At 39.5% G+C, this 124,753-nt stretch overlaps 2 protein-coding genes across 3 annotated transcripts; both read left to right on the plus strand.

The window, feature by feature from the left end:
* Positions 1-10,570: 10,570 nt before the first annotated feature.
* LOC130928075 (gastrula zinc finger protein XlCGF57.1-like) lies at positions 10,571-42,517 on the plus strand. Of its 2 annotated transcripts, XM_057854302.1 has the most exons (3): positions 10,571-10,946; positions 40,594-41,903; positions 41,987-42,517. In XM_057854302.1, the coding sequence occupies exons 1-2, from the start codon at positions 10,820-10,822 to the stop codon at positions 41,868-41,870; spliced, it is 1,404 nt and encodes a 467-aa protein (XP_057710285.1). In that variant the 5' UTR covers positions 10,571-10,819; the 3' UTR covers positions 41,871-41,903; positions 41,987-42,517. The 2 variants fall into 2 exon arrangements, with proteins under 2 accessions (XP_057710285.1, XP_057710284.1); XM_057854301.1 differs by having other exon boundaries at positions 40,594-42,517.
* Positions 42,518-58,047: 15,530 nt separating this feature from the next.
* LOC130928045 (gastrula zinc finger protein XlCGF57.1-like) lies at positions 58,048-84,223 on the plus strand. The gene is made up of 2 exons (XM_057854244.1): positions 58,048-58,456; positions 77,588-84,223. Exons 1-2 carry the CDS (start codon positions 58,330-58,332, stop codon positions 79,360-79,362), a joined length of 1,902 nt encoding a protein of 633 aa, XP_057710227.1. The 5' UTR covers positions 58,048-58,329; the 3' UTR covers positions 79,363-84,223.
* The last annotated feature ends 40,530 nt before the right edge of the window (positions 84,224-124,753 follow it).

Here is a 124,753-nt window from a genome sequence, read left to right on the forward strand (position 1 = left end):
CCGATTGTTAAAATATTCACGATTCTGCCACTGAACGTTCAAGAACAATTTACAAACGTCCGTATTCCGATTATTTAAATATGCTAAATAAAGCGGAACTAAAACACTGTCAGCACGGTCTTCTGGACGCAACAAGAAATGGAACGAGAGTAACATCCACCACAACACAAGCCGCAAGATAAATAAACGCCGACAGCTGCTACAAACAACACCCAGTTGCTACAAATTTCAGCCACGTTGCTACAAACTACGCCCACATAATGCTACGGTAGATATCACATGTTTATAGAATTAGATGTGAAATGACAGACTCGGAGGCGTTAGCACATGTATAGAGAACTAGATGCGAAATGACAGATTCGCCGGCGTTAGTAAAAAGCCCAAAGAATCCCACCTATACTGAAAATAAAACAAAAAGACTATATATTGTGATACTTTGTAGCCCAAAAGGTTATCGAAATGCCTTCATCAAGAATAGAAATATCCTTTTGATGATGATGCTGAAGCTTTTTATTTCAAGCATGCACAAAGAAACAGAAATGCAATGTAACTCAGAATAATTCTTTGTGCTCGAATGGAGCGGGAAGAAGAAAAACTATTTGAATCCTACCCCAGATCTCATCGTCCAGCAGTCTTATTTCGTGGGATATTCCGGCCCTTTGACTTTCAGTCCACACAATGAAGAGACAGGAAAGAAGAAAAACAAGAAGGCAAAAACAGCTAAACCAATAGACAACCAACTAGAACAACAGAGTTGGCTCATGAGTAATAATTCTCAATATGTATACACCAATTCTACAAGAAGAGCAACAATAATGGTCAGTAAATGTCATTACATTACAACTGTAAACAAGAAAAAACTAACAAATAACATAACAAAACATAACATATATTCTAAACTCTCACCCGACAACACAGAGACCCTCGGCGGCATCCAGACGGATTTTATCCCTGTCCTCGGTAATTCTAGCTCCAATAGCGTATCTTAAAGTTGCTGCGGTTAAAAAGCTCATAGTTGGATCTGGGGATTGAGTTGACGGTGCACTTCCAGGCGAGCTACCGCCTCCAGCCCCAGCCTTGATCATCATGCCCCCTACATGGTGTCAACTGGAAATACAACTAGCTAACGATAATCAATCAGCTGGCCAGCACTTTAGTTATTGCTCATGTGGTCTCATTTCATATAGCAGCTCAAAGTCACAAACTTCTTTTCAAACTGTAAGAACAAGAAAGAAAGAAAAAAAAAAGGAAAATTAGCAGTATTTTTTAAAGGTTTGAATGAACAGGACTTTTCTCTTAAAGGGGAACTCCGGATTTTTTGACATCAGGCTTAATCATCGAGTTGGGGGGGGGGGGGGGGGGGGGGGGGGGGGTTAATTAGTCAGTGGAGTAGATTTCAAAATATTACGTAGCGTTTGTTAGTCTTTTATTATTTTCAGGGCTCCGGAGTGGCTATGCTAATGCAAGTCAATGTGCCCAATTAGCATGCTAATAAAAAGCGATATTCACAGATCTAACACAGTCAAATAAATTGAAAACGCAGCTCAATGTACAAAAATCCCCTGCAGCCAAAAAAAATGTCACACCACATTGCCGTAATTTATTCAATTCTGCGGGACTATTGTTTCATATGCGTAATGGCACTCCACTCGAGAGCAGGGCTACGGCCACTTGTCTTCACGTCAGTCTGCACGAAAGGACGTCAGCATGGTGAAATGTGCTTTTTAGAACTTGTGGAAACATACAGAAGAAATGGACAAAAGAAAGTGTCCACCGCTTCCCTGTGAAGAACGAGGAACTATATAAACTTTGGTTACTCTCTGCTGGATATGACATTCACACACCGGTGGTGCAGTAAAAAACTGCGGTCAAGCCACCCTCCACTCGTTAAAACGAAGTCAAGCTAGCCGCCCCTCATTTGGATCATTGTGTGCATTACGGTAATGCAACGCGCTGGCTTCCTAATGGTGCAACTTGCTGTATTCATAATGGAACGCGGTGGTTGCCCATTTCCGCTGTCATTTCGCCTGATTTCAAAAATTGATTAAAAAAAATCTGGCTGATATCCCGGGACGGTTCCACTTCTGAGGTATACTAGAGTACCCCATGACTCGGACTAAAGTACTCTGATAAAATTCTGATGTATCATTTCAAAATAAAAGTACTTTGAAATTGCCCATTTTTGCTGTCATTTTGCCAGATTTCAAAAATTGATTAAAAAAAATCTGACTGATATCCCGGGACGGTTCCACTTCTGAGGTATACTAGAGTACCCCAAGACTCGAACTAAAGTACTCTGATAAAATTCTGATGTATCATTTCAAAATAAAAGTACTTTGAAAATTACCAATTTTTGCTGTCATTTCGCCTGATTTCAAAAATTAATTTAAAAAAATCTGGCTGATATCCCGAGACGGTTCCACTTCTGAGGTACACTACACTACCCCAAGACTCGAACTAAAGTACTCTGATAAAATTCTGATGTATCATTTTAAAATAAAAGTACTTTGAAAACTGCACATTTTTGCTGTCAATTTGCCCGATTTCAAAAATTGATTTTAAAAAATCTGCCTGATATCCCGAGACGGTTGCACTTCTGAGGTATACTAGAGTACCCCATGACTCGGACTAAAGTACTCTGATAAAATTCTGATGTATCATTTTAAAATAAAAGTACTTTGAAATTGCCCATTTTTGCTGTCATTTTGCCAGATTTCAAAAATTGATTAAAAAAAATCTGGCTGATATCCCGGGACGGTTCCACTTCTGAGGTATACTAGAGTACCCCAAGACTCGAACTAAAGTACTCCGATAAAATTCTGATGTATCATTTCAAAATAAAAGTACTTTGAAAATTGCCAATTTTTGCTGTCATTTCGCCTGATTTCAAAAATTAATTTAAAAAAATCTGCCTGATATCCCGAGACGGTTCCACTTCTGGAGTATACTAGACAACCCCAAGACTTGAACTAAAGTACTCTGATAAAATTCTGATGTATCATTTCAAAATCATATCTGCCTCATAGTTCTGAGAACAAGGGTTGGTTCAAGTCATGGCTCCGGCCTTGCTGTATGACACTTCTAAAATACAGGATTGGTGAAAAGGTGTCTCCTTGTACAGTAGGAGTGAAATCCTCCACCCACTGCGGTCCTTTGTGGAATTAGTTTGGTGACCGCTGATCTAAAGTCCCTTTTGAAAAGCGAGGACATTACAATTTGCATACTTTCTATGTTATCCGTGTGTGTGTTGTTTTTTATGGCCCTCTACGGTTTCCTTGCACGATCCTAAAAACAAACATGTAAGGCAAATTGAACACTCCAAATTGTACGTATGTTTGTTTAATAGTGCCCTGCAATCGGCTGGTAACAAGTTCAGGGTATACCTTTCTTACTGTTAATGGTGAACTGACAAAGGCTCCATCACCCTGGCAGCCCTCGTAAGGATAACCAGCAAAGAGGATGAATGAATTAAAAAAAAAAAAAAAAAACATGATATTACAGTTGTAAACAAGGGTGAAAGTGGCTAGAATTTCTTGCTGGAACTCCCCGACGTGAAGGTCGCTACGGAGCCAGAAATTTTATTTAATTTTTTTCTTTCATTTTATTTATTTTTTTTTTGGGGGGGGGGGGGGGTCAAACCTCTTAAACTACTGAAATGCAAAGAAAACTGTTTTAGCACAGTTATTTGTATAACACATACAAAAACTGATTTTCATTCAAAATTGTATTTTTTCAATGATATGCAAAATAAAAGTTAACAAAAACAGCTAAAACCCCAACCTTCATCTTCTAATTTTTATTTTCCGTTATTTCCTCACATACTAAATGCCAACTCTCAATTTTAACTAGTAAAGAACATAGGAAACATTAAAATTGAAGTCAATGTAAACAAATACTTATTTTTAAATGATAATAAAGATATAAGTAACATACATTCAGAAAAATAAGTACAAATGACTTATATTATGCAGAGTGAAATGAAATATAGTTTGAACATTGACTTTTTTAAATCATAATGAAATGAATGAATGAATAAATGAATCAGTAGCCTAAAATAAAAGAACAAATATAAGTCCAAAGGGCACATTGACAGCTAAGATGTTCTGTACCTCCCCATCAGAGCAAATAAAACTAAATATGATAAATAAGCCTCCTCAACTCTTTCGTTGCTCTTAAAGATTTGATCCATTTTATGTTGCATTGCCCTTTTTTTGTCGCATCAATTCAACGACTTTTTTTTTTTTTTTTTTTTTTTAATTGCTGTTCCAGAAAACATGCACATTTGTACCAATCAGAGCTAACTACCTCTGCTGATAACATGTCAGTATGTCAGCCAATTGAACGGATAAATGAGTACAGCCGTTTTGCTTTGCTGCGTGCATTTTCACATTGACGTGACTCATCATCGTCAGACTCTGATAACTACAGGAGCTGGGGAAACCTCCATGCCGTCCGCGGAATAAAATAAATTATAAATATTGGTGGAAACGGATTACACTACACAAGCACTTTATTATGCTTGTTGTTAACACTTGTGTATGTAAATCTGATGTTGGTAGATTGTTTTCTTCTTGGCATGTGTGGCAGCTTAGCATTTTTTTTTTTTTTTTTTACATAGCGTTTTGACAGTTGCCGTCATATTTTCGGAATCAAAGCAGAGTGTACCAGAACAGCATTCCGGCCCTGAATTTAATACCAGAACTGCGTTCTGGCCTTGAATCTTATACCGGAACTGTGTTCATGACCGTTCTGGCCCACTTTCACCCCTAGTTGTAAATGATGTTTTGAATTTTAATTTAAAAGTGTCACATATAAAAGACAGCAATTTATGAATTCATCCTTGTCTAAACTTCCCACCCAACATAACATGACACCCAATGATGTTTTTATTTTGACTGTTCTTTGATAGATCCAATGAATATATATACATATATACATATATACATATACATATATATATATACATATATATATATATACATATATATATACATATATATATATATATATATATATATATATATATATATATATATATATATATATATATATATATATCAATGACACATAAAAAGCATGCTTATGCACAACATATAATGCATAATAATTGTTTCCTTTTGGCAATTTTCAACTCCTGTTCATTCGTTCCTAGGCGCTGCTAATGGTACCACTTATTGAAGCCATCCCCCTGGATCAAAGAGCAGTCAAAATAAAAACATCATTGGGTGTCATGTTATGTTGGGTGGGAACTTTAGACAAGGATATATGCATAAATTGCTGTCTTTTATATTTGAGGCTTTTAAATTAAAAATCAGAACATATCATTCACCACTGGAATATCATGTATTTTTATGTTATGTGTGATACACACACTCGGATAACATACAAAGTATGCAAATTATAGTGTCCTCGCTTTTCAAAAGGGACTTTAGACAGTGGCGCCTCCAGAAATTTTTGATAGGGGTGGCCAGATGGGGCCACTTAAAATCTTGGGGTGGCCAAAACTGAAAGCCATAATTTCAGGTTTTCATTATATTATTGCAGTACAAAGGTCAGGAGAAAACTATCAGAAAGACTTAAGGACACGGCTACTGATATACTTTGGTGTATTGTGTAATATTTGATGCTACTAATGATTTAATGTGCATTGTCCATAATTGGCCAGTCAACATTTTAAGTTCCACAACAATTCTGTTTTATTGTGTTATGTATATATTAGGCATAAGGTGTACATTTAACTAGGGCTGTCAAACGATTAAAATTTTTAATTGAGTTAATCACAGCTTAAAAAATAATTAATCGCAATTCAAACCACCTCTAAAATATGCCATATTTTTCTGTTGAAAATTTTTATTACTCCTATTTATTTTTTTATTACTATTGTTGAAATGGAAAGATAAGACAAGACGGCTACAGTGGGGAGAACAAGTATTTAATACACAGTCAATGGGAAAACCCATTGGCATTGTATCAAATACTTGTTCTTCCCACTGTATATATATTCAACATACTGTACATAAGTACTGTATTTTTTTATTATAACAATAAATCCACCAGATGGCATTAACATTATGAACATTATTTCTGTGAAAGGGATCCACAGGTAGAAAGACTTGTAATTCTTAAAGGATAAATGTGAGTTTGTATATTGTGACTAAATATTGCCATCTAGTGTATTTGTTGAGCTTTCAGTAAATGTTACTGTAGCGACTTAACTGTCCTGCCCAAATGCATGATGGGAAGTGGTGCAACCATGACTGTGTGTGGTGCCTGCAAATGCTATATCTTCTCTGCGTAAGAAAAAGATCAACTCCTGTCATTCTTCCCCACGTTGCTTCCCACAATATTTATAGTTGCTGTGGGAGAGATGACTAAGCTTTTGGCAATTAAACGCACGGCCCCAATGAATGCTTGTATCTATTCCACTCACTTGACACTGCCTCTTTTCTCTGTATATAAGTAAAACGGCGCCATTGTAGGGTGTTTGCGGCAATGCTTGAATGAGTCCTACCGCAAATGCGTTAATTGCGATAAATATTTTCACGTGATTATTTAAATTAATTACCGCCCATTAACACGATAAATATGACAGCCCTACATTTAACAAAACAAAATAAATGCATTCATTTGGGATGAAATGCATAACTGATGCTACAACAATTCAACCATATACTGGCAAGCGGGGTGGCCAGTGGGGTGGCCAACCAATTTATAGGGGTGGCCGTGGCCACCGCTGGCGGCGCACTGACTTTAGATCAGCGGTCACCAAACTAATTCCACAAAGGACCGCAGTGGGTGGAGGATTTCACTCCTACTGGACAAGGAGACACCTTTTCACCAATCCTGTGTTTTAGAAGTGTCATGCAACAAGGCTGGAGCCATGACTTGAACCTTGTTCTAAGAACTATGAGGCAGATATGATTTTGAAATGATACATCAGAATTTTATCAGAGTACTTTAGTTCAAGTCTTGGGGTTGTCTAGTATACTCCAGAAGTGGAACCGTCTCGGGATATCAGCCAGATTTTTTAAAATTAATTTTTGAAATCAGGCGAAATGACAGCAAAAATTGACAATTTTCAAAGTACTTTTATTTTGAAATGATACATCAGAATTTTATCAGAGTACTTTAGTTCGAGTCTTGGGGTAGTCTAGTATACCTCAGAAGTGGAACCGTCTCGGGATATCAGGCAGATTTTTTTTAATCCATTTTTGAAATCAGGCGAAATGACAGCAAAAATGGGCATTTTTCAAAGTACTTTTATTTTGAAATGATACATCAGAATTTTATCAGAGTACTTTAGTTCGAGTCTTGGGGTAGTCTAGTATACCTCTGAAGTGGAACCGTCTCGGGATATCAGCCAGATTTTTTTTAATCAATTTTTGAAATCAGGCGAAATGACAGCAAAAATTGACAATTTTCAAAGTACTTTTATTTTGAAATGATATATCAGAATTTTATCAGAGTACTTTAGTTCGAGTCTTGGGGTAGTGTAGTGTACCTCAGAAGTGGAACCGTCTCGGGATATCAGCCAGATTTTTTAAAATTAATTTTTGAAATCAGGCGAAATGACAGCCAAAATAAGCAATTTTCAAAGTACTTTTATTTTGAAATGATACATCAGAATTTTATCAGAGTACTTTTGTTCGAGTCTTGGGGTAGTCTAGTATACCTCAGAAGTGCAACCGTCTCGGGATATCAGGCAGATTTTTTTAAATCAATTTTTGAAATCGGGCAAATTGACAGCAAAAATGTGCAGTTTTCAAAGTACTTTTATTTTAAAATGATACATCAGAATTTTATCAGAGTACTTTAGTTCGAGTCTTGGGGTAGTGTAGTGTACCTCAGAAGTGGAACCGTCTCGGGATATCAGCCAGATTTTTTTTTATTAATTTTTGAAATCAGGCGAAATGACAGCCAAAATAAGCAATTTTAAAAGTACTTTTATTTTGAAATGATACATCAGAATTTTATCAGAGTACTTTAGTTCGAGTCTTGGGGTAGGATAATATATCTCAGAAGTGGAACCGTCTCGGGATATCAGGCAGATTTTTTTAAATCAATTTTTGAAATCAGGCGAAATGACAGCCAAAATAAGCAATTTTAAAAGTACTTTTATTTTGAAATGATACATCAGAATTTTATCAGAGTACTTTAGTTCGAGTCTTGGGGTAGGATAATATATCTCAGAAGTGGAACCGTCTCGGGATATCAGGCAGATTTTTTTTAATCAATTTTTGAAATCAGGCGAAATGACAGCAAAAATGGGCATTTTTCAAAGTACTTTTATTTTGAAATGATACATCAGAATTTTATCAGAGTACTTTAGTTCGAGTCTTGGGGTAGTCTAGTATACCTCAGAAGTGGAACCGTCTCGGGATATCAGCCAGATTTTTTTAAATCAATTTTTGAAATCAGGCGAAATGACAGCAAAAATGGGCATTTTTCAAAGTACTTTTATTTTGAAATGATACATCAGAATTTTATCAGAGTACTTTAGTTCGAGTCTTGGGGTAGTCTAGTATACCTCCGAAGTGGAACAGTCTCGGGATATCAGCCAGATTTTTTTAAATTAATTTTTGAAATCAGGCGAAATGACAGCCAAAATAAGCAATTTTCAAAGTACTTTTATTTTGAAATGATACATCAGAATTTTATCAGAGTACTTTAGTTCGAGTCTTGGGGTAGTGTAGTGTACCTCAGAAGTGGAACCGTCTCGGGATATCAGCCAGATTTTTTTTAATCAATTTTTGAAATCAGGCGAAATGACAGCAAAAATTGACAATTTTCAAAGTACTTTTATTTTGAAATGATATATCAGAATTTTATCAGAGTACTTTAGTTCGAGTCTTGGGGTAGTGTAGTGTACCTCAGAAGTGGAACCGTCTCGGGATATCAGCCAGATTTTTTTAAATTAATTTTTGAAATCAGGCGAAATGACAGCCAAAATAAGCAATTTTCAAAGTACTTTTATTTTGAAATGATACATCAGAATTTTATCAGAGTACTTTTGTTCGAGTCTTGGGGTAGTCTAGTATACCTCAGAAGTGCAACCGTCTCGGGATATCAGGCAGATTTTTTTAAATCAATTTTTGAAATCGGGCAAATTGACAGCAAAAATGTGCAGTTTTCAAAGTACTTTTATTTTAAAATGATACATCAGAATTTTATCAGAGTACTTTAGTTCGAGTCTTGGGGTAGTGTAGTGTACCTCAGAAGTGGAACCGTCTCGGGATATCAGCCAGATTTTTTTTTATTAATTTTTGAAATCAGGCGAAATGACAGCCAAAATAAGCAATTTTAAAAGTACTTTTATTTTGAAATGATACATCAGAATTTTATCAGAGTACTTTAGTTCGAGTCTTGGGGTAGGATAATATATCTCAGAAGTGGAACCGTCTCGGGATATCAGGCAGATTTTTTTAAATCAATTTTTGAAATCAGGCGAAATGACAGCAAAAATGGGCATTTTTCAAAGTACTTTTATTTTGAAATGATACATCAGAATTTTATCAGAGTACTTTAGTTCGAGTCTTGGGGTAGTCTAGTATACCTCAGAAGTGGAACCGTCTCGGGATATCAGCCAGATTTTTTTTAATCAATTTTTGAAATCAGGCGAAATGACAGCAAAAATGGGCATTTTTCAAAGTACTTTTATTTTGAAATGATACATCAGAATTTTATCAGAGTACTTTAGTTCGAGTCTTGGGGTAGTCTAGTATACCTCCGAAGTGGAACAGTCTCGGGATATCAGCCAGATTTTTTTAAATTAATTTTTGAAATCAGGCGAAATGACAGCCAAAATAAGCAATTTTCAAAGTACTTTTATTTTGAAATGATACATCAGAATTTTATCAGAGTACTTTTGTTCGAGTCTTGGGGTAGTCTAGTATACCTCAGAAGTGGAACCGTCTCGGGATATCAGGCAGATTTTTTTAAATCAATTTTTGAAATCAGGCAAATTGACAGCAAAAATGTGCAGTTTTCAAAGTACTTTTATTTTAAAATGATACATCAGAATTTTATCAGAGTACTTTAGTTCGAGTCTTGGGGTAGTGTAGTGTACCTCAGAAGTGGAACCGTCTCGGGATATCAGCCAGATTTTTTTAAATTAATTTTTGAAATCAGGCGAAATGACAGCAAAAATTGGCAATTTTCAAAGTACTTTTATTTTGAAATGATACATCAGAATTTTATCAGAGTACTTTAGTTCGAGTCTTGGGGTACTCTAGTATACCTCAGAAGTGGAACCGTCCCGGGATATCAGTCAGATTTTTTTTAATCAATTTTTGAAATCTGGCAAAATGACAGCAAAAATGGGCAATTTCAAAGTACTTTTATTTTGAAATGATACATCAGAATTTTATCAGAGTACTTTAGTCCGAGTCATGGGGTAGTCTAGTATACCTCAGAAGTGGAACCGTCCCGGGATATCAGCCAGATTTTTTTAAAATCAATTTTTGAAATCAGGCGAAATGACAGCGGAAATGGGCAGCCACCGCGTTCCATTATGAATACAGCAAGTTGCACCATTAGGAAGCCAGCGCGTTGCATTACCGTAATGCACACAATGATCCAAATGAGGGGCGGCTAGCTTGACTTCGTTTTAACGAGTGGAGGGTGGCTTGACCGCAGTCGCAGACTGCCCAGAACTACTTGACTGGAACCAATTCGAAAGATTTGGTCCGTCCATCATCAAGTGGTCTTTGTGTGCGTTGAAGCTTCGCACGTAGCCTAGTTAGCTTAGCTTAGCTTGCGAACAAAGAACAATGTGGTTCGACGCTTGAACATCCAGTTGGAGCCTCCTAAAGTGTACACAATGCGTGCAAGAAGGACGCCAGCCGCAAAGTTCGAGGCGGAACTTTATGGCGCAAAAGCTCAGCGACGACATCAACTCTCGTCTGCTTGCAAAATGCAAGTAAAAGTTGTTCTTCGCAGACTAGCAGGTTGGTTCACCGATTCGGGAAATACTGTTCATTTCCCACCCCGTCCTCATGGTGTTGATTCTGAATTGAAAGATGAGCATTCAAGGCCAGACCTACCTGTTTATTGCATTGGACGTCTATCGTTTTGAATCATAAAGATATTTATTTATTATTCATTGATTGATCCCAGTGGCGTCTTAAGGGGTGTTTTAGGGGGGCTAAAATATTCTTAAGCCAACCTAATTCTCCTAAAAAAGAACATTACAAAAATGCAAACATATTCACTATAAAGATGTCAGAATATTAATTTAAATCAATCTTATAAGCTGTCGTTATGAATTTAAATATTATCATACGTACTTAACAGAATAAAGCAGGAACCCCCTTCAGTGCATCGCTATCCAATCAGTAGTACCTTACGCCCCCCCGACCCCCGCAGTCGGTCTCAGCGCACGTCTTTTACCTTTGTTGTTTTGCGGTCAAAAGTTACATCCCAGCTCTAAAATAACGCCACTGCGAAGCTAGTTTGCCTGAAATTTATTGTGAAAGTCCTAGCAGAGTTTTAAGTGTGCACTCTTGCTACCACCATCTTTGGGGTGGGGGACTTCCTTCTGGAAAATTAGCTGTGTTTCACATATGATTATCATCAGTGGATAGTCATTATAGTACACTAATAATTAGAGGTGGGAATCTTTGGGCATTCAATTACGATTCAGAGGCTACAATTCGATAATTAATCGATTATTGATGACCCCCCCCCCCCCCCCCCAAGCCATTAGCTGCTTTTAATGTTTCGTACATTATTTACAAAAATTGTACAAAAGCCTCTTAGGCTTATAGCGGAAATGTGAACTAAGGTTGGCCAACCATGTTTTTGAATAATATCAATGGCTAAACAATTATAAGCATATTTTCATAATTTTTTTAAAGCAATCCTTCCAGATTCTTTGTTTAACCCATAGCAACGCCCTTGACAACGAAAATGCTTCTCTTCGGCAGACCAGAAATTTTCGGAAATTGCGTCACACCGGGAAATGCGAGGGAAGTCCGCCATAGAACAGTATTGTTTGTTGCATTGCTTCTCGGTAAGATGCCACGGCGGTGTGTGGCGATGTTTTGTTCTCACTCAAACGAAAAGTTGAATGAGTGGCCAAAGGATAGCAGGGCACGTAAATGGACATCTTTCGTTCGCCGCCATAGAACAGTATTGTTTGTTGCATTGCTTCTCGGTAAGATGCCACGGCGGTGTGTGGCGATGTTTTGTTCTCACTCAAACGAAAAGTTGAACGAGTGGCCAAAGGATAGCAGGGCACGTAAATGGACATCTTTCATTTGCACGAAGCCAATGACTTTCACGCCATCATCGAGTAGTGTTCTCTGCTGCAAACACTTCGAAGATGCCTGCTTCCTTAACCGGTCTGCTTATGATCAAGGATTTGCCAAAAAGTAAGTGTGATTTTTGGATAGATGACTGATGACTTTGTCAAAGCAGAGCTGCCAACTGTTGTGGAATGAACAGTATAAGCTAGCAACGTTAGCCGAAAGTTAACTTGTGGCAATCCCCGATCATAGTTGTTGTTGCGTTCGCTAGGTTAAGAGTGTTTAAATTGTGCGTCATCTACGATCTTGTCCGAAAGGGTTAATCCACTGTCAATCGGGAAAGGGGTGTGGATGTGCATATAAGCGGGTCGGTGTCACGGTAATTCACGCTCACGTTGCCGTAAGAGACACACCGCCGGTGAGTTTGAGCACATTTATTTGTATTTGTATTATGTACTCACTGGTTCGGCGTTTCTCTCACGGTGGTCGCTTGATAGCCTTCTAGTTTGTGTTTTACGTACGAGAGCCGCTGACAGGTGACAAGTAGCGTGTTGGCATTGGGTCAATCTCGCAGTGAATCACCGAGCGGCTCAAGTCACGCAGTGAATCATGGGAAATGTAGTCTCAGGACAACACTGAAGTGGTGCTTTGTAATCTGTTCGCTTGTGTGAAAAAACTACATTTCCTCACGCCATTAGACGCCACTTCCTGCCGAGAACCCCGAGCTGTGTTCGTACTGTTAGCTCCATGTGTTAATAAAGAAACAAAGTTGTCAGCACGTCGTGTGTTCGATACATTTGTAAACACAAAGCTCATAACAAGACACTATGCACGATCCGTTTAAGAGACGTTGGAGTATTAGGAGGCGAGGAGGAGATCAGCGAGAAGCAAAACTTCGCGGTCGAATGTGGCGGCAGTCCGCTATTATTTTGTTTTCTTATTGTTGCTACAATAAAGTGGAGAAAGCCATCAACGACTCATCTCCTTCTGTCCCCCCAACGTTTTTATATTCTTATTTTATATGCACGAGAGCTGCCGGATCTGCCAAAATGAACATGAAGTCTGATTATTATTTTTTTAACAATGTCATCAGATAGACAAAAACATAAAATTATGTGCAAATGCCTGCATCTTCAAATCATGAAAATAATAACAGCCTATATTTTACGAATCTTGTAATCTCGATGGGTCTTGTATCCATTCCATGTCAGGTAGTCTAGGCACATTGTTTGCATCCTGATTAGCGTCTGGTTAATACATGTTAGGTCCAACATAAAATTCCAAGCTCCTCTTCTTCCTCCAACTCTTCAAAAACTTGGATCTCCTCCCTTGCACTCGATCTATTGCTTATATCGCTGTTTGAATCATTGTTTGTAGGGCTTTGTATGGCGGCCTTTTGTATGGAGCTGCCATCGCTATTCCCGGTGTAACGTATCACTTCCGGGTTCGTCCCCTGTCAGGCTCGAACTTCGGAAACGTGATTATTTTGTCAAATATACAACATATAAATTATTTTTTCATGCTTTATTTGCTGGACAATGTTTAATTACTTTAATTGTGACCCTATTTGGCACGTTATGAAATTACTTCACATTATTGCTTTAAATAAACGACTATTTCATTATCAAGTTAACAGTTCAAAACAATAAATACTCAAGTCCCCATTCTGTATCAGCAGCTTTAAACTACATGCAATCAATTTAATGTTATGAATCAACCGTTAAAGTTGTTAAAATTACTCCGTTTATTCCATAATTTCCTTTCCTTCGACTTTCGACATTTGAAAGTTTTAAAACTGTTTTAAAGATAGATTGAAGTTAAGATTTTGCCAATTTAGGAGTATTTTAGATAAAAAGTTAATTCGGTTCGCTCGGAAGGTTCGCTACAACAGCCTTTCAGGAAAGTACTGCTTTAAGATGGCGGCTGATTTCGAATGTCGGCGAATCTGTCATTTCGCATCTAGTTTTTTATACACGTGCTGCTAATGTCGCTGAGTCTGTCATTTCGCATATAGCTCTTTATACATGTGATATCTACCATATCATTATGTGGTCGCAGTTTGTAACGGCTGTCGGCACGAGTCAGGTATTTGTTGTTTTTTTTTTTTATCTACCGGTATGAGTTGTGCCAGAGCCGTGAGTTGAGCATTGTCATTACCCGGGTAATGACAAGCATGCTGTTTACTCTCGGTCCGTTCCTCATTGCGTCTCGAAGACCGCGCCGACTGTGTTTTAGTCCCGCTTTACTTGACATATTTAAATAATCGGAATGTGGATATTTATGAATCGTTCTCGAATCTTCCACGGCCGAATCACGAATAATCTAAGAATCAGACATTTCGCACACCTATACTACTACTGTATTTTTTGGACTATAAGTCGCTTTTTTTTTTTCATATTTTGGCTGGGGGTGCGACTTATACTTAGGAGCGACTTATGTGTGGAACTATTAACACATTATGATATAATTTCACATGTTATTTTGGTGTTTTGCAGTGACACTGATGGTTTTGTAAAGTTGTTAGTATGTTCTTATGCTATAGTTATCTGAATAACTCTTTATAGCTATGGCCACGTTCGCGTTCTGGCTTTGGCAGTGTATTTTCAATTGTATTATTGACTTTTTTATCTTGAAATGGATGCATTTAGTTTGTGGCGCTTTCACGCCCACGTGAGGGCGCACTCGCACTTGTTTACGTGAAGAAGAGTGCTCACACGCCAGAAGAAGACTGACAGGTACGTACAGTGCCTTGCAAAAGTATTCGGCCCCCTTGAACCTTGCAACCTTTCGCCACATTTCAGGCTTCAAACATAAAGATATAAAATTTTAATTTTTTGTCAAGAATCAACAACAAGTGGGACACAATCGTGAAGTGGAACAAAATTTATTGGATTATTTAAACTTTTTTAACAAATTAAAAACTGAAAACTGGGGCGTGCAATATTATTCGGCCCCCTTGCGTTAATACTTTGTAGCGCCACCTTTTGCTCCAATTACAGTTGCAAGTCACCTGGGGTATGTTTCTATCAGTTTTGCACATCGAGAGACTGACATTCTTGCCCATTCTTCCTTGCAAAACACCTCGAGCTCAGTGAGGTTGGATGGAGAGTGTTTGTGAACAGCAGTCTTCAGCTCTTTCCACAGATTCTCGATTGGATTCAGGTCTGGACTTTGACTTGGCCATTCTAACACCTGGATACGTTTATTTTTTAACCATTCCATTGTAGATTTGGCTTTATGTTTTGGATCATTGTCCTGTTGGAAGATAAATCTCCGTCCCACTCTCAGGTCTTGTGCAGATACCAACAGGTTTTCTTCCAGAATGTTCCTGTATTTGGCTGCATCCATCTTCCCGTCAATTTTAACCATCTTCCCTGTCCCTGCTGAAGAAAAGCAGGCACAAACCATGATGCTGCCACCACCATGTTTGACAGTGGGGATGGTGTGTTCAGGGTGATGAGCTGTGTTGCTTTTACGCCAAACATATCGTTTTGCATTGTGGCCAAAAAGTTCAATTTTGGTTTCATCTGACCAGAGCACCTTCTTCCACATGTTTGGTGTGTCTCCCAGGTGGCTTGTGGCAAACTTTAAACGAGACTTTTTATGGATATCTTTGAGAAATGGCTTTCTTCTTGCCACTCTTCCATAAAGGCCAGATTTGTGCAGTGTACGACTGATTGTTGTCCTATGGACAGACTCTCCCACATCAGCTGTAGATCTCTGCAGTTCATCCAGAGTGATCATGGGCCTCTTGGCTGCATCTCTGATCAGTTTTCTCCTTGTTTGAGAAGAAAGTTTGGAAGGACGGCCGGGTCTTGGTAGATTTGCAGTGGTCTGATGCTCCTTCCATTTCAATATGATGACTTGCACAGTGCTCCTTGAGATGTTTAAAGCTTGGGAAATCTTTTTGTATCCAAATCCGGCTTTAAACTTCTCCACAACAGTATCTCGGACCTGCCTGGTGTGTTCCTTGGTTTTCATAATGCTCTCTGCACTTTAAACAGAACCCTGAGACTATCACAGAGCAGGTGCATTTATACGGAGACTTGATTACACAGGTGGATTCTATTTATCATCATTGGTCATTTAGGACAACATTGGATCATTCAGAGATCCTCACTGAACTTCTGGAGTGAGTTTGCTACACTGAAAGTAAAGGGGCCGAATAATATTGCACGCCCCACTTTTCAGTTTTTTATTTGTTAAAAAAGTTTAAATTATCCAATAAATGTTGTTCCACTTCACGATTGTGTCCCACTTGTTGTTGATTCTTGAAAAAAAATTAAATTTCATATCTTTATGTTTGAAGCCTGAAATGTGGGCTTTAAGGGGGCCGAATACTTTTGCAAGGCACTGTAGCTCTGAGTGAGTGACTGAGTGAGTGAGTGAGTGAGTGAGTGAGTGGGCGAGTGGGCGAGTGGGCGAGTGAGCGAGTGAGTGGGCGAGTTAGCGAGAGAGAATAGACGGCTGCGAACCTACTTTCATTGTTTATGCTTTTAAATCATCTCTACAGAGGCGACGCCTGCGTGTATCATCTTTTCTGTTGTTGTTGTGTTTTCCACCCGCGATCGGACACTTAGAGCCAGTTGTGTGGTTGTTTGAATGATGTGCTAATGATAGCGAACGCATGCTAACCTGTTACTTATTACTAATAGTACCTAATTATCATTTATTTACGCTGATGTGAACCTGTTTTCTATCGAGGACCAAATTGATTCAGCAAATTATACGGACGTCCAGCATTGTCTTTTGGGAGTTCGCTGTATAGACCCAACTCACGTGACGTCACAGCCACGCCCCCGCGCCATGTTGTCCGGATACTAGTCATGTTAATGCATTAGCGCTTCGGAAATTCCTCCTATTATGGCGTGTTTTTCTGCTCGTTAACATTAATAATCAAAATGGTGAAGTCGTGTGTGGCGGTCGGTTGCAAAAACAGAGAAGATAGACGGAGAGACTTGAAGTTTTACCGTATTCCGAGAGACCCGAAGAGGAGACCGAGATTGACTGCTGCAATTCGACGAGAAAACTGGGCTCCAAACGACTACCACAGATGATGTGGTAGTCATTTTATATCTGGTAAGATGCATTTAATATATATTTAGAGGGTTTTGGGCTGACAACCACAAGATCATTGCTAGGCTAATCGCCGACAACATACACTCAGACGTTGTGAATGAACTACCTGAAAATATATAATTATAAGGGGATAATCAGACAGTTGTTATACAATTAATTTACAATTTCATTATTGAGGTCAAAAGCCAAAAAATAAATTCAACTAGAGACAATCTGGAGTAGTGCTATCGCACTTCATATTTATTACGTATTATATATGTATATAGTGAGAGTGCTATCGCTAAACCATATAAACATTAAAAGCCCTTGTTGGAGCCAAAATAAGTGTTGTTGTAAAATAAAATGATGAAGAATGAATAAGACTTCAGATTGAATTTGACAAATTGACAAATGATATGAAATACATTAGACTTGACAGTGGATGTTAGCAAGAACAAAAGATTTTGAATTGAAAATTTCGTAACTCACCTTCCGAGCACAAGATTCCTGCCGAATTTTCGTGGACGAGGACCTGTTTCACCCAACCAGCAACGTAGCCTCCAAGCTCTTAAAGTTTTTCAAACTTGCGTGAGAATAGGCTGATTTTGTGTGGAGAAGATAGTTGTAAATATCAGGATATCAGATGTCAGGCGAAGCCAGCGGCTCGAAAAACATCGATTTAGGCATCAAATACGGATCTGGCGAATGGATAAACGGAAGCTTTTCCACGTAACGCCTTTTATGCAACGCATCCAATGAGTTTACAGCGTCAGATAACACCGGGGCTTCCATGAATTGCTCTATAACTTGCTCGACTAATTGAAAACAATGAGAATAGGTCTAAAAAAGAGGTACAATATGGCGGCCGGAAACAGCGACACGCCCATTTTGTGACGTAGGTGAGTAGGGTCTATAGCCAGGACCGAGCCGTAGCGTAGGACAGTATATTCACATTTCGTTGTTCATGCACTGTACACCAGAGGTTGCGCTAGACATTTTCGTTGTCTGTCATTTTGACTGACAGGGTCATAAAAATCCGGTCATAGTCTATTTTTACCCGTCACTTAAATTTTTAAAATGATAATGATGACATATTCAATAGTTTAGTTTTTATTCATTTTTAATTAATATTGTAACGCTTGCTTGGCGGCGAAAAATTAGAGACGGAAGTCATGGTATTTTTCTCCCTTTTCACTCTGCTTACCGCCAACAACTTCGCCCCCAAAGAAAAAGAGGCAACGATATAGACCCCAATCACCAACGTCACACAATGATCTTAATTGTGGTTGTCAGCCCAAAATATTCTAAATATATATTAAATGCATCTTACCAGATATAAAATGACTACTACATAGTCTGTGGTGATCGTTTGGTGCCCAGATTTCTTGTCGAATTACAGCAGTCCATCTCGCTCTCATCTTCGGGTCTCTCAGAATACGGTAGGACTTAAGTCTCTCCGTCTATCTTCTCTGTTACAGCAACCAACCGCCACACACGCCTTCACCATTTTGATTATTAATATTAACGAGCGGAAAAACACGCCGTAATAGGAGGCATGTACGTAGCGGTAATGTGTAAACATGATGATATGGCGGCTCCAGTCAGGGGGGCGGAGTTGTGACGTCATGTGATTGGGGTCTATACACAGGTGGCAATCTTGTGCATCAATTGGATGACGCACTGGCACACCGGGTGCACCAATAAGAACCTCGCGTTGATGTGTCAATCACGGTGCCGCCGCCAGACCCCGGTGACGCTACAATATTCTGACAGAAGAGCCAACGACGTCATGCATTAAGAGAGACAATAGCTAATTAACCCTTTAAGGTCTGGGCCTATTTTGTCTTATTTTGCATGCCTTTGAAGTTGCCCTTATATTTCAAAGAAAGAATTGTTTACGATGGCCTGGTTTGGTCCCTTTTTTTGTGACACCTTGAACTTCATGTCCAAACTGTTGTTTCCTTCACTGACCAATTATAAATCATCATTTTGGGCCCAAAAAGACCAAAAATTCCAAAATCGTTTTGTCAAAATTTTTAATATTGATGTCCAATTGACAACCAAACATGCGTAACGAACCGTTTTGAAACTTTGTAATATTTATTCAACATGTTAGGATGAACATTCAACCAAAAAAATTTAGAATAAATAGTCTTATATTTGACAATTGAACATAAACAACAGGTATAGCCATAGGCGTTTTTTGCCTTTATACATGCTCTAGTCAAAACAGGTTATATACAGCAGACCAAACAGTGAAGAACAGTGAAAACATATACCATCTAACACAAAAAGTGTTTAGAGGCCATCTCTATATGATTTTAGGTATTGCGGCCCATCACCTGATGAAAACTATGTACACACAATCAAGCTTCTTGAACACACATTTATATACACAAATTGAGAAGACTGATTGTGGGGGAAAAAATATATATATAAAACTGGGAAAAAAAGTATTTTCAAAAATATTTACAATAAATAAGTTAAATTTTTTTCATGCATGCCACTCCGAAAAGCAGTTTCGTCCTGGAATTAGACACAGGGCTACATCACACAGCCCACACTTCCATGGGGTGTCGGTCCTCTTTCCACCCTTCCATTTTCATTTCACTTTACTTTCATTGTCACTATAAATGTACATGAAAAAAAAGTCAGTATTTATGAAAATAATAAAGTATAAAATAAAAATATATACAGAAATAAATAATAATGGAAATCTATATGTATGACAATAGAAAGAATACCATAGCTGAATATGTGCTACATCCCTAATCTTCATATAGAAGGAAGACCACAAATTATACTTTGATCCGATATGCACATTTTATTATTATATACAAAAACACACACTTATATTGCATCAAAATTAACTTTGTCTTGCAATATCAAAAGAAACTTTCAAAAGAAACTTTTTCAGCAGCATAAAAAAAAAAAAAAAGTGGGTTGGCTTACCTCTGCTCGTCGATGGCGTCACCCACGTGTTCAAATCCGTCACTATCTTCACTCGAGGACTCTTCCGAAGAAGACGATGATGACGAATTTGGACCATCCTCTTCCTCACGTTGATCAAAAAGCACAATTGCTTGCACTAAATTTAGTTATCCGTTCATTCTCAAAGTCACACAAAGTCGCTCGCTCGCTCGATTCAAACGGCCGTCGGTCGCCACCTCGCTGCTTCAGAACACTCCTCCCTCTCGTTCGGTGGAACCTCGCACGGCAGTTATATTTATTTAAAAAAAAAAAAAACTCATGTTGTGCTTCCACTGTGACTTTGAAAGGGTTCGTTTGATTTATGTTTTTTTCATGGAGCTTCCGTTTTGAAAAAGGACAAGAAATGATGGAAATATAGACATAAACAAATTATCCATGCAGCGTTTTAATGTTTTTTTTGAGAGGACAATAAAACTATAAAACTTAAATGACAATATCTCACGTTTTAGTTGGTCGATTGACTTCAAATAACAACGAGAGTAAACCGCAACTTCCGCACTTTAAAACGAGACCAACCAACGGCATGTGGGTGACATAATTAAAACGCGAGGGAGCTTCAAAGACGACGTGCGCTGAGGACGCGCCGGCGCGTCCTTCGACTCTCAAGGGTTAATATGCTAACTCGCCACCCTGTGGTCTGGGGTGTGAATTGCAACCTGTCAAAATGACGGACGGACTTCAGCTTTTTCCGTCACCGTTTTAAAAAACTGGTCAACGACGGAAAATATCCGGTTAACGCGACCCCTGCTGTACACTGTACATTTATTTAGCATGTTGTTCTCTATTGTATTTTTATATTAAATTGCCTTTCAAGATGACATGTCTGTTCTATGTGTTGGATTTTATCAAGTAAATTTCCCCCAAAAATTCGACTTATACGCCGGTGCGACTTGTATATGATTTTTTTTCTCTTCGTTGGGCATTTTATGGCTGGATCGACTTATACTCAGGAGCGACTTGTAGTCCGAAAAATACGGTACTACTAATAATAATCACTCCACCACCTTTATTGACCTGTAGCAGTCAGCAGAGGAGCAAAGAAGGTGACGGGGGAGAGAGACCTCTACATCAAGATGATAATTATATATAATATTACTTCTCATTTGTGCGTTTTCTGTATTTTCATGGCTATTTACATTGTAAATTCTCACTGAAGTTACTACAACTATGAATGAACATGTGCGGGATTATGTACTTTTAGAGCTGAAACGAATACTCGAGCACCTCGAGTAACTCGAGTTTAAAAACTGATTCGAGTAATTTTATTCACCTCGAGTAATCGTTTATTTTGACAGCTCTAATCATCACGTTTTGCTGGGACTACTTTTAATGCGGGACAACTCGCTGATGTCACGTGCGTAGAGGAAGAAGAAAGAAAAAAAAAAAACTTACTGCAGCCGACAGCCCCTACAAACGACGCCGACGTTGCTAAATACTAGCCCGCATGATGGTTGGTAGCCGGTAGCGTCTGATGAGTCTCATAGAGATCACATGTATGTTGAACTAGATGCGCATTGACAGAATCGGCCGCGTCTGGGCAGCGTTAGTAAACAGCCACTATCTTAAAGCAGTAGAGCGGTAAGCGCTAACAAAGAGCGCTAAGCGCTAATAAAGAGGGCCTAATGTGCTCCAATACAGCCTGTATCATGCGTTTATTTTGAACACTGCAAAAACTCAAAATCCTATCAGGACTTACTGTTTGGACTAACTTAAAACTTAACTAGAACTTAAAAATGGCTTGACACAAATAGAAATTCAATTGAAACACGTGGGAAAAAATCCTAACTTTGAAGTGATGTGTGTTATCAAGCGTAAAGGCATTTTTAGGTGTGTGTATATATATATATATATATATATATATATATATATATATATATATATATATATACATATTTGTTTGAATAAGGTCTAAAGGTTTTTTGAGTGAAAGCAGTGAATTAGTGTTTTTTAAAAAAATTTTTTTATTGTCGTTACATCTGAGATGCAATTGTTGGCTGTTTTCAACAATATACATCGAAAATAACGACATTGATTGACTGAAAATGGTTCAAGATTAGATGAAATGTCTTGTTTTCTCATGTATATTTATAATTGCTCTTCACCTAAAAATGTATTTGTTTTATCCGATTACTCGATTAATCGATACAATTTTCAGTCGATTACGCGATTACTAAAATATTCGATAGCTGCAGCCCTATGTACTTTGCAAAAAAAGGTGAAATAATTAAAAACGTACAATATTCTAGTATCTTCAAAGTAGCAAACCTTTGCTCTGATGACTTTTTTGCACACTCTTGCCATTCTCTCGATGATAAGAAGGGGTCACTCATTTTCAAAGTATCGGAATCGGCAAAAAAACATCGGACATGCCTTTTTTTAATATATATATATATATTTTTTTTTTTTTTATTATTAAATCGTTTACTAATTGTATTTAACGTTACAGACATAAAATGTTACACTTATCCAGAGTCTTTAGTTTAGGCTTAAGGTAGGGTTATCCAATTTATCCCTATAACTGCGGTAATTAATTTTTTAAAAAATGTATCACATTAAAATATTTAACGCAATTAATGCATGCGCTGCACGACCCACTCACGCATTGTCGCGTTCAATCTGTAATGGCGCCGTTTTACCTATATAGAGAGCTAAAAGGCAGCATAAAATAGGAGTGGGAACCTTAGGGCACCTCACGATACGATAGGATTCGCGATACAAGGCTCACGATAACGATTATCTCACGATATCACGATACAGCAATTATCGACATATTGGTCAGAAATTGGATACATGACATTCTACGATACAACTGTTGAAACGGAAAAAAAAAAAAAGAAATAGTAAAAATACTGTTTAAGTCATTTATTAAATGGTCACCTTTTCTGTGCAACATTGCTGTAAAATATCAATCTACTGCAAATTGTGCACCTGCACATATAGAGAAAACAAACCACAACCACTGATATCGCTTGGAGAGATGATGAACGGCACCCTTAATTTCTTTAAAGTTTTAAATCTTTAAAAAAAAATTTTTAAAAAGTGCCGTAGGTGTCAGCAGTTGAGCTTGGAGTGGGGCAGTGATAAAATTGGTGGGTCTTTTCTTCGTATATGACCTTTGTTGCTTGGTTTGAGCACTTCCGCTATCTGCTTCATCATTTAAGATGTCAGACTTGCTCAGTCACAGTCTTCCTCACCTTAAAAACAACAAAATAAAAAATATTAGCTACTTCATAGCTTTTGAGTTTAAATCCTGATTTTTTTTTTTTTTGTGTTGGAAGTATTGAATTAAAAAAATATGAATTGAATGTATAGAAATTAAAAATGCAATAATTACCTATTTTTATTATGTAGGCTACAAAAATTATCGTGCACATCACTTTTTATATCTTGGAACCTATTCAAACAATTTTTATAGCTTATTGTATCAAAATGACAGTAATAACAGTTTGTGTAGTAAACTAGATGGAAAGTGGTTCTCAAATAATATCAAATAAATCGGTAAATTCATGTGGGCTTGTTTGATATTCATTTTCATCCAGTTTAGGGTCCTGGTTTATTTTATAGCATTCAACACCAAATGTCATCAAAATAATACATGTAAATTAAAAAGTCAATTACATTGCAGTGTTTCCCCTAGGATTTTTTGAAGCTGTGGTGGTGGGCTGCATCGGAGTCGGACAGCCTCACCATGTCGTGCCACAGCGAATTTTTTTTTCTTCATTTTTTCCCCCAAGAAGAACCATAACAAAGATATATTTGAAATATTTCATTAGCCAGGCTAATGTTGTACCTCTCAGCTACAGTACATGTATGTAAAATGCGTAGCTGATTACAGCTACGTTACCCGATGTACTAATGCGACTTTTTTTCTCGTGGCAATAGTACGACTTACATCTCGTAGTGACTCAGGGTTGGCAACCCAAACTGTTGAAAGAGCCATATTTGACCCCCCAAAAAAACACAAAAAAAACTGATACAGTATGTCTGGAGCCACAAAAAATTAAAAGCCTTTTACAAGCCTTATAATTATCGATACTAGCTATATTAGCCTACTATAGAAATACGTAATTAGCCTTCATGATTAAATGTTTGTTTTCCCTGCAGTGGATCCTATAGAGAATGACGCACCACGTGACTACTCTGTTGTACTATGCCACCACAAGTTTAACTTCATTACAATATTAATGAATTGAAAGAATGTTTGTGTCATGTTTGTCCTCCTAGAAATCCTATTAAAACAAAAAAATATATTTCCCTCCCCCATCTTTTTCCATTTAAAAAAAAAAAAAAAAAAAGCTCCGAAGCATCGCTAAAGAGCCGCATGCGGCCCGAGAGCCGCGGGTTGCAGACCACCGTCGTAGTCCTCCTTTTTCCTTTTATTTGACCCTCATAAGTACTACATTACCACAACAATAACAGTCCTTCTGTCAACTGACCCATTTAGAGCACTGGGGGAATTCTAATAGCCGTGTAAAGAGTTTTACTTGATTCGGTGAGAAGGTGAATAGTTTTTTCCCCGTTGTTCGTAAACTAAATTTCCACACAAAGGCACGTCGAGGTACCATTAACTTAGCAAGGAGAGGTATGAGAGTCATTTTTCGAGTGTCCCAGAGCTCGCGAAATTTGGGTGGGGGGGCGCATTTATCAAAGTTTCGTCAGCCGTAATTGTCTGAAGTTGGCGCGCCGGTGTTGTGCCTAAAAATAGCCACTCCACGTGAAATGTCCCCCCTGACGGGAGCGCCCACACGTCACTCGTACAAACAGCCTTTTCTTACCAATCGATGGACACAGAAAAGACGTTCTTGTACCGTGAATATGTATCATTTTACTCTGCTTGAACTGATAAATCGTTTACTGTGACCAACGCTCTGAAAATAGAGCAAGGCTTTATTTTGGGCCCCGCCTCTCCGCAGTCTCTCAGCGCAAGTTAGTCAAAGTTTGCTTTCCGTCCAAGACTGCCGTCCACCGCTCACTTTCGCCGAAAAGTCCGATCCAAATTATTGTAATGCCCCGGATATGGGCAAGAAGGAGAGAAGTCTGTATTTGCTTACCCACTTTATTGTGGTAACAATAATAAAGAAAAACAATAACAAAATAACAGCGGGCTGCTACAACATGCGACCGCTATCTCTCGCTATCTCTCTCGTTCTCCCATTCTTCCTACTCGTTCCCCTTGCGTCTCTTAAGGGGGGGCCTGCATAGTTACGAACATTAGGCTACAATACACAATGAATAGGTGTCCGCTGAACTCCTCCCACTCGGCTGCCGCTAGTTTGAAGCGGCCTTAAATTTTTTTTTTTATTTAAATAAATAAATAAAATACATCTCATTTGCCAGGCGTGGCGGCTTTCATTTTAGTGTGGCGGTGCGCCACAATCTGTTGAATATAGGGGAATCCCTGCATTGCAAAACTTTCTTACCTCAAGTGATGAAAGCGAAGCTCATAAACTTCGGTGTCCACTACGTCACCAGCTGCCAGTGAAACTTATTTTTCTTAGACAATTCTTGCATACAGCAAAGTCCTTGTTCACCTTACTTCCTTTCTTGTTGGTGTAAAATCTAAGGTGTGTCCCCATGTGTGATTTGTAGCAATATTTTTCTCATTTTTTCCTCCACCGTTCTCACGGAGCTTTTTTATTTTTTCAACCCACTTGGAGCTTCCTCTCTTCTTCTCTAGACGACTTTTGCAACCTTTACCCTTACCGCCACTCCCGAGCGCCCCTAGTGGACCGCCAAGGAATTGCTCAACAAACATTGAGCAGTTAATAGCATCCATACTCCATTGTATGGCCAATATGTTAGGCGTGTAGGCAAATTAGCCTGACCCAGATATTTCTTAAATTCAAGTAATTAGTAGTATCTTTCAGGGTTTGAAATTACTGCCATTTTTGTTACATATATGCCCAAAATGTAATATGTGTGATTTACAAATATTTGGGAACAATTACTGTGTTGTGAGTGAAAGTCATGGCATTAGCCTCTATTATTAAATGTATGTGTATATATTAAGAGTGTGACAATATCTCGATACGGCGATATATCGCGATATTTTGCAACCCGATCGGTTATCGATATGCTCCCGCCAAGTATCGATACTTTTATTTGACATATTGGCCATACAATGGAGTATGGATGCTGTAAACTGCTCAATGTTTGCTGAGCAATTCCTTGGCGGTCCACTTGGGGCGCTCAAGAGTGGCGGTGAAGGTAAAGTGCGCACAAGTTGTCTAAAGAAGAAGAGAGGAAGCTTCAAGTGGGTTGAAAAAAAATAGAAAAGCTTTGTGAGAACGGTGGGGGAAAAAGTGAGAAAAAATATTGCAAGCAATCACATGTGGACACACTTTAGATTTTACACCAACAACAAAGGAAGTAAGGTGAACAAGGACTTCATAAAAATCCATATAGACGGCAGTGAGTGAACCCATTTTCAGTCAAGCATGAGTCTTCTCTACAGAGTACGAAATCATTGTCCAGCCACTGCGCAGTCATACGAAGCGTGCTGACAGGACTAACATTACACATCCATATGTCCGTGATGAAACTTACGTGCCGTGCAGGGTTGCCGATTGAAGTATGGAAGCGTGTGGCAATCTCATCGTACTTTGCCGGTAAACATTCGGCTTGGAATGATGAACCTGGGCTCCAGATGACGTAGTAGCCGCCTGAATCCTAGGTCTTCGAGGGAAAAAAGGTTTGTTGTCTAGCCCCATCATTTTTGTGATCGTGTTTGTGATCGTAATAGCCCTCGGTCATCTTTGTGACAATTTTCAAAGGCCTCGTTAAATGGTACAAACCCGGCTTTGTTAGCTGGCGTAGCAAAGTGATGGGCAGCTTCATTCGCAGCTTGCGCGTCCTCGTACTCTTTTAAAACACCATCGAAGCGATTGCGATCTTTTAAGTGGCTTATTATGATGTGTTGTAGCTTGACGCATATTCCCTCCTCGTAGAACTTTGCATATGTTACAAATTGCGAGTGAAGCGTTTTCCACTGGCAACTTTAAAAAATCCCACACTACCGATGTACTAGCCAACCATGCTACACACTGCCGTCACTTGAGCGTTACGTCCCAGAAAGGGAGTGCTTGATTCGCAATTTGAAAATTCCTTTTTCTTAAACCACACACAGTCACTGATACATTGTCCTGACAAAACAGGAGTGGAGACAAACGCACATTTCCCAATCCACCGACACAGTGCCAAAAATATTATTGTATATTATCGGGCCTATTAATAATGTTATTGTATTTAATAGGATGACGTCAGAATTCCTATTATGAGTCCGATAATTATCCTGTACCTATACTAAGAATAGCTTCAAAATGAAAAATCTGATTGGCAATGAATAATTATTATACTACTATTATATATACAGTGGTACCTCGACATACGATCGCTTCGACACACGATCTTCTCGACATCCGACGTAAAATTTGACACGCAATTTGTTTCTACAGCCGACAAAATGCTGGAAATACGATTCATGACAGCCTCATAATTTCATTGTTTTCCTGCAAGACTGACGCACGGCGGATTTTCTTGTGAGGGAAATCAACATGGGTTCCAAGAATGTTAAAGCAGGTGGTGGAAAAAAAAGTGAGGCTTACCATTGAAATGAAGATGTAATGATAGAAAAATATGAGCGTGGGGTGCACGTCCGTGAACTGTTTGACAATACTCTTCCGACCTCTGTTCGCCAGTCTTTATAAATTAAGGTGACAATTATTATTCTGGTACTATCGCCAAAAAGATCGCCAGCTTCGTATGGTTTTAAATAGATTTTTTTTCAGATCTTGTGCAACGCAAGACGCCAATTGAACTGATAGCAACAAGAGGACGTGAAAAGAGTCAATAGACCTTTCTCACTCTGCCGTCAGCTCCGTGGTGCGTTCAGGTACACCACGCGAAATACACCCGCCACAGTAGAACCCGATTTTTAACATTATTACAGGTATTATTATCATTATTTTTACGTATTCTTATATTATCATTCCAATTTTTATTCATAATGTATTTGCTTTGGTCTTTGCAATTGCTTTTTGCAATAGTTACAGCAGTATTTATTAAGGATTTTGTAAAATAGCGCTGGGCTGGTGTGACCAGAAGAATGGATACCACTACAGATAGTCCAGTTAAAACAATAATGATGCCCGTCCTGAAATAATCAGACCAAAACTTTCTTTTCATCAACGCGTTGCCTTTTTTTTTTTTCTTAAGACCTATGTTCTCTTTAGCTCTTTGGTGGCCAACATATGCCTGATCAGAAAAACAACAAATTGCAACTCACCACCAAGGGGATCCAAAACACGTAACATGCAAACAACCTGGCATTTTGAACAGATTTAGTGTAGGTTTTCGGGCTGTGGAACGAATTAATGGAATTATAATGTATTCTTATGGGAAAATCCTGCTCGACATACGACCATTTCGACTTACAAACAAGCTCTCGGAACGAATTAACTTCGTATGTAGAGGTACCACTGTAGTTGTATCCTCTAATAATAATAATAATAATAATAATGCTAGATAGTTTTTTAATAATTGTTTTAAATCATGTTGGAAAGGCGAAGTCAGTGTTCTGAATCTGTTTACATTCCATTCTTTTGCACTAGTTAATGCTATTAGCGTTTGACCTCATTGTTTATTTTTGATATATTGTTGTTGTTATTTACATGTTTATTTGTACTTTAATAAATAATTTAAGTGTTCCAAAATATTTTTGTGAATTAATAAGCGTCATAAAAAATTTCATTACTAAATTAATTTTAAAAAGTGGGGGTGGTTATTAGCTTAGTCGACTACGTAATGGTAAAAATAGTTGGCTGACTAATCGGTACTAAATTATTCGTTTGGGACAGCCCTAGTTGTATGGTGTACCGAAACATACCGTATTGGCCCGAATATAAGACGGTGTTTTTTGCGTTGAAATAAGAATGAAAAAGAGGGGGTCGTCTTATATTCGCGGTCTAGACATTATACCCATTCATGACACTAGATGGCGCCAGATATCATTGAAGCGATGTTCTATCAGGACAGATTTCAGCTTCTCTCAAGTTTAACCAGTTTGCAATTTTTTATTGCAATGTTTTTCCTTAATCTGATTTGTTTCAAGACTACAGTTACCGTTAGACTTCACTTTGATGCAGTTATTGCAATTTTGTTGTTTTATCACAATAGATTGGTTTATTTACATTTCAAAAACCAGAAGCCATTCATTTACGAATGTGATTGCGCTTTAGTTTACATATTTAAATGTTCAAATATTAAGATTTGAATGAGGCAAAATAACATGCTTTTTCTCTCAAATATATTGTTTTAATCATTTGTTTCGGATGTACTGTAATTATTTTCTGTATAAAAATTAATTTGGTGTTCAAAAAGTCTTTTCTCAAACTTGAGTCTGGGAAAAAGAGGGGGTCGTCTTATAATCAGGGCCGTCTTATATTCGGGCCAATACGGTATTTCCTCCACACTTTTCTCACCCTTTTAACCCCTGACCCATTTTCATGCCTGTATTCATTGTGTATTCTAATGTCCGGAATAGGTATGTGACAGTATGAGATTTTGACCGTACAATAACCGTGAGCAAAAATACCGCGGTATCACGGTATTGCAATTGTAGCTCCAAAATAAGTTATTGTCAGATGTATGGGTTGAAAAAAAAACTTTTTTCCATTGAACAGGATGTTTTTAAATTTTCAGAGTATATTTCCAAATTGGAACATGAAAATAATGTTAAAATAAATACATAAATTAGACAAAAATATCATTTTAAGCAGAAGGAAGAGTTTGTACACATTAAAGGTCATCCCAAGCAATGCTTTTTCCTCATTAGAACAGAAATGTTTATCAGTCTAATGAAGTATTTTTCATTCCTTTTATATCATGGTGTTGCTTACTTATAACCGTGCAATGCACTCGTTAGCTGACATAAGGTTGCACCACTGCATCGACAAATTGAAAGAATTCCTTCCATGTAAATGATTTGCGTTGTTTGAAGTAACTGCAATATGTTTATACACACACACACACATATATACTGTATATATATCTACACACAGATACACATATACATACACGTACATATGTACTATATATATTCATGTGTGTGTGTGTGTGTGTAGGCCTGTCGCAATAACAAATTTTAGTGTGCGATAGTTTATCTCATAGATTGTGATATGCGATATTATTGCCCCCACCCCCCCTTTTTTTTTAAACCAGTTTACAATGACAGTGAGAATACAGTATACTGGTATATTAATAGATCAAGTACACCCATTTAAACGCGATAAATATTTACTCTTAAATTCAAAAATACTTGAATACTGTAAGGAATCACAACTAAAAACAATAGACGATGCCTCTCAAGTAAAAGACAACAATATTAATACAGCACAGAAACAGAATACATAAAATGTGTTTTTCAAGAAAAAAAAAATAAAATTGAACTTAATAACATAAGCATTTAGGCAAATGAAAACTTTTCCCCTCATAGCTTCTGCAATGGTGTTCCACAGGGATGCAACGATACAGTTAAGTCACGGTTCGTTAAGGTTTTCGATACGGGGGGGACACAATTTTTGATCCGATTGAATACATTTATTGCTCTGAAAAAAAACAACAATTGTATTTTTTATTAATTTTTTTTTTTTTTTTTTTTTTTTTTTTTTTTTTGCTAACGAGCAAAAATTAAATTACCATCATATAAACATGCATTTTAGTGCATAAAATGTATGTGCTTACTTCTTACTGAGCTGAAGAAATTTTGTATAAAAGTGCTGGGAACGATCTTTACTGTTTGTAAAGTGAGGCGGGGCACACTGTTGATTGCTACAGCTCTCTTAGCAGCTAGGTTTACTACATGAGCAAGACTTTTTATTTGTGGTTCGAATCCATCTGTGTCACGTACTGAACAATATTTGCAGCATTATCTATAGTAACTGGTATGGATTGATTTGGCCTTCTTAACTTCCATTCAGTCATGGCGGTTTATAATTAATTGATGGAGTATATGGACTACGTGTTCCATAATCACTCTGTGCTCACGTAGCCAATGGCATGGAACGTAGCAAATCGAGTTTGCCATTTCATGATATCTAGTGTGTGCATGCATTAAAAAAGTTAGCAAATGCCACAAAAGTCACGTCTGCTCATTACTGCACAACACCAGCATATGAAAATCGACTTTCAGAAACAGGACAAGCAACAATGTTTTGGCGGACTTCGTTGTAAATATCCGGTGATGTGCCAAAAAATAGCCGCCCCGTGTGAAATGCCACCCCTGACGGGAGCGCCCACACGTCAACAGCACCGGCGCGCCGGAGATGGTCAGCAGTCAAACCGAAGCACTGACACGGCCGGTAGGTTATACGTTGAACAATAGGATATAACGGGAACGATTAAAGCCGGACCTGGAACGAAGATGCATTTTGCGGAGTTGGTAATAAGAAATCCGAACTTTTAACAGCATGTCTGCCGCACGTGCGCACGCAGGTGCACGCGACGCGATAAATCGCAGCGGAAAAATTACCGCCTTCATTTTTATTTTTCGTGCGATAAGTGGAATTATTGCATATTGCGACAGGCTTGTGTGTGTGTGTATACATATATATATTAGGGCTGTCAAAATTATCGCGTTAACGGGCGTTAATTATTTTTTTAAATTAATCACGTTAAAATATTTGACGCAATTAACGCACTAGGCCCGCTCAGACAGATTTAAATGTCAGTACAGTGAAAGGCCAACTTGTTAATTGTGTTTTATGGAGTTTTTCCGCCCTCTGCTGGCGCTTGGGTGTGACTTGCATATGTTATGTGGCGTAATGTCGCCCTCTGCTGGCGATTCAGTGCAGCTGATTATTTGGGTTTCGGCGCGCTTTTCTGACGTGATTATATGTCGACGCGAACTCACACTAATAGACAGTGCTATTCAGACCAGCTAACGTCTGCATCCAGTATTCAGCGGCAGTTCTCATAGCCCCATCACACTGTTTCTGTCTAATACATGCATCGCTTGTGAGTTATATTAGATAGTTATTGATGATGTGTATTTGAATTTGTTCTCATATATGGTGAAATGCAGTTGCATTGTTAGATGCTTGTGAGCTAATTGGCTAGTGCTACTGCTCAAATGGACACGTGTGTGTACATTTTATGTTATTTTGTGATTTATGCAAGTTATTGACACATTGCCTTGTTATTTTCAGTTTTACAAAAATATAAGAAACGTGCTCCTGTCAAAACGAGATGACTTCAGTAAAGCCCATGCAACTTTGCCACACCGTCTGATTTCTTTTTGGAACTTATGTTCGCTATCTGTCAATTTGTGTACTCACACGCACTGAGGACAGAATAGGGCTACTAGTTTATTTTTTGATTGAAAATTTTACAAATTTTATTAAAACGATAACATTAAGAGGCGTTTTAATATAACATTTCTATAACTTGTACTAATATTCATCTTTTAAGAACTACAAGTCTTTCTATCCATGGAACACTTTAACAGAATGTTAATAATGTTAATGCCATCTTGTTGATTTATTGTTATAATAAACAAATACAGTCCTTTTGTACCGTATGTTGAATGTATATATCCATCTTGTCTTATCTTTCCATTCCAACAATAATTTACAAAAAAATATGGCATATTTTATAGATGGTTTGAATTGCGATTAATTGCGATTAATTACGATTAATTAATTTTTAAGCTGTAATTAACTCGATTAAAAATTTTAATCGTTTGACAGCCCTAATATATATACATATATATATATATATCTCTCTCAGAGGTTGCGCTAGACTTTTTCGTTGTCTGTCATTTTGACTGACAGGGTCATAAAAATCCGGTCATAATCTATTTTTACCCGTCACTTAAATTTTTAAAATGATACTAATGACATATTCAGTAGTATTTAGTTTTCATTCATTTTTAATTAATATTCTGTCCGAACAAGCTTAACAGAGAATCCACACCGTGCCATCACACATCAAGCAGATGAATATAACTTTTTCTCCCCAGTGACAAAAACAGCTGACTGTGGCCCCAGTAGGTAGGCTACAGATGGAACAATTAAATTAACAGTTCACCTGCTGTGGCCTGAACGCAGTCTCACATTCTGTACTCCCTCCTGACCTCCTTGCTGCCGCTTGCTCGCTCAGTAGTTGCCGAGGGCTGATTGCTTGTTTGCCCTTCATCCTCCACTGCATCAGTCCCTCTTTTTTTCACCTCTTTTATCAAGACCATCGTCATTTTGGGGCTTTTTGAAAAAACTTCGGACACTCCTTGACATTTTTCCGAGTAAGGCCAACGACGTCATGCATCAAGCGAGACGATAGCTAATTAATATGCTCACTCGCCACCCTGTGGTCTGGGGTGTGAATTGCAACCTTTCAAAATGACATGGTTTTTTCCGTCACAGTTTTTTAAAAAACGGTCAACGACGGAAAATATTCGGTTAACGCAACCCCTGATATATATATATATATATATACAGTATATATATATATATACAGTATATATATATATATATATATATATGCACGGCGGAAAACAGAGGACTGAAAAAGCAGTTTCTGCTCTTGCACTCTTTAAAAGAAACTACTGTATTTTAAGCCAAAACAGCTGTTGTTTGATAGAACAATATGTCTATATGCTGCCATAGCAGATTCATGGCGCATTAAAGAGCATATGACACCAGAAAAAAAGTCTTAAATGGCATTATTATGTGAATTAGAATCATATTTTGAGACGGTTCGACTATATACAACAATTTAGCAAAGCGCAGATGACGAGAAATTAGTCTTTTAATCTCCCGGTTAGCCACGCCTACCATTATAGGGCTTTAGCGTCCCCAACAGGTGGATGATGTCAGCGGTAGACTGGGCTCATCGGTTTTACTATTCAGCCCATTGAGGGGGAATTGTTCAGAACGAGGAAAACGCGACGAAGAGAGCCGCAGAATGTCATTGTTTCAGTCTCTCTACTCCCAATATTTTTACAGGATATTCTTTTTATCCAAGTATTTTTCCCCAATAGCTATATAAATGGCTTGAGAAGGACCAGTCAGCCCGTCGAGGGGGAACTATTCACAATGAGGAAAACGTGACGAAGAGAGCGGCAAAATGTCATTGTTTCTGTCTCTTTACTTCAATATTTTTACAGGATATTCTTTTTACCCAAGTACTTTCCCCAATTGCTAAATAAATGGCATGGTCATGACAAATAACAATCTTGTGCTAAATGGAATATAAAATAATAAAAATCCATTTATTCAAGACGACATGGCAAAATTACTCCATAATGGTCAAAACAGTCGACTTCACCTTTACTGTCACACCTCCCGAATGATATTTTATGACACCTAAATCGGACATATGTAATTTCCCTTCCCCGGCTTCGGAGAATGTAAACAGACCAGAAGGAGTGACAGCTAGCCGACATGCTAACCCGAACCGAGGGACGTTTCAAAGTCTTCGAAGTGGAAAAGCACACATAACTAGCCTGGATTATTTGACATGACGACCCGGTTGTCGAGTTTCTTTGCGGATCGGCAAACTGCCCGGCGGAGAGCAATTTACAGTTCGTTCCCTGGAGGAGGGTGGCTGGAGTTGTTGTGGAGCTAACGTGCTAACAGATAACTGCTAATGAGCATGAGGATAGCTTTTTACATGCCTATCAATGATCAAACGTAAGTAGTCCTTTATTTAAAGGAATTTTATAGTGTTTACTTTGTAATCACTGTATTCGTATTTGACATAATACAAAACAAGATGTTTACTCACTTCCTTGTAAGTCCAATGGTCCCACAGTAAATATCCACGGTGAATGGGAACCTTTTGAAACTCCAAAAAGGCGCATACGCCTCTCCCGCATACAGAAAGATTTTTCTGCAGCCGTTTGGCTGGCGTGATGCAAAAAATAAAAGTATTAATCCGCAAAATCAGCTGAATCCTTCGTCCTCATACACAACAGTACACTGTATAGTGAAGAAAACGTCTTCTACCGTACACGTCACAGCGCCCTCCTCCTCAATGAGAGACCGAAGCCGGAAGTCACTCATTTTCATGGCGCGGGATTCAAAAAACTAAATAAATATAGCGATCGCTTCCACACACATCCAAGCGGTCCATATCATTCAGGGGCATAAAATACCGCGTGTATTATGAAATAAACATGCTTTTTCGTGTCACAGGCACTTTAAGCCCCCGAACAATTTTTAATTTGCCCCTTTTACCCTGGAAACCCCCGTTTACAGACGTCGCGCAGCCGTTTGTGTTTCAACCCAGCCATGAAAACAAGGTATATTGCGTTACTTTGCGTATACGTGTTTAAGTGTGTATATGTGTGTGTGTATATATATATATATATATATATATATATACAGTGCCTTGCAAACGTATTCGGCCCCCTTGAATCTTGCAACCTTTCGCCACATTTCAGGCTTCAAACATAAAGATATGAAATTTAATTTTTTTGTCAAGAATCAACAACAAGTGGGACACAATCGTGAAGTGGAACAACATTTATTGGATAATTTAAACTTTTTTAACGAATAAAAAACTGAAAAGTGGGGCGTGCAATATTATTCGGCCCCTTTACTTTCAGTGCAGCAAACTCACTCCAGAAGTTCAGTGAGGATCTCTGAATGATCCAATGTTGTCCTAAATGACCGATGATGATAAACAGAATCCACCTGTGTGTAATCAAGTCTCCATATAAATGCACCTGCTCTGTGATAGTCTCAGGGTTCTGTTTAAAGTGCAGAGAGCATTATGAAAACCAAGGAACACACCAGGCAGGTCCGAGATACTGTTGTGGAGAAGTTTAAAGCCGGATTTGGATACAAAAAGATTTCCCAAGCTTTAAACATCTCAAGGAGCACTGTGCAAGCCATCATATTGAAATAGAAGGAGCATCAGACCACTGCAAATCTACCAAGACCCGGCCGTCCTTCCAAACTTTCTTCTCAAACAAGGAGAAAACTGATCAGAGGTGCAGCCAAGAGGCCCATGATCACTCTGGATGAACTGCAGAGATCTACAGCTGAGGTGGGAGAGTCTGTCCATAGGACAACAATCACTGCACAAATCTGGCCTTTATGGAAGAGTGGCAAGAAGAAAGCCATTTCTCAAAGATATCCATAAAAAGTCTCGTTTAAAGTTTGCCACAAGCCACCTGGGAGACACACCAAACATGTGGAAGAAGGTGCTCTGGTCAGATGAAACCAAAATTGAACTTTTTGGCCACAATGCAAAACGATATGTTTGGCGTAAAAGCAACACAGCTCATCACCCTGAACACACCATCCCCACTGTCAAACATGGTGGTGGCAGCATCATGGTTTGGGCCTGCTTTTCTTCAGCAGGGACAGGGAAGATGGTTAAAATTGACGGGGAGATGGATGCAGCCAAATACAGGAACATTCTGGAAGAAAACCTGTTGGTATCTGCACAAGACCTGAGACTGGGACGGAGATTTATCTTCCAACAGGACAATGATCCAAAACATAAAGCCAAATCTACAATGGAATGGTTCAAAAATAAACATATCCAGCTGTTAGAATGGCCAAGTCAAAGTCCAGACCTGAATCCAATCGAGAATCTGTGGAAAGAGCTGAAGACTGCTGTTCACAAACACTCTCCATCCAACCTCACTGAGCTCGAGCTGTTTTGCAAGGAAGAATGGGCAAGAATGTCAGTCTCTCGATGTGCAAAACTGATAGAAACATACCCCAAGCGACTTGCAGCTGTAATTGGAGCAAAAGGTGGCGCTACAAAGTATTAACGCAAGGGGACCGAATAATATTGCACGCCCCACTTTTCAGTTTTTTATTTGTTAAAAAAGTTTAAATTATCCAATACATTTTGTTCCACTTCACGATTGTGTCCCACTTGTTGTTGATTCTTGACAAAAAATTAAAATTTTATATCTTTATGTTTGAAGCCTGAAATGTGGCGAAAGGTTGCAAGGCTCAAGGGGGCCGAATACTTTTGCAAGGCACTGTATATACACACTGTATACAGTGCTGCTCAAAAGTTTGTGAACCCCCTCAACATTTTGGAATTTTCTATTATTTCAACCTGATTTCCTAATCAATCAATTCAGTAGTTTTTTTTTGTTTTTTTAACAGTTGTGTTGTCGAGACTAAATTAAAAAGAGTTTTCATCAACTGATGTAGGTGCAAAATTGAACTGTTTGGTCACAACCAAAACCGCCATGTCTGGCGAAAAGTCAACACTGCATACCACCAAAAGAACCTTCTCCCAACAGTGAAGCATGGAGGTGGGAATGTCAAGATCTGGGCTTGCTTTTCATCCTCAGGACCTGGACAACTCCACATAGTCCAGGGAATCATGAATTCTGAGGAATATTGTCAAATCCTAGAACATAACCTGACGCCATCTGTTTTGAAGTTAAAGCTTGGCAGAAGGTGGATCATGCAACATGATAATGATCCAAAGCATTCCAGCAATACAACCAAGGAATGGCTGAAAAAGAAGAAGATTCGTGTTCTGGACTGGCCCAGTCAAAGTCCTGACCTAAATCCCATTGAAATGCTGTGGCGGGACCTGAAGCGAGCAGTTCATGCCAGACGCCCATCAAACCTCTCTCAACTGACTGCGTTCTGCAAGGAAGAATGGGCAAAAATCCCCCAAAGTAGATGTGAGAGGCTGATTAGTCACTACAGAAACCGTTTGGTTGAGGTAATCTCTGCAAAAGGAGGCGCAATATCCTATTAACTGAAGGGGTTCACATACTTTTGCACACATGATATCTGAGTTTTTCTTAAATCAACCACTTTTGTTAAATAAAGAATGACAATATAACTATTTCTTTTGTTTCAGTCCATTATTTGGAATGTCAGTATTGTGGATTTGGGTATAACTTAACATTTAATAAGGTTATTTTAGTTTTTTTTACAAAAAATCTGACCATCGCTGTGGGGTTCACAAACTTTCGAGCAGCACTGTATATACATATATACATTGTATACTGTATATACATATATACACTCACCGGCCACTTTATTGGGTACACCATGCTAGTTACAGGTTGGACCCCCTTTTGCCAGCACCTTGTTGAATCTATGCCACGAAGAATTGAGGCAGTTCTGAAGGCAAAAGGGGGTCCTACCCGTTACTAGCATGGTGTACCTAATAAAGTGGCCGGTGAGTGTGTGTGTGTATATAAATATATATATATATATATATATACACTTACTGGCCATACATATATACAGTGTATATATTAGGGATGTGACAAAATATCGAAATGGTGATATATCGTGATACTTGGTGTCCCAAAAGGTTATCGATATGCTCCTGCCAAGAAGCGAGATATTGTTTATCGTTTAAAGGTTTTATCATGTAGAACAAACTCTGATAAAAAGCTTGAAAAATAATGAATTAGTTCAAAAGTGCAACTCTTTAGCATTTAGAAACACTAAAAGAAATTAACAAAAAACATTGTGGTGGTCAGTCAATGTTAATTTTATAGATTAAGTGCAGCGAAATATATATGGAATCACTGCATTCTGAGGCAAAAATATGGAATCATGAGAAACAAATAACAATCAAAACACATCTCTAGTATTTAGTAGCACCACCTCTGGCTTTTAAGACAGCTTGCAGTCTCTGAGGCATGGACTTGCTGAGTATTCTTCATCAATTTGGTGCCAACACTCTTTGATTGCAGTTGCCAGATCATCCATGCAGTTGGGAGCCTTGCTGTGGACCTTTTTTTTTTCTTTCAATTTCCACCACAGATTATCAATAGGGTTGGGATCTGGGCTATTTGCAGGCCATGACATTGACTGGATGAGTCTTTTTCCAAGGAATGCTTTAACAGTTTTGGATCTGTGGCATGATGCATTGTCGTCTTGGAAATTGACATATTTTCAATTGAAGGGATAAGAAAGCTGTCCAAAATTTCAATGTAAACTTGTGCATTTATTGAAGATTTAACCAGAGCCATCTCCCCAGTGTCTTTGTCTGACATGCAGCCCCATATCATCAATGACTGAGGGAATTTTGATGTTTTTTTTCAGGCAGTCATCTTTGTAAATCTCACTGGAACGGCACCAAACAAAAGTTCCAGCATCCTCACTTTGTTATGAGTCGAGAATCTGCATTAGACAAGGTGTCAAGAGTCAAGAATCTGCATTGGACTAAGTGATGATGCTGGAACTTTCGTTTGGTGCTGTTCCAGTGAGACCTTAAATGGCCCAAAATTACCTTATTGCCTGGCATTGACTGCCACTGACAGCCATAGACGTTCAATCCGTTTGAAGTGGGAGGGGTGGCAGCCAATGAATGAAAGTTCATTGGCTGCCACCCTCCCAGTTCAAATGGATTGGACGTCTACTAGTGGTAAACTAATTCCAATTTACACTATAAGCTTGTTTACTACAAGCTTGTTTTTCTGTTAATCCTTTATTAGTTAGGCCTGTGCGGCTTATCTATGAACAAAAACCGTTTTTGTGTCAAACTTTCATGGGTGGGGGCTTATAGTCAGGTGCGCCTTATAGTCTGAAAATTAGGGTCATTGGGTTATTAGTCTTATCATTTCATTTAGTCAGAATCAAATGCTTATATTTAACCAATAAATATTAGACAAGCATGTTTTTGACTTCACCAGTGATTCATTACTTCCAACTGACAGGTTAGCTCCGCCCACAACACTGCAGTCAATCAATTTTGTTTTTTATGCGTATGCGCCGTTAAAGGATCAATTAGTTTTCACCGAGACCAATGTGACGTTATTACATTTCTTTTGATTCGTAACCGTAAACCGGAATTAGTCCACAGAAAAGATTCCGAGTCGTCGAAAAGAGAGTTGTATTTATGCACCCACAAAAAAATAATCTGACGTCAGAATTTGGTGGTTACAGATACAAATGCCTAAATACAAACACAAATGCGTAAATAGGAGGACATTTTTTTTAATATACAAACACGAATGCAAGCATGAATCTTTTTGCTTCAATAATGCTTGCAATACGCTGTTTTAATGACGTCATCACAAGAAGACTATGGTTCACGACACGATTCGTTTTCAAAACATTTCAACTGACATTGCACTTGTAGCTATTTTTGGCAACAGTTTTTAGTGCAGAATTTTCGGACGCATTTCAATGCAAAACAATGTCTCTTGCGCCTCAAAATTAAACCACATCTTTTTTTCATAAATACTTTTTAAAACCACACCATGCACTGAATCCACGAAACCGCAAGGGATCAATGTACTTGTTTCAGACGCAGTGGTAGTCCATAAAATTTATCAATGGTTTTCTTGTGCTGGCAGGTTTCAGAAGATATCTTGTTGCTGAGCGGCACGAGCCAGAATTTTCTGGCGATAAAGAGGATGTTGAGCTCTCCCAAATAAAAGAGGAGGAGGAGCCAGAGCCCTGTCCACAGAAGCAACTTCCAATCAAAAAAGAGGAGGAAGAGCTGCCTTACGTTAAAAAGGAGGAGGAGGAGGAGCATATCACAAGGTTAAATGGTGAGCCCTTGAAGAGTGAAGATGGTCCAAGTGAGGCCGGCAGAGCAGAGCCTCCAAGCGACTGCAGCAGCAGCTCAACAGAAGGATTGCAAGCAGACAATTTCATCCCTCCATCAAACAGAAGTGGCACCACATCACACTCACCTGACAATGATGATGGTCATAAGAAATCTCACACTGACGACAAACTCTGCAAATGCTCTCAGTGTGGGAAAACATTTCCGACCAAGCAAGCTTGTCATGCGCATATGAGGAGGCACACTGTCGAAAAACCTTTTTTCTGCTCAGTTTATGGTCAAAGATTTAGTTGCAAGAGCAAATTAAAAAGTCACGAAAAAACCCCCACTGGCGAAAAACCTTTTTCCTGCTCAGTATGTGATCAACGATTTGCTCTAAGGGGAAATCTAACAAAACACATTAGAACCCACACTGGCGAAAAACCTTTTTCCTGCTCAGTTTGTGGTCAAAGATTCGCTCAGAAGCCAAACTTACAAAGTCACAAAAGAACCCACACTGGCGAAAAACCTTTTTCCTGCTCAGTTTGTGGTCAAGGATTCTCTCAAAAGCAAAACTTAGAAAGTCACACAAGAACCCACACTGGCGAAAAACCTTTTTCCTGCTCAGTATGTGGTCAAGGATTCACTCAAAAGCAAAACTTACAAAGTCACAAAAGAACCCACACTGGCGAAAAACCTTTTTCCTGCTCAGTTTGTGATCAAAGATTTGCTCTAAAGGGAAATCTAACAAAACACATAAGAACCCACACTGGCGAAAAACCTTTTTCCTGCTCAGTTTGTGATCAAAGATTTGCTCTAAGGGGAAATCTAACAACACACTTAAGAACCCACACTGGTGAAAAACCTTTTTCCTGCTCCGTGTGTGGTCAAGGATTCTCTCGAAAGCGATACTTAAAAAGTCACGAAAGAACCCACACTGGCGAAAAACTTTTGTCCTGCTCAGTTTGTGGTCAAAGATTCGCTCAGAAGCAACACTTGAAAGAACACACAAGAATCCAAACTGGCGAAAAACCATTTTCCTGCTCATTTGTGGTCAAAGATTCGCTCAGAAGCAACACTTGAAAGAACACACAAGAATCCAAACTGGCGAAAAACCTTTTTCCTGCTCAGTTTGTGATCAAAGATTTAGTCACAAGAGCACCTTAAAAAACACACAAGAACTCACACTGGCAAAAAACCTTTTTCCTGCTCAGTTTGTGGTCAAAGATTCGCTCGGAAGGATCAGATGAAGAGACACGTGTGTTTTTCTGTGAGAAACGGTGGCCAATGACTGTTTTGCCTGTCATCCATGCTGGCTTCATCAAATTTTGGATGTAGGTTAGGTTGGGGTTGGGGTTACGTTCGTATTCGTGGTACACTTCATTTTTGTGATTGCATTTGTGTTTGGACTTTGCCATTTTGTGTTTTACCTTTTCTTGCCATCAATGTCTTTCCCTTGGTTCTCTCGCCGACTGGCATTAATTTGTATCATAGTCTCCCATTCAAATGACTCTTTTCACATTCAATTTTCTTAAACCGCAGACCGCAAAGTTTAAAAATTCAAAATCATTCGTAAATATTGTCATTTAATAAAAGTGGAAATTTAAAAAGTTCAATACTGCAAAAATAATGTAAGAAATACTGGTTCACAAATGAGTTTTTTGTTTGGGGGTTAATGTAAATATACTGTGTGTATATATACATATATATATATATATATATTTTTTTTTTTAATTACTATTATTACTTGTGATTGACAGAGGGCCAAATAAAGATACATGAAGAAAAAAGGACAATGATAGTAAAGTCGTGTTTTTTTTTTTTTTTTTAGTTATTTTTTATTTTTTTGGACTCACAAATAATATACAGTACTTTGTACTTACAATAATGAAGAAAGATAATCCATTTTGCGATTCATTGCTGTTTTCTTTTAAAGGAAACAAGAAAAAAAAAAACGACGAAAAAAAACATTTGGGAGGAATTGTTTTCTTACCCAACAAAATAGGGTGGTACTTTGTTTGAGCGTCAATTGAAGTCCATTCTAATTGGGTTCACGTACTCAGTCCATTTGGACCATATCAAGTAAAATCTATCAATCTGCAACAGAAGTGAAAATGACAGCTTCTCCATGATGTAAATTTCATGTACAATATCCATTCCTCAATAGTTGGTGATTCTTTTTTGAGCCATTTCCTGGTAATAGATTTCTTGGTGGCTGCTAATAAAATATTTAACATTTTTTATCATTGACCTTCAGTTTATCCAGTTTCAAATCACCTAAATACAGACATTCACGTTTAGATGCGATATGTTGCCCGAAAATCTTCTCCAAGTGTGTATAAATCTCAGTCCAGTAGGGTTTAATAACATTGCATTTCCAAAATATGTGTGAGTGGTCCTCTCCATTTGTTCCACAGTCTCTCCAGCAGGCATCTCCTTTACCCAGGTGTCGTTTTTGGATTGGGGTTATAAAGTTCCTCATAATGTTTTTCCAGCAGAATTCAGGCCATATATTTGAGCTCGTTATGGTCCATTGCAGTTGGCACATGTTCTCCCAGCTTTTTTCATCTAGTCGCATATTTCCTTCCCCTTCCCATTTTTGTTTTATATACTGACTGTTCTCCATCTTGGTTAACCTAATAATTTTATGCAATTTGGAAATAATTCTATTGCAGGTTTTGGACTCAAGGAGGATTACAATTTCTTGTAAGACCAAATTTTCATGTCTAGTTATATTTTTTGTTACATTATGGTGAAATTGTCTAACTTGCAGGTATCTATAAAAATAGTCTTTTTCTAGGAAATTTTATAGATACAGTATCAGGGTTTCAAAGTCCTGAAATTTACTGTCTTGTGTGAATGATATGAAGTCAAGCCTTTTAAAATCCACTTTTTAAACCTATTATCCGTTTTGTTTGGTGTGAATTCTGTGTCGAAGGCACACAATCTCAACCTTTTCAGTGAGTTCTCAATTCTTGCATACCTCCTGCCAGACCTACAACAAATGATGGGTTATGTTGCCATCTGCAATGTTCAAACCATGCCACAGTACACTATCAGCCATCAAAGCAGACATTGGCGTTCCCTGGAGCTTTGAACATTCAATTTCTTTCCAACCTGCACTGTATGTTGAGGAACAAACAAATTAGAGGTTTTAGCTGGGCTGCGTATTAATACTCTTGTAGGTTTGGAGGTCCCATTCCACCCTTGTTTTGTCTCAGTTGCAGTGTTTTGAATTTAATTCTAGCCCGTTTTCCTTGCCAGATATTTCTCGAAATTAATCTCTCCCATTCCAAAAATTGTTTCAATGTTATCTTAACGGGTCGACATTGGAAGAGGTAAGTTCATCTTAATGATTCTTAGAACTCAGACTAAAGGAGGGTATAACATTCCATCTTTGCAGATCTGCTTTTAATTTTAAATTTAAAGGATTATAGTTCAAATAACTTTGTCAAATCTTTAGGTATCTGAACACCAAGATACTTAATTAAACCCGCCTCCCAGTTCCATTCGTACGTTGTCCTGATCTGTGGTGGAGGATCATAGTTGAATGTCAGGGCTTGTGTTTTATGTAAATTTTATATCCCGATAGCCTGCCATATTCTTCTAACATATTCATTAATTTGGGTAATGTTTGTGTGGGTTGTGCTATGGTCAGCAATAGAGCTGGGAATCTTTGGGCACCTAACGATTCGATTACGATTACGATTCAGAGGCTCCGATTCGATTATAAAACGATTATTGATGCACCCCCCTCCTTTTTTTTTTTTTTTTTTTGGTACATTATTTTTGAACAATTTTGGAACTACTCTCAGGCTAAACCAAACTACTATTTCAGTATCAAGTTAACATATAGCAGTAAACAAATATACAAAAATAACATTAAATAAAAAAACTCCAGTCCCCATTCTGTATCAGCAGCTTTAAACTACATTCAATTAATTTAATGTTGTGAATCAACCGTTAAAGTTGTTAAAATTGCTCCTGTTATTCCGTAATTTCCCTTTTGTCTACTTTTGACATGTGAAAAAACTATTTTAAAGATAGATTCAAGTCAATATTTTACCGATTTAGGAGTATTTTAGATAAAAAGTTAATTAGGTTTGCTTGGAAGGTTCGCTACAACAGCATTGCAGGGAAGTTTACTGCTTTAAGATGGCGGCCGTTTACTAACGCCAGCATCTAGCTTTTTGCAGATGTGCTGCTACCGCTACCGAGTCTATAATCCATCTAGTCCTATATAAATGATATCTACCGTAACATTATGTAGCTTAGCTGTACTTGTAGCAGCTTTTCGGCAGCAGTCAGGTATGTTGTTGTGTTTTTTTATCTCGTGGCATGAGTTGAGCTAGAGCCGTGAGTTGAGCGTTGGCATTACCTGAGGGGCCAGTTAATGAGAAGCATGATGTTTAGCTACTCCCGCTCTGTTCCGTCCCGAAGACCGCGCGGCGCGCTGAGTGTGTTGTACTTCCGCTTCACTTGGCATATTTCAAAAATCGGAATTTGGATGTTTGTGAATCGTTCTCGAATCTTCCACGGCCGAATCGCGAATAATCTAAGAATCGGAAATTTTGCACACCTCTAGTCAGCAATAGGTCATCTGCAAATAATGCCAATTTTTGTTCCCCTCGTCTCATGATTATACCTTTTATGTCTAACCTTTGTCTGATCCATTGGCTCAAGGGTTCTATGAATGTGGCGGAAAGGAGTGGTGACAGACAACAACCCTGTCTTGTTCCCCTTTCCAGTTTAACACTAGAAAACCCAGCAGCGGCCGAATCGGCCTTTCTCCAAGACAAATATTCCTAATATTCCCAAGCAATGGCCGATTTGGCCTCTCCTCCGGAAAAACCCAGAGCTGGCCAAAATGACCCAAGTGCTTTGGAATTAGCAAGTCGTTGTCTGACACACAGCTACCATTCATATGTAAATACAACTACTAGACATACATTGTGTTGGTATGCAGCCCAAACTGAGGGGAACACACCACGGTTGAACTATCCATGTAATAGTTTGTGTCAGTTCATGTAAAGCTACATTTATTTATGGAGTTTACACTTTTTACAATTTTTTAACCCACTCCTCCTATACTCCACACACAACAACAGAAAAAAATGGCCCAAAATGTGTACATTGCTTTGAAAAAAAGGGTTTTGGAACTGCAATTTGAGTGTAACAGAATGAATTTGTGTCGTTAGAAGGGGGACGGGACCTGTTAGGTGTCCTGAGGAAGGGGAAGCGAGCTGTCGTGGTAGTGAAGCTCACCAGTTTGGTGTCAAAGTACCTTCAACTACATTTTAGAAATAGAAACAATTTTTTTTTTAAAAAATGCAAGTTAGTAGAAGAAAATGTGTGAAAACGTTTGAGAAAAACAGTAACAAACTGAATTTGTGACATTAGAAGGGGTAAGGGACCGGCCCTGAAAAGTTTCTTTGAACACACTGAAACAATGACTGAATGTCCTAATAGTCCTAATTATTATGAAGGATATGTACTGTCCAGTCCACTTCAAAAAGTAATTAGTTAGTTACAAACTCAATTGCTTTTTGGGAGAAGTAACTCGGTTACATCATTGTAAGAGGAATTAGTTGTTCAGCAAAGGAACTGATGTTACTTTTCATGTTATACACGTTATTACTTTCTACCTTCTAGAACATCTTTCACATCAACGATGGTAATGTTAACTAATTGAACTGATTTTTTCATTCCCCCCAGCCCCCCCAAAAAACGTAGGTCAGACTTTTTACATTTTTTAGAATTCACCTATATAAAAGTTAAGGGGATACAACTTTAACTTTCAAATGTTGTGAGAAGAAAAGCCTTTTCATGTTGTACTCAAACCGTGCCGAATCATGACCTGTACGTATGTGTTGCCACACCCCTAATTTATATATATTTTTTCAATATGCAGTTGAGGCTCTGAATCTCCTACCTCTCCTGCCTTTGCTCTAGTTGTTTTTATTTAAAAAATATCATACAGGGTTCATGGATACATCATTCAAGAAAACTTTAGGGCAATTTAGGAAAATAGAAACTGCTGTTTCTGGAGAAATTACTATGGGGCTTTGCTGTGCTAGATAGAGATTTGTCAGTGACCTGTTGATTTGGGGACATTTTGTGGAGACTTCCTGTTGATTTGGGGACATTTCTGGGACATGTCCTGTTAATATTAGGTCACTTCCTGGACATACCATCTTCATAATAAGTAGGACTGAAAAGTCAACATTCAGTCATTGTTTCAGTGTGTTCAAAGCAACTGCTCAGGGCAGTTCCTCCTCCTCAATTATATATTTTGAGTCCTGGACTGGCTAACCAGCAAGTCTCACTAAGAAAGTAACAAAAATATGGTGATCCTTTCCTAAGGTGATAAAGTGACCGAGGGTTTATTTTGTTGTATTTTGGCAAATTCAGTATGCTACTGTTTTTCTCAAACGTTTTCACGCATTTTCTGGACTAACTTGCATTTTTAAAAATGGGTTTCTATTTCTAAAATATAGTTGAATGTAGTATGACACCAACCTGGTGAGCTTCACCTCCATGACAGATCCCTTCCCCCCCTTAGGACACCGAACAGTTAGTTCCCTTCCCCCTCCTCAGGACACCTTCAGTCTGTTACCGTTTTTGTCAAAAGTTTGCACACGTTTTCTGGTAGTTCAGACAAAATGGCCACAATTCATGCTCCATGACCCTGATTCAGTACGTCTAAACCATAGACACAATTCCTGCCCTACACTCAAATTGCAGTTCTAAAACACTTCTTTTTTTTTTCAAAACAATGTACAAATTTGAGCCATTTTTTTTTCCCAGTGGTTGTATGGACAGAGAAATTTGAACAAAGGAGCTAGGCACATTAAAGCTAGTCGTCGTCAGCTAATCCAAAGGAGGGTAATTGCCGTCAGTCGTCATCTTGGAATGTGATCGCAAAAAGGCTCTGGTCTATCATTCATATGTATACAAATAGTCTCAGGAAAACAAAAATAACTTGATATCCTTTCAACAAGTGCAATATAGAGGACAGGGTGCATTAGAGGTACATTTGTGTGTATTTTGTGTAGCATTCATAGCTTTGATATGATAGTTTTGACTTGCTATGATAACTCTAGTTACCAGGCAGAAAAGACAAACATAAACTGTGTCAGGCTCTTACATTTGATACTGATTCAGTATGGAGTTAGATTTTAGACACAAATCTAACTCCATATTCAGTGTTCTATTTTCTGCAGGCATCACAAACATACTGTGATAGCAAATATGCTGGCATATACACGCCCCAAGGATACACTGTCAGAAATATTTTTTCCAACAATAAAATTGTAAAACAACGCACACTAATAAAAATGCAAAACCCCATTAATGTAGCTTGACTTGAACTGACACAAACTCACATGAATCGTTCAACCGTGGTTTGTCCCCCTCCGTTTGGGCTGCGTACCAACACAATATACTGTGCCTTGCAAAAGTATTCGGCCCCCTTGAATCTTGCAACCTTTCGTCACATTTCAGGCTTCAAACATAAAGATATGAAATTTATTTTTTTTGTCAAGAATCAACAACAAGTGGGACACAATCGTGAAGTGGAACAACATTTATTGGATAATTTAAAAAATTTTAACAAATAAAAGACTGAAAAGTGGGGCGTACAATATTATTCGGCCCCTTTACTTTCAGTGCAGCAAACTCACTCCAGAGGTTCAGTGAGGATCTCTGAATGATCCAATGTTGTCCTAAATGACCGATGATGATAAATAGAATCCACCTGTGTGTAATCAAGTCTCCGTATAAATGCACCTGCTCTGTGATAGTCTCAGGGTTCTGTTTAAAGTGCAGAAGGCATTATGAAAACCAAGGAACACGCCAGGCAGGTCCGAGATACTGTTGTGGAGAAGTTTAAAGCCGGATTTGGATACAAAAAGATTTCCCAAGCTTTAAACATCTCCAGGAGCACTGTGCAAGCCATCATATTGAAATGGAAGGAGCATCAGACCACTGCAAATCTACCAAGACCTGGCTGTCCTTCCAAACTTTCTTCTCAAACAAGGAGAAAACTGATCAGAGGTGCAGCCAAGAGGCCCATGATCACTCTGGATGAACTGCAGAGATCTACAGCTGAGGTGGGAGAGTCTGTCCATAGGACAACAATCAGTCGTACACTGCACAAATCTGGCCTTTATGGAAGAGTGGCAAGAAGAAAGCCATTTCTCAAAGATATCCATAAAAAGTCTCGTTTAAAGTTTGCCACAAGCCACCTGGGAGACACACCAAACATGTGGAAGAAGGTGCTCTGGTCAGATGAAACCAAAATTGAACTTTTTGGCCACAATGCAAAATGATATGTTTGGCGTAAAAGTAACACAGCTCATCACCCTGAACACACCATCCCCACTGTCAAATATGGTGGTGGCAGCATCATGGTTTGGGCCTGCTTTTCTTCAGCAGGGACAGGGAGGATGGTTAAAATTGACGGGAAGATGGATGCAGCCAAATACAGGAACATTCTGGAAGAAAACCTGTTGGTATCTGCGCAAGACCTGAGACTGGGATGGAGATTTATCTTCCAACAGGACAATGATCCAAATTATAAAGCCAAATCTACAATGGAATGGTTTAAAAATAAACGTATCCAGGTGTTAGAATGGCCAAGTCAAAGTCCAGACCTGAATCCAATCGAGAATCTGTGGAAAGAGCTGAAGACTGCTGTTCACAAACACTCTCCATCCAACCTCACTGAGCTCGAGCTGTTTTGCAAGGAAGAATGGGCAAGAATGTCAGTCTCTCGATGTGCAAAACTGATAGAAACATACCCCAGGCGACTTGCAGCTGTAATTGGAGCAAAAGGTGGCGTTACAAAGTATTAACGCAAGGGGGCCGAATAATATTGCACGCCCCACTTTTCAGTTTTTTATTTGTTAAAAAAAAGTTTAAATTATTCAATAAATTTTGTTCCACTTCATGATTGTGTCCCACTTGTTGTTGATTCTTGACAAAAAATTAAAATTTTATATCTTTATGTTTGAAGCCTGAAATGTGGCGAAAGGTTGCAAGGTTCAAGGGGGCCAAATACTTTTGCAAGGCACTGTATCTGTACATATCTTACCCAAAATACAACAAGAGACACATAATTGCCACTAAAAGAAAGAAAACCTACTGAAATATGTGTGGAGCACAAATAGACCCTACTCACCTACGTCACAAAATGACGTGTCGCTGTATCCGGCCGCCATATTTTCTGTATTTTTTAGACCTATTCTCATTGTTTTCAATTAGTCGTGCAAGTTATAGAGCAATTCATGGAAGCCCCGGTGTTATCTGACGCCGTAAACTCATTGGATGCGTTGCATAAAAGGCGTTATGTGGAAAAGCCTCAGTTTATCCATTCGCCAGATCCATATTTGATGCCTAAATCGATATTTTTCGACCCGCTGTCTTCGCCCTCTCTGCCTGACATCTCCGAGCCTGATATCTACAACTATCTTTTCCACAGAAACTCGGCCTATTCTCACGAAACTTTGAAAAACATTAAGAGCAGCGCTCTAAGCAACATTACCCTGTGTGATTTCGAAAATGGCGACAATCAAAAAAAAGAAAAAAGTTGACTGCGATGGCCGACGCTTCAAGGATAGGTGGATATTGGACTATTTCTTCAATAAAACACGCAACAACTGTGTCTGCCTCATTTGCAAAGAGACAGTCGCTGTTTTCAAAGAGTTCGATGTGCGCGATAATAACAAGACACGCTGACATGTACGACAACATTACAGGAAAGATACGCAGCGAGAAATTATAGCAACTTGAAGCTAGCACAGCAGCAGTATTTCGCAAGAGCCCGAGTGTCGAAAGAGAACGCCACAAAGACGAGACTGTTGAAATTATGTATTTAAAAAAATAATAAAAAAGCAAATGTGACACACTGAGGGGCTTGCCAACATTTCTTTAAATGTATTGTTCTACGTAAATCAGCCCAGGTAGCCCCCCACATTTTTACCACACCAAATCAGGCCCCCTTTGCAAAAAGTTTGGACACCCCTGTTTAACCGATGATCCGTAGACGAGGCAAGCTTCTTTCACTTGTTACCAACTAAATATTATTCAAAAAATAAAGATGGTGGAACAAATAAGCATCTTGAATTTGAAACTGTATGTTGTCGGCGACTAGCCTAGCAATGATCTTAATTGTGGTTGTCAGCCCCAAACCCTCTAAATATAGATTAAATGCATTTTACCAGACTGACTGGTAAGATGCAAAATGACTACTACATAATCTGTGGTAGTAGTTTGGAGCCCAGTTTTCTCGTCGAATTGCAGCAGTCCATCTCGCTCTACTCTCCGGGTCTCTCGGAATGCGGTAAAACTTCCAAGTCTCTCCGTCTTCTCCGTCTATCTTCTCTGTTATTGCAACCGACCGCCACACAGGCCTTCATCATTTTGATTATTAATGTTAACGAGCAGAAAAACACGTCGTAAATAGGAGGAATGTACGTAGCCGTAACAGGTAAATATGATGTGTTGACGGACAATTGGGCGGCACCAGTCAGGAGGAAGGAGTTGTGACGTCACGTGGGTAGGGTCTATACCGTGGGAGACTAAGCAAACTCATGGTTTCATGATGAACAATGAGTGGCAAATTAAGAGCGCCGTACTTCAAACTCGTCCTGTTTATGAAAGTCGATTGTCATATGTGTTGTGCAGTAATGAGCAGAGGTGACTTCTGTGGCCAGAAAACACTCAAGCGGGCCGGCGCAGCCGCAGCGCGCACACTAGATATCATCAAATAGCAACCTAGATGTCCTATGTTAGACCCCATGCTAACTCTCGCGCGCACACACTAGACATCATCAAATAGCAACCTAGATGTGCTTTATTAGATCCCATGCCTTTAGCTGCGTGAGCCCAGAGCGACGCGTAGTCCAAATACTACATTGATGAAATTACAAAACGCCATGACTGAATGGAAGTTAAGCAGGCCAAATCAATCCATACCAGTGAGTATAGATAATGCTCCAAATACTGTTAATTCAGTACATGTTACAGATGGACTCGGACCACAAATAGGATGTTTTGCTTATATGGTAAATATAGCTGCTAAGAGAGCTGCAGCATTCAACAGTGTGCCCCACTTTACAAACAGTAAAGATTGTTCTCAGCACTTATATACAAAATTTCTTCAGATCACTAAGAAGTAAGCACATAAATGTTATGCACTAAAATGTTTTATGTTATTTTTGCTTGTCAGCAAATAATAATAATAATAATAACAGTTGTATTTTATATATATATATATATATGGGTTTGGGGGGGGGGGGGGTTTGCTAACAGTGGTATCGGAATGGTATCGGTATCGGCCAATACTGCACAGCCAGGTATCTGTATCGGTATCGGGCCCAAAAAATGGTATCGGTGCAACACTACTAAATATACTTGAATACTCCCTAAATGTTACCCACATACACCTAATTGTAACTTTTTAATTCAGGCAAATTGATGCGCGTTAAGTCTTTTCTGTTACAAACAAACCCATGTTGATGAAGTTATACTTTATAAGTTGATCTCTCTGAGATGCTCTGGCATGACCTAAAGACAGCGATTCATGCCAGATATCCCAGGAATCTGACTGAACTACAGCTGTTTTGTAGAGAAGAATGGGCAAAGGGCTCCTCGGCATTCTCCTGCTTCCGCCTTTCCCTCTTTTCTCTGCCTGGGTATGCGCCCTGCGCTCCGTCACGGGTCGCTGGCTGGACGCCGGTGAATGAACAATCAAATCACATTTCAATGACTATCACAAGTCAACGTCCGATCTGTTTGAAGAGGGAGGGTAGCAGCGTTCGTTCATTTACGGCCATTCCTCCCACTTCAAACAGATTGGCTGTCTTATGGCCGTCAGTGGCAGCCAATAAGTTAGTTTTGGGGCATCATTTCCTGTTGATTTGGGGGCCTGTCTGGGTCACTTCTTGTTTATTTAGAGGTATTTACAGGGTCATTTCCTGTTGGTTTGGGGTTAGTGAGGAAGTGACCAGGGAATGACTCAAAATCAACGGGCAACACCCACAAAAGACTGTGAATGCTCTCCTTTTTCCTGTTTCGAACTCATTTTAGGGTACGAAATACGAAAAGGATGCATATTTTTTTATTCTTTTTTTTTTTTAATTCATGAGCTTCCGTCAGTTTTATGGCTGAATTAGGGGTGGGAACTTCTGTGTAGCTCACGATAACGATGATCTTACGATACACAGCAATGATTGATATATGAGTCAGGAAACTATTCTACAATATGCAATTTATTGATTTTTGGTCACTTCCTGTTCATTTCGGGGTATATTCTGTTGATTTTGGGGAATTTACAGATAACTTCCTGTTGATTTTGGGTCACTGAACGGGAAGTGACCCGGGAATGTGCCTAAATGAATAGGAATCAACCTGTAAATGCCCTAAAATGAATACGAAGTGACCTATAAATACCTCCAAAACCAGGAAGATCAGCTGTAAATGCTCTGTTTCAGTCCCATTGACGGCGCTAACATTGACTCTCCCACAAGCAGTTCATTTTGGGGCGTTTCACGTCGTTTCCTATTTATTTCTGATCACTTCATTGACCTTTTGGGGCATTTTCCGGGTCACTTCCTGTTGATTTTGGTGCAATTAGGGGTAATTTCCTGTTGGTTTTGGGTGATTGAAAAGGAGGTGACTCAAGGATGTCCCCTAAGGAACAGGAAGTAACTCAAAATGAACAGGAAGTGACCTCTAAAAGTCCACAAGACTAGTTGTGAATGCTCTGGATTCAGTGTCATTGACGGTCAATCCAATCAAAATGAATTGGATGTCTAGCCAGACGTCCACGGTGGGCTATGGGGCGTTATGTCAAAAGTGACATAATTTTCCGGGTAATGACATCTGTTATAAGCATTCATTAATGCTCATGACAGTGTCACGTAATAAATACATAAAGTTGAGGCCAGCCAGACAGAAGAAGCGATGGAATTCAAGGAAGAGGAGTTAAGGAATGGAAAGAGTCCCATCATTAACTCTACTCTATGCTGATTGTGAGCGGGTGTTCAGCTCAATGAATAATATCATTACTGACAATAGAAGTCAATTAACTACAAAAAATGCAGCAAACCTCCTTTTCATCAGCACTGTGGGACCACAATGCCAACATTGGAATCCAATGCTTTATGTGATGACGTGGCTGGGCCAAGAACTTGCATGACTCGCCGTCAGTCAGGTGGAGAGAATAACTACTTTAGACCTCTATGGGAAATGTTTTAAGTGTTCTTTAAGAGTTTCTTTTATGACAAGAAGCAGGTTGTTCTTGTTTTCCAAATGCATTTTGTCTATTCTACCCCATACATAAAAAAAATGATAAGCACATTTGCACTTATTTTTGTTAATCTATGTTGGGCAACTTATTTATTTCTTTATAATAAAAATAAAAAGTCAAGTTTTGTGGTATCTTCAAAATATAATCAATTTCAATGTGCACAATGTATGAGTGCACTGGATTTATTTTTTGTATATTTATGTGAGGCTGTTTTTTTATCATTTAAAAAATAGTCAATGTTTACATTATCTTAAAACAATGAGTGATAATATTTTGAATGAAAATCACTTTCTTATGTTTTTGGTTTCTTTGTTACAATTGTATTACAGTAGTTGTAATGCAATAGCCTAACACATGTGTAAGACCTGTTGGTTTTGTGTGTGTTAAAGGCATACAGTAAGTGTGCCAAAAGCAGTGTTCTTTGAATTTCAGTGGTTTTAGGAGGTTTGAACCCACCTCCATTTAAAAAAAAAAAAAAAAAAAATCTGGCTGTGTGTTGAAATTAATGTCAGGGAGTTCCGGCAAGAAGTTATCACCACTTTCACCCTGCCTACTAGTATATATATTATAAAGCCGAGTTCATGTAGAACTGTAGAATCACGAGTGGAACGAACCAACACAATTTTGCTCAGCCAATACAGCCGACTGGATGTTTTCTACTATTAACATTAAGTAAACTGTAAGAAATGTAGTGACAAAAGTGTACAAAAGCAGTTGTGTTTTACCTGAAAGAGGGGTCCATTTTTGTTTATTTTTTGTTATTCCCTGACTAAGAAGTTATTTTTGTCATATTTGATCTATTTAGACAGACAATTTTGAGTGGTATTAAGACAAATGTTTATTTTTTTGCATTCCTGAATAGTTACGAGATGATTAACAAGTTTGTATTTCTTGTCTATGTTAATATACTAGTAACTTGTGTTTAAATTTCGCAACTTAAATTTGTCACTAGGGGGGTTCTGTTGGACTGGACAGCAATGTTGACTTCTCTTACTTCAACTGCAAAAATCCCTTTAAAATTGCCTTTCATTATCTACGTGCTTAATGTATATTGGCCTCAAATAAGGGCTTACAAAATCTGCTTCAGATGTCAGCAATCGGCTGAATTTGGGGGGATTTTTATCGGCATTTGAAAGTCCCATATCAGTCAAAAAATTCCTCCTTTAAAACAATATTGGACTAAATTTAAAAAACAAAAAACAAAAAGCATTTCAGTCGCTATTTTGGGCAAAAAAGTTATATGATATGTTAAATATGTACTATTGATCCTGAAAATATTGGTGATTATCTCTGCGTTTGGTGATTTTTGTGCATCTAGCGTAAAATCTGAGAATTTTGTAGCCATTTTAAGTTTTGTTTCACTTATATAAAAAAAATAATTAATTGGGATTTAATTAGTGAGTGATTGTTTGATGCCACTGCTCATGGAGACTCATATAAGCCTAAGGTAGGTGCCTGTTTTGGTTTTAGGTCGCTAACGGCTTTAGTTTCGGAAATATTTTAATTATATTTGAGTTATTGAAAATAGGCCCCCTACAGAACTTTGAAGGTAGATTTGTGTCTTTATAATTCAATCCAACAATAACAAAATAATAATAATAATAACTCAATGAAATTCAATCCAATTCATCAAAATTTAACAGCACAAACATAGCATAAACGAATGGCACCATTTCGGGTCCATTTTGCAATAAATGGGGGGCTGCGTGACGTCACCACAAGAAATTAATACGATTAATCGGAAATTGATAAAAATTTTACAGCACTATCGTAGCACAAACAATTGACACCATTTGTAATCGAAATGGGGGGCTGCTTGACCTCAGATTGACCCAGGCCCGGATCTAGGTTTACACACCAGAGTGGGCACTAAGAAATCTTGAGGGGGCACCCCCAATGCATGCTTTTTTTTACCCTCTTCATTTCTCCGAGCTTGGGACCGGCGCAAGTAGGACACTGGCTTGTGTCCCGTTGAGGCTGCATTAATTTTTGGGGGTTTTATTTATTTTATTTTTTATTTTTATTTTTTTCATTCATCTATCTACTTATTCTCACAGTCGGTGAGATGTCACGATGACGTCATCTCGCATAGCAACGTGTCGCCATTTTGAGATGGAGGCACGCACAGGTAAACATCCGTAGACAAATGTTGTCGGAAATTTATATATTTCCGCTGTGTTTTGCGTCTTTTTTTCATAAAAACGTCTTAAACATGACTTATTATTATCACGAGTCACTGCCGACAGACACGAGGAGGCGATGCAATTTAAAATTAGCATGTATTGGCCTGCAAATCTGCCCGTACAAAGTCGCAGCTGATAGCTGGATAAACAATCCAAAGGAATTCTCTGCAGTGGAGTTCGGAAACATCTACAACTACCTCATAAAGTCACCCAGTAAGTTGACCTTTATCAATTACGTGTAATATGTACTGTGTGGAACAAAGAAAACTGGTAGAATATACGGAGTGAATATTTCTGCCGTAACCGGTAATTCGCCTCCAAGCGTCTTTAAGCCGTGAACACGTCACGGCAAAATAACCAATTCCCACCAGGCCAATAATATGCTGATTGACCGATCAGAGCAGTTCACGGCAAAAGAAAAATAACGCTTTGCGAGTTGTTGGTTACGGTAATAATAACCACTGCCTAGTCTTTTGAATCCTAGCAACTAATTGGGGCAAAAAAACATCAATTAAAGTTTACTCACCAGTAATAAAATCTCGGCCGCAAACGTAAATGTGCCTGGATTTAGGCTCCCACTGGCGAGAATGGTCCATGGAACCATCTTCTTTTATTGTTCCTCGATTGATTGCTTTCAGGTGTTTGATTGTTCTTTTCTTCTCACGTGGAAGAATGAAGAACTTCAAATGCGGCTCCGAACTCTTCCGTGTGTTACAACCCGCAACACGGCAACTTTTAGTCATTCCGACGGAAAAAAAGACCGCAAATAAGACAAAAGTTCAACACGTTTGTACTACAATGCACGACAGAGCAACTGCGTGTGACTCGTGTTTTGCCCCCATTTCAATATGGCGACGCTTTGTTGTGGCTGGTGACGTCATTAATGCCCGGATGTCCGACAGCGAGAATGTGTCTGGAGGTGCGGATAACAAATGAGGTTGGGAAAACAGCTTGTTTTGCTGATTGCTTGTTCGGCGTGGTTGCGGCCAACAGTAACCGATAATCCTGCAATAAAAAAGTTGGTGAGACCAACTCTCCGTGCGTTCTCTATATCCAGTGCGACGCTACAATAGATGTTCCCGACATTTTGATTGGGTGGGCACGACTCACGTCTGGGTGGGCCGTGCCCATCCCGGTCCCCCATACATCCGGCCCCGGATTGACCTATAAAGAAATTGTTAATATCTCAAAAATGATAGCAGCACAAATGAAAAAAAAAATCACCAGAAACGATTGACATCATTTTTCTAGAAATTTGCATCTGATGAGGGGTCAACCTGGTGCGGCAAATTCACGGAGGTCAACACCTTCTTCAGCCACTCGCCTCCTCTACGTCATGACGCAGCGCACGTACATGATCCCGATTCCCGACCGTCTTGTCGGATCAGTTACAACAAAATACTGCAAAAGGTAAATTTGGAGTAATGCATTGTTAATTATTAGTTAAACCTATTTTCGTGCACCCAACAGTAAAACTAGTAAAGTGAACAATATGATTCACATGAAACACAATTTACACAAGCAGATGCTTTGCCTGCTTCAGTCATGAATATACTGTCATGTTTCAAAGGAAACTTCACGTCTCTGCTCAGTCAAAGGCAGCTAATGCGTTCAACGTTTAAACAAAACAAATATTGATCATTTTTGTTTTGTGCCGATTTGTCGCTCATCATGTTTAAGTAGGCGTCTCGCAACCCAATGTGATTACCGACTGGATGTGAGTGGCGCATGCGCAGTAGCGGAGCTACTCACGGAGCGAGCCACGTCGATATCTATCTGCACATGCGCTTAGTTTCCCGTGCTAAGAAGAACGTGCCCAGCAACAAGTTGCTTTTTGTGCGAAGTTAACCCATAACTTTCGCGACGCAGGAGGTCCAGAACTACTTGACTGGAACTAATTCGAAAGATTTGGTCCGTCCATCATCAAGTGGTCTTTGTGTGCGTTGAAGCTTCGCACGCAGCCTAGTTAGCTTAGCTTAGCTTGCGAACAAAGAACAATGTGGTTCGACGCTTGAACATCCAGTTGGAGCCTCCTAAAGTGTGCACAATGCGTGCAAGAAGGACGCCAGCCGCAAAGTTCGAGGCGGAACTTTATGGCGCAAAAGCTCAGCGACGACATCAACTCTTGACTGTTTGCAAAATGCAAGTAAAAGTTGTTCTTCGCCGACTAGCAGGTTGGTTCACCGATTCGGGAAATACTGTTCATTTCCCACCCCGTCCTCATGGTGTTGATTCTGAATTGAAAGATGAGCATTCAAGGCCAGACCTACCTGTTTATTGCATTGGACGTCTATCGTTTTGAATCATAAAGATATTTATTTATTATTCATTTATTGATCCCAGTGGCGTCTTAAGGGGTGTTTTAGGGGGGCTAAAATATTCTTAAGCCAACCTAATTCTCCTAAAAAAGAACATTACAAAAATGCAAACACATTCACTATAAAGATGTTAGAATATTAATTTAAATCAATCTTATAAGCTGTCGTTATTGACTTAAATATGATCATACGTACTTAACAGAATAAAGCAGGAACCCCCTTCAGTGCATCGCTATCCAATCAGTAGTACCTTACGCCCCCCCGACCCTCGCAGTCGGTCTCGGCGCACGTCTTTTACCTTTGTTGTTTTGCGGTCAAAAGTTACATCCCAGCTCTAAAATAACGCTGCTGCGAAGCTAGTTTGCCTGAAATTTATTGTGAAAGTCCTAGCAGAGTTTTAAGTGTGCACTCTTGCTACCACCATCTTTGGGGTGGGGGACTTCCTTCTGGAAAATTAGCTGTGTTTCACATATGATTATCATCAGTGGATAGTCATTATAGTACACTAATAATTAGAGGTGGGAATCTTTGGGCATTCAATTACGGTTCAGAGGCTACATTTCGATGATAAATCGATTATTGATGACCCCCGGCCCCTAAAGCCATTAGCTGCTTTTAATGTTCTTACATTAGTTACAAAAATTGTACAAAAGCCTCTTAGGCTTAAAGCGGAAATGTGAACTATGGTTGGCCAACCATGTTTTTGAATAATATCAATGGCTAAACAATTATAAGCATATTTTCATTATTTTTTTTAACGCAACCCTTCCAGATTCTTTGTTTAACCCATAGCAATGCCCATGACAACGAAAATGCTTTTCTTCGGCAGACTTCAGAAATTTTCTGAAATTGCGTCACACCGGGAAATGCGAGGGAAGTCCGCCATAGAACAGTATTGTTTGTTGCATTGCTTCCGGTAAGATGCCACGGCGGTGTGTGGCGATGTTTTGTTCTCACTCAAACGAAAAGTTGAATGAGTGGCCAAAGGATAGCAGGGCACATAAATGGACATCTTTCGTTCGCACGAAGCCAATGACTTTCACGCCATCATCGAGTAGTGTTCTCTGCTGCAAACACTTCGAAGATGCCTGCTTCCTTAACCGGTCTGCTTATAATCAAGGATTTGCCAAAAAGTAAGTGTGATTTTTGGATAGATGACTGATGACTTTGTCAAAGCAGAGCTGCCAACTGTTGTGGAATGAACAGTACAAGCTAGCAACGTTAGCCGAAAGTTAACTCGTGGCAATCCCCGATCACAGTTGTTGTTGCGTTCGCTAGGTTAATCGTGTTTAAATTGTGCGTCATCTACGATCTTTTCCGAAAGGGTTAATCCACTGTCCATTGGGAAAGGGGTATGGATGTGCATATAAGCGGGTCGGCGTTGTGGTAATTCACGGTCACGTTGCCGTAAGAGACACACACCGCCGGTGAGTTTGTGCACATTTTATTTGTAATTGTATTATGTATTTCCACCTTCATGCTTCAAGCATTGCATTGCATTTGTACGGTTCGGCGTTTGTTTAATGGTGGTCGCTTGATAGCCTTCTAGTTTGTGTCTTACGTACGAGAGCCGCTGACGGGTGACAAGTAGCGTGTTGGCATTGAGTCAGTCTCGCAGCGAATGAGTGAGCGGCTCAAGTCACGCAGTAAATCATGGGAAATGTAGTCTCGGGACAACACTGAAGTGGTGCTTTGTAATCTGTTCGCTTGTGTGAAAAAACTACATTTCCTCACGCCATTAGACGCCACTTCCTGCCGAGAGCCCCAAGCTGTGTTAGCTCCATGTGTTAATAAAGAAACAAACTTGTCAGCACGTCGTGTGTTCGATACATTTGCAAACAAAAAGCTCATAACAAGACACTATGCACGATCCGTTTAAGAGACGCTGGAGTATTAGGAGGCTAGGAGGAGATCAGCGAGAAGCAAAACTTTGTGGTCGAATGTGTGTATCAGTATCAATGAGTGTATCAGACTAGCGATCAAATGCAAACGAGGGTGAATGGCGAGCTAACAGCTGGCGAGGAGGACCGCGGCAGAATGCTGTCAAATGTGAACGTTGACAGCTCAAGTCCCGCAGTGAATCATGGGAAATGTAGTCTCGGGACAACACTGAAGTGCTGCTTTGTAATCTGTTCGCTTGTGTGATAATACTACATTTCCTCACGCCATTAGACGCCACTTCCTGCCGATAGCCCCAGGAAGTAGTAGTAGCTTGTAGTACGAGGCGAGGCGGAGATGAGCGACAAGCAAAACTTCGCGGTCGAATGTGGCGGCAGTCCGCTATTATTTTGTTTCTTATTGTTGCCACAATAAAGTGGAGAAAGCCATCAACGACTCATCTCCTTCTTTCCCCTCAACATTTTTATATTATTTTATATGCACTAGAGCTTCAGGATCTGCCAAAATTAACATGCAGTCTGATTATTATTTTTTTAAACAATGTCATCAGATAGACAAAAACATAAAATTATGTGCAAGTGCCTGCATCTTCAAATCATGAAAATAATAACAGCCTATATCTTACCAATCTTGTAATCTCGATGGGTCTTGTCTCCATTCCATGTCAGGTAGTCTAGGCACATTGTTTGCATCCTGATTAGCGTCTGGCTAATACATGTTAAGTCCAACATAAAATTCCAAGCTCCTCTTCTTCCTCCAACTCTTCAAAAACTTGGATCTCCTCCCTTGCGCTTATATCGCTGTTTGAATCATTGTTTGAAGGGCTTTGTATGGCGGCCGTATGTATGGAGCTGCCAATGCTGTTCCCGGTGTGACGTATCACTTCCGGGTTCGTCCCCTTTCAGGCTCGAACTTAGGAAACACGATTATTTTGTCAAATATACAACATGTAAATATTTTTTCATGCTTTATTTGTTGGACAATGTTTAATTACTTTAATTGTGACCCTATTTGGCATGTTATGAAATTACTTCACATTACAGCTTTAAGATGTCAGACTTGCTCAGTCACAGTCTTCCTCACCTTAAAAACAACAAAATAAAACAAAAAATATTAGCCACTTCATAGCTTTTGAGTTTAAATCCTGATTTTTTTGTTGTTGGAAGTATTGAATTAAAAAAAATATGAATTGAATGTATAGAAATTAAAAATGCAATACTTGCCTTTTTATATTATGTAGGCTACATTAATTATCATGCACATCACTTTATATATCTTGGAACCCATTCAAACAGTTTTTATAGCTTATTGTATCAAAATGACAGTAATACGTTTGTGTAGTAAAGTAGATGGAAAGTGGTTCTCAAATAATATCAAATAAATCGGTAAATTCATGTGGGCTTGTTCGATATTCATTTTCATCCAGTTTAGGGTCCTGGTTTATTTCATATCATTCAACACCAAATGTCATCAAAATAATACATGCAAATTAAAAAGTCAATTACATTGCAAAACTTTCTTACCTCAAGTGATGAAAGCGAAGCTCACAAACTCCGGTGTCCACTACGTCACCAGCTGCCAATGAAACGTATTTTTCTTAGACAATTCTTGCATACAGCAAAGTCCTTGTACACCTTACTTCCTTTCTTGTTGGTGTAAAATCTAAGGTGTGTCCCCTGTGTGATTTGTAGCAATATTTTTCTCATTTTTTCCTCCACCGTTCTCACGGAGCTTTTTTATTTTTTCAACCCACTTGGAGCTTCCTCTCTTCTTCTCTAGACGACTTGTGCGCACTTTACCCTCACCGCCACTCCCGAGCGCCCCTAGTGGACCGCCAAGGAATTGCTCAACAAACATTGAGCAGTTTACAGCATCCATACTCCATTGTATGGCCAATATGTTAAATAAAAGTATCGATACTTGGCGGGAGCATATTGATAACCGATCGGGTTGCAAAATATCGCGATATATCGCTGTATCGAGGTATTGTCACACTCTTAGCATAAAATGAGTAGGGTGAATTTTGGCAGCCTTTGGAGCCTTTTTTTAATTGGCCAAAGCCTTACAATCCCTCTCCCTACGATTAGAAATATCGTGGGAAGCAATGTGGGGAAGAAAGGTAGTAATTGATCTTTTTCTTAACACCCTATGTTATTTCCCAACTCAGAGAAGATATACAGTATCAATTGGTAGCACTACGCACAGTCGTGGTTGCACTTCCTATCATACATTTGGGCATGGCTCCAGTATCATTTACTGAAAGCTCAACAAATACACTAGATGGCAATTAGTGATGCACGATAATGCATTTTTCAGCCGATACGATAACCGATAATTTCCTCCTCGTTCCAACCGATAACCGATAATGTCAAGCCGCTAATTTTATTAAAGATTTATGTAAAATTTTAAAGTATACACAAGAGAAAATATTGCTGTGCAAAAATAATATTGCTCTTTTTTTTTTCAACATCAAATGTGAACAAGTAGTAGTAGTAGTAGTAAATTCCAACATCTAAATAAAGACAGATTGTCTGACATTGTGTAATGGTAAACTTTTGGCAACAATTACTTACAGAGTAAATACATAAGTTGCACAAAAATGGCTTTAAAAGTATGCCATTCCTAAAGTATAACATTACTACACAGCAAAAACACAGCTCCTTAAGACTAGTTAAAGTCCCTTGTTTTCAGTGTAAATCTATTGGAAATAAGTTAAATTAACTGCCAGCACTTCAAGTATATTTCACTCAGATTTCTTGAAGAAAAATGGCCAGCTGAAAATAAGATTAACAGCCTTATTTTAAGCAATAAATTATTATACATAATCCTAAAAAAAAAAAAAACTTGTCAGAAATGTTCTTTATTCAAGAATATGTATGGTTCAAAACATTATTTGAAAGCATTTTTTTCTTGATTTAGGTGAAAATGACCTTATTTTTTTTAGATGTTTGGGGTTAATAAGAACAAATTGCAATATTTAGTTCAAGTAAGTGGAATAATCTGGCGCATTCAACTAGTCTTCAACACTCAAACAAGATGGGGAAAATTATTTGACTAGATTTAAGAAGAATGATCTGATTAAGACGTCATAAATTTAAAGCGTACTGAATGCATTAGTGACTGGATGACTTCTTTGTGTCGTTTGGTGCATGTTACAATTATCAACTAACCACTGTGCCGTCATGATAAACATGGTTTGTTGACATCACCTGTGTAAATGTCCGTGGTAAAACTGATGTGATCGGCATGTCTTTCACGAAGAATCGTGGTCGTATAAACTGCATTATTTTTTCATCCAGGGATTTGGCTATCTGGTCATTTCGGGAATTTCCTCCCGCCTGTGCCCTTCAGTCCGCCTGGCTGCCAAATTAGCACCCGCGCCAGGCCTCTGTCTTGAACCGGAGTGGCGGCGGCAGCTAAGTTCGTACCGGATATCCGCCCGCCCCGGCCGGCTCGCTGCGGCGCATTCGGTGCATGGCTCTGCTCTCATCCTCTACCCGCCTAGGGCGAGGCGGCGGCCTGCCGGACCGGCGGGCTCCGTCGGAAGACAGCTACTTGTCAACTATCGATCTCGTGAGGTGTTTAGCCATAGATGGGAGTTTACCACTCGCTTTGGGCTGCATTCCCAAACCCCCCGACTCCGGGAGGACCGCAGCGTCTTCCTTTATAGTTTATTTGTTAACAATAGCTTTAGCATTCATGCTAGCAGCAGCCTCATATTCGTTCCAAAAATCATTGTGATGCAGTTTTAAATGGCTGCTGGGTTAGTGCTAGTGGTGTTCAATGAGGACGCTTTCTTTAGGCCTTGAGGAACTGTTTTGTAGATGGCGAGAGCATCGTTTATTTCATTTCACACACGGGAAAAGCAACGCACGCTAGTGAGAGCGCCTCAACAGTGTCAACACTGATGTGTAACACCGCCTCCTCTATGACGCCGTACTCCTAAACCCCTCCTCCCACAGGGGCTTCAGAGAGGGGAGGGGTTGAGCAGGCGGCAGTGAAGAAGTGGAGAAAACTGCTTGGTTGCGCACATTTGGAGGCTAAATCAAGTATATAATTATCGGATTGCATTATCGGTTGATTTTTTTATTATCTGTATTATCTGTGTGACGTCATAATTGCCATTATCGGCCGATAATTATCGGTAGCCGATATTATCGTGTATCTTTAATGGCAATATTTAGTCACAATATACAAAGTCACATTTGTCCTTTAAGAATTACAAGTCTTTCTATCCGTGGATCCCTCTCACAGAAAGAATGTTAATAATGTAAGTGCCATCTTGAGGATTTATTGTCATAATAAACAAATACGTTACTTATGTACTGTATGTTGAATGTATATATTCGTCCGAGTATTATTCATTTTTTTCTTAATGCATTGCCAAAATGTATATGATCGGGAAAAATTATCGGGAATGATTGGAATTGAATCGGGAGCAAAAAAAAGCAATCGGATCGGGAAATATCGGGATCGGCAGATACTCAAACTAAAACGATCGGATCGGGAGCCAAAAAACATGATCGGAACAACCCTACTTTTCAGGGTTAATTGATGGAATTTATTGCAATGGTTTTGGGACCTTCAGTTGTATCCAAACATTTTGCCTTTACTGTATGTTATGAATAATTTTTGGATATATGTGTGTGCGCGTGTGTGTGTGCACGAGCGTGTAAGGCAAATTAGCCTGACCCAGATATTTCTTAAATTCAAGTAATTAGTAGTATCTTTCAGGGTTTGAAATTACAGCCATTTTTGTTACATATATGCCCAAAATGTATTATGTGTTATTTACAAATATTTGGGAACAATTATTGTGTTGTGAGTGAAAGTCATGGCATTAGCCTCTATTATTAAATGTATGTGTATATATTAAGAGTGTGACAATATCTCGATACGGCGATATATCGCGATATTTTGCAACCCGATCGGTTATCGATATGCTCCCGCCAAGTATCGATACTTTTATTTGACATACTGGCCATACAATGGAGTATGGATGCTGTAAACTGCTCAATGTTTGCTGAGCAATTCCTTGGCGGTCCACTTGGGGTGCTCAAGAGTGGCGGTGAAGGTAAAGTGCGCAGAAGTTGTCTAAAGAAGAAGAGAGGAAGCTTCAAGTGGGTTGAAAAAAATAGAAAAGCTTCGTGAGAAGGGTGGGGGAAAAAGTGAGAAAAAATATTGCTACAAATCACGTGTGGACACACTTTAGATTTTACACCAACAAAAAAGGAAGTAAGGTGAACAAGGACTTCATAATAATCCATATAGACGGCAGTGAGTGAACCCATTTTCAGTCAAGCATGAGGCTTCTCTACAGAGTATGAAATCATTGTCCAGCCACTGCGCCGTCATACCAAGCGTGCTGACAGGACTAACTTTACACATCCATATGTCCGTGATGAAACTTACGTGCCGTGCAGGGTTGCCTCGAAGTATGGAAGCGTGTGGTAATCTCATCATACTTTGTCGGTAAACATTCGGCTTGGAATGATGAACCTGGGCTCCAGATAGGGATGGGAATTGATAGGATTTTTACGATTCCGATTCCATTATCGATATTGCTTAACGATTCGATTCTTTATCGATTCTCTTATCGATTCTAATTTGGGGAAAAAGAGCAAACGTTTTGATTGGCATCGAGTTTGTTTAATCAGAAGTCACAACCTTACAAACTCACAACGAGATCAAAAGAGGCCCAAAGCCTCAATGTTAACTGTGGCAATAAGTGGCAAATACACAAGAATGTGTAACATTTTACTGAAACATTTATCTAATAGAAATAAAAAATATTGGTATATATTGGCAGATAGGTTTTTGTTCTGCCTTTGGCAATATGTGTTAAAGCAGGGGTCCCCAAACTTTTTCCTGTGAGGGCCACATAACTTTTCCCTTCACTGATGAGGAGCCGGGGTCAGTTTGTAACAGAAAAAGTGTGACGATTGCAGAAGTGCATAAATGTAAAAAATTGTTTTTCAGAAAGCCACAATCAAATAACCCTTTCTGGATTCTTTAAAATAATAATAATTAATAATAAAAACACTATTAATTAAATAGATAATAACTAAATAACCCTCTCTGAATTCTTCAAGGAAAAGGCCAGAAAATAAATAACACGATTGAGGGAAAAAAAAAAAATTCAAAATGGCCGGACCAAATGTGGAGGCGGGCCGTATTTGGGCCGCGGGCCGCAGTTTGGGGACTGCTGGGTTAACGTGTATTATTTTACCATTACATTGAATTGCATGCCTTTTAGTTTTTGTGGCGCTTACACGCTCAAGTGGGGGCGCCCTTGCGCTTCCTCATGCATGAACGCGCTCACGTGAAGAAGAGCGCGCATACACCCAAAGAAGAAATGCCGCATCCAAGTGAGTGAGCGAGTTAATGAGAGAGGGAAACACTTCAACAAGCCTTCGTTCTTTGTTAATGTTAATATCTACAGAGGCAACGCCTATATGTATCATCTTTTGTGTTGTTGTTGTTGTGTTTCCACTCGCGATCGGACACTTAAATCCAGTTGTGTAGTGGTTTGAACGATGTGCTAATGCTAGCGAACGAATGCTAAACATACTGTTATTAGCAGCTCATCAACGCTGATTTACGTTGATGCAAACCTGTTTGTTATTGGGGACAAAATTGATTTGTTTAATTTTTATTCTTAGTTTCACTCTTCAAGTGATGGTTGAATAAAGTCAGCAAATTATACCAACGTCTTCTGCATCGTCATTTGCGTTTAGCTAGCTGTATAGCCGGGACTTTTTTTTTTTTTTTTTTTTAATAGCCAGGACTGAGCCTTAGCCTCTCTGTGAGGACATCGCAGTCGTATTCCCTCTCGATGCAGTTATCTCCACCTTGCAATGACTGCAAGTCGCTTTGTTGTAATTTTTCCTCGTGAAGACACACTTTCGAGCGTTTGAACCTACGTGCTGTCATTGTTATATTTATGGCTGCAATGCTCGTGCTTACCCGTCGTAACCTTTCATTTTCACACTCTTTCATGGTGAAGTATAGTCAAACTTTGGAGCGAGTGGTTCTTGGCGCCGTGCTAGTTTGATGCGTCTGGACAACAACACACGTCACGACGCAATACACGTCTTTAGGAATCGTTCAAGGGATCGTTAAGGCTTTTTCATTGTGATGTCGAGGCCTCGAAACACTCGGAACCGGTTCCGAATTGGAATCGGATTTCGATTCCCATCCCTAGCTCCAGATGACGTAGTAGCCGCCTGAATCCTTGGTCTTCGAGGGAAAAAGGTTGGTTGTCTAGCCCCATCATTTCTGTGATCGTGTTTGTGATCGTAATAGCCCTCGGTCATCTTTGTGACAATTTTCAAAGGCCTCGTTCAATGGTACAACCTGGCTTTGTTAGCTGGCGTAGCAAAGTGATGGGCAGCTTCATTCGCAGCCACAGGGATGCAACGATACAGTTAAGTCACGGTTCGGTAAGATTTTCGATACGGGGGGACACAATTTTCGATCCCATTCAATACATTTATTGCTCTGAAAAAGAAAAAAACAATTGTACTTTTTATTTTATTTTATTTTTTTCTAACAAGCAAAAATTAAATTACCATCATATAAACATGCATTTTAGTGCATAAAATGTATGTGCTTAATTCTTACTGAGCTGAAGAAATTTTGTATAAAAGTGCTGGGAACAATCTTTACTGTTTGTAAAGTGAGGCGGGGCACACTGTTGATTGCTACAGCTCTCTTTAGATTCTCTAGATTTAGTACATGAGCAAGACATCCTATTTGTGGTTCGAATCCATCTGTGTCATGTACTGAATTAATATTTGCAGCATTATCTATAGTAACTGGTATGGATTGATTTTGGCCTTCTTAACTTACATTCAGTCACGGCGGTTTATAATTCATTGATGTAGTGTATGGACTACGTGTTCCATAATCACTCTGGGCTCACGTAGCCAATGGCATGGAACGTAGCACATCTAGTTTGCCATTTCATGATATCTAGTGTGTGCGCGCATTAAAAAAGTTAGCAAATGCCACAAAAGTCACGTCTGCTCATTACCGCACAACACCAGCATATGACAATCGACTTTCAGAAACGGGACAAGCAACAATGTTTTGGCGGACTTCTTTGTAAATATCAGGTGTTGTGCCGAAAAATAGCCGCCCCGTGTGAAATGTCACCCCTGACGGGAGTGCCCACACGTCAACAACACCGGCGCGCTGGAGATGGTCAGCAGTCAAACCGAAGCACTGACGCGGCCGGTAGGTTATACGTTGAACAATAGGATATAACTGGGACGATTAGCACCGGACCTGGAACGAAGATGCATTTTGCGTAGTTGGTAATAAGGAATCCGAACTTTTAACAGCATGTCTGCCGCGCGCGCACGCACGTGCACGCGAGGCGATAAATCGCAGCGGAAAAATTACAGCCTTCATTTTTATTTTTCGTGCGATAAATGGAATTATTGCATATTGCGACAGGCTTATATGTGTGTGTATATACTGTGTATATATACAGTGGGGAGAACAAGTATTTGATACACTGCCAATGGGTTTTCCCATTGTGAGTGTATCAAATACTTGTTCTCCCCTCTGTGTTTTCCGCCATATATATATATATATATATATATATATATAAAAATACAGAGGACTGAAAAAGCAGTTTCTGCTCTTGCACTCCTCTTTAAAAGAAACTACTGTATTTTAAGCCAAAACAACTGTTGTGTTTGATAGAACAATATGTCTATATGCTGCCATAGCAGATTCATGGCGCACTAAGCCCCCGAACTATTTTTAATTTGCCCCCTTTACCCTGGTAACCCCCGTTTACAGACGTCGCGCAACCGTTTGTTTTTCAACCCAGCCTTGAAAACAAGGTATATTACGTATACCCGTATATATATATATATGTATATATATATATATATATATATATATATACTGGACTGTCTCAGGAAATTAGAATACACAATATTCTAATTTTTTGAGACAGTCCTGTGTATAAATACAGGACTGTCTCAGGAAATTAGAATACACAATATTCTAATTTCCTGACTGTCTCAGGAAATTAGAATATTGTGTATTCTAATTTCCTGAGACAGAGACAGTCCAGTATATATATATATATATATATACAGTGTATACTGTATATACATATATACACTCACCGGCCATACATTTATACAGTGTATATATACACATATATAATGTATATATACATATGTCCACTCACCGGCCAATTTATTAAATACACCATGCTAGTAACAGGTTGGACCCCCTTTTTCCAGCACCTTGTTGAATCTATGCCACGAAGAATTGAGGCAGTTCTGAAGGTAAAAGGGGGTCCAACCCGTTACTAGCATGGTGTACCTAATAAAGTGGCCGGTGAGTGTATATATACATAAAGTATATACATATATACAGTGTGTATATTAGGGGTGTGACAAAATATCGAAATGGTGATATATTGTGATACTTGGTGTCCCAAAAGGTTATCGATATGCTCCTGCCATGAATCGAGATATCGTTTAAAGGTTTTATCATGTAGAACAAACTCGGATAAAAAGCTTGAAAAATTATGAATGAGTTCAAAAGTGCAACTCTTTAGCATTCAGAAACACTAAAAGAAATGAACAAAAAACATTGTGGTGGTCAGTAAATGTTAATTTTATAGAGCAAGTGCAGCGAAATATATATGGAATCACTCCATTCTGAGGAAAAAAATATGGAATCATGAGAAACAAACAAAGAAATAACAATCAAAACACATCTCTAGTATTTAGTAGGGGTGCAACGGTTCAGTTAGCCCACGGTTCGGTTTGAACCTTGGTTTTGGGATCACGGTTTCGGTTCGGTTTGCGTTTTGCATTTTTTTTTTTTTTTTAAACTGCCTTTATTTTGCTTTTTAAAAAAAAATGAAACCCTTAAAATGTAAACATTTTGGACTGTTAAAATGCCTCTTAGCTCTTTGGCAAGTGTAGTGACTGACTACTGAAATACACACACAGTAGTAAAAAAGTTACTTGGCAAAGTAACTGGTGATACCGTTCATGTTTTTTTTTTCATTAAAAAAAAAACATAGTAACCTTTGCTATGTTTGGAGGTCATTTAATGTTGTGAATCAACCGATAAAGTTGATAAAATTGCTCCCGTTTTTGCCTTAGTTCCCTTCCGTCTACTAGTGTTGTATCGGTCGCGAACGATTCGTTCTTTTTGAACGAATTGTTTGGGTGAACGAGACCTAACTAATCACCATCTGCACTGATTCGTTCTATGAAGTTGGTGCTTGTTCGCTGCGTGGGAGGGCCTTGAGCAAGCGGCAGCATCTTCTGACATCGCACACGACCAATCAGACGCCAGCCTCATCGCGGGCAGGGGAGGGAGCGGAAACAGAATCAGGGTGTCTATCACTCACTTCCACGTGTGGCCAATAAGCAGCTAGCGTGCAGGCAGGGGGGGCAAGACTGAGTTTTGTCACTTCCCGTTCAGTGATTCGGTCCTCCGGTTCCTGACCTAGCTTGCTGCTAACTTGACTTTCCAGTAATGACTATGCGGTGAACGAATTAACAAATGAAAGGAAAGGACTTTGTCACATATTTGTTAACGTGGAGCCTATCAAATGCTGCGCAAACAGACAAAAACACACAAATCTAGCGAGCATGGTTTAGTGTACTACTTTTCTCAACAGACTCGGGACTATCTATGACGACATACTATCAAAATTAAAGTAATTTAAAACACGGGTAGCAACGAGGCAAGCAAAAGCTGAGCTGCGGTCGCGTGACGGCAGAGAACTGTCACTATATGGAGGCTTCATGGCAGCGATATTTACCTCATATGTGCACAGAAAAAAAGAATATTTAGTATGATCACTATAATACTGATTTGCAATGAAACTATATACATGTCAATTTTTTCCGAGTGTTTTATTTTTTTTTGTGTCAAAGCGTGTCGGGTGTAGGTTGGTTTGACAAATTATGTCAATCCGTCCATCATGTGCTACTCAAGCGCCCAAAAACAATGCACACGGACATGGGAGATGTCGCAATATGTCTATCTTTTTCTTAATAGACTAATGAGAGTAGATAGGCGACATCGTAAAGAACAAACAATTATTTCTCGTCAGCATTTGACGATCTGAGATGCGGGGACGACAGGGGAGCTGACCGGATTATTTTATTTATTAATACCAGTGCAAAAATTCAATACGATCTCCATAATACTGATTTGCAATGAAATTGTATATACATGTCAATTTTTCCCGAGTGTTATATATTTTTTTCGTGTCAGCGCGAGTCGGGTGTTGGTTGGTTTGACAAATTATGTCAATCCGTCCATCATGTGCTACTCAAGCGCCCAAAAACAACACATGCGGACACGGGAGATGTCGCAATATGTCTACATTTTTCTCAACAGACTAATGAGAGTAGAAAGGCGACATTGTAAAGAGCAAACAATTATTTCTCGTCAGCATATGACGAGCTGAGATGCGGGGACGACAGGGGAGCTGACCGGATTATTTTATTAATACCAGTGCAAAAATTCAATACGATCATCTTAATACTGATGTGCAATTAAACTGTCAAATATCAAAATGTAGTATTGTTTTTATTTCAGAGCAGCACATTTGACAACTAGCTATTTACACTTATAGTTTTAACAATAGTGACCAAAAATAATAGTGATGAGCATAAAAACAAAAATACAGCAGAGCGAGAGGTAAATATGATGTGTTGGTCGTTCCATATTTAGAAATTAAATTTTCGATTTATTTTTATTTTCGTGACAGCAAGCATGCTGCGTTGGCTGGTTGCAGCAGCATTGTATATGGGATCAAGAACATGCTAAAGAAAGTCCGTGCGCCCCCGACCCCAAACCTCCACTCTCCCCACGAAAGGAAAATGTTTAATCGTGTCCTAAATTGAAATGCAATCACGAGCCATTACTTTGAGCTCTCCCTCGCTTTTGCAGCAGCGGGAGGGAGACGAGGCTGTGAAAGCAGAATATTGCCTGTCACTCATTTCTGAAACTACGACGAACGGCCAATGAGGAGCCTGTGTGCAAGAGAGAGGGAGGGACCAAGCAATGTCACTTCCCGTTCAGTTATACTGCGAAGTGGTCTTTGGTGATTCGTTCGGCAACGTCACTTCCCGTTCACTAACCGAACGATTCATTTGGGCGGGGAGGGAGATGAGGGGGGCGAACGATTCGTTGAACGATGTGTTTGAACGAATCTTTCTACTGAACGAACCGGAATGAATTCGTTTACTCAAGTGAACAACAGATCCCGTCACTACCGTCAACTTTCGACATGTGAAAATTTTAAAACTGTTTCATCCTTTAAAGATAGAATCAAGTCAAGATTTTGCCGATTTAGGAGTATTTTGGATAAAAAGTTGCTTAGGTTCGCTCGGAAGGTTTACTACAATAGAGCCTTTCTGAGAAGTATACTGCTCTAAAATGGCGGCTGTTTACTAACGCTACCGAGTGTCATTTCGCTTGTAGTTCTATATGCAAGAGCTATCTAGGCGTAGATTGTATGATGTCGGCCACGGTCAGGAAATTGGAGCCACCTAGCCTAGCATCGCATTTACTACAGCGTCTCAACAAACACTCTTCCCTCTCCGTGTCTGACTTTTCTCGTGTCATTCAAGTATTAACGAACATTGGCTCCTTGCAGAAACGGTGACCAAATCCGAACGGATGAAAAAAAACAAAAACGCAATGCACGAAAAACCTGCAGATTTTGAACGTAACGGACGGCGTACACATTTAAAAACCAGTGCTCACGTGTACAAATTACGACGAGACCGTACAACTTGACAGGTATGAATTATAGTGGACCGTCACAGTTAGGTAGTAGCACTCTGTAGCATGGGACGTCCAACTATCAGCGGTCAGGGCGAAACTATGTGCTTTCGTGAAATCATCTTCAACGGCTTTGCGTGCCATTTCTTAAATGTCGGGGATTATGTTGTGGGCGAAATATGTCCGCGAGGGAACAATATAACGCGGGTCAAGCGTTGCAATTAAATTAACGAAGCCCGCATCTTCAACCACGGCATGTTTTTTGCAATGCAAATCCCCACTGCGTGGGTTATTTTCTTGTGTTTTTCTGACCTGATATTGTAAGGCTTTTGGAACTCCTCTTCTATAGACCCGTGTGTTTTCACTGGTGTCATCTTCGGGGTTGTCCTGCTCTGAGAAAATGATGTCTGTGGGTGATGCCGGCTGAAGTGCTGACTGCTGAGTCATGTTAGAAGTCTTGCCGTTAGCATAGGCAACAAGCGCTGAGCAATGCTTGCAAATTGTTTTATGTTTTTTTCAATATTTTCTCTCCGTCTGCATTGTAGTCCACGGGGAAACCAAAATGTTGCCACACCGCAGATTTGAAAGAAGCCGGTGCTTCCTCAAAATTCGGTCTGTCGACTCCTCCGCTCGCCATAACTTTTTTTTAGGGCTGTCAAACGATTACAATTTTTAATCGAGTTAATTACAGCTTAAAAATTAATTAATCGTAATTAATCGCAATTCAAACCATCTATAAAATATGCCATATTTTTCTGTAAATTATTGTTGGAATGGAAAGACAAGACACAAGACGGATTTATGCATTCAACATACGTTGTACTGTATTTGTTTATTATTAGAATAAATCAACAAGATGGCATTAACATTATTAACATTCTCTTAAAGTGATCCATGGATAGAAAGACTTGTAGTTCTTAAAAGATAAATGTTAGCACAAGTTATAGAAATTTTATGTTAAAACCCCTCTAAATGTTTTCGTTTTCTTAAAATTTGTAAAATGTTAAATAAAAAATAAACTAGTAGCTCGCCATTGTTGATGTCAATATTTACACCATGCTCACTCATGGTACTAACCCATAAAATCAATTGGACCTAAGCGCCAGCAGCAGAGGGTGCCAAACACACAAGCGGAGATTACACTGTACTGTCATTTTAATCTGTTTGAGAGGGGCATGTGCGTTAATTGCGTCAAATATTTTAACGTGATTAATTTAAAAAATTAATTACCGCCCGTTAACGCGATAATTTTGACAGCCCTACTTTTTTTGTTTTCTTTCTTGTTTCACTTTCACCTTGCTCGTAAGCGAGAGAGGGCGTTACTCGGCTCCTATTACACAGGTGCTTGACAGCGATTGGACATTTACTCGTGGGGCGGGAATTTCTCCACAGCTGCGCTTCACGTCAGACACAGGCACACAGAGTTTGACCAATTCATTCCACAAGCGTTCGGAATAAATTACTGTAATTGCAAAACCAAAAAGGCGCAGTTCATAAAGGCGTATTGAACCGAATAGGGCGAAGCAGTGCAACGGTCGCGAACCGTTGCACTGCTAGTATTTAGTAGCACCACCTCGGGCTTTTATGACAACTTGCAGTCTCTGAGGCATGGACTTGATGAGTATTCTTCATCAATTTGGTGCCAACACTCTTTGATTGCAGTTGCCAGATCATCCATGCAGTTCGGAGCCTTGCTGTGGACCTTTTTTTTTTTTTCTTTCAATTTCCACCACAGATTATCAATAGGGTTGGGATCTGGGCTATTTGCAGGCCATGACATTGAGTGGATGAGTCTTTCTCCGAGAAATGCTTTAACAGTTTTAGATCTGTGGCATGATGCATTGTCTTGGAAATTGACAAACATATTTTCAATTGAAGGGATAAGAAAGCTGTCCAAAATTTCAATGTAAACTTGTGCATTTATTGAAGATTTAACCACAGCCATCTCCCCAGTGCCTTTGTCTGACATGCAGCCCCATATCATCAATGACTGAGGGAATTTTGATGTCTTTTTCAGGCTGTCATCTTTGTAAATCTCACTGGAACGGCACCAAACAAAAGTTCCAGCATCATCACTTTGTCAAGAGTCGAGAATCTGCATTGGACTAAGTGATGATGCTGGAACTTTTGTTTGGTGCTGTTCCAGTGAGACCTTAAATGGCCCAAAATTACCTTATTGCCTGGCATTGACTGCCACTGACAGTCACTACAAGTAATAAACTAATCCCAATTTACACTAGAAGCTTGTTTTTCTATTAATCCTTTATTAGTTAGTCCTGTGCGGTTTATCTATGAACAAACACCGTTTTTGTGTCAAACTTTCATGGGTGGTAGCTTATAGTCAGGTGCGCCTTATAGTCTGAAAATTACGGTCATTGGGTTATTAGTCTTATCATTTCATTTAGTCAGAATCAAATGCTTATATTTAACCAATAAATATTAGACAAGCGTGTTTTTGACTTCACCAGTGATTCATTGCTTCCAACTGACAGGTTAGCTCCGCGCACAACACTGCAGTCAATCAGTTTTGTTTTTTATGCGTATGCGCCGTTAAAGGATCAATTAGTTTTCACCGAGACCAATGTGACGTTATTACATTTCTTTTGATTCGTAACCGTAAACTGGAATTAGTCCACAGAAAAGATTCCTAGTCGTCGAAAAGAGAATTGTATTTACGCACCCACAAAAAAATGATCTGACGTCAGAATTTGGTGGTTACAGATTAGAGCAGGGCGGTAAACCGAAAATTTACCGTCACCGAAATTCTTAACGATGACCGACATAATTCTGACCATGTCGGTAAATTCGGTAAATTAATAAAACAAGAAAATATAAGTCTTTTCATCCCGCTTTGATTCTGTGTTGTTCGTCTATGTTCATTCCCCTTTAAGAAAGCAGTGAATGTGCTTACGTAGGGAGTCACGTGATCATCAGGAAGCCAATCAAACAAAAGCCCGGTAAGCTAACGCTAGCAGCTAACGCTACAAGCAAAACGTGATGGAGTGTGGCTTAAGGGAGGTTCACCAAACTTTCAACCGACATTTAGTAGACTCTTGGTGGCATCCAGACGGGCTTTCACCCACTGTCCTCCTTTGTTCTCACGATTTCCGGAGATGGTGCTTTCAGTGCTTTCTACTGGTAGCCAGGCTAACGCTAGCTAGCGGCTAACGCTACAAATGAACGTTATGGAGTCGGATAGCGGCTCTAACCTTGTCGAAACGGCTGAACCTAATGAGTGGATTGGGCACGGACTGCATCTAGCAATTACTATGTGGCGTTATTTTGTATCTGTCTGTGTGTGATTCCTCTGATAGCTTTTGTGATGGTAAAGCATTCAGCATAAAGTACAATCCAACGGCAAAACTTAAAATGACCGAGAAATGGCCCCAGCTATTTTTATTGTGCGTGCATTTATTAAAAAATGTACTGGGGGGAAAAAAACCCTTAAACCATAAAGTAAACACTTGTATTTAATAATTATGTCACAGCAGCCATTAACAATAAGTTGTCTTTTTGAAGTGTACTGTTCAAGCTGCAAGTCATTTGTGTTACAATTACATGTTTGCACAGGCATATTGATTTTGACAATGTACATTGTTGAAGTCATACACGCTGTTATAAATGTCATACTTGAATTCTTATTGCTTACAATACATTTTTATAAACTTAATGTTTAGACTGCATGTACAATTGTTAAATACAGTATATCAAATTGAATGCTGGTAAATAAATCAAGAAATAGTTAATCTGTATTTCATGCATTGATTCAGATTTTCAAATTATATAACAGTCCGCTTGGGTGAATTTATTGTCATCTATCGTTATCGAGATAAATCTGCTCAATTTATCGTGATACATGTTTAAGGCCATATCGCTCAGCCCTATTACAGATACACATGCCTAAATACAAACACAAATGCGTAAATATGAGGACTTTTTTTTTTAATATATGAACACGAATGCAAGCATGAATCTTTGCTTCAATAATGCTTACAATACATTATTTTAATGACGTCATCACAAGAAGACCATGGTTCTCGACATGATTCGTTTTCAAAACATTTCAACCGACATTGCACTTATAGCTATTTTTGGCCGATAGTTTTTAGCGCAGATTTTCGGACGCATTTCTATGCGAAACAAGTCTCTTGGGCCTCAAAATTAAACCGCATCTTTTTTTTGATAAATACTTTTTAAAACCACACCATGCACTGAATCCACGAAACCGCAAGGGATCAATGTACTTGTTTCAGACGCCGTGGTAGTCCATAAAATATATCAATGGTTTTATTGTGCTGGCAGGTTTCAGAAGATATCTTGTTGCTGAGCGTCACGAGCCAGAATTTTCTGGCGATAAAGAGGATGTTGAGCTCTCCCAAATAAAAGAGGAGGAGGAGCCAGAGCCCTGTCCACAGAAGCAACTTCCAATCAAAAAGGAAGAGGAAGACCTGCCATGCGTTAAAAAGGAGGAGGAGGAGGAGCATATCACAAGGTTAAATGGTGAGCCCTTGAAGATTGAAGATAGTCCAAGTGAGGCCGGCAGAGGGGCAGAGCCTCCAAGCGACTGCAGCAGCAGCTCAACAGAAGGATTGCAAGCAGACATTTTCATCGCTCCATCAAACAGAAGTGGCACCACATCACACTCACCTTACAATGATGATGGTCATAAGAAATCTCACACTGACGACAAACTCTGCAAATGCTCTCAGTGTGGGAAAACCTTTCCTACCAAGCAAACTTGTCATGCGCATATGAGGAGGCACACTGTCGAAAAACATTTTTCCTGCTCAGTTTGTGATCAAAGATTTAGTTGCAAGAGCAAATTAAAAAGTCACGAAAGAACCCACACTGGCGAAAAACCTTTTTCCTGCTCAGTTTGTGATCAAAGATTTGCTCTAAGGGGAAATCTAACAAAACACATAAGAACCCACACTGGTGAAAAACCTTTTTCCTGCTCAGTTTGTGGTCAAGGATTCTCTCGAAAGCAAAACTTAAAAAGTCACAAAAGAACCCACACTGGCGAAAAACCTTTTTCCTGCTCAGTATGTGGTCAAAGATTTAGTTGCAAGAGCAAATTAAAAAGTCACGAAAGAACCCACACTGGCGAAAAACCTTTTTCCTGCTCAGTTTGTGATAAAAGATTTGCTCTCAGGGGAAATCTAACAAAACACATAAGAACCCACACTGGTGAAAAACCTTTTTCCTGCTCAGTTTGTGGTCAAGGATTCTCTCAAAAGCAAAACTTACAAAGTCACAAAAGAACCCACACTGGGGAAAAACCTTTTTCCTGCTCAGTTTGTGGTCAAAGATTTGCTCAGAAGCAAAACTTGATAAAACACACAAGAACCCACACTGGCGAAAAACCTTTTTCCTGCTCAGTTTGTGGTCAAAGATTTCGTTGCAGGAGCAAATTAAAAAGTCACGAAAGAACCCACACTGGCGAAAAACCTTTTTTCTGCTCAGTTTGTGATCAAAGATTTGCCCTTAAGGGAAATCTAGCAAAACACATAAGAACCCACACTGGCGAAAAACCTTTTTCCTGCTCCGTTTGTGGTCAAAGATTCGCTCAGAGGCAAAACTTGAAAAGACACACAAGAACCCACACAGGCGAAAAACCTTTTACCTGCTCAGTGTGTGGGCAAGGATTCTTTCAAAACCAAAACTTAAAAAGTCACGAAAGAACCCACACTGGCGAAACACCTTTTTCCTGCTCAGTTTGTAATCAAAGATTTGCTCTAAAGGGAAATCTAACAAAACACATAACAACCCACACTGGCGAAAAAACATTTTCCTGCTCAGTTTGTGGTCAAAGATTTGCTCAGAAGCAACACTTGAAAGACCACACAAGAATCCACACTGGCGAAAAACCTTTTTCCTGCGCAGTTTGTGGTCAAAGATTTCGTTACAAGAGCAAATTAAAAAGTCACGAAAGAACCCACACTGGGGAAAAACCTTTTTCCTGCTCAGTCTGTGGTCAAAGATTCACTCAAAAGCAATACTTGCAAGTACAAACAAGAACTCACACTGGCGAAAAACCTTTTTCCTGCTCAGTTTGTGGTCAAAGATTCGCTCGGTAGGATCGGATGAAGAGACACGTGTGTTTTGCTGTGAGAAGCAGTAGCCAATGACTGTTTTGCCTGTCATCTATGCTGGCTTCATCACATTTCGGATGCAGGTTGGGTTGGGGTTACGTTCGTATTCGTTGTACACTTCATTTTTGTGATCACATTTTTGTATGGACTTTGCCATTTTGTGTTTTACCTTTTCTTGCCATCAACGTCTTTCCCTTGTTTCTCTCGCCGACTGGCATTATATCATAATCTCCCATTCAAACTACTCTTTCACATTCAATTTTTTAAACCGCAGACCCCAAATTTTAAAAATTCGAAATCATTCATAAATATTGTCATAAAATAATTATGGAAATTTAAAATAAATTGTTCAATATTGTAAAAAATAAAAATACTGGCGCACAAATGAGTTTTTTGTTTGGGGGTTAATGTAAATGTATATATATATATATATATGTATATTTAATTTCTATTACTACTTGTGATTGACAGAGGGCCAAATAAAGAAACATGAAGAAGAAAAAAGGACGATGACAATAAAGTCGTGTTTTTTTTGTTTTTTGTTTTTTGCCGACTCACAAATAATGTACAGTACTTTGTACTTACAATAATGAATGAAGATAAACCATTTATCGATTCATTGCTTTTTTTCTTTTAAAGGAAACAAAATACTCAGTCCATTTGGACCATATCAAGTAAAATCTATCAATCTGCAACATGCAAAATGACAGCTTCTCCATGATGTAAATTTCATGTACAATATCTATCCATTCCTCAATAGTTGTTTTTTGAGCCATTTCCAGGTAATAGATTTCTTGGTGGCTGCTAATAAAATATTTAACATTTTTTATCATTGACCTTCAGTTTATCCAGTTTCAAATCACCCCAATACAGACATTCACATTTGAAAGCGATATGTTGCCCGAAAATGTTCTCCAAGGGTGTATGAATCTCAGTCCAGTAAGGTTTAATAACATTGCATTTCCAAAATATGTGTGAGTGGTCCGCTCCATTTGTTCCACAGTCTCTCCAGCTGGCATCTCCTTTACCCTGGTGTCGTTTTTGGATTGGGGTTATAAAGTACCTCATAATGTTTTTCCAGCAGAATTCACGCCATATATTTGAGCTCGTTATGGTCCAGTGCAGTTGGCACATGTTCTCCCAGATTTTTTCATCTAGTCGCATATTTCTTTCTCCTTCCCATTTTTTGTTTTATATAATGAGTGCTCTCCATCTTGGTTAACCTAATAATTTTAAGCAATTTGGAAATAATTTTATTGCAGGTTTTGGACTCAAGGAGGATTACAATTTCTTGTAAGACCAAATTTTCATGTCTAGTTATATTTTTTGTAACAGTAAGGTGAAAATGTCTAACTTGCATGTATCTATAAAAATACGTTTTTCTAGGCAATTTTATAGACAAGTTTCCGAGGTACTTCCGGTTTACTTCCTTATGTCTTCCTACCCCTTCCGTTTCCGCCTGTTTACCATTAAAGTCAATGGCGGCGGAATCGAAGTTGGAATGTCTTTATACAAGATCCCGGGAATGTTATTTTCATGTAGGCGGGTGGAGAACCAAGCCAAGGCCTCCATGCTTCGTACCATGTCGTTTTCCAAACCATGGGTGCTCGTACTCGTCATACCGGAGGGAGGGAGGGAGGGAGGGAGACGTAAGAAAACTGACAGCTCCTGCAGTCATACCCCCGCTGTTATGGAAGGTAAAGTGCTCTAAAAATACGAAACCTAAAATCTGGCGCATAAAACGACTTGTTGCCTTTGCTATTGATATTACGATGATGATTGTAATTACGAAGTTTAATCATTTTTACTACAACTAGCCTGTTGCTAATCGTGTTTGAATGCGCCGCATGAATCCAAGTGTTACAAGTATTTATTCGTTTGTTTACAGCTGGGAAACGCTGTTATAATAGGGAAGACGGCTTGACTTGTACGTTGATGGAAATATATCGAACTACGCGCGTTTGCGTTCCACAATGATGGTGACAGACGATGGTTTCGCTGAGATCGCCGTGATCCAACTACGGCAGCATTACTCTCAGCATTACTTTTACTCTCTGTAGGTCTTCTTTAAACACAAAAAAAAATATGGTCTATTATCGGATTGACTATGTGCTGATGAATAGTGTGAGTAGTCTCTGCCTGCCGGATTCAGTTACCTGAATCCTGAATCCTAACCATACATCCATTATTCCCATTTCTGTCATGTAGATTGTAAGTATTTTTGTAATGTGTTTTGTGTCTGATTTACCATTTGAGGAGTCTTAATTTAGGATTTAATCTTATGTTGAAATCGCCTCCACATATTATAGACCCTTGACTTTTGGTTATCAATTCAAATACATGTTTGTATAATGACCAATCACTGCCAGGGGGAACATATACATTAAAGAGACTTGTTAATTTGCCCTCTATTTTTCCTGTTACCATACTATATCTCCCTTCTTTATCTTTTATTTCTGACACATGTTCATAGTTTATTGCCCCGAAATAAGAATAGTTACTCCCCTTTGCCTTCCCGACTCATGAGAAGAAAAGTAGACATATTTATAGCCTGACATTTTCAATTTGGTAAGTTCTAGATCATCAAGATGTGTTTCTTGTAGAAAAGCTATTTGTATTTTGTCTTTTTTAAGTTTTGTCAAAATTTTCCCTCATTCAATAGGGTTGAGTACTCTGTTTCTATTAAATGCGCAATTTTCATTAGATTACCTTGCATCTATGTTTGTTCCTCTAAACCACTTTAACATCCTGGTGTGTTCCCATTTCCCCTTGAAAACATCGGGGAGAGAAAAAAACATAACAATAAACCAACTCAAACTATATAACAATTTAACCCAAATCAAGTATTGTGACTTCCTATGTAGGGGTCTTTAAACTTGACCCTGAAGAGCCTCTACCGTAGGCTCGAAGGGAACGGTCTCACGGTCTCACCTCCTTGACTGGAGGAAGGAGCCCTTTCTTGCAACGGCAACGTGTCCCTTAAGTAGTTATCCCATGGTGAACCTTAATTATCTCTTTTTAAAACCACTGCTAATCTAATATACTGTATCTATATACATATACACACACACACACATACATGCATATATATACGTACAGTTGTGGTCAAAAGTTTACATACACTTGTGAAGAACATAATGTCATGGCTCTCTTGAGTTTCCAGTTATTTTTACAACTCTGATTTTTCTCTGATAGAGTGATTGGAACAGATTCTTTGTCACTTCTTTGTCACAAAAAACATTCATGAAGTTTGGTTCTTTTATGACTTTATTATGGGTGAACAGAAAAAAGTGATCAAATCTGCTGGGTCAAAAATATACAGTACATACAGTAGCGCAAATATTAAGTAACATGTCCTTTGCCCATTTTCACTTCAATTAGGCGCTTTTGGTAGCCATCCACAAGCTTCTGGCAAGCTTCTGGTTGAATCTTTGACCACTCCTCTTGACAGAATTGGTGCAGTTCAGTTAAATTTGATGGCTTTCTGACATGGACTTGTTTCTTCAGCATTGTCCACAAGTTCTCAATCGGGTTTAAGTCAGGACTTTGGGAAGGCCTTAATTTTAGCCTGATTTAGCCATTCCATTACCACTTTTGTTGTGTGTTTGGGGTCATTGTCCTGTTGGAACACCCAACTGCGCCCAAGACCCGATCTTCGGGCTGATGACGTAAGGTTATCTTGAAGAATTTGAAGGTAATCCTCCTCCTTCATTATCCCATTTACTCTCTGTAAGGCACCAGTTCCATTGGCAGCAAAACAGCCCCACAGCATAATACCACCACCACCGTGCTTGACGGTAGGCATGGTGTACTTTGGGTTAAAGGCCGCACCTTTTCTCCTCCAAACATATTGCTGGGCATTGTGGCCGAACAGCTCGATTTTTGTTTCGTCTGACCACAGAACTTTCCTCCAGAAGGTCTTATCTTTGTCCATGTGATCAGCAGCAAACTTCAGTCGAGCCTTAAGGTGCCGCTTTTGGAGCAAGGGCTTCCTTCTTGCACGGCAGCCTCTCAGTCTATGGAGATGCAAAACACGCTTGACTGTGGACACTGACACCTGTTTTCCAGCAGCTTCTAATTCTTGGCAGATCTGCTTTTTGGTGATTCTCGGTTGAATCTTCATCCTCCTGACCAATTTTCTCTGAGCAGCAGGTGATAGCTTGCGTTTTCTTCCTGATTGTGGCAGTGACAAAACAGTGCCATGCACTTTATACTGAAGGGGAAACGATATCGTCATCGCACACACCATATAACTGTTTGCATTAGTCTAACACATATATAGTCTAACACATACATATGGTACAGGTTTTCGTAGGCACCGTCTAACTGTTTGCATTAGGCTAACACACGTAATATAATTAATCAGGAAATGTGTATCATTTTCATATTTGCGGTAGGACTACACTACTAATATAAAATAAATAGCACACCATAGTTTAATGAGAAGAAATAGAGATACACAATGCCGTCTTATCATGAGTGACGCACATACTCGGGGAATCTGCTCTCAGCAAACTCCAAGGACAAAGCGTTTTGTCCTGGAACAAGCACCACCAGCCCGGACAGCGAAGTGGATAGCGGGCGTCCCAAATCCGCGCACGAACCTAAACCGCCCAGGGCCGGCCACAGCGGGGGCGGCCCCAAAGCAACGCCCAGAAACGCCTTCGACAAGACCCGCGTCAGCAAAGACGTTAAAAAGACTGAACACTGATAACAATTTGTCGCTCCTCGGAAACATTTCCTATGTAACCGTTGTGACACGACCCTGGATCCAGCCTCTGTACCTCCGTCGTCTGTTTTTGCCTTGTTCTTTAGACCTCTGTGAATCATTAAATTGTCAACCTGTTTTCCGGTGAGCCTTCTTTAGACTTTTTGGAGCTTGGAGTCAGAACAAAGGGTTAACACAGGAACGCGCGGAGTTTGGCTTCCTCCTGGCCTGGCTCCGCTCGGAGGGGTCGGGTGGCGGAGCACATTTCCGTTCTGTTGCCGGCCTCCCCGTGCGCTTCTGGGCCGGGAGGTCCAAATTCCTTCAATACTTACAAACAATTGATGGCGCTGTTGCTCTTGGGACCTGCAGCTGCTTTGAAATGGCTCCAAGTGACTTTCCTGACTTGTTCAAGTCAACGATTCGCTTGTTCAGATCCATGTATGGATATTTTTGACCCAGCAGATTTGATCACTTTTTCTGTTAACCCATAATAAAGTCATAAAAGAACCAAACTTCATGAATGTTTTTTGTGACAAAGAAGTATCTGTTCCAATCACTCTATCGGAGAAAAATCAGAGAGAAATAACTGGAAACTCAAGAGAGCCATGACATTATGTTCTTAACAAGTGTATGTAAACTTTTGACCACAACTCTACTTGCATATATTTGCATACATATACACATACAGTACATAAATGCATATAAAGACAGTTGCATTTACACCACATACACGTACCTCCCCCTTTTTTTTTTTTTTTTTTTTAAATTTTACACCCTGGTTATATATTAAGCGTATGCGTGCGTCCATGCTGTCGCGTGCCCCTGCGTACCAGAAAAACGTGTGAATGTGATCCCGTGCATATGGTGGGAGGGTTCCAGCGTATCATGGTTTGAATTTCTTTAATGTCTAATTGCTCTTTCCCCCTCCCTGCCTTCCATCATGACCGTTCCAACGAGACAGAATCACCTGACAAGTTATTTCTCAGATGAAGGCGATGGTGTTCTCCTAAATACTCTGTCTTTCCTTGTAGCTTGTCGCCCGTCCTGTATTGATGTTATCCCTCGTCATCCGTCTGTCTGCTTTTGTCCACTGCAACCGCTGAATCTGCTCCAACGTAGTCCCCGGCGGTCTGATTGTTGTGATATTGTAACCTTTCTTCACCATGTCGTCAGTCGCTTCGTCAATGGTGTCGTAGCTCTTGGTCTCCCCCTTAAACTTCACCCGTAGTCTCGCAGGAAAAAGTGTTTGAAAGGGGATGCTATCTTCCTTCAGAACTTTTGTTCCATGCAAAGCCCTTCCCTTGCCAAGCCCTGCACAGTAATGTCTCTTTTGTTAGAAAGTTCTTGAACTTGACTAGGATTGAAGGTGGAGGCACTCCTTTTAGTGGTGTCGGACCCAGCGATCTATGTGCCTTTCATGTTCATTATCTGCCAAACCGATACCGCTGTGAAGTAGTTGTTTCACGAACTGCTTCATCGATGGCGAATCATTTTCGGTGCCCTCCGGAACGCCATGAATTCTGATGTTCTCACGTCGAGATCGGAAATCCAGGTCAAGCAATTTATTCAGCAGTTCAGCGTTTAGCTTTAGCATCTCGGTTAAAGCGGTTTCGGCATTGCCAACTCGTTCCTCTGTCCTTTAGATTCTATTTTCTGTTTCATCTAGCCTCACGTTTACTTTCAAGATATCTTCTTTGAGCGCGTCAAATTGTTCTGTTTTCGAGACGGAATTCCCTCATCTCCCGGAGGATAAGATCCATGTCAGTCTTTCCTTTGCTTGTCGTTGCCATCGATAGGGTAGTGGTCGTCCGCCTGCCTTAGTTGTTCATTTCCGTGTTCTTGCGTGGCGTCTACCTCTCCACCGCTGTTTCGCACAACTTTTAAATTAGGTAAGTGTGCAGTCTTCTTACCCAATCTTTATAGATGTTCTCGTCGGTGTATTCACTCATCTTATTTCGGGGTATAGTCCAAATGTCTCCGGTTCAAATGGGCGCTCCTCTTAACACGCAGCCATCGCTTCGGTGTCCCGACCGGAAGTCATGTAAAGTGTTCTTCATGCAAGAATTGGTTTTTTTTCTTGGAGCAAGTCAAATTTCCATTTTTGTTAAAAATAAATAAAACACACGGAATCATTTCTGTATATTTAACTTTGCAGATTATTTATGTTTTTGTGTTAAAAATGTTTTTGTTTGTTAATAACATGGTTACCACCTGACAACTACAGGGGTCGCATTGAATAAGGCGCTATTGGAACGGAAACGTTCACTGTTGCCATGGTTCATATGTAATAAATTCTACACAAACGTCTTCGTCTGTGTTGCATCCATATTATACGGCTCGCCGTTTCACTACAAAGTTAAGTGGCATCATTTATATCATACTCTCCCGTTATACTACACTTTTCACATTTAATATTTGAAACAGCAGACCCCAAATTCCAAAAATTCAAAATCATTCAAAATACTGTCATTAGATAAATATGGAAAATTACAGTGGGGAGAACAAGTATTTGATACACTGCCGATTTTGCTGGTTTTCCCACTTGCAAGCCATGTAAAGGTCTGTAAATTGTATCATAAGTTCTCTTCAACTGTGAGGGAAGGAATCTAATACAAAAATCCAGAAAATCACATTGTATAATTTTTAAATAATAAATTTGTATTTAACTGCATGAAATAAGTAATTGATACATTACCAACTGGTAAATATTTCGGCTGTTAGTTCTTTTTTAAGAACCCCTCCTGTTCTCCACTCATTACTGGAAGTAACCGCACCTGTTTGAACTTGTTACCTGTATAAAAGACACCTGTTCACATGCTCAAACAAACAAACTCCAACGTCTCCACAATGGCCAAGACCAAAGAGCTGTGTAAGGACATCAGGGATAAAATAATAGACCTGCACAAGGCTGGGATGGGCTACAGGAAAATAAGCAAGCAGCTTGGTGAGAAGGTAACAACTGTTGGAGCGATTATTAGAAAATGGAAGAAGTTCAAGTTGACGTTAAATCTACCTCGTTCTGGGGCTCCATGCAAGATCTCACCTTGTGGGGCATCACTGATCATGAGGAAGGTGAGGGATCAGCCCAGAACTACACGGCAGGACCTGGTCAATGACCTGAAGAGAGCTGGAACCACAGTCTCGAAGAAAACCATCGGAAACACATTACGCCGTCTTGGATTAAAATCCTACAGTGCACGCAAGGTCCCGCTGATGAAGCCAGTGCATGTCCAGACACGTCTGAAGTTTGCCACTGACCATCTGGATGATCAAGAGGAGCAATGGGAGAAGGTCATGTGGTCGGATGAGACCAAAATTGAACTTTTTGGTCTAAACTCGGCTCGTCGTGTTTGGAGAAAAAAGAAGGATGAGTACAACCCCAAGAACACCATCCCAACCGTGAAACATGGAGGAGGAAATATCATTTTTTGGGGCTGCTTCTCTGCCAAGGGTACAGGACGACTGCACCGTATTGAGGGGAGGATGGATTGGGCTATGTATCGCCACATCTTGGCTGACAACCTCCTTCCTTCAGTGAGAGCCCTGAAGATGGGTCGTGGCTGTGTCTTCCAGCATGACAACGACCCAAAGCACACAGCCAAGGCAACTAAAGAGTGGCTCCGTAAGAAGCATCTTAAGGTCCTGGAGTGGCCTACCCAGTCACCAGATCTGAACCCGATAGAAAATCTATGGTGGGAGCTGAAAGTCCGTGTTGCCTGGCAGCAGCCCCGAAACCTGAAGGCTCTGGAGATCTGCATGGAGGAGTGGGCCAAAATCCCTGCTGCAGTGTGTGCAAACCTTGTCAAGGATTACAGGAAACGTTTGGTATCCGTAATAACAAACAAAGGTTTCTGTACCAAATATTAAGTTCGATTTTTGTGATGTATCAAATACTTATTTCATGCAATTAAATGCAAATTTATTATTACCTTGGTCTTTCCAAAGGAAAGAACAAGGTAATGATATTCTACAACTTTATTGTACTTATTACCTTGGTCTTTCTGAAAGAAAGAACAAGGTATTGTTATTGTGCAACTTTATTTGTACTTATTATTTATTCATCTTATTCTCCGCGTTTTTTTGAGCCAACGCACAGCCCAAACCGTAGCACCGATCGGCACAGTTCAAGTATCGGCACGACCGGAATTTTCGCGTGACGATGGGAATTTTTCAAACCGCCACGAAAAATTTTCCGTTCGCCCGTAAACGGCAATTTTCCGAAAAACAAAAAAAGTTTCAAAATGTATCTAGTCCTACAATTTTTGACCAAATCACATAATTTGGGCATCAAAAATTCCGGGACGGTGAGGGGCATAAAAGTTGTATACAGAATTTGGCAAAAATTTACGGTTCCCCGGAAATTTGCCAAAAACTTTCCTATTCATTTTGAATGGAAAAAAAACGCGCGCTTCACAGCCCGAACCGTTAGACCGATCGGCACCGTTCAAGTATCGGCACGACCGGAATTTTCGCGTGACACAGGAAACTTTACAAATGGCCCCGAAAATTTTTCCGTTCGTCCGTAAACGGCAATTTTCCGTGAAAAAAAAAAAAGTTTCAAAATGTATCTAGTCCTACAATTTTTGACCAAATCACATAATTTGGGCATCAAAAATTCCGGGACGGTGAGGGGCATAAAAGTTGTATACAGAATTTGGAAAAAAATTACGCTTCCTCGGAAATTTGCCAAAAACTATCCCATTCATTTCGAATGGGAAAAGTCCCATTCACTTCCAATGGGATTTCCAATGGAATTTACATTGCATTGATGCCATTGACGGCCATGCATGTCGAATCTACTGATGCCAATGTACTTGGATTCAATTGACTATATGAATGTCGATGCCATTGACGGCCATGGACGTCCAAAATTTTTCCCATTCATTTTCAATGGGGAAAAAACAAAATTTCCCCAAATCAACAGAAAATGACCAGATATCAATAGGACGTGTCCCCCAAACTTCCCCAATTCCATTGACGCTTATGAAGGGTGCCGCCATTGACTTCCATGGACGTCCAAAATTTTTCCCATTCATTTTCAATGGGGAAAAAACTACATTTCTCCAAATCAACAGAAAATGACCAGATATCAATAGGACGTATATCCCAAACGTCCCCAATTCCATTGACGCTTATGGGGGGTGCTGCCATTGACGTCCATGGACGTCCAAAATTTTACCCATTCATTTTCAATGGGAAATTTTTTTTTTTCCCCAAATCAACAGAAAATGACTAGATATCAATAGGACCTGTCCCCCAAATGTCCCCGATTGCATTGCTGCTTATGGAGGGTGATGCCATTGACGTCCAGGGACGTCCAAACTTCCCATTAATTTCCAATGGCATTTCTTCATGTTTGTTCATTCTATTGATGCCAATGTACTTGGATTCCATTGACGCTTATGTAAATTGATACCATTGACGTCCATGGACGTCCAAAATTTTTCCCATTCATTTTCAATGGGAATTTTTTTTTTTTTCCCCAAATCAACAGAAAATGACTAGATATCAATAGGACGTGTCCCCCAAATGTCCCCGATTGCATTGCCGCTTATGGGGGGTGATGCCATTGACGTCCATGGACGTCCAAACTTCCCATTCATTTCCAAAGGCATTTCTTCATGTTTGTTCATTCTATTGATGCCAATGTACTTGGATTCCATTGACGCTTATGTAAGTTGATACCATTGACGTCCATGGACGTCCAAAATTTTTCCCATTCATTTTCAATGGGATTTTTTTTTTTTTCCCAAATCAACAGAAAATGACTAGATATCATTAGGATGTGTCCCCCAAATGTCCCCGATTGCATTAACAATTATGAAAGGTGCCGCCATTGACGTCCATGGACGTCCAATTCTCCCATTCATTTCTAACGGCTTTTACTTTGTTTTTTGCCAATGACTGGCATTATCATCCATTCTATTGATACACCTGAGTGGGGCTAAGATCTGTATCTCCACAGAGGAAAGACCAAGGTGTGTAATTTCTCCCGAAATTGCAGTTTCTAGTTATTATTCATCTTATTCTCCGCGTTTTTTTGAGCCAACGCACAGCCCAAACCGTAGCACCGATCGGCACCGTTGAAGTATCGGCACGACCGGAATTCTCGCGTGACGATGGGAATTTTTCAAACCGCCACGAAAAATTTTCCGTTCGCCCGTAAACGGCAATTTTCCGAAAAATAAAAAAAGTTTAAAAATGTATCTAGTCCTACAATTTTTGACCAAATCACATAATTTGGGCATCAAAAATTCCGGGACGGTGAGGGGCATAAAAGTTGTATACAGAATTTGGCAAAAATTTACGGTTCCCTGGAAATTTGCCAAAAACTTTCCTATTCATTTTGAATGGAAAAAAAACGCGCGCTTCACAGCCCGAACCGTTAGACCGATCGGCACCGTTCAAGTATCGGCACGACCGGAATTTTCGCGTGACACAGGAAACTTTACAAATGGCCCCGAAAATTTTTCCGTTCGTCCGTAAACGGCAATTTTCCGTGAAAAAAAAAAAAGTTTCAAAATGTATCTAGTCCTACAATTTTTGACCAAATCACATAATTTGGGCATCAAAAATTCCGGGACGGTGAGGGGCATAAAAGTTGTATACAGAATTTGGAAAAAAATTACGCTTCATTGGAAATTTGCCAAAAACTATCCCATTCATTTCAAATGGGAAAAGTCCCATTCACTTCCAATGGGATTTCCAATGGAATTTACATTGCATTGATGCCATTGACGGCCATGCATGTCGAATCTACTGATGCCAATGTACTTGGATTCAATTGACTGTATGGATGTCGATGCCATTGACGGCCATGGACGTCCAAAATTTTTCCCATTCATTTTCAATGGGGAAAAAACAAAATTACCCCAAATCAACAGAAAATGACCAGATATCAATAGGACGTGTCCCCCAAACTTCCCCAATTCCATTGACGCTTATGAAGGGTGCCGCCATTGACTTACATGGACGTCCAAAATTTTTCCCATTCATTTTCAATGGGGAAAAAACTACATTTTCTAAATCAACAGAAAATGACCAGATATCAATAGGACGTATACCCCAAACGTCCCCAACTCCATTGACGCTTATGGGGGGTGCTGCCATTGACGTCCATGGACGTCCAAAATTTTACCCATTCATTTTCAATGGGAAATTTTTTTTTTTCCCCAAATCAACAGAAAATGACTAGATATCAATAGGACGTGTCCCCCAAATGTCCCCAATTGCATTGCTGCTTATGGAGGGTGATGCCATTGACGTCCAGGGACGTCCAAACTTCCCATTTATTCCAATGGCATTTTTTCATGTTTGTTCATTCTATTGATGCCAATGTACTTAGATTCCATTGACGCTTATGTAAGTTGATACCATTGACGTCCATAGACGTCCAAAATTTTTCCCATTCATTTTCAATGGGAAATTTTTTTTTTTTCCCCAAATCAACAGAAAATGACTAGATATCATTAGGACGTGTCCCCCAAATGTCCCCGATTGCATTGCCGCTTATGGAGGGTGATGCCATTGACGTTCATGGACGTCCAAACTTCCCATTAAATCCCAATGGCATTTCTTCATGTTTGTTCATTCTATTGATGCCAATGTACTTGGATTCCATTGACGCTTATCTAAGTTGATACCATTGACGTCCATGGACGTCCAAAATTTTTCCCATTCATTTTCAATGGGAATTTTTTTTTTTTCCCCAAATCAACAGAAAATGACTAGATATCAATAGGACGTGTCCCCCAAATGTCCCCGATTGCATTGCCTCTTATGGAGGGTGATGCCATTGACGGCCACGGACGTCCAAACTTCCCATTCATTTCCAATGGCATTTCTTCATGTTTGTTCATTCTATTGATGCCAATGTACTTGGATTCCATTGACGCTTATGTAAATTGATACCATTGACGTCCATGGACGTCCAAAATTTTTCCCATTCATTTTCAATGGGAATTTTTTTTTTTTCCCCAAATCAACAGAAAATGACTAGATATCATTAGGACGTGTCCCCCAAATGTCCCTGATTGGATTGCCGCTTATGGAGGGTGATGCCATTGACGGCCATGGACGTCCAATTCTCCCAATCTTTTCTAATGGCTTTTACTTTGTTTAGTGCCATTGACTGGCATTATGGTCCATTCTATTGATAGACCTGAGTGGGGCTAAGATTTGTATCTCCACAGAGGAAAGACCAAGGTGTAATTTCTCCCGAAATTGCAGTTTCTAGTTTAAAAATCATACAACGTGATTTTCAGTTGTTTTTTTTTGTATTACATTCTGTCCCTCACAGTTGAAGAGAACTTATGATACAAATTACAGACCTCTACATGCTTGGCAAATGGGAAAACCAGCAAAATCGGCAGTGTTTCAAATACTTGTTCTCCCCACTGTACAATGTATTGTTCAGTATTGCAAAAATGATAATTGTAAAAAAAAAAAAAAAAAATTAATTCTGGCTCACAAATGAGTTTTTTTGTGAGGGGATAAATGTTACCATAGCGCAAAAATGAATATTCACTATACAAAAACAGTTAAAGGCAATCTATCATTGGTGTCTTCAAATAGGTAGGATATATTTTGTAGCCAAAATATTATATGTTGTTGTTTAATCGTGTGCAATTTATTTTAGTGTTGTGAAAAGGGGGTGTTAAACCGAGGCTTATTGGACCTTAAATTTTTCAAATGTGTTTGTGTGTCACTGCGCCGTCTAGCAGGGATTTGCATAATAATACACGGGCACTTTTATTTCCAATACCGGAACTCAGGTGAAATTGAACGCTGTCTTTATAGTAGCCTAGTAGAATCACGTAAACTGTCTGGCATGCGTGTGTACTGCCATTGCGCACGCCTTGTATGGAGAAAACGCACGATCATGACAAATTTTGACCTAAACGGCTGTTTTAGGATGGGTAAAACTAAAACAGATCTTCAGCGCCCCCTGCTGTGAGTGACTTCCACCGCCTCTGTACCAGCCCCTGCCGATGAAAATCTCGACTTTGCTTCAAAGTGCTTGTACCTCAGCACTTGTTTATTTTTATTGATAATAAATACCTTGTTTTTATTCAGTTCACTACAAATGTACTTTTAATGCACTTTTCCTATTTTATCCTAGTATTCAGAGGTGGGTAGAGTAGCCAAAATTTTCAATCAAGTAAGAGTAGCGTGTTTTTCTAAATAATATTACTTTAAGTAAAAGTAGTCATCCAAAAATGTACTCAAGTATATGTATAAAAAAAAGTATTCGTTGAAAAGAATACTCAAGTAATGGGTAACATTTTGAGTAACTGCTTACCATGTCAGATTTTTATTTTTTAAATAATGGTATTTATAGATTTATTTATGGTATTTGGTAAACATTTTATTTCAGCACAACTTCATCTGCATGAACTGTTATCATTATAAGGAAGTCGAAGGAGGACTACTTGGAACGGTTCTTGTGGTCTAGAGATATCAGGGATAACAGGGTTCGTATTCACACTGTCAACATTATCGATGTCAAAACAGCAGCATGGACATGTACACCTCATATGTTGCCGCTACCGTTGTGTCTGTAATGTAAATTAGATTTTAGCATGCATCGTTAAGTGTCAAGAAAAATGCTCTGAATGTCTTCTTTGTCTGTTTGTTCATTTTCCTTTTCAGGCATGGAAACCAGAAAAAAAAAAAAGGGCTGACGGGAGAAGCCGAAGCTTATTAGATCCCGTCCCCAGTATACCACAGGACGCAATTATCGAATAGAAATTTTCTTACGGAGCTCCTAAGTGTATATCATGCAAGGGCATAGGTTGGCATAGGTAGGGACATAACACTACCAACTTTTGAGGATGCTCAAATTGTCCCTACCAACTTTTAAGCAACCTTATTTGCATTATACAGTATAATGAGTTCAGTTAGATTGGTAATTTAGATTGTCTTCTCGTATGTTGTAAGGATACAATTGACACTATAATTATAAAATGAATTATTTTGTTATGATGATGAGACTTTTTTTTTTTTCCACTTGCCAAAAGTGCCGGTCCAATTTTCTCCTCAAATGCACATTTGATTGGCTGATGACTAGACCCCCCAACCCCAGACACACATGCACACGCACACTAACACAGCCTCGACAGATTCATGTCGACAACATGCTGCCTTATCCGAAAAGGAGGGATATTTTGGTTTGTTTGTTTTTCAGCCAGCAGCAACCACTGCAAGTAATGTGAAAAGATGGCAATGTTGTGTAGGTGGGGGAAACGCCACTAATTTTGCTATTGAAAGTCCGACCTGCATCAGAGTTAGCATAACATTAAACTGTGTGAACTTGCTTACCTGCTATACTACTGCGGTCAGGCCAGCCAATGAAGTCAAGCTAGCTGTCCCTCATTTGGATGATTGTTTGCATTAGGTGCATTATGGTAATGCAACGCGGTAGCTTAAGAGTGCAAGTCCATTTATTAAAAGAGCTATCTAAGAATGGGTCCACTTCAAGAGGACACTGACATGAAAGAAAATCATCTGTGAAATGAAATCACACGTCAGAATTTCATGAAATACTTTAGTTCAAGTCTTGGGGTAGTCTATTATGCCTCAGATGTAGACCGGTCCTTGGATTTCTGATTCTTTTTCATTTTTTTCATTCACTTTTATATTACAATGCTTTGAGTCTAGGGGTGCTCCAGTGTCCCCCAGAAGTGGACCTATTCTTAGATAACTTCCCGTTATTTTAATAAAGGGACTTGCACTTCAAAATGTTTCTTTAGTAGTTTTGAAAGTAAAGGTTTGAATCGAACGTTGTATCACCTGAACCAACATACATGAAAGCTAGGATAAGTCAATACAGATTTATTTTGCATTGATTATTTAGCCTATCAATTAGTTTGGTTCATATTTGTGACAAATGGAGCCTTGACACCCTTTCAATAATCTGATAATAAAAATTTGATCCTATTAATGTCCCATTCCCCAGCTAAAAGTGTACATGCAGGTTATGCCGTTATATCATCCCTACCAATGTTGAGACCAAACCTAAGCCCTTGATATCATGGAATACTATAAATAGTTTTGTGTGTGTGAATTTACCTTTAGAGTAGTTTTATTTATATATATAATATAAATATATATAAATGTGTCCTGTTCAGCTGTTTGACAGGGAGAATGGAAGTCTAAGTGCCCAGTTGGTCTGAACAGTTTTAATGTTTCATGTTGAGAGTATGACATACTCCCATTGTGATCATTCAACATACCTCGTTTATCATGACAGAGCAGCAAACAGGAAGGGGTTATGGGGGAACAGAAGAAAAGAAACGCAACAACAAATACATTGAAAGACTACACTAACTACTAATATGTTGGTGCTATCGTCAGCTAAATGTATTTCCGGTTTACACCATGTGGGAGGCCTGTTGACCAGAGAAAGAGGGGGAGGGGGGTGGGGGAGTCTATAAGCTAAGTGATTGAAAGGGGTAGAGCAGGGGTCAGCAACCCTGGTCCTCGAGTGCCACTATCCAGCTTGTTTTCAATGTCTCCCTCCTTTAACGCACCTGACTCAAATAATCATGATCGTTATTAGGCTCCTGCAGAGCTTGCTGATGAGCTGATCATTTGATTCAGGTGTGTGACAGGAGGGAGACATGGAAAACAAGCTGGATAGTGGCACTCGAGGACCAGGATTGCTGACTCCTGGGGTAGAGTGTAAACAAATCAGCTCTGTGATCCAGAACCCAGTAACCGTGTGAATCCCTTGTAAGTGTAAGCCTGTGGGCGACCGACCCTACGCCGCCCCATCGCCCAATCCCGGCACCGGGACCCCCCACCTGAGCACGCCCAATCACGTCCAGCCGCACCCGAGCCACACCAAGCTCGCAACAACCACGCAGACGAGCGGAGACGCCACGCGGGCGCTGACACAGGGCCACGGCCCCCACCCAGCAATGGATTGGATAATGACACACTAAAGGGGCTCTATACCCTACGCTGAAGTGAGGGGCAACTGACAGATTTATGATTATATTTAAGTTAATAATGACAGGTTTTATGATTATTGATTTAAACTAATATTCTGGGAACTTTGTAGTGAATATGTCAGCATTTTTTTGTATTTTTTTTTTTAATGACACCAAATTATTTAGGGGAGGGGTTTATGAATATTTTACGTCACTGGACTCAGTCGAGGCACAATATTACTCCAATTGTCTATGACGTCACTTAGGTCGTAAAACTATTACGTTGCTTTACGTAAATGTACTTCGCAGCTACGATGAAGCATCAATATGAAGCCATCTATTGATTTTTGATGTAGATGAGCCAAAAGATCAAGGATTTTGTTGTTTAAGAAGCAGATTCTAAAATATCAACTCAAAAGGTGCACAATATTATTCCAATTCGCTATGACGACTCATACGTCGTCAACCTACTATGTAGCTGGGACCTACGGCGAAGTGTGGGCAGCCTATAAATCATATAAATCTTGAAGGTCCACAATTATTTTTTTTCATACAAGCATGGGTCCAATTATTAATGACGGTCAAGTACAATGCAGGTCGAACGTGGTAAAGGTGGTTTTCTTTTGACCAAACAATAAGACATTGCACATTCTGATTAAATAAAAATAAATTAACAAAACATTTTCTTGACTTAAAATAAAAATGCAAAAAAAAACAAACATGCAGGTACAATGTTCACACATGTACACTAAATAATTGACAAGATCTGTCATTAAGGTGCAAACAATAACTATTGACAGTACATTTTGTAACTGTAAAAACACTGCTGGACAATAAAAAAAAAACGTGCAAATAGCAGTACAATACATGTTCAAATGTACAGAACTTAAATGACAAGCTCTGTCATTAAGGTGCAAACATAATAATTATTTACAGTAACTGTAAAACACTGCTAAATGAGAGATATGGCATTTGGGGGTAACAAAGCTGTTTATTCACATCATCAGTACTTCAGTGCGTCCTGTAGTTGATGAATCTGAGAGCAGGGGCGGACTGGTAATCTGTGGGTTCTGGAGGATCACAGAACGGCCGGTGCCCTGGACGGCCGGCGGCCGCCATTCATTATACATCACTGTTTTTATCCCCCCTAGCCTCTGATTATCTACAGTTCGTATCCAATCTGACAGGTGGCAGCAATGCGCCTTGCTGTTCATCGCCGGTCCGAACGAAGAAAGCACAAAGTAGCCTTCATTGGTTCTTTGTGGAAGCAAACTAGCGACGAGCGTCAATGCGCAATATGGATGGTGGTGGCAAAAAAAGAAAAGAGAAGAGTGGCGCAGAGAAGGTTAGGGAGAAAAAAATTAAAGAAACTGGAGAGCGAAGCATTAAAATGTCATATGTTGACAAATATTTTCGCAAGCAGCAGTCTGGCTGCAACGGCCGCGTCGGGTAACAAGTCAACAGCCCAGCCCCGGCGATGGTGAGAGGGGGAGCCGCTCTGACGTGCAGCCGCCGCCGGTGCAGGGAGAGAGAAAAGAAGAGGGAGGGTGTAACGATTAGCTGGAGGAAGTTCCCCAGACAAGCGCAGGGCAAGTAAAAAGGGACGAAGAGGGTCACTTGCTCGGTATACTTGCGATTGTTATCCACCAGGTAGGTACATTTTAAATGAAATAAATGACAATTAAAGGGTTAGTGCCAGCTAGTCCGTTTGCAATCGTGTCAAGTTACAGTATGCTAGTCCTACTATCACTCTCCTAAGGAAAAATATTTTAGCTGTAAAACAACATATGCACACGCAGCAGCAATATTAATTCAGAAGAAACATAACAAAATATTAATAAAATGAATGGTTTTACTTTAAAGATTAGTTCGTTAAATTGATATGATATATATTTTTAATCATGTATATATCGTTTTGTTTCCTGGTTAATACTTTCCAATGAAGGTTATGTATCCAGGATTTGTCTTGAAAATGTTATTGTATTTTCATTGAAATTTATTATTTGTATGGCAAGATTAATTATGGCAGGGGTCTCCAAACCGGTGTTCTGCCAAAATATGCTACATCGGCGAAACGTTAGTCGAATTTGACACCTAAAGTACTACCGTGCGCTCTTAACTTGTTTTGTTTAGATGCATACAGGAATAAGGTACTAAAAAAATGCCTGCAGAAAATACTTAAATGTAGTTATATCAAATAAGGACGGTTTAAACACGCTACGTGACTAATGTGGTCAACTGCTTCAAAGCTAACACAAAAAAACACAATGGTTAAAAGTATGAGAGGGTAATACATGCAAAAAGTATCTTTGAGGCTGTGAAAAGGTTCTAAATAACTAAATAAAAACAAAAATAGTGAGTAATCACCGCCTCTAACCGATGTGCGCATGCGTGTGAATGCATGCGCAAGCGCCCTGAGCATTGTGTAGGACGTTTCGCCGCGTAGTAAGGAATGGCCGAACACCGGTCCTCAAGGGCCGCTGTGGGGCCTGGTTTTTGTTTCAACCGATCGAGTACCGACAGTTTAACCAATGAAGTTTCTGCAGCACCTGACTGCAATCAACTGATTACACTTGTAAGAGTCCAGATTGGTGCATAGGTGTTGTCTTGTTTTGTTGGAATGAAATCCTGCGCCCGCTGCGGCCCTATGTGGAATAGTTTGGAGACCACTGAATTATGGCATAAACAATGAAATGAAATCATTTTATAGACAGAGATATATAGAGATATATTGTAATCGATTGGATACATAAAATTTGCTTTGAAAAATACATTTTCATTTGTTTTTTCAGGTTGATCATAGAGCTGGTGCAGAAAATGAACCCAACTCCAGTTCAGCCTTGCAATACTTTGAGCGCCCCAAGTCAGACAGTCACAGTCTAGACACATTTTCTTCATTTTCTCTCAAAGTGAACGAAATTGCCGCATTTTACAATGAAATGTAAAAAAAAAAAAAAAAAAAAAAGTCTCCGGGGGGGGGGGCATGCCCCCGGACCCCCTAGGGGGTCTGTGTTTCCCTTCGTATAGCGATTCTTGTGGGCTGGGCTGAGTCAAAGTCCAGGGCTGCTTTTTAGTCCCAGTCCGCCCCTGTCTGAGAGTGAGATTTGATTTTTATTGTCATTTCCTCCTTTTCTTTTCCCTTGAACATTGCTGCCATCACTTCTATCATACATTCTTTTATTATTTCTCCATCAGAGAATGACTTGATGAACGGCCAGTGACATTGAAAGTAATCCAGTAAGTGGACTGTTAACAATATGAGTGATCACCTACCAGTTTTTACTGTTTATAACGGCACCCAGCTAAGAAAGTTGCCAGAGCAGAATGTCAAGTACAGGCGAGTGAGGAACTCATTTAAAAAGGATTCATTGGCACAAAATTGGGAAAATGTATGTAATGGAATTGACATTGACTGTGAATATGTGTATATTTTTGAATATATTCACGTTATTATATGATGAAAACTGTCCAATACAACGGTACAGCAGAAAACAAAAGTACAAAGATCGACCATGGTTCACGAAGGGATTGCAAAACACTTTTAAAGGAGAAAAATACACTGTATAGAGAAGTCATAAAACAAAGAACTACAGAGGCAGAAAAATATATAAAAATATACTGACCAATATCATAAGGGTACGTAGGAAAGAATACTATAGTAAAATATTGTATAGCAACAAAAACAATATTAAAGAAATATGCGACATTTTGAATGGAATTATCAAAAATGGTGCAAAGCTCCAGAGCTATTCTCAATACTTTGTGGAAAAAATGTGAAGTATAATATGGATGGCATCATCACCAGCTTCAATGATTTCTTTGTAAGTGTTGGACCAAATCTGGCACACAAAAAAAAAACTTTACCTGAGGAGAAGAATGAATACCTAATTGAAAGGAATCCCAGCTCAATGTCCCTTACAGCAGTGGTGGAAGAAGAAATAATTGATACTGTAAATACATGTACTGTAAATGCAGAGCATCCACTGATTCAAATGACATTGACATAACGTAAATACATGTAAATGCAAAGCATCCACTGATTCAAATGACATTGACATGACAGTTGTGAAAAAGGTCATTGAGGGGATTTCAAAACCACTAACATATATCTGTAACGTATCATTTTCAATGGGTAAATTTCCAAACAAAATGAAAATGGCTAAAGTAGTGCCATTATACAAGAGTGGAGATGGACACCACTGGACAGGCACACTAGACATTACAGGCCTGTTTCTCTACTTCCACAATTTTCCAAAATTCTTGAAAAATGATTCAACATATTAGATAAATTCATAAGTAAATGTAACTTTCTTTTTGGCAGTCAGTATGGACTTAGGGCAAACAATTCAAGATCACTAGCTTTAACTGAATCGGTTGAGGAGATCAGTGACACAATTACACTCAGTTGGAATATTCTTAGATCTTATAGCATTTGACACTATAAATCATTGTTGTGGACTGACAAATATGCTCTCAATTATTTCCTGTTTTACTTTGAAGGACCCGTCCCAACTTCCGGTTTGTCCGTTGTGTGTGTTATGCTACTTTATAAATAAAACTTGTTCCAGTTTTTGCAAAGCAAGAGACGTGTCACGCATATTTTTCCTCCGTTAAACATATAATTTATCCAGCCAACTTTGAGGGGTAACACGCGGGTATACTGCATAAGTAAGCCGCTCACAACAGGTTATGGGCCCAGAAAAACCCCAAGGAAAGTGTGCAGTGGGGGTACGTTGGGTTTATGCATTAAAGAGAAATGAGGATGGCACAGACAAATATAAGGCTCGTTTCGTTGCTAAGGGCTACAATCAAAAACATGGCATAGATTTTAAGGAAACATTTTCTCCAACAGCAAATATGTCAAGCGTGAGAGTACTAATGCAGAAAGAAAAATTTGCTACCCCATCAAAAGGACGTAAAGACAGCTTATCTTCATGCACCCATAGATTGTGAACTCTATGTAGAACAACCAGAGGGTTATGAGGTAACAAGTACTGAACAGAAGCTTGTGTGTAAACTTGAAAAGTCACTGTACGGCCTTAAACAGGCAGGTCGTAATTGGAATCTGATGTTACATTCTTACTTGATTGACAACGACTTCATTCAGAATGAAGCTGATCATTGTGTCTATTTCAAAGAAAACGGAAATGACAAAGTCATCATAATAATATGGGTTGATGATTTAATCATAGCTGCTACTGATGAAGAAGTAATGAAAAATGTGAAAAACATGCTTGCAGCTAGATTCAAAATGAAAGATTTGGGAAAACTGACACATTTTCTGGGTATTGATTTTGATCAGTCAGAAGAGTGTGTGAAGATGTCACAAAAAACCTACGTGGAAAAGTTACTTGTAAGATTTAACATGGAGGATTGTAAAGCTAGAAAAACACCATGTGAACAGAAATCTGACTACTCTGATGATGCAAAGCCACTAGACAATGTAACTAAGTATAGAGAAATGGTTGGAAGTTTCATTTACTTGTCTATGTGCACACGGCCTGATTTGAGTTTTGTAGTTAGGTTATCACAGTCATTTACAAATCCCACTGAAGAGCACTGGGTAACTGCCAAACATGTGCTGAGATATCTGAAAGGTGCTACAAACAAAGAATTATGCTACCGAAAATGTGACAAACTACAGATACAAGCCTACAGTGATGCCGACTGGGCAGCAGATGTTACTGATAGACGCAGCACAACTGGCTATTGTGTATGTCTAAATGAAAGAGGTCCTGTTGTGTCATGGAAAACTAAAAAGCAGCAAACTGTGGCATTATCGACTTGTGAGGCTGAATACATGGCACTAGCTGCGACTATTCAAGAATGTTTACATTTGACCCACCTACTGAATGGTATGAAAACGTGTGGGCATTCACCTGCCAAAGTGTTTGAGGATAACCAGGGCACTATAGCTCTAGCAAAGAATCCTGTGAACAGGCAGAGGAGTAAACACATTGACATTAAGTACCATTTTATTAGGTCTACTGTAAATGATGGCAAGGTAGACGTACAGTATTGTCCAACTGAAGTGATGCTTGCAGATGTTATGACGAAACCTGCATCACAAATGAAGTTGTCGAATTTTTCCAAGTTGTTATTTGGGTCATGAGTATTTTATTTATTTTTGATGTAAAGTTACAAGGATGCCAATAATGTGAGAGCAAGTGGGGGTGTTGTGGACTGAAAAATAGGCTCTCAATTATTTCCTGTTTTACTTTGAAAGACCCGTCCCAACTTCCGGTTTGTCCGTTGTGTGTGTTATGCTACTTTATAGATAAAACTTGTTCCAGTTTTTGCAAAGCAAGAGACGTGTCACGCATATTTTTCCTCCGTTAAATATATAATTTATCCGGCCAACTTTGAGGGGTAACACGCGGGTATACTGCATAAGTAAGCCGTTGACAACAATCATTAATCACTATTAACATTTTAATCAATAATTGAAAAGTATGGGATTAGGGGGGTGGCACTACACTGGGTGAAGAGTGTGACTATTCATTATCATGCTTGGACACTGCTTCTGGCGTCCCCCAGGGTTCAGTGTTAGGTCCAAAATTGTTTATTACCTTGGTCTTTCTGAAAGAAAGAACAAGGTATTGTTATTGTGCAACTTTATTACCTTGGTCTTTCCAAGGGAAAGAACAAGGTTATGTTGTTGTACAACTTTATCGTACTTATTTTTATTATTTTTAATTTTATTATTATTATTCATCTTATTCTCCGCGTTTTTTCGGCGCGCCGCACAGCCCGAACCGCTGCACCGATCGGCACCGTTCGGATATCGAAACGTCCGGAATTTTTGCGCGACGATGGCTTTTTTAAAAAGGGCCCCGAAAAATTTTCCGTTTTCCCGCAAACGGCAATTTTCCAGATTTTTTTTTTTTTTTCTAAATGTATCTAGTCCTACAATTTTTGACCAAATCACATAATTTGGGTATCAAAAATTCCGGGACGGTGAGGGGCATAAAAGTTGTATACAGAATTTGGAAAAAATTTACGGTTCCCCGGAAATTTGCCAAAAACTCTCCCATTCATTTCTAATGGGAAAAGTTCCCATTCACTTACAATGGGATTTCAATGGAATTTACATTGCATTGATGCCATTGACGGCCATGCATGTCGAATCTATTGATGCCAATGTACTTGGATTCAATTGACTATATGGATGTCGATGCCATTGACGGCCATGGACGTCCAAAAATTTTCCCATTCATTTTCAATGGGGAAAAAACTACATTTCCCCAAATCAACAGAAAATGACCAGATATCAATAGGACGTGTCCCCCAAACGTCCCCAACTCCATTGACGCTTATGGGGAGTGCTGCCATTGACGTCCATGGACGTCCAAAAATTTTCCCATTCATTTTCAATGGGAATTTTTTTTTTTTCCCCAAATCAACAGAAAAGGACTAGATATCATTAGGACGTGTCCCCCAAATGTCCCCGATTGCATTGCCGCTTATGAAGGGTGATTCCATTGACGTCCATGGACGTCCAAACTTCCCATTCATTTCCAATGGCATTTCTTCATGTTTGTTCATTCTATTGATGCCAATGTACTTGGATTCCATTGACGGTTATGTAAGATGATACCATTGACGTCCATGGATGTCCAAAATTTTTCCCATTCATTTTCAATGGGAACATTTTTTTTTCCCCCCAAATCAACAGAAAATGACTAGATATCAATAGGACGTGTCCCCCAAATGTCCCCGATTGCATTCCCGCTTATGGAGGGTGATGCCATTGACGTTCATGGACGTCCAAACTTCCCATTAAATCCCAATGGCATTTCTTCATGTTTGTTCATTCTATTGATGCCAATGTACTTGGATTCCATTGACGCTTATGTAAGTTGATACCATTGACGTCCATGGACGTCCAAAAATTTTCCCATTCATTTTCAATGGGAATTTTTTTTCCCCCCCAAATCAACAGAAAATGACTAGATATCAATAGGACGTGTCCCCCAAATGTCCCCGATTGCATTGCCTCTTATGGAGGGTGATGCCATTGACGTTCATGGACGTCCAAACTTCCCATTCATTTCCAATGGCATTTCTTCATGTTAGTTCATTCTATTGATGCCAATGTACTTGGATTCCATTGACGCTTATGTAAATTGATACCATTGACGTCCATGGACGTCCAAAAATTTTCCCATTCATTTTCAATGGGAATTTTTTTTTTTTTCCCCAAATCAACAGAAAATGACTAGATATCATTAGGACGTGTCCCCCAAATGTCCCCGATTGCATTCCCGCTTATGGAGGGTGATGCCATTGACATTCATTGACGTCCAAACTTCCCATTAAATCCCAATGGCATTTCTTCATGTTTGTTCATTCTATTGATGCCAATGTACTTGGATTCCATTGACGCTTATGTAAGTTGATACCACTGACGTCCATGGACGTCCAAAAATTTTCCCATTCATTTTCAATGGGAATTTTTTTTTTTTCCCCAAATCAACAGAAAATGACTAGATATCATTAGGACGTGTCCCCCAAATGTCCCCGATTGCATTCCCGCTTATGGAGGGTGATGCCATTGACATTCATTGACGTCCAAACTTCCCATTAAATCCCAATGGCATTTCTTCATGTTTGTTCATTCTATTGATGCCAATGTACTTGGATTCCATTGACGCTTATGTAAGTTGATACCATTGACGTCCATGGACGTCCAAAAATTTTCCCATTCATTTTCAATGGGAATTTTTTTTTTCCCCCAAATCAACAGAAAATGACTAGATATCAATAGGACGTGTCCCCCAAATGTCCCCGATTGCTAGCCTCTTATGGAGGGTGATGCCATTGACGTCCACGGACGTCCAAACTTCCCATTCATTTCCAATGGCATTTCTTCATGTTTGTTCATTCTATTGATGCCAATGTACTTGGTATCCATTGACGCTTATGTAAGTTTATACCATTGACGTCCATGGACGTCCAAAATTTTTCCCATTCATTTTCAATGGGAATTTTTTTTTTTTCCCCAAATCAACAAAAAATGACCAGATATCAATAGGACCTGTCCCCCAAATGTCCCCGATTGCATTGCTGCTTATGGAGGGTGATGCCATTGACGTCCAGGGACGTCCAAACTTCCCATTCATTTTCAATGGCATTTCTTCATGTTTGTTCATTCTTTTGATGCCAATGTACTTGGATTCCATTGACGCTTATGTAAGTTGATACCATTGACGTCCATGGACGTCCAAAATTTTTCCCATTCATTTTCAATGGGAAATTTTTTTTTTTCCCCAAATCAACAGAAAATGACTAGATATCATTAGGACGTGTCCCCCAAATGTCCCCGATTGCATTGCCGCTTATGGGGGGTGATGCCATTGACGTCCATGGACGTCCAAACTTCCCATTCATTTCCAAAGGCATTTCTTCATGTTTGTTCATTCTATTGATGCCAATGTACTTGGATTCCATTGACGCTTATGTAAGTTGATACCATTGACGTCCATGGACGTCCAAAATTTTTCCCATTCATTTTCAATGGGATTTTTTTTTTTTTCCCCAAATCAACAGAAAATGACTAGATATCATTAGGACGTGTCCCCCAAATGTCCCCGATTGCATTGCCGCTTATGGAGGGTGATGCCATTGACGTTCATGGACGTCCAAACTTCCCATTCATTTCCAATGGCATTTCTTCATGTTTGTTCATTTTATTGATGCCAATGTACTTGGATTCCATTGACGCTTATGTAAGTTGATACCATTGACGTCCATGGACGTCCAAAATTTTTCCCATTCATTTTCAATGGGAATTTTTTTTTTTTCCCCAAATCAACAGAAAATGACTAGATATCAATAGGACGTGTCCCCCAAACTTCCCCGATTCCATTAACAATTATGGAGGGTGCTGCCATTGACGGACATGGACGTCCAATTCTCCCAATCTTTTCTAATGGCTTTAACTTTGTTTAGTGCCAATGACTGGCATTATGGTCCATTCTATTGATAGACCTGAGTGGGGCTAAGATTTGTATCTCCACAGAGGAAAGACCAAGGTGTGTAATTTCTCCCGAAATTGCAGTTTCTAGTTGTTCTTATTATTATTATTATTATTATTCATCTTATTCTCCGCGTTTTTTTGAGCCAACGCACAGCCCAAACCGTAGCACCGATCGGCACCGTTCAAGTATCGGCACGACCGGATTTTTCGTGTGACGATGGGAATTTTTCAAACCGCCACGAAAAATTTTCCGTTCGCCCGTAAACGGCAATTTTCCGAAAAATAAAAAAAGTTTCAAAATGTATCTAGTCCTACAATTTTTGACCAAATCACATAATTTGGGCATCAAAAATTCCGGGACGGTGAGGGGCATAAAAGTTGTATACAGAATTTGGCAAAAATTTACGGTTCCCCGGAAATTTGCCAAAAACTTTCCTATTCATTTTGAATGGAAAAAAAACGCGCGCTTCACAGCCCGAACCGTTAGACCGATCGGCACCGTTCAAGTATCGGCACGACCGGAATTTTCGCGTGACACAGGAAACTTTACAAATGGCCCCGAAAATTTTTCCGTTCGTCCGTAAACGGCAATTTTCCGTGAAAAAAAAAAAAGTTTCAAAATGTATCTAGTCCTACAATTTTTGACCAAATCAAATAATTTGGGCATCAAAAATTCCGGGACGGTGAGGGGCATAAAAGTTGTATACAGAATTTGGAAAAAAATTACGCTTCCTCGGAAATTTGCCAAAAACTATCCCATTCATTTCGAATGGGAAAAGTTCCCATTCACTTCCAATGGGATTTCCAATGGAATTTACATTGCATTGATGCCATTGACGGCCATGCATGTCGAATCTACTGATGCCAATGTACTTGGATTCAATTGACTATATGGATGTCGATGCCATTGACGGCCATGGACGTCCAAAAATTTTCCCATTCATTTTCAATGGGAAAAAAACAAAATTTCCCCAAATCAACAGAAAATGACCAGATATCAATAGGACGTGTCCCCCAAACTTCCCCAATTCCATTGACGCTTATGAAGGGTGCCGCCATTGACTTACATGGACGTCCAAAATTTTTCCCATTCATTTTCAATGGGGAAAAAACTACATTTCTCCAAATCAACAGAAAATGACCAGATATCAATAGGACGTATATCCCAAACGTCCCCAATTCCATTAACGCTTATGGGGGGTGCTGCCATTGACGTCCATGGACGTCCAAAATTTTACCCATTCATTTTCAATGGGAAATTTTTTTTTTTCCCCAAATCAACAGAAAATGACTAGATATCAATAGGACCTGTCCCCCAAATGTCCCCGATTGCATTGCTGCTTATGGAGGGTGATGCCATTGACGTCCAGGGACGTCCAAACTTCCCATTCATTTCCAATGGCATTTCTTCATGTTTGTTCATTCTTTTGATGCCAATGTACTTGGATTCCATTGACGCTTATGTAAGTTGATACCATTGACGTCCATGGACGTCCAAAATTTTTCCCATTCATTTTCAATGGGAATTTTTTTTTTTTCCCCCAATCAACAGAAAATGACTAGATATCAATAGGACGTTTCCCCCAAATGTGCCCGATTGCATTGCTGCTTATGGAGGGTGATGCCATTGACGTCCACGGACGTCCAAACTTCCCATTAATTTCCAATGGCATTTCTTCATGTTTGTTCATTCTATTGATGCCAATGTACTTGGATTCCATTGACGCTTATGTAAGTTGATACCATTGACGTACATGGACGTCCAAAATTTTTCCCATTCATTTTCAATGGGAATTTTTTTTTTTCCCCAAATCAACAGAAAATGACTAGATATCATTAGGACGTGTCCCCCAAATGTCCCCGATTGCATTGCCGCTTATGGGGGGTGATGCCATTGACGTCCACGGACGTCCAAACTTCCCATTCATTTCCAAAGGCATTTCTTCATGTTTGTTCATTCTATTGATGCCAATGTACTTGGATTCCATTGACGCTTATGTAAGTTGATACCATTGACGTCCATGGACGTCCAAAATTTTTCCCATTCATTTTCAATGGGATTTTTTTTTTTCTCCCAAATCAACAGAAAATGACTAGATATCATTAGGACGTGTCCCCCAAATGTCCCCGATTGCATTGCCGCTTATGGAGGGTGATGCCATTGACGTTCATGGACGTCCAATTCTCCCATTCATTTCTAACGGCTTTTACTTTGTTTTTTGCCAATGACTGGCATTATGATCCATTCTATTGATAGACCTGAGTGGGGCTAAGATCTGTATCTCCACAGAGGAAAGACCAAGGTGTGTAATTTCTCCCGAAATTGCAGTTTCTAGTTCTTTATATGAATGACATACGCAAAGTTTCAATAATACTAAAATTAGTTTTATTTGCAGATAACACAAGTATCTTTTGCTCTGTGGTGTTCTGTCAATTGTTGTTCATCTTGCATCTTATGTATATGGTTATTAACTTTATTTCTTTGATGCTATGAGGACTTGTTAAATAGGGGGGCCTGGTATAATTAAGGAATAGAAAAGGAGGTGTAGGTTTTAATAAGCAAATGCTTCATCCTACTCCTTTTTGGACACAATGAATAAATTCTGATATTATTAGTATTATTATTAAAATTGTCTTATTGTTGTAGTTATCTCAAGTATTATCATTGGTTTTGTCAGTTTTTTTTTTTTTTTTTTGCATGTGCAAAGTAAAGCATTGATTCATTTAAAAAAAGTAAATGTGTTTGTTGGCTGTCACTGAGTAGCATTTGCGATCGCTACACAAAAATAGCAAAATAAATCACCTCAAAGAACGGTCAGAGATGTATGACAACCAGAGGATATATTATAGAAGAAAGACAGGCCATATGGTGGTAAAGGATACCTTGTTGATACAGGAGAATGTCATTGTCAGTGGCGTAAGGTTACCTCTGGATCAGGTCGGCTCTTTTTTTGGCCCTCGACACTCAAGCCATCTCTTTAACTGAACATTTGTATGTTCTTCAACAACTTTACCAGTGAAATTGGCTCCACGGGCATCATTTTCAGACAGAATTGGTAGGTTTAGCTCTGTAAACATCTTGTTCGTACACTATTTACATGCATCTAGCATAGGGGATAAATGCGTGTTCAACCCCCCCGTAGCAACAGTTGCTAACGTCATGAATATTATTGAGCAAATCTGATGTTTTACCTGCGGTATACTATTTTAATGAACATCCAATGTTCTTAAGTAGTCAAAATGGAGGTTTTGCAATGTGTGTGTGTGGGGGGGGGGGGGGGTTAGGAGATGGAGTTTGGGGTGACTGCTGGTTCTGTTAACTTTTATTTTGCAAATCATTGGAAAAAAATGAAATGTAAATGAAAATGTGTTTGTGTTACAAGAATAATTATGCCAAAAGCAGTTTTATCAGCATTTCAGTGGTTTTCCGAAGTTTGAGCCCCCCCCCCCCACAAAAAAAAAAATTCTGGCTCCGTGGTAACCTTCATGTCAGGGAGTTCCGGCAGGAAATTTCTAGCCATTTTCACCCCTGCTACTACTTTGCTACAGTTTGTGTTGTGATGAGGAACAGATATACTGTGTATGTGCTATGAAATGTCGATGAAATAAATACTCGTCTTCTACCTGACCTATGTCCTGGAGAGGACTGTGGAGATTCCAGTATGGTGACACCAAAATCGCAGAGTCAGCATGGGGCGCCAACTCTGCAGAGGAGAACTGACTGGATGTGTGAGAACTGCAATTTGTCCAGCAACCTGTGTCGCCTCGTATGCCACACAAAAGAAGCAGCCAGATCTGCCGCATCGATACCGGCGATACTTCGGGTATTGCAGAAAAGGCAGTAACGTGACATTTTCTGAATTTTAGAATCAACTTGGTAACAAAGTATCTGATTTAGTTACAACCTTAGTTTTAAAGTGCACTGTAAAAAATTGCTGTAAATTTACGGCCAATTTTGAACACTAAAATACCGTTTTTATGTTAAACAGTTTATTACCGTAGTTAGCAATGCATTGTGGGTAGTTAGCAATGCATTGTGGGTTCCCAACATTAAAGCAACAAGACAAATGCTGTAAACGGTATGTTAATGTTTCAATTACATGACACTACCGTATTTTTTGGAAACTGAGTTTTGACTGGAAATTTGGAGCATTGTGGCAATATAGACTATGTTTTTTGCCAATTTAAATTGAAATAACTAGACACCGCAAATAATTTGCCATCAAATCCCGGAGGACTTATTTACCCACAATTTGGATGTTGGAGACTCTTCAGAGAATGACTTTAGATGACATTTGCTGCTCTGCATTGCTTGTTGTTCAACTTATATTGGGATTTATGTGTACCAATTTATAAACGGTAAGTTAATTAAGTCTTATTCATATTACCTAAAAATTTTTATAATAAACTAAAGTTCTGAGGATGCTGGATAGCGATATATAATATTGATGTTAATTCCTCTGGAGTGCCAGTAGAGGGCAGTTTTCTATTGTTTTGCAAAAGATGCAGCTGCGAGAATTTTTTTGGAGAAATAAATAAAAGTGTCTCATATGTAACCAACAGTGGAGTTACAATACGATACAATTTATTTTTAATTATTTCTCTATTTATATTAATATTTATTTAATAAATTTATTATGTTTATGTTTTGATTGTTCGTAATTTTAAATTTTGATGTTGCAAATGTTAGCTAAATGCATTAGCGTTAGCTGTACCGGATGATGTATGGGTGTTGAGCCTCAGACTACAACACAATCACATCGACGCAAACACCAGACTGGATGTTTGGTTGGCCTATTCGCTTTATTATTATATTATTTGACGTCGCCTCCATTCTATTCTACTCATATGTTATGTTTCTTGTTGTATCCCCACTCTGATCTAAACTGGCCCTTCTCCAAAAAGTGTAGCATTCCATCACTATGAAGGCTGATTTATGCTTCTGCATAGCAGTGACGGCAGACCTACGCCATTAACGCAGACCCGATTACGACCCTACGCCATAGCCTAATGTGCACCTCTAAAAAGTCCTGACTACACATCACATCAACGCGCGTGACGTGAACATCGAAGGACTGATTGGTCCGCTCAGAACATTGTTTAAAGGTGGAAAAGCGCTATATAAGTATAACACCATTTACCATTTAGCACAACGACAACAACACCATTTTCAAACGTTCACAAACGACTTCTGTGTCGCCTACGCTTCAACATTTGTATTGACAACATTTGTTGTTTAATATTATTTAGCTGCAGCTGCAAATGCACACGTTCCATCTCCATTGCCATTGCTGTCAATGACCGGTGAAAATTAAAGGAATTCGACAAGAGTCCCCCAAAACCATACAAAGACAAAGCCACACCAATCTAGTGGTATGGCGGTGAATTACTGTGGAAACATCACTGGCTGCGACAAACTTTGTCCCCACGTCACACATGTGACCGATGTTTACATTTGGAGTAAATTAGACAGGTGCTTTTTTGCTTCAATTTTTTTTTACAAACTCTTACCTCTTCATATTGAAGAACAACATGGACAATTATTTTTCAACCATTGTAAAGTCAAACCCTGATAAACATCAACAAAAAAGCATTGAGCAGACAGCCAGGGTGTGACTGGAAAATCACCGGCATGCAAGCACTATGGGAACGATGCACAGCTGGAAGAGATTGGCCAATCAACCCATAAGCAACCCAGAGCTATAAAAGCAGGAAAGGAAGATGGCACCCTGGTGTGGCTATTGAAACTTGCAGTCCTGTTCAGCTGGAGACGTTGGCAAAAGATAACCAGAGAGGCAGCCGGTAAGCAGCAGAATTAAAAGATGAAGTGTGCCAGCAGCGGCCATTACCACATTGCTTGACTCAGGTGGAAATGTTTGGACAATTGTAGTATATATTTTAGGGGTAATTTGGGATTTGAGACACTGTTTTAATATTGACATTGACATTTAATGTATTCTAGCTTTCACTTTTTGTTGTTGTGTTAATTAAAACAATGTAATGAATTTGTCCTTTTATGGTATAAAAGTTTAAATATTTAAAAATGAGAGATTTAAACACTGTAATTTGAAATTAGTTATTGACTGTGTGCAATTTAAAGAGTTAATTGACTGTTCTAAAATAGGTGTAGTTTAAGTGCTAGAGATTCAATGTTAATGTTGAATTTAGTCAAATGCAACTGTTGACATTTTCTTTTTGTATTGTTTATTGAAGGTTTTCACCTAATGGAGAAAGGTTTCCACATTGCTCTAATAAAAGAAAAAAGAAAGGCACGGCCTCCAAAAGTCTGTATCAGTTCGTCAATGATTCAGCACACTCCTGCTCGTCGTTTGTCCTTGACCGATCACCACTTCTGACCCAGCCTTTCCTGCTTGACCCGATTACGCCAGATCTCCAGCCTGACCTACACGACCCGACTGCACCATCTCTCTATTTCCTGTCAGTTTTCACTGCCTGCCAACACGATGAAATAAAACCTGTTCTGTTTCAAACCTGACAACCCCATTTTTTTCTGTACTAGACGGAAATATATGCATTCATGGACTGTAAAGTCATTTTCCCAAATAATACTGTTAAAACACAGTATATCGTTAAAAATGCAGTATACTGCAGCTCCTCAGTTGCCTGCGCTTTACTGTAAATTCTGGTGATACAGGAATATACAGTTTTTCCTGGATTACAGACTAAAAGTATTTTTACATTGCCAAGACTGTAAAATAAGTCTGGTAATGGCAATCCTGCTGACGGACTTTTACTGCGTTCTCTATAAATACAGGAATCAACAGTTTTTCTAGATTACGGACTATTACTGTGAAACATTTTTACAATACCAAGACTGTAAAATAACAGTCTGGTAATGGCAATCCTGCTGACGGATTTTTACTGCGTTCTCTGTAAATACAGGAATCAACAGTTTTTCTGGATTACGGACTATTACTGTGAAACATTTTTACATTACTAAGACTGTAGAAGAACAGTATATAAATGGCAACCCTGCTGCCAGCTCTTTACCGTTATTTTACGCTGAAATTTTTTACGGTGTGCCTATGACACGAAAAAGCATGTTTATTTCATAATACGCGAGGTATTTTAGGCTCCTGAATGAAATGGACTGCTTGGATGTGTGTGGAAGCGATCGCTATATTTATTTAGTTTTTTTAATCCCGCGCCATGAAAATGAGTGACTTCCGGCAACAGTCTCGAGTTGAGAAAGAGGGCGCTGTGACGTATATGGAAGAAGGAGTCCTCTTCACTTACAGCCGTACTGTTGTATGAGAAGGACTAAGGATTCAGTTGATTTTGCGGATTAATATGTTTCTTTTTTGCATCACACCAGCCCAGACACGGCGCTCCCCATACGCATAACACGCACTGCGCGTAGGGCACCAACTCTGCCTGAAGGGGCACAAAAAAAAAAAAATCAAGTTTGTAAAAAATCCTAAAAAATAGTAGCCTAATTGTAATAATAACAACAATACATACACTGTAAAAAATTTCTGTGTAAAATAACGGTAAAGAGCTGGCAGCAGGGTTGCCATTTATATACTATTATTTTACAGTCTTGGTAATGCAAAAATGCTTCACAGTAATAGTCCGTTATCCAGAAAAACTGTTGATTGCTGTATTTATAGAAAATACAGTGAATGTCAGCAGGATTACCATTACCAGACTGTTATTGTACAGTTTTGGTAACGTAAAAATGTTTCACAGTAATAGTCCGTAATCCAGAAAAACGGTTGATTCCTGTGTTTATAGAAAATACAGTAAAAGTCCGTCAGCAGGATTGCCATTACCAGACTTATTTTACAGTCTTGGTAATAGGGAATGGGACGTACTACGTCATTGTTTGGACGCGCCTCCATGCTGGCAATATGATTCACTTCCGGGTCGGCAGACTCAATGCGGATTGTAACGTGTGGTCGTGCTAAACTAACTCTTTCAGTGTTTTAGAAAGAAATTATGGGTGTGTATTGTTGTGTTACCGGGTGCAACAGCTTCTCCTACGACTAAAAAAAGGGCGAGGAAAACTGGACTCACTTTTCACCGTTTTCCTGCATGGAGGACCAAATATCAGATCACGAAGGCACGACTGATGGCTGGATTGCAGCGGTTCGTCGGAAAAGCATTTCTTATGATCATATTTCTGCTGGAATGAGAGTATTCCCCTCATCTCTACTCTTGTAAGTTGAACGATTTATCCGTTTTGGTTTCAATACGGTTTTTTTGTTTGTTTTTTTTTTACTGTTGTGTAAATCTGCCTCGGTAGCAATGCTAACCTACCCCTCCTCCTCACCTACCTGTTGTGTTACTAGGAAAACCTGCATATGAAATGCTGACAACACATCCCGATTGGTCACCATATCTCTTCTTGGGTTATTCTGAGGTCAAGCGCACCACATCGGAGCGTTATGAGAGGTTGGAAAGGCGAAGAGTGCACGCTGAAACTTGTTTGCTCTGCTCTTACAAACACGATCCCAAGTGTTGTTGTGAAAAGTCAATAAAATATGAATACCAAAACATGACTTGAACAACTTCTTGACAAACTGTAACTGCTTGTTGTTTACTTCAGGTCTTCATAATAAACAGGTGTAATAATTACAAAGTCAGGTGACTTAATTTTGTTATTCTATTTGGAATATGCATTGACAATTTTTGGACAGTGTTGTAGACAAGAACTGGGACTGATAAGTTGCAATAGAGTTATTTCAAGTAATGCAATTTCTCCAATACGATATTTTAATTGACAGTTTAAAATCTTTAAATTAGTGCAAACAAGGCCCACCCTCTGACGGTGGCAGCAAATATTATATAATTATAAGTAATACACAAATACAAGATCACAATAAACGTGTCTTTGTCAAAGCAGTTTAAAACACTATTTACTGGCCTTGGGTAAATTGCCAGACAGGATAAATATGTGCTCTAAAGTTCTTGCATTTCCATTTTAAGTATTGCAAGTACTAGTCTCCAACACAGTATTGGAACTGACAGTCTAAAATCCTTTTAGTACAAAATGGCCCACACTCTGGCAGGGGGCAGCAAATATTATAATACATAATACATTATAAAACGCTATATACTATATAAATACAAGATCACAACAAAACCTGTATTTTTCAAAGCAGTTAAAAAACATCCAGTGGCCTTAGGTAAATAAAGGTGTATAAATATGTACTTTACAGTTCTTGCATTTCTATTTTAGGTATTGCAACTTTTCCAACACTATTTGAATTGACAGTCTAAAGTCTCCATAAGTGCAAATAAGAATATTATAATTTTAAAAAAAATAATAGAATATATAAATTCAACATTACAATGAAACGTGTCTTTGTCAAAGTGGTTTAAAAAAAAATAATAATAATAATACGTCACTGGCCATAGTTAAATAGCCAGGCAGAATAAATGTGCATTACAGTTCTTGCATTTTCACAAGTTAAAAGCCCGCAGTTCATCGACGAGAAGGGCAGACCCAGATGGCGTCTGCAGCAGGGGCTTGTTTGAGTCCGACACAGGACAAATGGAACCACTCCATTGAACAAATTTTCTTTGTCAAATGATCCAAGAAGAGAGATGGTGACCAATCGGGATGTGTTGTCAGCAGGTTTACCTAGTACAGTGCTTCTCAATTATTTTCTGTTACGCCCCCCCCAAGCAAGACGTAAATGTTTCGCGCCCCCCCCAAACTCTCCGCCACCACTGTAAATAGTATTATTCGTCTATAAAATTACTATTATAAATACGCATCTGCCTAACATTGTGTCCTTTTTTTCTAATAAAGAAAAAAAGTAACAGATCAACTTATAATAAAGTATAACTTTATTAACATTGTTTTGTTTGTAACAGAGAAGACTTGACGTGCATCAATTTGCCTGAATTTAAAAAAAAAAAGTCACATTCAAACTGTAAAAATACACTCAAGGTATTTTTGACCATTTGATACAGAAAAATAAAATGTAATAAAATCCGTAAATAATAACAAATTCAAATTGATTAGAAACATTTACTCATGAGGACAATATGCCAAAAAATTTGACCGAAAAAACAAAAATGAATAAAGGAAAAAAAGAGTGTCCTTGGACAGAAGGATAGTTTTTATTTTTGCTGCTCACACTCAGTATTACCTCCTTTGCAATGGTGTGGAGTCATTATGCAATGAGCATGCGAACAATGCTCACTGGTTTACTGATATAACACTGACAAAGCAGGACTATTGTTGGCAATATTCAGCACGTTTTCGCTGAAAAACAATCAAGCGGCTTATCTATGAGATTGGGGTCGAATGTCTTTAAGTGGCGTCTTAATTGATTTGGCTTCTGGCAGTCCGCTATAATTATTTTCAGACACAGTAAACAGTAGTCTTTCCTCATCACCCCACTGTATTAAAAGTCAAAGCTAAAAGGCAAACGGCCCGAAAAAAGCGCATTCTCGGCGGCCGAGGTAGAACCGTAGGTGAGGGCGGTCGTCGTGACGATCCCAAGCCGAAAATGGCACTTCTCGGGCGGCGACGTGAGAACCGGACAAGACAGTGGGTCGCTGTGTGAGTGAGTCCGGTCGGAAAACGGCTTTCGAAAACGGCGGCGGCGCACTGCTCTTCATGTCTGTTTTCTGTGTGCTGAGTGCTCTTCCTTAGTTCAAAAATACTGCACGCACTCTGAAAATGAGAGCGCCACTGCCACCCACTGAGTGGATGTGCAAGTACACTTTATTCCAGTCCGGCAAAAAAAAAAAAGCATGTTCCCCGAGGACACATGCGCCCCCCCTGGCATCGCTCTGCGCCCCCCCAGGGGGGCGCGCCCCACTATTTGAGAAGTACTGACCTAGTAACACAACAGGTAGGTGAGGAGGAGGAGAAGGTTAGCATTGCTACCGAGGCAGATTTACACAACAGTAAAAAAAAACACACAAAAAAACGTATTGAAACCAAAACGGATAAATCGTTCAACTTACAAGAGTAGAGATGACAGGAACACACTCTCATTCCAGCAGAAATATGATCATAAGAAATGCTTTTCCGACGAACCGCTGCAATCCAGCCATCCGTCGTACCTTCGTGATCTGATATTTGGTCCTCCATGCAGGAAAACGGTGAAAAGTGAGTCCATTTTTCCTAACCCCTTTTTTTGTCGTAGGAGACGCTGTTGCACCCGGTAACGCAACAATAAGCACCCATATTTTCTTTCTAAAACACCGAAAGAGTTAGCTTAGCACTACCACACGTTACAATCCGCATTGACTCTGCCGAACCGGAAGTAAATCATATTGCCAGCATGGAGGCGCGTCCAAACAGTGACGTAGTACGTCCCATTCCCTTAATGTAAAAATATTTAACAGTAGTAGTCTAATCCAGGAAAAAACTGTATATTCCTGTATTACGAGAATTCACAGTAAAGAGCAGGCAACTGAGGAGCTGCAGTATGCAGCGTTTTTAACGATATACTGTGTTTTAACGGTATTTGGAAAAATGACTTTACAGTCTATTAATGCATATATTTCCGTCTAGTACAGAAAAAAATGCTGATGTCAGGTGCGAAACAGATCAGGTTTTATTTCGTGTTGGCAGGCAGTGAAAACTGACAGGAACTAGAGAGATGGTGCAGTCGGGTCGTGTAGGTCAGGCTGAGCAGGCTGGAGTTCTGCCGTAATCGGGTCAAGCAGGACAGGTTGAGCTCAATGGAGTGCTGGCATAGTCTGGTCAAGCAGGACAGGCTGAGCAAGTTGATTGGGCTGGAACTCTGACGTAGTCGGGTCAGGCAGGACAGGCTGGGTCAGAAGTGGTGATCGGTCAAGGACAAATCCCAAATTACCCCTAAACAATATACTACAATTGTCCAAACATTTCCACCGGTGAGTCAAGCCATGTGCTAATGGCCGCTGGTGGCACATTTCATCTTTTAATTCTGCTGCTTACCGGCGGCCTCTCTGGTTATCCTTTGAAAACGTCTCCAGCTGCACAGGACTGCAAGTGTCAATAGCCATACCAGCCTGCCATCTTCCTTTCCTGCTTTTATAGCTCTGGGTTGCTCATGGGTTGATTGGCCAATCTCTTCCAGCTGTGCATCGTTTCTATAGTGCTTGCATGCCAGTGATTTTCCAGTTCACGCCCTGTGGCCTATACTACGAAGCCGGTTTTCTGGCTTAGCAGGGTAACTTCGAGAGTAACTTTATCACGTGCGACGTAAGTTCGCGGCTATGCGAGACTACGAAAGGTGGATATGTTGGAACCGAGAAGTGTTGCCATGGCAACACACGCCACACGCCAAACCTGGTCGTGTCAGAGTTAGATCTTGCTTAACATCATGATTCCAATTAACCACGCTCTATTTAAACAGCACTCCTCCGCGGACGTGTCCTCCTGACAATGACAGCGTACTTGGACGACCCATACGACATTGGCGCGCGGATTGTGAGGGGCTCTCTCCGGAGGGCACTGGTATTTCGGGACCGCCAGAATCCGCTGGCGTACCCGGAAGATGTTCTCCATGAAAGATATAGATTTTCATCTGAGGGATTTCTTAACCTGTGCCAACTGATCTAGGCAGACGTCACTAATGTAACCCGCCGAGTCAGGCCCTCACAACCGCGCAGATTGTGTGTGCCTGTCCGTGCACTCTTTCGCCAGGGACACTATATGTATTCCATCGATGATGCTGAATATCTGCGTAAGAACACTGTATGCCGTGCGATTCGGAGTGGGGTATGGAAACGCCTCAAATTGATGCATTTATAATAATCATAGAAATATGTAGACTATTTAAACATTGAGAAAACTTGCGTTTTTTTCTGCCAACTCGAGGAGATTAAATTAAATGTCAAATCCACTGATAGGACAGACGCACAAATATAAAAGATATAAATGTTTATTGAATATGCATCTTACAGTCTTGTTTAACTGTGAAAAATCGTTACAAAAGACGGGCTTTTATTTACGCAACAACACATGGCATCCCCGCATTTCCTTCTTCTCCTGAGTCCTCACAAATATGACATAATTTTTTATTTTTGGGGGGGGGATTGTCGGGCTCGGGCCTGCAAATCAAGTTTATTGATTGGACTCGGCTCGGGTCGGGCTGGATTTTTTAGGTCCAAACTAAAAAAAAGAACATACGTATTCGTACAGTCAAGGGGACTAAACATACAATCATCCTGTTTCGTGTGGTGATGCGTGACAATTATTTCTTCCAAATCTTATTTTATTGTCCTGACAGCAGGCTTTATTTCTTTTCATGGACATAAGTAAACTGGCATATTGACGCATTCACAAATCACACGATCTGTAAATTCGCTGTCAACAGACCCGTTACGCTCTACTCGTCGAAGCGGTGTTGGATTTCGCGGTGAGGGTGGCTTTTAATTCCTCATAATTCCACATGATCATCGCGCATTCCTCCTCCGTGAAGTAAGGTGCCCGTGCCGTCGTCACAAGTAGTGTTTGACTCTGGTCACCGCCCCCTTTTATGTGAACGCGCAGTAACTCTGACTGGGTTGACACAGGTTCGACTAATCAACCTCATAATCAGCGTCGTAGCACCGATTGACCACAAACTAGACAACCAGGTTTTGTCAACTCCGGTTACCCGATGGTAAACTGGATTACTTCTGGGGAGGTTGAACTCGGTTCGTAGTATAGGCCACAGGTTGTCTGCTCAATGCTTTTTTGTTGATGTTTATTAGGGTTTGACTTTACAATGCGTGAAAAATTATTGTCCATAATACTCCCATTCTCTGCATGGGTTCTTCAATATGAAGAAGTAAGAGTTTGTAAAAAGAAAAAAAAAATTGAAGCAAAAAAGCACCTGTTTAATTTACTCCAAATGTAAACATTGGTCTTATGTGTGAGTTAGGGCTGACAAAGTTTGTCGCAGCCAGTAACGTTTCCACAGTAATTTACCGCCATACCACTAGATTGGTGTGGCTTTGTTTTTGTGTGGTTTTGGGGGACTCTTGTCGAATTCCTTTATTTTCCACCGGTCATCGACAGCAATGGCAATGGAGATGAAACGTGTGCATTTGTAGCTGCAGCTGATGAATATTAAACAACAAATGTTGAAGCGTAGGCGACACAGAAGTCGTTTGTGAATGTTTGAAAATGGTGTTGTTGTTGTGCTGAACCGGAAACAATGTTCTGAGCGGACCAATCACAGTCCTTCGACGTTCACGTCAAGCGTGTTGACGTGATGTGTTGTCATGACTTTTTGGAAGTGCATGTCAGGCTATGGCGTAGGGTCATTATGAGGTCTGCGTCAATGGCATAGGTCCGCCGTCACCGCTACACAGAAGCATAAATCAGCCTTCAGGATGAAGGAATACTTCAATTTTTGGAGAAGGGCCAGTTTAGATCAGAGTGGGGATACAACAAGAAACATATAACATATGAGTAGAATAGAATGGAGGCGACGTCAAATAATATAATAATATAGCCTATAGGCCAGGGGTGGGCAAACTATTCCACAAAGTGCCGCAGTGGGTGCGGGTTTTTGTTCATACCCATCATGAGGACAGCCTTTCACCAACCTTGTTTCTTACAAGTGCAATCAGTTGATTGCAGTCAGGTGCTTCTTGGTTCCACTGAAACCTCATTGGTTAAACTGTCTGTGCTGAATCAGTTGGAACAAAGACCAGGACCCACTGCGGCCCTCAAGGACCGGTTTGCCCACCCCTGCTATAGGTCAACAAAACATCCAGTCTGGTGTTATTAACACGTTATTGTGTTCTAGTCTGATGCTCAACTCCCATACATCATCTGCTACAGCTAACGCTAATGCATTTAGCTTTAGATTTGCAACATCAAAATTTAAACTACTAACAATCAAAACATAAAACATTTATTAAATGAATAATAATATAAATAGAGAAAAAATTAAAAATAATTTTTTTCGTATTGTAACTCCACTGTTGGATACATATGAGACACTCGGATTTTGCCTTTTTAACCGCCCACTGGCAAACACCTTTTGCATATTTTTCAAAAAAATTCACTCAGCTGCATCTTTTGCAAAACAATAGAAAACTGCCCTCTACTGGCACTCCAGAGGAATTAACATCAATATTATAGATCGCTATCCAGCAATCCTCAGAACTTTAGTTTGATATACAATAATTTAAGTAATATGAGTAAGACTTAGTTAACTCACCGTTTATAAATTGGTACACAAAAATCCCAATATAAGTTAAAGAACAAGCACTGAAGAGCAGCAAATGTCATCTAAATTCATCCTCTGAAGAGTCTCCAACATCCAAATTATGGCTAAATATGTCCTCCAGGATTTGATTGCAAATTATTTGCGTTGTCTAGTTATTTTAATTTAAACTGGCAAAAATACATAGTCTATATTGCCACAATGTAAAAGATGCCAGATTTCTGACCATGCTCCAAATTTCCAGTCAAAACTCAGTTTCCCAAAAATACGGTAATGTCATGTAATTGAAACATTAACATACCGTTTACAGCATTTGTCTTTTTGCTTTAATGCTGGTAACCCACAATGCATTCCTAACTACAGTAATAAGCTGTTTAATACAAAAACGGTATTTTAGTGTTCAAAATTGGCCGTAAATTTACAGCAATTTTTTACAGTGTAGGATTTTTTCCCCATGTGTTTCAATTAAATTTCTATTTGTGTCAAGCCATTTTTAAGTTCTAGTTAAGTTTTAAGTTAGTCTAAACTATAAGTCCTGTGGCCTATACTACGAAAGGAGTTCAACCTCCCCAGAAGTAATCCAGTTTACTAGCGGGTAACCGGAGTTGACAAAACCTGGTTGTCTAGTTTGTGGTCAATCGGTGCTACGACGCTGATTATGAGGTTGATTAGTCGAACCTGTGTCAACCCAGTCAGAGTTACTGTGCGTTCACATAAAAGGGGGCGGAGACCAGAGTCAAACACTACTTGTGACGATGGCACGGGCACCTTACTTCACGGAGGAGGAATGCGCGATGATTAAAATCCACCCTCACCGCGAAATCCAACACCGATTCGGCGAGTAGAGTTCGACGGGTCTATTGACAGCGAATTTACAGATCGTGTGATTTGTGAATGCATCAATATGCCAGTTCACTTATGTCCATCAAAAGAAATAAAGCCTGCTGTTAGGACAATAAAAGAAGATTTGGTACGTTAACAGTAACAAATAATTTATCGCGCATCACCACATGAAGCAGGATGATTGTATGTTTAGTCCCCTTGACTGTATGAATACGTATGTTCTTTTTTTACTTTGGGGCTAAAAAATCCAGCCCGACCCGAGTCCGATCAATCAACTTGATTTGCAGGCCCAAGCCCGACCAAAAAAAAAAAAAAAAAAAATGTTATATTTGTGAGGACTCAAGGAGAAGAAGGAAATGCGGGATGCCATGCGTTGTTGCGTAAATTAAAGCCCGTCTTTTATAACGAATTTTCACAGTTAAACAAGACTGTAAGATGCATATTCAATAAACATTTATGTCTTTTATATTTGTGCGTCTGTCCTATCAGTGGATTTGACAATTTAATCTCTTCGAGTTGGCAGAAAAAAACGCAAGTTATCTCAATGTTTAAATAGTCTACATTTTTGTATGATTATTATAACTGCATTTACACAACGAAATAACGCTGGAAAGTTCGTTAAATATATTTCTTGTATGAGAGCAATGCTCCGCATTCGTTTACATTCAGCGATTTTAACAATCAATTTGAAGCGTTTCCATACCCCACTCCGAATCGCACGGCATACAGTGTTCTTACGCAGGTATTCAGCATCACAGATGGAATACATATATTGTCCCTAGCAAAAGAGCGCATGCACGGACAGGCACACAAGCTGCGCGGTTCTGAGGGCCTGACTCGGCGGGTTACATTAGTGACGTCCGCCTCGATCATTTGTCACAGGTAAAGAATTCCCTAAGCTGAAAATCTATATCTTTCATGGAGAACATCTTCCGGGTACGTCAGCGGATTCTGGCGGTCTCCAAAAACCCATGCCCTCCGAAGAGAGCCCCTCACAATCCGCGCGCCAATGTCGTTTGGGTCGTCCAGGTATGCTGTCATTGTCAGGAGGACACGTCCGCGGAGGAGTGCTGTTTAAATATAGCATGGTTAATTAGAATTCTGGGGTTAAGCAAGATCTAACTCTGAGACGACCGGGTTTGGCGTGTGGCGTGTGTTGCCATGGCAACACTTCTCAGTTCCAACATATCCACCTTTCGTAGTCTCGCTTAGCTGCGAACTTAGGTCGCACGTGATGAAGTTACTCTTGAAGTTACCCTGCTAAGCCAGAAAACCGGCTTTGTAGTATAGGCCACTGATAGGATTTTGAGTTTTTGCACGGTTCAAAATAAATGCATGATACAGGCTGTATTGGAGCACATTAGGGACCAGTGCTACTTGGTGTTTTATCCAGCAATGACTACTGAGCTAAAAATGATAGTTAGCATTATTAAGTTTTTATTTTGCACCCTCATCACTCCACAATGGTATGTTATGTTAAAGCCTGTAAGCAAGACACGTTAGCCACGCATCGACAGTGGTCATAATTAATAGAAACCTAGCCCTCTGCAGGGCTAACGTTACGTGAGCCAGTAGTGACAGTAACGTTAATCTTATTTATTAGCACTTAGCGCTCTTTATTAGCGCTTAGCGCTCTACTGCTTTAAGATGGCGGCTGTTTACTAACGCTGCCCGGACGCGGCCGAGTCTGTCATTTTGCATCTAGTTCAACATACATGTGATCTTTATGAGACGCATCAGACGCTACCTGCTACCAACTAGTATCGTGCTTGCCTGGCACGGCCAGACTGTTCTCCCTGTATTTTTCAAACACTGAGAGAAATAGTCTGGGAACCATCCCATTAACGGCCTTTCGAGCAGGTACAAAATCAATCGACAAATCAGATTCGTTTATTTGCGTGACGTGCTCTTAACGAGCAACGTCACTCTTGCGCGTCGGAAGTCGTCTCCTCAACAACACAGATGGTGAACAGGTTTCCGAGAATATGTTCCAATTCACGGTAAAATCAGTTTTAAATTACCAAAAACACATCGACACGAGTCATTGACAACAGTCCGTCTCGCGCTGGCCATGTCGAATAAACTCCGCTCTCCCCGTATGTTTACTTCCGCGCGCAAGTCCCTCGTCCTGCCCTCGTCGTTTTACTAACGTCACGTCTGCCCGTCGCTAATTGGTCCACTCCGCTGTCTGTTTGCTGTGGCTTGCTCCGTCCTGGAAATTGTATCCGCTGAATGGTAGCCAGACTCAATAGCTGGAACAGCAGTGAGTCTGGTGTACCAGGCAAGTATCGTGCGGGCTAGTATTTAGCAACGTCGGCGTCGTTTGTAGCGGCTGTTGGCAGCAGTAAGTTGCTTTTTCCCCCTTCTTCCTCTCCGCACGTGACATTAGCGCGTTGTCCCGCATTAAAAGTAGTTCGAGCGAAACGTGATGCTTAGAGCTGTCAAAATAAACGATTACTCGAGGTGAATAATATTACTCGGATCAGTTTTTAAACTCGAGTTGCTCAAGTATTCGTTTCAGCTCTAATCGTTATTGTGATATTTGTGTGTGTTCTCAGTTCTTTTTTCTTTATGCAGCATCTGATTGAGCCAGACTGGCGGGGTAATGCGACACACCTGTGCTTGATTAGGAAAGCTCAGTATTTAAGGAAGCCTGTCACCATCTGCAAGTGTCGGACTATTGCTTGCTATTTGCCTTGCTTACCGCCTGTGTGTTCATCGTCAGCCTTCGAGTTTCCCGACGTTCTACGGTCGTATTTTGGTTTGGTTCACGATA

The sequence above is a fragment of the Corythoichthys intestinalis genome, chromosome 13 (assembly GCF_030265065.1).
Source record: "Corythoichthys intestinalis isolate RoL2023-P3 chromosome 13, ASM3026506v1, whole genome shotgun sequence".
In the NCBI taxonomy this organism is placed as follows: domain Eukaryota; kingdom Metazoa; phylum Chordata; class Actinopteri; order Syngnathiformes; family Syngnathidae; genus Corythoichthys; species Corythoichthys intestinalis.

Bases quoted from the DNA above. Each gene is read 5' to 3' on its own strand.
- LOC130928045 (XM_057854244.1), top strand. From the start codon at position 58,330: ATGCGTGCAAGAAGGACGCCAGCCGCAAAGTTCGAGGCGGAACTTTAT. The intron at 58,457-77,587 runs GTTGGTTCACCG...TTGTGCTGGCAG, and splicing joins TGTTCTTCGCCGACTAGCAG to GTTTCAGAAGATATCTTGTT.
- LOC130928075 (XM_057854301.1), top strand. From the start codon at position 10,820: ATGCGTGCAAGAAGGACGCCAGCCGCAAAGTTCGAGGCGGAACTTTAT. The intron at 10,947-40,593 runs GTTGGTTCACCG...TTGTGCTGGCAG, and splicing joins TGTTCTTCGCAGACTAGCAG to GTTTCAGAAGATATCTTGTT.